General features: G+C 42.3%; 2 long non-coding RNA genes and 1 pseudogene across 2 annotated transcripts; 2 read left to right on the top strand and 1 right to left on the bottom strand.

Moving 5' to 3' along the window:
• Nucleotides 1–30,343: 30,343 nt before the first annotated feature.
• On the top strand, nt 30,344–102,545 carry Firre (functional intergenic repeating RNA element). Its single transcript, NR_015505.2, has 20 exons — nt 30,344–30,720; nt 34,670–34,774; nt 39,156–39,228; nt 50,150–50,304; nt 52,815–52,960; nt 56,851–56,978; nt 57,061–57,187; nt 62,140–62,226; nt 64,767–64,921; nt 67,377–67,531; nt 70,050–70,204; nt 73,580–73,740; nt 80,818–80,986; nt 84,109–84,262; nt 84,716–85,084; nt 87,641–87,794; nt 92,314–92,441; nt 95,374–96,388; nt 97,972–98,125; nt 100,698–102,545. It is a non-coding gene; the product is annotated as a functional intergenic repeating RNA element (long non-coding RNA).
• A 521-nt stretch (nt 102,546–103,066) lies between these two features.
• On the bottom strand, nt 103,067–128,276 carry Gm35612 (predicted gene, 35612). Its single transcript, NR_131207.1, has 3 exons — nt 128,229–128,276; nt 115,996–116,129; nt 103,067–103,265 (listed from the first exon to the last, which is right to left on the bottom strand). It is a non-coding gene; the product is annotated as a predicted gene, 35612 (long non-coding RNA).
• Nucleotides 122,880–123,301, top strand: Gm14620 (annotated as a pseudogene).
• Nucleotides 128,277–144,179: the final 15,903 nt, after the last annotated feature.

Raw genomic sequence — 144,179 nt, 5'->3', positions numbered from 1 at the left:
AGAAGGCAGAGGCATAAGGATCTCTGTAAATTCAATACCAGCCTGATCTTCACAGGTAATTCTATAACAGCCAGTACTACATAGAGAGAACCTGTCTTTAAAAAAAAATGAACACATGAAAAATCTGGAGTGAGTTAAGAGCCTTCCACGCTTGTACATCCTGTCCCAGCTTTTGTAATGTTATTGCCAGATAAATTATTGGTTTTTTTCTCAGCTCCTCCTTCCTTTTCCCCAGATCCACTTCCCCTGTGTTCCTCTTCAGAAAATAACAGTTCTCCAAATGATAGCCAAGCAGGACTAAACAAGATACAATAAGACAAGATGAAAGCCCTCATACAGAGGCTGGACAAGGCAGCCCAATAGTCTCAACAGCATCCAAAAGAGTCAGAGATATGCCCACTCCCACTGTTAGGAATCCCACAAGCTATCAAGCTAAATAGTCATAACGTATATGCAGAGGACCTGGAGTAGACCCATGCAGTCTCCGTGCTGGCTGCTTTAGTCTCTGTGAGTGAGTGCATATGAGCGCAGTTAGTTGATTGGGGAGGGGGTGTATGTTCTCCTGGTTCCTCTGATTCTTCCTATCTTTCCTCCACTTCCATAGGGTTCTCTAGTGCCTGAGGCTAGGGACCCGATAGAGACCTCTGATTTAGAGACCCTCCTCATAGTCTGGCTGTGGGCCTCTGCCCCTGCTCCCATCCGCCACCACAGGAAACCTCTCCAATATTGTCTGTACACGGCTCCGATCTATGAGTATAGAAGTATGTTATTAGGAATCATTTCATTGATTTTTTCCTTTATTTAGACCAGTTTTGTTTGGTTTTACCCTCTGTCTCCGGGCTAGTCAGTCTCAAGTTCCTGGCCATTCAGGCAGTGTGGGGCATGGTCTCCCTCTTGTGGCATGGGCCTCAGGTTAAAGCAAACATTGGTTGGCTACTCCCACAAGTTTTGTGCCAACCGTAGAGGCTGCACATCTTGCAGGCAGGACAGACTGTAGGTGGAGGGTTTCTGCCTGGATTGGTGTTCAGGTTTCTCTTTGCATAGCCTGCAGAGTACCTTCCCATGCCAAAGAGACTAGAACATCAAGGTGAAGGATTCATGCAGGTACCAGCTCAACCTCTCTGTGTTCAGTGACCTGGGTGGATGTTGTCCTCAGCAGTGGGGTTCCACCTGTCAGCTTTCAGAGGTGGACCTTCTGTTCTAGCATCAACCTGTATTGTTTAGGGACAATCTCCATGAGGCCCCTTTGGCCAGTAACTCAAGGGACTATAACCCAGTTCCATCACTGGAAGCCTTGCCTGGCTACAAAGGATGGCCAATTCAGACTCCATATCCTCCATTACTAGGAGTCCTCATTAGATCATACTTAGAGAGAGGCTCCAGGAAGTTTCTGCTGCACTAGATTTTCTCAGTATGCTCCCCTTATCCCAGCTGTCTTTCTCACCACTACTGTTTCCTCCTGCCTGCAGCCATCCCCACACATCCCCAGTCCACCTATAGAATTTATTCTATTTCCCCTTCTCAGGGATGTCTATGCACCCCCCCCCCGCCCTCCTCTTTACTTAACCTCTCTGCATCTGTGGATTGCGCCTTGATTATCACTCATTAAACAGCTAATATCCACTTGTAAGTGAATACACAGTGCCTTATTTGTATTTCTGGGTTACCTCACTCAGGATGAATTTTCTAGTTGCATCCATTTGCCTGCCAATTTCGTGTAATTTATTTTTAACAGCTCAGTGATACTCCATCGTGTAAATGCAAATTGTTAATCCATTCTTCAGTTGAGGAGCATCTGGATTGCTTCCAGTTTCTGGCTATTACGAATAAAGCTGCAGTGAACATGGTTGAACAAATGGCTTTGTGGTAGGATGGAGCATCCTTTGGGTATATGACCAAGAGTGGCATCCATGGGTCTTGAAGTTGACTGATTCTCAACATTCTGAGGAACTGTCATAATGATTTCCATAGTGGTTGTACAAGTTTTCCTTCCCACCAGTGTTCCCCTTGCTCCACATCCTCACTAGTATGGGCTGTCACTTGTGTCACTAATCTTAACCATTCTGATTGGTGTAAGATGGAACCTCAAAGTAGTTTTGATTTGCATCTCCCTGATTGCTAAGGATATTGTACATTTATTTTTATTTTTATTTTATTTTATTTTTATTTTTTTCTGTACAGACATTACGTACAAACTGCAGTCTCCCCTATTTCCACTCTTTCTAGTCCCTCCTCCATTTCTTCTTTCCCTAGATCCTCTCCTTCTCTGTTTGTTGAATATTTCATTGTATCTCAGCCATTTCCAGTTCTACTATTGAGCATACTCTGATTAGATATGTACACCATTTTTAATTGGATTATTTGGGGTTTTGATATCTAATTTCATGAAGCATATATGTGTGTGTGTGTGTGTGTGTGTATATATATGTGTGTGTGTGTGTATATATGTGTGTGTGTGTGTGTGTGTGTGTGTGTGTGTGTGTGTGTGTACGTGTGTGTGTGTGTGGTATCAGACATCTATCAGAGGTAGAGTTTGTGCAAATCTTTTGCCATTTTGTTCTATTGATATGCCCTTTTCCTTATAGAGGCTTTGAGGTTTCATGAGATCCCACTTATTGATTGTTGTTCTTAGTGCCTGTGTTATCGATGTTGTGTGCAGAAAGTTGTCTCCTATTGTAATGTTTTCAAGGCTATCTCCCATTTTTCTTTCTATTAGGTTCAGTGTATCCAGCTTTATGGAGAGGTCTTTGATCCACTTGGACCTGAGTTTTGTGCAGGGTGATAGATATGGATCAATTTGCATTCTTCTACATTCTGTCATCCAGTTAAACCAGCACAATTTGCTTAAGGTGCTTTCTTTTTTCTATTGTACATTTATGGCTTCTTTATCAAAAATTAGGTGTCCATGGGTCTGTGGATTCGTATCTGGGTCTTCAATTCAATTCCATTGAGCAACTTGTTTTTATGCTAATACTATGAAATTTTTATTCCTATAGCTGTGTAGTACAACTTGAAATCAGGAACAGTGATACCTCCAGAAGGGTTTTTTTTTTTTCAGATGTCTTTCAGCTACCCTGGTTTTTCGTTGTTGTTGCTGTTGTTGTTGTTGTTTTCCATATAAAGTTTTAGAACTGCCCTCTCAAGAATTACAGATCACCTTCCCTTGTGAACATTGATGCAAAATCTCAATAAAATACATGCAAACCAAATGCAAGAGCATGTCAAAAAGATCATCCACCATGATCAAATGGAGTTCACATTGTTTGCAGTGGTGTGGGGGTAGTTTAACACACAAAAATCAGTCAGCATAGTCCTCCATATGAATAAGCTGAGAGAACAATCCACACGATCATCTCATTAGATGCCAAAAAGAAGCCTTCAACAAAATCTAATACCACTTCATGTTAAAAGTCTTAGCAATTCCCTGACGCTCTATACATCTCTCCTGTCCCCTCCAGTACCTGATACTGACTCTCTTACTTCCTCTCCCTCCTCTCTCCCTCCCAGATGAGGCCACACACCCATCTCAGTTTTTAACCCAGAAATGTTCCTGTCCAAAGAAAAGACAAGAGACTGAAGGAAGGACCATCCGGGGACTGCCCCACCTGGGGATTCATCCTATCTGCAGACACCAAAGCCAACACTGGTGCCATTGCCAAGAAGCACTTGATTACAGGGACCTGGTATGACTGCTACTTGGGAGGTCCGGCCAACAACTGACCAATGCAGATGTGGATACTAGCAGTCAATCATCAAACTGAGCTCAGGGACCCTGGTGGGGGAGCTGGCAGAAGGACTGGAGGAGCGGAGGGGAATTGCAACCTCATAGGAAGAACAATATCAGCTGGCTGGACCACTGAGTTCTCCCAGGGAGTAGACCACCAACCAAGGAGTGTACAGGGAAGGATGACTCCAGATACATAGGTAGCAGAGAATGGCCTTGTCTGACATCAGTGGGAGGGGAGGCCCTTGGTCCTGTGGAGGTTTGATGCTCCAGTGTAGGGGAGATGGAAGGGGAGAAGTGGGGTGAGAGAGGGTGGGTGGGTGGAGGAGCACCCTCATAGTGACAAAGGGAAAGTAGGAGAGGGAGGTTGTGGGATGGGGGCTTGTGGAGAGGTAACCAGGAAGTGGGATGATTAAATAAATAAGTAAATAAGTAATAAAATAAAAGTCTTAGAGAGATCAGAGATACAGGGCACATACCTAAACATAATCAAAGCAATATACAGCAAGCCACTAGCCAACATCAAAATAAATGGAGAGAAACTCATAACAATCCCACCAAAATCAGTAACAAGACAAGGCTGTCTGCCTCTCCATGTCCAATATAGTACTTGAAGTCTTAGCTAGAGCAGTAAGACAAATGAAGGAAACCAAGGGGATACACATTGGAAAGGGAGAAATCAAAGCATTATTATGTGCAGATGATACTGTGTGCATGTGTGTGTGTCCCTAAAAATTCTACCAGAGAACTCTTACAGCTGATAAACACCTACAGCAAAGTGGCTGGACACAAGATTAGCCTACAGTAATCAGTAGACCTTCCTTATACAAATGACAAAGAGACTGAGAAAGAAATCAGAGAAACAACATCCCTTACAATGGCCTCAAATAATATAAAGTATCTTGGGGTAACTCTAACCAAGCAAGTAAAAGACTTGTAGGACACAAACTTCAAGTCTCCAAAGAAATAAATTGAAGAAGATACCAGAAGTTGGAAAGATCTCCCATATTGATGAATTGGTAAGATTAACACAGTAAAAAATATCTTACCAAAAGCAATCTACAGATTCAATGCAATTCCCATCAAAGTTTATAGATGTTGAAAGAGCAATTCTCGGCTTCATACAGACATGTTTCTGCATATGATATACACTCAATAATATAGACATTTCTTTAAGCAACTATCCTCAAGAGCAAATAAGCATCGTGGAAAGCTGTCCTTAAACCTCCAGTGAGCTGTGAGACATGGGCGATTAGCATCCCTTTTGAGGGGAAATACTAAATATTAAAACAGTTCTGAGAGATAAAGACAACTTACGGTTTATTTTTACATCTGGTTACCATGTGCTTCAGTCAGGCTTCCTTCATGCTCCTTCTGCTTAGAGTTCACGGGACTTCAATCTGCAGTCAGGCATTTTCATCAAATATGGATTTTAAAAGACATTTTTGGTCAAGTATTTCCCCTTGAAAGGGGTGCTAATCACTAATTGCCTAGGTCTCGCAGCACGCTGGTATTTATATTGTTGTTCCCTGTATGCTTCATTTCTATAGTTTCTACTGCTGGGTCTTCAGGTTCATGATTCTTTCGTTAGGTCCAAGCTTACACAATATCTTTTTTTTTTTTTTGGACACACAATTTTCATCACTCCACTAAGAAGTTTATTTGGGCTGGTTTTATCTCTTCCATGCCTCAACCCCTTTGAAAATGCACTTATAGTTAGTATTTTTAATCTCCCTGCTCTTCTAAAACACCCATTTCTGCTTTCTTTCTAAAGCCATTGTGCTAGATTCACATGAGTGTCCTCCTTTAATGTTGCATCTTTGTGTGTGTGCAAGCTTTTCATTGGACACCAGATTTTGTGACTTTTATCTTCTTGGATATTTTTTTATTTCTACAAATACTTTTGATATTTTCTCGTTCTTTATTTACTGTGATGCCCTCTAAGTACTTGGGAAGAGATTGAGTCCTTGAATTTTTTAGGTGACTAGGAACCAAACTGATTACATGGGGTCAATTATTTTCCATTACTAAAACCAGGAAGGTTTGGGGTGTTCTAGCCATCATACCTGTTTGCTAACTGCTGGCTGCTGGGAATAGGTACTGCTCTTTGTTGCCTTTAGTATACTTGGGTTGCTGGTAGAATTGGAATATTCAGTGTCTCTCCACAGACTCTTATGTTTGATAACCCGGTCCCCAGCAGGCAGCACTATTGTGGGAGGCTGTGGAGCAGGCAGGCAGATCACAAGAACATAGCCCTTTGAAGATTATACTTAACCTCTAATTCAGATCTATATGCTTTGCATCCTGTCCATTGCCACATGAAGAGTCTCTATCATATGCTGTGGCCACCATTAACAGCACTGTGCCTTTCCATCAATGTGGTATTGTGTGACACTTTTCCCGGGGATACACAATGGACCAAAGTGTGGGTAAGAGTTATTTACACATACAGGGATGATTCAAACGCAGCTGCATCACTGAAAAGCCCACTCCATCATGGTAATGATCTGTGAAACCTGGGTCTCTGAAGGTGGTGGATGATGCTAAAGAAACATAGTTTTCCAGACCCAAAAAGGCTGATGCACATATAAACTCACAGAGACCAAGACAGCAGGCACAGGATCTGCATAAGCTCAAGCCAGATAAAATCCCAGTGAGAAGGAGGAGAGGTGGACACAAAGTCTAACATCTAGCCAAGTAGCTATTTGTGATTGTTGAGTTCCTTGGAGAGGGGAAACTAGTTTTCTCAATGGAGTGACACTGGGCATATTAAACACAACCCAGAACAGGCCCCATGCCCAGTAGTTGGGCAACTTACATAGGACTCCATGACTTAGTTTTTTACTTGTAAATATACTATTTGTTTGAAACAAGAGAAAGAATGTGGAGTTGAGTTGAGGGAGAATCTGAGAGTAGTTGGGGGAGGAGAAAAATATGATCAAAATGTAGGAAAATATTAAAAATTAAAAATTAAAAGTAAAATATACATGTTGAGGTCGGCTGGAGTGATAGCTCTTGCAGAGTACCTCAGTTCAGTGTTCAGAAACAAGATGGTAGCTCACAATGGCCTGTTCTTCCAGTTCTCAGGGATCCAACACCCTCTTATGACCTCCATGGACATGTGCTCAGGCATACATGCAGCTAAAATACCCATACAGGTTAAATTAAAATAATATCAATCTGTGGTACTGGATAGAGTCAGCCATTACCAGTGTGTGATGCTCTTGCAGATGACCTAAGCTAAAGTGACAATGCCCACTAACAGCCAGCCTGGTCTATTTAGCATTTGTTACATAGAAACACACACACACACACACACACACACACACACACACACACACACACACATTCTTCATATAGATAGTCTGTACATTTACTTACTTCACTATTTCAGTGACTCTATGGCGTAAGTATTGATGCCATCCACACTGTATGCAAGAAGAGACCAAGGCCCAGAGCGGCTGAGTAAGTAGCTCCCAAGTCACACAATGACTAAGATGCTCCATGACTTCAGACATACCTCTAGTAATCCTGGGCATTGTGAGGTTAAGAGCCAACCTGGACCCCCAGTCTGTTACCATATGGTGGAAACTGGAGTACAGGAAACTGGGGAACATCCATGGCGCATTCACAGCTCTTTCCCTAGGGGACAGCAACTATTCACTCCACTCTGATTTGGAAGGGGAGCAGAAAGTCAAGGCAAGAGACCCCAGGTTGGGGTCCGGACCCCAGGCAGATACTGCTTTCCAGACTTTATTAACTGAAAGGAGTGTATGAAAGAGAGGTGAGGGGAAAGTATGGGGGCACAGTTTGTCTGCAACCCTAATTTCATGCAGTGGACCGAGACAAAGGAAAGATTGAGCACAGCTTGGAAAGAACAGAGAGACGTCATGCCAGGATCTCTGCTGTCATCTAGCGGTCGAAGGTGTGTATGACACCCAACAAGGAATGTGTACATGTGGCGCAGCAGTGGGGACAAAGAGGGCCCTAGATTCTTCTTATCTGCAAGTTTATCTGTGGCCAGAAAGAGAGGATGACCAGATCTGTGAGAACAAGACCCTGAGTAACAGCAGTGAGATGCTTTGATGTGTTTCTTGGCAACTATTTTCAGGTTCTCCAACGTGGGTGCTGTGATGCATACAATGTGAAATCACAAAGCTCCTGAAAATCAGAGCTGGAAAATCATATAATTTTTTTTTGTCCCAAATAGACACTGATCATCTACCGGTACCTTCACCAGCCATGGCCATGTGGAGATAGAAACCACAGACAGGGCCTTAGCCCTGTACTCTCTCCTACTGTGGACAACTTTCTAATACTGGATGGACACCCCTAGGAGTCAGAGGACCTGACAGAACCTATGTTGGGACCATCTCCTTTCCTTGGCCAGAAGGGACACGCTGGTCTTTCCAGTGTTCAGCAGCCCCGAGGCTCCTTGTCAGGCCCAACTGGAGCCTCATTCTCATCTTTCAGGTTTAAGGTCTGAGGACTCGGTCTCCTCCCCTACTGCAGTCCCTCCATTCAGTGTCCTTCCCCAACAGCCCCAATGTATAGACATGGCTACAGAGTGTGCCATAGCCAGACCAAGTCATTCTGTCCTAGCCACCCAGGGAGTCTGTGCTGACCCTTCCTGCTTTAAGGGCTTCACTGTGTGTTAGGCCTGAAAACACTAAGGGCACATATGACAGCCGCTAGGGACATGTCTTAGTTAGAGTTTTGCTACTGTGAACAGATACCATAACCAAGGAAAGTCTTATAAAAGACATTTAATTGGGGCTGGCTTACAGGTTCAGAGGTGCAGTCCATAATCATCAAGGCAGGAGCATGGCAGCATCCAGGTAGGCACAGCACAGGCAAAGCTGAGAGTTCTACATCTTCATCTGAAGGCTGCTAGCAGAATACTGGCTTCCAGGCAGCTAGGATGAGGGTCTCAAAGCCCACACCCACAGTGACACACCTAGTCAAACAGGATCACACCTTCTGATAGTGTCACTCCCTGGGCCAAGCATATAGAAACCATCAGAGGACATGAGCAGGAGAAAAAAAAAAAGAAAAAAAAAACCTTGCCAATGCCTGAGCCACAGTGGCTAATATGTCATTGTATCATCTTCTCTTTGGAGTCAGCATGATGCCAAGAAGTCTTGTATAGTGTTGCTGTGTGCTTTCTTCTCTGAGCATTGATTCACTATCCCCAGAGGAACTGAGGGATAACCATGATCTGAAACAGATATTGAGATGCAATATCAACTAGACATCACCCCTTCTCCATTGTGCTATAATTTGGAAGGACAAAGCCTCAATAAGACCTAGCATTTGGAATGTGTTGGTATCTGCCAGCGAAACTGTTAAGCATAAGGTGAGATCTGGGAGAGAACAACAGACCCCAAAGATAGGCCATAAAATATTTGGTAGGCAGCTTAAGGTCCTTTCATGGCAAAAAATAATGATGGTCAAGATATAAAGATAATGGCAGTGGTAGACTCTAGATGAGCCAGCTTGGGACCTTCAGAACAGGAAATGACTTGAGGTTGTCCATATTAACCAGATTAGATTAAATCAACCTCAAGTTAAGACTTCTTGTGTAGACTAGCATCCCCAGACTGTTCTTTCCCTTTCCCTAGTAAGATTTTAACTTCAGCTTTGTCTTGTCTTGTCTTGTCTTGTCTTGTCTTGTCTTGTCTTGTCTTGTCTTTTCTACCAGGTTTCTCTGTGTAACCCTGACTGTCTCAGAATTCTTTTTATATCCAAGGCTGGTCTCAAACTCAGAAAGCCATGTGCCTATGCCTCCAGAGTGCTGCTATCAAAGGCATGCACCCCCATGCCTGGCATACTTCAGCTTTTTCTTAAACCCCCATACATATTCTTATACATCTACTTATGGCAGACTGAATTCTGAGTAAGCTGGACTTCTGAGAAAAGTACACTCCTTTCTTAGAAGTCCCCATCCTGGGGGAAGCTCAAAGAAGGGGTGGCCAAAGAAATGAAATTTGGGCCCCATATCTGCCAGAATCTAAGCAGCTGCTTCTTGGCTTGGCCAGATTTCTTCTTTGCTTCCTCTCTTGCTATGATAATACCCTTGACTAGTTGATCTACTATTGTGTCCTTTCTGAATTTTTACCATTTGAGAGCAAAAGCAAAAGAAAGGAAGGAAGAAAAGAAGGAAGGAAGGAAGGAAGGAAGAAAGGAAGGAAGGAAGGAAGGAAGGAAGGAAGGAAGGAAGGAAGAAAAGAAAGAAAGAAAGAAAGAAAGAAAGAAAGAAAGAAAGAAAGAAAGAAAGAAAGAAAGAAAGAAAGAAAGAGCTGCTAAGATCAGGATCAGAGAAAGAGACCCTCTCCTCTGCATAACAAAATCAGTGGAGTAACTGGAAGTAGGAGTCAGAAAGCAGGAATTTGGTTCAGAGGTCTCACCTGATTTCTTAACACCGATACCTGGACCTCCTCCCAGGCTAATAAAATTAACTTTTGGACATAAGGACCAGGAGAGAGAAAGAGAAAGAGAGAGAGAGAGAGAGAGAGAGAGAGAGAGAGAGAGAGAGAGAGAGAGAGAGAATGTGTGTGTATTTGAATGTGTGCATGTACATGTGTGTGCGCATGTGCTGTGCGTGTGCATGCGCGTGTGTGCATGTGTGTGTATGTAATTTCATCATATAATTTCAAGGGGTATCCAGGGATGAGAAACCGGACAACAGGTGATCAGATGCATGTAGCACACATGTATCCAAGGACAATTTTGGGTGTATTTTCTCAGGTGCTATCCACTTTTTCTTCCTGAGGAAGCGTCTCACACTGGCCTGAAACCCAAAATATTACAGTAAGCTGTCTGGCCAGTGAACCCATGTTTCCATCTCCTTTGTGCTGAAATTCCAAGAGCAGGATTCACAAATAGCTTTTTTTTTTTAAATGTAGGTTCTGGGGCTTGAATTCAGGTAATCATGCTAGTCAGCACTCTGCTGACTGAGCCAGTTGCTCAGATGAACTTTCTTTATTTTTTTCTTCTTTTTATTTTTTATTAGATATTTTCTTCATTTACATTTCAAATGCTATCCCCAAAGTCCCCTATACCCTCCCCCTGCCCTGCTCCCCAACCCACCCACTCCCGATACCTGGCCCTGGCATTCACCTGTATATGATCTTTGCAAGAACAAGGGCCTCTCCTCCCATTGAGGGCCAACTAGGCCATCCTCTGCTATATATGCAGCTAGAGACACGAGCTCTGGGGGTACTGGTTAGTTCATATTGTTGATCCTCCTATCATGATCATATGAAGCCACAATTAATCTGATACCTAAACCACAGAAAGACCCAACAAAGATAGGGAACTTCAGACCAATTTCCCTTATGAATATCGGTGCAAAAATACTCAATAAAATTCTTCCTAACTGAATCCAAGAACACATCAAAACAATCATCCATCCTAACCAAATAGGTTTCATTTCAGGGACGCGGGGATGGTTTAATATAAAGAAATCCATCAACATAATCCATTATATAAACAAACTCAAAGACAAAAATCATATGATCATCTCCTTAGATGTAGAGAAAGTTTTCGACAAAATCCAACACCCATTCATGATAAAAGTCTTGGAAAGATCAGGAATTCAAGGCCCATACCTAAACAAGATAAAAGCAGTCTACAGCAAACCAGTAGCCAACATCAAAGTAAATGGTGAGAAGCTGAAAGCAATCCCACTAAAATCAGGGACTAGACAAGGCTGTCCACTTTCTCCCTCCCTATTCAACACTGTACTTGGAGTCCTAGCCAGAGCAATTCGACAACAAGAGGAGATAAATGGGATACAAATTGGAAAGGAAGAAATCAAAAAATCACTATTTGCAGATAATATGATAATATATATAAATGACCCTAAAAATCCAACCAGAGAACTCCTAAGCCTGATAAACAGCTTCAGGGAAGTAGCAGGATATAAAATTAACTCAAGCAAGTCAATGGCCTTTCTCTACACAAAGGATAAACAGGCTGAGAGAGGAACTAGGGAAACAAAACCCTTCTCAATAGTCACGAAAAAATATAAAACACCATGGCGTGATTCTAACTAAGGAAGTGAAAGATCTATATGATAAGAACTTCAAGACTCTGAAGAAAGAAACTGAAGAAGATTTCCCATGCTCATGGATGGGCAGGATCAATATAGTAAAAATGGCTATCTTGCCAAAAGCAATCTACAGATTCAATGCAATCCCCATCAAAATTCCAACTCAATTCTTCAACAAATTAGAAAGGGCAATCTGCAAATTCATCTGGAATAACAAAAAACCTAGGATAGCAAAAAACTCTCCTCAAGGATAAAAGAACCTCTGGTGGAATCACCATACCTGACCTAAAGTTGTACTACAGAGCAATAGTGATAAAAACTGCATGGTACTGGTATAGTGACAGACAAGTAGACCAATGGAATAGAATTGAAGACCCAGAAATGAACCCACACACCTATGGTCACTTGATCTTTGACAAGGGAGCTAAAACCATCCAGTGGGGGAAAAAAACAGCATTTTCAACAAATGATGCTGGCACAACTGGCGGTTATCATGTAGAAGAATGCGAATTGATACATTCCTATCTCCATGTACTAAGGTCAAATCTAAGTGGATCAAGGAACCCCACATAAAACCAGAGACAGTGAAACTTATAGAGGAGAAAGTGGGGGAAAACCTCGAAGATATGGGTACAGGGGGAAAATTCCTGAATAGAACAGCAATGGCTTGTGCTATAAGATCAAGAATCGACAAATGGGATCTCATAAAATTGCAAAGCTTCTGTAAGGCAAAAGACACAATAGGACAAAAAGGCCACCAACACATTGGGAAAGGATCTTTACCTATCCAAAATCAGATAGGGGACTAATATTCAATATATATAAAGAACTCAAGAAGGTGGACTCTAGAAAATCAAATAACCCCATTAAAAAATGGGGCTCAGAGCTAAACAAAGAATTCTCACCTGAGGAATGCTGAATGGCTGAGAAGCACCTGAAAAAAATGTTCAGCATCCTTAATCATCAGGGAAATGCAAATCAAAACAACCCTGAGATTCCACCTCACACCAGCCAGAATGGCTAAAGTAAAAAATTCAGGTGACAGCAGATGCTGGAGAGGATGTGGAGAAAGAGGAACACTCCTCCATTGCTAGTGGAATTGCAAGCTTATACAACCACTCTGGAAATCAGTCTGGAGGTTCCTCAGTAAATTGGACATAGCACTACTGGAGGATCCCGCAATACCTCTCCTGGGCATATATCCAGAAGATGTTCCAACTGGTAAGAAGAACACATGCTCAACTATGTTCATAGCAGCCTTATATATAATAGCCAGAAGCTGGAAAGAACCCAGATGCCCCTCAACAGAGGAATGGATACAGAAAATGTGGTACATCTACACAATGGAGTACTACTCAGCTATTAAAAAGAATGAATTTATGAAATTCCTAGCCAAATGGATGGACCTGGAGGGCATCATCCTGAGTGAGGTAACACATTCACAAAGGAACTCACACAATATGTACTCACTGATAAGTGGATATTAGCCCAAAACCTAGGATACCCAAGATATAAGATACAATTTCCTAAACACATGAAACTCAAGAAAAATGAAGACTGAAGTGTGGACACTATGCCCCTCCTTAGAAGTAGAACAAAACACCCTGGGAAGGAGTTACAGAGACAAAGTTTGGAGCTGAGATGAAAGGATGGTCCATGTAGAGACTGCCATATCCAGGGATCCACCCCATAATCAGCATCCAAACACTGACACCATTGCATACACTAGCAAGATTTTATCGAAAGGACCCAGATGTAGCTGTCTCTTGTGAGACTATGCCGGGGCCTAGCAAACACAGAAGTGGATGCTCACAGTCAGCTAATGGATGGATCACAGGGCTCCCAATGGAGGAGCTAGAGAAAGTACCCAAGGAGCTAAAGGGATCTGCAACCCTATAGGCGGAACAACATAATGAACTAACCAGTATCCCGGAGCTCTTGACTCTAGCTGCATATGTATCAAAAGATGGCCTAGTCGGCCATCACTGGAAAGAGAGGCCCATTGGACACACAAACTTTATATGCCCCAGTACAGGGTAACGCCAGGGCCAAAAAGGGGGAGTGGGTGGGTAGGGGAGTGGGGGTGGGTGGGTATGGGGGACTTTTGGTATAGCATTGGAAATGTAAATGAGCTAAATACCTAATAAAAAATGGGGAAAAAAAGAATCAATAAAAGGGTTGTTTTAATTAAAAAAAAAAAAAGAAGAAGAAGAATGAAGACGAAAGTGTGGACACTTTTCCCCTTCTTAGAATTGGGAACAAAACACCCATGGAAGGAGTTACAGAGACAAAGTTTGGAGCTGAGATGAAAGGATGGACCATCTAGAGACTGCCATACCCGGGAATCCATCCCATAATCAGCCTCCAAACGCTGACACCAATGCACACACTAGCAAGATTTTGCTGAAAGGACCCTGATATAGCTTTTTTTGGGGAAGCTATTCTTGGGCCTAGCAAACTCAGAAGTGGATGCTCACAGTCATCTATTGGATGGAACACAGGGCCCCCAATGGAGGAGATAGAGAAAGTACCCAGGAGCTAAAAGGGTCTGCAACCCTATAGGTGGAACAACAATATGAAGTAACCAGTACCACCCCCACCCCCACCCCTACCCCGAGCTCGTGTCTCTAGCTGCATATGTATCAGATGATGGTTTAGTCAGCCATCAGTGGAAAGAGAGGCCCATTGGTCTTGCAAACTTTATATGCCTCAGTACAGGGGAATGCCAGGGTCAAGAAGTGGGAGTGGGGGATTAGGGGAGTGGGGGGGAGGGTTTGGGGGACTTTTGGGGTAGCATTGGAAATGTAAATGAAGAAAATACCTAATTTAAAAAATAATGAAGAAAATAAAATAAAATAAAATAAATCAAAGCATACCTAAAAAAAAAAAAAAAAAAAGAATGGATCAATTCGCATTCTTCTACATGATAACCGCCAGTTGTGCCAGCACCATTTGTTGAAAATGCTGTCTTTTTTCCACTGGATGGTTTTAGTTCCCTTGTCAAAGATCAAGTGATAATCAGAGTGTGGGTTCATTTCTGGGTCTTCAATTCTATTTCATTGATCTCCCTGTCTGTCGTTGTACCAGTACCATGCAGGTTTTTTTATCCCAATTGCTCTGTAGTACAGCTTGAGGTCAGGCATGGTGATTCCACCAGAGGTTCTTTTATTGTTGAGAAGAGTTTTTGCTAGCCTAGGTTTTTTGTTTTTTCAGATGAGTTTACAAATTGCCCTTTCTATCTTGGTGAAGAATTAAGTTGGAATTTTGATGGGGATTGCATTGAATCTGTAGATTGCTTTTGGGAAGATAGCCATTTTGACTATATTAATCCTGCCAATTCATGAGCATGTGAGATATTTCCATCTTCTGAGATCTTTCATTTCTTTCTTCAGAAACTTGAAGTTCTTATCATATAGGTCTTTCACTTCCTTAGTTAGAGTCACGCCAAGGTATTTTATATTATTTGTGACTATTGAGAAGGATGTTGTTTCCCTAATTTCTTTCTCAGCCTGTTTATCCTTTGTGTAGAGAAAGGCCACTCATTTGTTTGAGTTAATTTTATATCCAGCTACTTCACTGAAGCTGTTTATCAGGCTTAGGAGTTCCCTGGTGGAATTTTTAGGGTCACTTATATATACTATCATATCATCTGCAGAAAGAAATATTTTTACTTCTTTTTCTCCAATTTGTGTCCCCTTGATCTCCTTTTGTTGTTGAATTGCTCTGGCTAGGACTTCAAGTACAATGTTGAATAGGTAGGGAGAGAGTGGACAGCCTTGTCTAGTCCCTGATTTTAGTGGGATTGCTTCCAGCTTCTCACCATTTACTTTGATGTTGGCTACTGGTTTGCTGTAGATTGCATTTATCATGTTTAGGTATGGGCTTTGAATTCCTGATCTTTCCAAGACTTTTGTCATGAATGGGTGTTGGATCTTGTCAAATGCTTTCTCAGCATCTAACAAGATGATCATGTGGTTTTTGTGTTTGAGTTTGTTGATATAGTGGATTACGTTGATGGATTTCTGTATATTAAACCATCCCTGCATCCCTGGGATGAAACGCACTTGGTCAGGATGGATGATCCTTTGGATGTGTTCTTGGATTTGGATAGTGAGAATTTTATTGAGTATATTTTGCATCAATATTTATAAGGGAAATTGGTATGAAGTTCTCCTTCTCTGTTGGGTCTTTATGTGGTTTAGGTATCAGAGTAATTTTTGCTTCATAGAATAAATTGGGTAGAGTACTTTCTGATTCTATTTTGTGGAATAGTTTGAGAAGAACTGGAATTAGATCTTCTTAGAAGGTCTAATAGAACTCTGCACTAAACCCATCTGGTCCTGAGCTCTTTTTGGTTGGGAGGCTATTAATGACTACTTATATTTCTTTAGGGGATATGGGACTGTTTAGATCATTAATCTGATCCTGATTTGATTTTAGTACCTGGTATCTGTGTAGGATTTTGTTCATTTCATCCAGGTTTTCCAGTTTTGTTGAGTATAGCCTTTTGTAGAAGGATCTGATGATGTTTTGGACTTTCTTGTGTTCTGTTGTTATGTTTCCATTTTCATTACTGATTTTGTTAATTAGGATACTGTCCCTGTGCCCTCTAGTGAGTCTGGCTAAAGCTTTATCTATCTTGTTGATTTTCTCAAAGAACCATCTCCTGCTTTGGTTGATTCTTTGAATAGTTCTTCTTGCTTCCACTTGGTTGATTTCAGCCCTGAGTTTGATTATTTCCTGCTGTCTACTTCTCTTGGGTGAATTTTCTCCCTTTTGTTCTAGAGCTTTTAGGTGTGCTGTCAAGCTGCTATTGTGTGCTCTCTCTAGTTTCTTTTTGGAGGCACTCAGAGCTATGAGTTTTCCTCTTAGAAATGCTTTCATTGTGTCCCATAAGTTTGGGTATGTTGTGGCTTCATTTTCATTAAACTCTAAAAACGTATAGAGCGGTGGTTCTCAGCTGCCCTAATGTTGAGATCCTTTAACATAGCCCTTCATGTTGTGGTGACCCTCAACCATAACGTTATTTTTGTTGAAACTTCATAACTGTAATTTTCTATAATTAGGAATCATGATGCAAACATCTAATATACAGGATATCTGATATGGGACCCCTGTAAAAGGGTCCTTTGAGCCCTCTCAGAGGTGTTGTGATCCCCAGGTTTAAAATCACTGGTATATAGAAAGGAGCTAGAGAGGCACCAGAGGTACCACTAAACAACCCAAACTGTTGCCAAGACAACAGTTTCTCTCCAGAAACTGAAAGCAATGTCCCATTGCTGAAGACAACACTCACACAACTCATTGAAGGTGGAGAAGTCAAGCTGGTGCCTATATAGTGCCTTCATCCCAGTGTTCCAATGTCTTTGGCATAGGAAGGTACTCTGCACACTATCAAAAGGGAAACATGAAGAGCAAGCCAGCTATGCTAGTGCAATGGTTGTGGGAGTAAACACACACAAAGCTTGTGGGAATAGCTAAACAATAACTGATTTGACTTAAGGCACACTTCATGAGATGTAACCCATACTGGACACTGCTTGGGTGACCAGAAACCTGAGACTACATAGCCAAGGGACCTAGGGTGAAACCAAATACTAGTCTTAAAAAAGAAAGAAAATGTAGTGACAAAATGACTCCTAATGATATTCTGCTGTACTCAGAGATCAAAGAGGCTTCCTCTTACAGCTGATGGAAACGGATACAGAGACCCACAGCCAGACATTACTGAGAGAGTGAGAGACCTTGGGACATCAGGCCCTAAATGGGATGTCTCCATCAATTCTCTACATTCAGAGCTCAGGAAACCTCCCCGAAAGAGGAGGGTAAGAGCCAGAAAGGATGGAGGACATAAAGAGAACAAGACCTTCTAAATCAACATGAGAAAGGCTCAGAGACTGAAGCAGCATGTACCAGGCCTACACAGGTCTGCACCAGGTCCTGTGTGTATGTATTATATCTTTTATCTTACTATTTTTATGGTACTTCTGACTATGAGAACAAGTGGGTCTCTGATTCTCATGCTTTTTTTTGGACTCTTTTCCTTCTATTGGTTTGTCTTGACCAACTTTGATGTGATAGTGTTCGTTTTATCGTATTATATTTTATTTTGTACATTTTAAAAACAAATGAAAACCTAGCCACTGCTGGGTAGGGCAGTGCACACCTTTAATGCCAACACTGGGGAAAGAGGTGGGCAAATTTGTGTGAATTCCAAGCCAGCGTACTGTCCAAATTTAGTTCCAGGGCAGCTAAGATCACAGAGAGAAACCCTGTCTGAAATTAAACAAAACAAAACAAACAAACAAACAAACAAACAAGCCACTAGGTTACTAGGTTAAAGGTTAATAATTGCACTGTCATTTATACCTGCTGGGAGAGGGACAATCAGTTTTCTCTAATGGAGTGACAACAGGTATATCAACCACTCAAAGGTAGGCCTCATGTTAAGGAATAGTTGAACAACATATAATGGACTCTGCAGTTTGTGTGGTGTGTGTGTGTGTGTGTGTGTGTGTGTGTGTGTGTGTGTGGTGTGTGTATGCTCACACACAGATTTGGTTTTTTAAAATTTCTATGGGGTTTTTAATTTTTGGGGGGGTTGGGGGATTTGTTATTGTATTGGGGTTTTGTTTGTTTGTTTGTTTGTTTTTGAGAAAGAACTTAAATATGGGCAGGTAATGGAGAGAAGACCTAGAAAGAATTGGAGAAAAGGAAGAGTATGATCAAAGTATATTTAAATTTAAAGTTTGTTTTAAATAATAAAAACTACAGAAAAATGTGCAGTTGACCTAAGTTAACATACACAGTAATAAGTTTGATTATAGTATTTTAAATATGCAGGTGAAATGTTACTGTTTTTATTCATTCCATTTTTCTTCTTCATTTAAAAACAATATCACTTTAACATAGTATATTTTATTTTTCATCTGTATTTATTTATTTATTTTGTTTGTGGAGGCCCATGTGTTTCACAGCCCAAATGTGGAGTTCATAGAAAAGTCAGTTCTCTCTTTCTATCATATGGTTCCCAAGGGTGGAACTTGGGTTGTCAGCCCTGGCATCAGGCATCTTTATCTGTTGAGCCATCTCTCCAGGTCCTTCTCCTCCTTCTTTCTTGTTCCTTACCTCTACTCACAAATACCATCACCTTCTGCTTTCAGAACACATGTGACCCATTATGCTCTCTTCTTCTTCCTCCCTACCCCTTAAGATCTCTTCCTATTCTATAAAGGTCCCTTTCTATTTTCATGCCCTATATATGTGTGTGAACACACAAACACACACACACACACACACACACAAATTTAAATTTAGAATGTAAATATGAGATAAATCATGAGGATTTTTAGTCATTAAAAACTTGTATTTATATATTTGTTGATATATCCATGTATGTGTGTGAGGATACCCTAGGAAGCCAGAAAAGAAATTTATATTTACTTGAGCTTAAGTTACAGACACTTGTGAGGTGCCTAAATTGTGTCAGAAATTGAACTTCAGTCCTCTGAAAGAACAGTAAGTGTTCTTAACTGCTAGTCCATATCTCTAGAACTTTTTGTTCGTTAAAACATTTATTATTATTATTATTATTATTATTGTTGTTGTTGTTGTTAGTGGTGGTGGTGGTGATGTGTGTGTGTGTGTGTGTGTGTGTGTGTGTGTGTGTGTGTGTGTATTATGCCACACCATGTGTGTAAAAGTCAGAAAACAGAGAGCTTTTCAGGAGCTGTTCCTTTCCTTCCACTTTATATGAAAGCAAGATCTCTCTTGCAGTTTCTGTCATGCTGAGTTTTTCAAACTAGTTGAGCCGCCACTGCGTTTAGCCTGTCCTAAAAGAGCCAGAAAGACAAACATTGCATGTTCTCTCTCATGTTCCTAGTTCAAAATTTTCAGATGTGAGTATATAACCTAAAGTAACTGCAGCAACCAAAAAAGGTAAAAAGGAGCTACAGAGGGGGGTTAATAAAGAGGTGACTAGCAGGGCACATGTGATCTGAAGAAGAAATGGGAACGTGGGGGATTTTAACTAAGGAACAGGGGAAGAAGATAAATATAAAAGGAGAGAGGAGCGTAAATAACAATAGCTATATCGGGAAAAGGCATAAAGAATCATACTATTACCTATCTAGCTAAAAGTACATCTAATACACATAAGTGTCTGTATAATACATATATATGTATAATTTAAATGAAAATTTCCATCTGGGCTAACAAATTTCTCCATAAGAGTCATATACTGTTGAATAAAACCACAACACCATGTATGAGAAGACCTTTTTTGAGTTATATGTCATGGTTATACAAGAGACTCCCAAAGCATTACAGCCTATTGCTGTTGCCCTTAGTTACCCATTCCCCCAGAGGTGGAAAGCAAGTCTCTATGGCACCAGAAAGGAGGAAAGCAACCAATAGTTCTTGTTATGAAGCCTATGAACACATCAATGACCAGGATGGCACAATAACCCTAGGGGTGCAGTAGTGATAGAAATACCATGATGACAAAGATGTTTTTATCTACTGGAAAGATTTGCCCTAAGTTCCATCAGTTACCATAGCCTCGTTGGGGTGGTCATGTCTGTTCTATGCAGTCCTACTTGGACATTCTAAAACAGTGACCTGTAAAGCTAGCCACAGTAACAATACTTTTAAAAGCATTTTTATTTATTCTTTGAAAAGTTCAATCTTTAAAAAAGGGGGGGGGGATGGCTCAGCGGTTAAGAACACTGACTGCTCTTCTAAAGGTCCCGAGTTCAAATCCCAGCAACCACATGGTGGCTCACAACCATCCGTAACGAGATCTGATGCCCTCTTCTGGTGTGTCTGAAGACAGCTACAGTGTACTTACATATAATAAATAAATAAATCTTTAAAAAAAAGAAAAAAGAAAAAAAAAAAAAAAGAAATACCATGATGATAACCAACAGCTCTCTAATTGGACTCAAGACCTGGTAAACAAGACAGAAATCATGCCTGGTACTGGAAACCTAGCCAACAGCCCAAGGCTAATGAAGTCATGGATCTTGGAGGAGAACAGACAACTGTGGCTTCACTAAACCAAACGTCATTTTATATACATGCTGACATAATTAAGTGTCTTACTTTTAATGGCTACAAGACAAAAAACAGCTTTTGGAAAATAATGACATAATATAAAGTCCAAGCTTCTTAGGCATATGTGATGACATTTAAAGTGACTTTTAAAAATAAAAGACCCCCAAGAAGCAAGCTGGAGTAGACATTCTAATATCTAATAAAATAACTTTCAACTAAAATTAATCAAAAGTGATGGGGAAGGACACTTCATACTCATAAAAGTGAAAGTCCACCAAGATGTCATCTCAATTCTGAACATCTATGCCCCAAATGCAAGGGCACCCATGTTTGTAAAAAAACATCACTAAAGCTTAAATAAAACATCAAACCCCACACATTAATAGTGGGATACTTCAACACCTCACTTTCACCAATACACAGGTCATCCAGACAGAAATGAAACTAAGAAATATGAATCAAATAGACCTAACAGATATCTACCGAATATTTCACCAAAACACAAAAGAATGTACCTGCTTCTCAGCACCTCAGGGATCCTTCTCCAAAATTGATCATATAGTGGGTCACAAAGCAAGCATCAACAGATAGATAGAAGAAAATTGAAATATTTGAAATTAAAATTTGAATTGAAATGTTTTTTTCGAGACAGTGTTTCTCAGTGTTTCTCTGTCCTGGAACTCACTCTGTAGAGCAGGCCACGAACTCAGAAATCCTCCTGCCTCTGCCTCCCAAATGCTGGGATTAAAGGTGTGAGCCACCACTGCTCCGCAACACTTTGTATCTTACCAAACCAACATAGACTAAAGCTGGACTTCAACAACAGAAACAACAGAAAGCCTGCAAACTCAAGGAAACTGAAAAACTTTCTACTGAATGACCACTGGATCAAGGAATAAATAAAGAAATTAAAGACGTTCTAGAATTCAATGAAAATGAAGGCACAACATACCCAAACTTGTGGGGCACTATGAAAGTGGTGCTAAGAGGAAAGTTCACAGAATTAAGCACCTTCATAAAGAAATTGGAGAAATCTCATCCTAGCAACTTAAAAGCACACCCAAGAGGGGCCTGTACATATGTAGCAGATGTGCAGCTTGTTCTTCATGTGGGTCTCTAACAACTGGAGTCAGGGCTATCCCAAAAGCTGTTGCCTGTATGCGGGATATATTCTATTAACTGGGCTACCTTGTTTGGCCTCAGTGGGAGAGGATGCACCTAGCCTCACAGAGACTTGATGTGCCAGGGTGGAGGGATACCCAGGAATGCTTCCACCTGCTCAGAGGAGAAGAGGATATGGATAGAAGGATTGTGGGAGGGTATGGCCTGGAGGTGGGCAGTGAGCAGGATGTAAAGTGAATACATTTAAAAAAACAGGAGGGCACACTCAGCAGAGGAAGTAAAATAGTCATCAGAAATGGATGGAGAGAGAGAACTGGGTGGGAGAGGAGATGTTAGGTGAAGTGGGGGATGGTCAGGTGTAGGGTGAACCAGGAAGAGAGGGCCTGGAGAGTAAATGGAAACTGGTGCCAGTGGGGCGTGGGGGTGGCATCTCTAGGACATACCAGAGACATGGGATGGGGGTTACTCCAGGGAAATCTATAGGGGTGACTGTAGTTGAAACTTCTAGCAGTGGGAGTTATGGATCCTGAAGTGGCCACTTCCTGTAGCTAGGCAGGACTCCCAGTGGAGGGATAAGGACACCAATCCACCCACAAAACCTTTAACCCAAACTTTGCCTTGCCTACAAGAAGTACAGGGATAAAGACAGAGCAGAGAGTGAGGACATGGCCAACCAATGACTGGCTCAACTTGAGACCCATCCCATGGGTAAGCACCAACCCATGACACAATTACTGTATCTCTGTTATGTTTGCAGACAGGAGCCTAACATAACTTGTCCTCCACCTAGCAGCCTACTGAAACAGATGCAGTGACCTACAACCAAACATTAGATGGAACTCAGGGAGTCTTGTGGAAGAGTGGGGGCGGGGGACAATTGAGGGAACCAGAGGGGTCAAAAGCACTACAAGTAAACCTACAGAGTCAACTAACCTGGACCCATGGGGGTTCACAGAGACTGAACCACCAACCAAAGAGGGGGCATGGGCTGAACCTACCCTCCTCACACACATTTGTAGCACATTGTGCAGCTTGCTTTTCATGTGATGGTCCTCTAACAATTGGAGTAGGGTCTATCTGTGACTCAAACTCTGTTGCCTGCCTTTGGATTCCTTTTCCCTATCTGGGGTCCTTTATCTGGCCTCAATGGTAGAGAATGCTTTTAGTCCTGCTTTGACTTGATGTGCCAGGACAGGTTGGTACCCACAGGGGGGGTGCTTTCCCTCCTCTGAGAGGAAGTGGGTAATAAGGGGATGGGTTTGTGACGGTGGGACTGGGATGAGAGGAGGAGGAGGGCTGCAATTGGGATGTAAAATGAACAAAGAAATAAACTAGTTTAAAAATAAAAGATCAAAGAAAAGCATCTTCATATGCAAACATGACATATATGCTCTCAAGTTCCCTCAACAGAAGCAACACACACACACACACACACACACACACAAACATACATGGCAGAACACAACTGAAGTATTGGTTGAGTTAATATGATAAGAAGCATCTTCTATCTTATAGTTACTCAGCCTGTCATTTGATTTTTTAATTGCTTATTTTATGTATATGAGTACACTGTAGCTGTCTTCACACACACCACAAGAGGGCATCAGATTCGATTACGAATGGTTGTGAACCACCATGTGGTTACTCAAAACCGAACTCAGGACCTCTGGAAGAGTAGTCACTGCTCTTAACCACTGAGCCATCTCTCCAGCCCTGTTATTTGATTTTTGTACGTGGATATTTGCCTTAGGAATTGGTCAACAAGTTCATCTAAAAGAATAAGCCAAAGGCTGGGCATGGTGGTGCATAGGAAATCTTGGGACTAAGGAGTCTGAGCAACAGGATCTGAATTGAAGGACAGCCTGGGTTACAAAGAGAGAACTTGAATTTTAAAAAACTTATAAAATAAAATAAAAACAAAGTGATGAATATTTGTGTTGTTAGAGAGTATTCATTTTTCCATTGCTAGAGAAATAAACAATGGCAGAAAACACTAACATTTGAACTGGGGTGTAACTGAAGAAAATAAATAATGATGTGTTCATGTATGAGCGAAGGTGCTTCAGGCGTCTTGTGAGCAAACAGAGTTTATTGACTTGCAGGTGGTGAAATTCATTTGGTTAAACAATGTCAGTTCTCATGAGCAGCTGTACATCTTGTTTATAGCATTTGAACACATGTACCCATTAAGCTGCCAATAGTAGCTCCCCTGGGATAGACTGATTTTAGATAAAGTGCTTCCATATGGCTTTTTCAGACGTGTGTATTCTACAAGTTTTCATAATGGTTGTATGTGTGATTCCATAACAAATCCAGAACAAATATGTGCAGAAGTAATTATTGTGCTCCCCACGAGCAAGTGGCCTGAATATCTATATATTTGAGCATACAAAACATGAAGTAGGAAGATACAATGGTATCTTACATTCTGTGAGTTTCTGATAGCATTCTCTGTAATTTCATAGTCCTTCTTTAATAAATGGATGTTGTAAAGGCTCAAGAGGATTCGTGGGGGGAGGAATTCTTATTCACTGTTGGTGATTTTGTAAACTCGTGGGGTTACTATAGAAATCAGAGATGAGATTTTTCACAAACTAAAGATAGTACTTTACAAACCAGTTATACCATTCCTTGACATACACCCAAAGGAATAAATACTACCACTGAAATACTCTACCACACTCAAGTGTACTGTTTCTCTATTTAAAATAGCAAGGAAATGAAATCCATCTAGATAATCATTAACAGATGACTGGATAATAGAATTATTTTTAAAATTATTACATATGTATAAATAAGGAATGAGAATGACCTTTTAAAAATTCTGTTTTCCACATCATTAATTTTTGGCTTTATGCTTTCCCCAAATTTGAAGTTTGCAGTAGGTGTTGTTTTAAATTTCTTAGACCATGAAAGCCTTTCTAGATTAGAATAAAGAGATTTCAGGTAGTGGGATATATCACTATCACTCCCTCCCTAAAGCTCAGGGCCCATGATGAGAAGAACAGGTGGAAAGACTAAGAGTCAGAGGTTCAGGAGGACCAGAATGATACAGTCTTCTGGACATGACAGGACCACTGTACTCATGAACTCACAGATGAAACAAGTTAACATTCCAACATAGGGCAAACTCATGGCTCATGAGTCCCCACCCCTAACTAAATAGCTATTGGCAGTTGATGGTTTCTGGAGGAGGGAGGGTAAGTTTTCATTAATGGTGTGGCTTCTGGAAGGTCAACTGTGGAAGGTCCAGTGGATGGCCACACACCCGAGAGTATATGGACAGAGAAAATTGGAATCAATTGATTGGGTGCCAGATGGATCTGGGTCAAATTAGGGGTGAAGTAGGGGATGAATTTGATCAAAACACCATGTATTAAGTTCTCAAAGAATTAATCCAGGAGTGGCGGCACACACCTTTAATCCCAGCACTAGGGAGGCAAAGGCAGGTGGATCTCTGTGAGTTTGAAGCCAGTCTGGTCTACAGAGCAAGTTCCAGCATAGCTATGGCTATATAGAGAAATCCTGTCTTGAACAATATGACAAAACGAAGAAACAAACAAAAACAACAACAAATAAATTCTAGAAGAATTAATAACTTCTATGTAAGAAGAACAAAATTCAGTTTCCTTAATATATATATATATATATATATATGTGTGTGTGTGTGTGTGTGTGTGTGTGTGTGTGTGTCAGCAAATAGAAACCTATGATTTTTATTCAAAATTCTATTGAACATTAATTCAATTATATTTTAAGAGAAGCAAACTTATACATTGACATTATCTATAGAAATGCAAATATGCTCAAAACTACATATAATTTTTCAGTACTGAAAATTGAATCCAGGGAGTCCCACATGCCAGGCAAGCACTTTAACACCCAAACTGTGCAATTTTTAACAACAACAAATATTTTTTTTATAATTGAACAATTAAGTTTTAACTTCTTTTCTCACATAGACATGTGTTACAAATATGCAAACCTTGATATTTAGCTTGATACATACACAACAAATTAAAAATCAGACTGATTCATATCTGAGAGTATGGATGATACTTTCAATTCTGCTTCATGGGCAGTTTGTTGTCATCATGAAAAATGTGCAAGACTTGATACGTTGGAAGTAGACTATATAAAGGAAAGCACTGATGGAGCACTGTAGGTGATGCTGTATTTTGATGCTCCAATAGACTGTGCACCTTGCCTGGTTTACTGTTACACAGACGCACACAGGGCACAAGGTTTATATATACAGGAATGCAGTCTGTTGTTTTATTCCAAATAATGAAATGGCGAGATTAAGTTACAGACTAAAACATCATCTACAATCTTTTTGAGAACGGTATGGTGCTATAAAACTAAAATTCCACCACTCAGGGGTTGAACCTTATGTTTGAGTCCAGTTTGGATTAAATAGTGAGGCCCTGGATCAAAAATAGTTTTTGAGCATGCAACGTTTTATCTTCTTTAGTTTCATCGGCACAATTAACTGTATCAAATAGTGGGCCTCATTGTGATGTTTTGGTGCATAAATACAGTATAGTTTGATTGTATTCACACTCTATTTAAAATATAGGTTACTTATAGGCTGCGTGATTTCTCTCAAGAGTGGATCTTGGGTTTTTTTTTAGGATTTATTTATTTATTTTATACGAGTACACTGCAGCTGTCTTCAGTTCTCCTCACAGATGGTTGTGAGCCACCATGTGGTTGCTGGGGATAGAACTCAGGACCTCTGGAAGAGCAGTCAGTGCTCTTAACCCCTGAGCCATTTCTCCAGTCCTGGGTCCTGGATTTTAATTCTTATATATCTGTATACATTGTGTGTTTGCCAGAAAAAATAGATCAGAAAACTTTATAGGGGATCATGAGAAATAAAAAAGAAGTCTTAAGGTGTGGGGGCAAATAGCGAGGGGAAATGAAAGAAGGGAGGGGAGGAAAGTGACAGAGGATCTGTGACTGGAGTGGAGAAAGGGTCTAGTGGGGGAGAAAGGGAGGCAGCAGGAAGGAAGAACAGGGTTTGGGGGAAGGCACAGGCAGGGAGATCAACAAAACAAACTATGCTTGAAGTCGTTTTTATACTAAGAAAAATAAATACATGGAAAGCACAGACTAAATGTTGGAGTTCATACACCTGCAGTTCCCCAGCATGAAGGAAGCGCTGGCCTCTTGCTAGAAGCAAGGCAATCCGAAGCTTGAGGCCAGTCTTGGCTGCATACAGAATGAATTTCCATGCTAGCCTCAGCTACATAGTGAGTCCTTAGTTAAATAATTTTTAAATTCATAAACAAGTAATTTTGAAAAGGAGAGAAAAGATCCTACATATCTTGTGAGGCATATATGTACAGTTTTAATTCAGTATTTGCTTTAGATTAACACACACTGTACATGTTAGCATGAGAAAACCCAAGTCTTCAAATTGTATTTGTGAGTGGCATCCAAAGAATTAAATTTCTTTTAAAAAAATTATTTATTTTATTTATACGAGTACACTGTAGCTGTCTTCAGACACACCAGAAGAGGGCATCAGATCTTATTACAGATGGTTGTGAGCCATCGTGTGGTTGCTGAGAATTGAATTCAGGACCTCCGGAAGAGCAGTCAGTGCTCTTAACTACTGAGCCATCTCTCTAACCCAAGAATTAAATTTCTAATTGCTATTTGAGGTTTTGTTTTATTAAGAAATGGTGTTATTATGTCGCTCCTTGTCTTACAGTTTTATTGCTGTAAAGAGACATCATGAGGGCTGGGGAGATGGCTCAGTGGTTAAGAGCACTGACTGCTCTCCTGAGTTCAAATCATACGGTGGTTCACAACCATCCACAATGAGATCTGATGCCCTCTTCTGGTGTGTCTGAAGACAGCTACAGTGAACTTGCATATAATAATAAATCTTTAAAAAAAAAAGACATCATGACCCTGGCAACTCTTATCAAGGACAACATTTAACTGGGGCTGGCTTACAGTTTTAGAGGTTTAGTCTATTATCATTATGGCAGGAAGCATGGCAGCATCCAGGCAGATACGGTGCTGGAGGAGTCTCTAGTTATACACCTTGAACTGTAGGCAGCAGGAGATTGTGTCCACAGTGGGCATACCCTGAGTATATAAAAGACCTCAAAGTCCACTTCCACAGTGACACATTTCCTCCAACAAGGTCATAACTATTCCAATAAGGCCACGCATCCTAATAGTGCCACTCCCTGTGGGCCAAACATTCAAACGCATGAGTCTATGGGGGCCATACATAGTCAAACCAAAATACTCCTGCTGGCCTCAAAGTCACCCCTTGCTTCTGCTTCCCCAGTGCTGACACTGAGGGTATGTCGTACCATTCTCAATCTAAATAAGTTATATTTTATATATATTTCTTAAATTTTGTTTATTTTATGTACATGACATTTTGCTTGCATACACACACACACACACACACACACACACACACACACATATATATATGCTACATGCATTTCTGGTCAGAATAGGGCATCTGAACCTCTGTAACTGGCATTATAGAGATTTGTGAACTATCATGTGGATACTTGAAATCTAACCTGGGTCCTCTATAAAAGCAACAGGAGCTCTTAACTACTGAGTCATCTTTCTGGCTTCAATTTAAATGAGTGTTTTTTAAAATAAATTTTATATTTGTCCCAAGAGACCCTAATCCTTTTAGCCAGTATGCCAATCAAGAAGGCTGGAGAGGTGGTGAAGTGATTAACTGTGCATTCTGCTCTTGCAAAGGATCTGGGATCAGTTCTTAGCACCTACATATTGCCTATAACTATAACAAAAGCCTATAACTGCAGCTGCCAAGGAGCCAATGCCTCTGGCCTCATCCTACACCTAAACATATGTGTCCCTACCCAGGCACAGACACACACTCATATGCACATAAAAGTAAAACTAAGATAAATGTTTTCATAAAAAAGAAAGCTGTGACTCTAGGTGCAGTGGCAGCCGTGTAGAACTCCAGCACTCAGGATGCTGAGGCAGGCTCAATGTCCAGTTTGAGCGCATCCTGAGCTGTAGAATGAGTTCCAAGCCAGCCTGGGCAACAGCATGATGCAATAACAACAAAAGCTTTTGGCCAGTGTTTTCGTTTATGAAAAATTTAGCTTATGTAAACTTTTCATGAGAATGACCAACTGTCCTGGAAACAGGTCAAAATATAAAACATAAAAATATATCCCTTTAAAACATAAACACATAGGAAGCTTGATATAAATGTCTGTGTTTGCAGTGGTGAAGTCAATACCCAATGCATTGAAGCTCAATTTGTATGTGTGTGTTGAAATAGCATATAAATGCTTCTCTGTGGTTTCCACCATGAGCTGTTTCTGACCGTGCTTTCTTTACATTTGATCAGCAACACATGATTATTTTCTGAATTCTTAGCAAATGCCATGCCTTATTATTAAGTATAAGAACACACTGTAAGACTGTCTCCCCAGTGGTGTGTCCACACACAGTGGAGTCATTAACAGCCGTAATAAAGCCATGAGAAAGAAGTGCCTCTGCTAATGAAACCGCAAAGCTAAGATTTTCACATCTGGAATTTGTCCATAGTCGAGTATGTGTATCATTCTAAAATGACACTGCAAGTGGACTTTGTTTTCTAATTTTAATGAATTAAATAATTATCAAAACCCTTTCTCCTTATATGTCTTCTTATGTGTATCTACTAGACACATAGCTTGGAGTTCTGAACAAATAGTAGTTTCTTCCCCAACATACAGGCTTGATACTCTGGCCAGAATATGTGCAGAACCCTAGGGAAGGTGGGAAGGGAGCCAGTGAACAACGCTCTGGTAATAATGCCTGGAGCGGCTGTTCTCTAGCCCCTTAGCTGGAAACATTTTTTTTCTTCCTCCTAGACTACTGAGTCCTTGGGTTCTCTCCCCTCCCCGCGATACTCTAAGACAATATGCTTCCATGAGTAAATATTGTGCAAAGTGGGGGGAGGGGGGAAGAATTATGAAGACAGGCCGGGTTGAAACTGATTTCTTGAACTAGGTAGAGCTCCGATTTTAGATGAAAACAAAAAGGGAAATCATGGTGCAAGCAAGTTTTTCTCCAACTGGGCAAGGCCAAAGTAGCCTTAGTTTCTGGTGTCTGTGTCTTGGTCACTTGCTCCCCTCCCAGCGTCCCCCAAACAAGCAAACAAACACTAGGTGGGCAGAGAAGCCAGAGGAAGAGATCAGCCCTGTTACAGTTCTAAGCGCCACCGTGAGGGCGTCTCTAGGAAATTCCTGTTGCTGGAGTCCGGGTGGCGAGTGATCCGGGCTTCTGTTCCCAGGGCCTCCCTCCAGGGCCCACGTGAGGGGACCTGGCCTATGGGAGAAGGCCAAGCAGAGGTGCTCCTGGGAAGCAGCCGAGGGTCTCGGGACAGTGGGCGGGACTAAGGGGGCCACCTGCAGACACACCCTGGCTTCGGGACCGTCTTCCTTCTCTTCCCCCTCGGGGCCTAGAGGAGGCCACGCGCGGGGTCTCCGAGCTCTAGGGTCCGGAGCTCTAGGGTCCTTTTATGTAGCAAAGTCAGGCCTGGGAACAGAACTTCATGTGCTTGTAAAAAGTCTCAGGTGCGTCCTCGTTGTTTTAGAGACTTGGAGAGGAATGGGGGCGGGGGGAACAAAATCCGAGGACAGTCGAGCCAAGAAAAGTCGGGGCTTCTAGGATGCCAACCACGCCAAACAGATCAAAACCAGGACTGGAGGACTGAAGATGAAGCCGGCAAAAAGTCACCAGCCACGGCTCTTGTAAGGTAGGTGGTAAACCGGAGAAGACATGGTTGTTTCTAGAAGATTGGAAAACGAGCAGAATTTTTAAAGCAGTATTCTAAACATTTACTATATTTTAAAAGTGTTAAAGCTACATATGAGGAAAACTAATGATTTCATGCCCAAAGTACAAGGGAATTTGCCCCTTAAAATAAAAACCTATATATTACACATGCAAAGTGAAGTTACGAGAATGTGTGGCAAGGGCGGTTTTGGTTTGGTTTGTCTTGCTTCTCAGATTAGTTTGTTTTTACTTTGTAATTTCTCAAAATTGGAATACTTTGCCAGAAGTGGGAAAACTTTGACAATTTCTTGGGATAGAAAGGGCTTCTGGATGCAGACATAATAATGATGCCAAGCACTTAGAAATCTGCAGTGATTGCCAGGGGAGCAAATGGTCTGTGCCGAGCACTTTCTGCGCTGCCGTACCCTGCGTGCATCGGGTTATATTTCAGAAGACGCAAGCTTGAGTGCGTGCTTATACGATCCTTTCCTTGTAGACATTGCTAAAGGTTTAGACTTTGAATCCTGGTCAGTGTTAAAGCCGGCTTGACTGTACTATTCAACGTGAACATCTCAGCCAAGGCTGTGTATTCATAGCTATGTTGTATTTATATTTTTATACAACCATCACTGCAGTACAAAGGGTGTGACTGCACCTGCTGGCCCCTTTTCTTTGAATATCCATCTGTGTGACTGAATTTTGGAAATATCTATTCCTTTTTTAAAAACTGCCTTAGAGATCAAAACTTGAGCAAGTACAGCGACTACTTATAGCTTTTTTTTCTTCCTTTATTGAAATATGCTTAAAAAAGAAATATGCTTAACACATGAAAAATCGGGTGTATTTGGTGCATACAACACATTTATTTTTCCTCAAACGATAAGCACAATCAAGTATCACAAGTTACATGTTTGAAATTTACTGTGCTGACAATATTCAAGAGAAATGCTAATGGCAAACTTCATTAAATTCTGTATGTTGTACAGGTTATTTTTTAAAGATTTATTTGCTTGTTTTACGTAAGTATACTGTGGCTGTCTTCAGACACACCAGAAGAGGGCCCGGATTCCATTACAGATGGTTGTGAGTCACCATGTGGTTGTTGGGAATTGAACTCGGGACCTCTGGAAGAGCAGTCCATGCTCTTAACCACTGAGCCATCTCTCTCTCTCCTGCCCGTCTTACAGTTTTTAAAGACATTTTTCGAGATGGAAATTTGTAGCAAATTCTGCAAAGTGTACAGCTAGAATTCCTAAGGCCACACACACCCCTTAAGACAGGGTTTCTCTGTGTATCCCTCTAGCTGTCCTGGAACTAGCTCTGTAGATCAGGCTGGCCTCAAGCTCAGAGATTCCCTTGCCTCTAGGATCAAAGGCGTGCACCCCCACCACCTGGCTGAGTTCCTAAGTTTCTTAAGCTTTATTGTGTGGACCTGTTTCGTTATTATGTGGCAATTTAGGTAAGGAAGGACTTGATAATAAATTCCTTAAATGATAATATTATAGATACTTTATATTGCTGTATAGAGTTTTAAATATTAAGGGAGAAGCTAGTGTTCTTTAATGAACAGGGTCAATATAGAAACTCTTTGGAAATTTCTTATTTATCTAAAATCCAGTCCTTTGAAATATTTCAGGATATTTTAATCTACCCAGAAATCAGAAGTACAGGTTTGGAATTTAAAATGGTGTGTGTGTGTGTGTGTGTAAATCTGACTTTATTATTGATTTGTTGCAATTTACTGGCCATAAGTACGAAACTATATGTGTGTACTCAAAAGAAAATTGGAATAAATTTGCAAAGAATTATCAGTGCTTGATCCAAGACTTTATGACATTGCTTTTGTTTCTGATCAAGATAGGGCGGCTTTCTAAATCCTTTGCAAGCACTGTATTTTAGGGAAGAACACTGTAAGACTTACTATAATAAAAACATAGGAAGCACTCGTTAATGATTCATGTGTGAAGAAAATGTGGTTGTGCTCTGTCAAATGAACCTATGAGACATATTCAAGTCCCATTTGACTGGAATTTTTAGTCACTCCAGGAGAGACTTAATAATACGGAGTTGGGATGTGGCCTTTCCTGGGTCCTCCATTTAGAGTCCCAGCCACGTTGCCTCCTACTGAACACAGAAGGCCAAATACCTCGGTGAGAAAATGGAGGATTCCCTAGGAATCTGATCCTGAGACCTAAGTCACCTGATAAGGAGCCTAAATTTGCATTTCCCTGGGAGCTAAATTCCAGAGTCTTTGTTTTCTTCAGAGGGACTGCTCTCCGAAGCACACGATTAGGGTAAGAGTAGGGAAATCTTGGCTGAATGAAGGGCAGGTTTGTTGCGCCTTGCTAGAGTACAGATGGAATTCTTGAAGACCATTCATAGCTAAATAAACTGGGTGCTACATGCCTGTATGATGTCCCCCACCAGAACAAACGGGGTGGCACCTTTCTTTCTGCAATCTCTTCTCACAAGTTTTTTTTTTTCTTTCAACCAAAGAGTAGGAAGTAGAAGGGGCTGATTAATCACGTTTCCCAGAATAATACTATCACCCAGAGGGAGGTGTTTTCCAGTACCCTGTGGTGAGAGTGTGTCTAACAGTTAAGAAAGGTTGGCTCTTTGGTTAAGTGGGTCTAGGCCCTGAAACAGACCACCTTCAACTTCAAAGAAGGAGCTTGAGACAAAGATGGGATCCAAGGGAAGAAACTAAAGAGGAATTGACAGGGTGGTTTTGTGACTGAGGACAGCTGCCTGATAGGCCAGTTATTGCAGGTCCTGTAGCTCAGAGTCAGTGAAATCAGGCAAAAACCAAAGCACTCGAGGAGCTTTGTGGGGAGGTGCTGGGCATTTGTTTTCTGGCTCTGCTTCTTGACCAAGGTGCAGGAGCTGAACAAACCTGCCCTTCATTCAGCCAAGAGTCCCTACTCTTACCCTAGTCATTTGCTTCTGTGAGCCATCTCCGCCTAAGAAAACAAAGAGGACTCTGGAATTTAGCTCCGGGGAAATGCCAATTTAGGCACCATATCAGGTGACTTAGGTCTCAGGATCAGATTCCCAGGGAATCCTCCATTTTCTCACCAGGGTATTTGGAGTCTCAAAAGACACTCAGAATTGATGCTCCATTGCCAAGATGGAGGAGAGCCTAAAGAGAAGAGGTAACCTTTTCCAGGCCTAAGAGATAACAGCTACAGTGGCAGTGAAGGTTTTCCCCACGGTCTAGTGGAAGGCCTGCTCTAGACTAGTGTAGCTCTCAACCTTCCTAATGCTGTGACCCTTTAATATAGTTCTCATGCTGTGCTGGCCCCCAACATAGTAACATCTTCATTGCTACTTCATAACTGTAATCCTACTACTGTTATGAGCTGTAATGTAACTATCTGCTTTCTGGTGGTCTTAGGTGACCCCTGTGAAAGGATTATTTGACCCCCCTCCCCCAAGGGGTCACGACATACTGGCTGAGAACCACTGCTCTAGAAGGACATGCTCTTACCTCAGTTTTCATGAGGTGAGACTTTGCCTATTAAAACTGGAAGTCAGTCTAGTAATAAAAGTGAAACTTATGCTACTTGAGACCTAACCCTTGATTCATGTTAGTTAGCAGGTGTTATTCAACTGCCTGCTTCTTAGCAGCTTTCAAATGGAGATTCCCTATAGGCCTTCTAGGATATCCTCTTAAGAGAGTTTTAAGCACACCAGGAACCCTAGGACTCTTGGTGTCAGCATAGTAAGAAATATTGATTATTTCATAGTCACTGTACATGAACATTTCCCCCTTGTAATGGTGGTGTTGGTAGCTGAGCACTCACAAGAGAGGAAGGAACGCTAGTCTGCTGTACTGCCGTAAGGAACGCTAGTCTGCTGTATTGTTGTAAGGAACGCTAGTCTGCTGTATTGTCGTAATGCTTGCTCACTACTTGAACTCCTTTACCCAGGTATGCTTCACCTCTCCTGCTAAGTCTTCATCCCTGTCTATGAGGACAAAGAAGTTACGGGTTAAATTGGCGATGGGCCAGGCGCTCCTTGAGGATGCTCTAAAGGTAAGCCATGGAATGAATGGAGACATTTGAAACAGCTTGTTTCCAAGGTCTTGAGTAGTATGTGACAGTAACCCATGCCTTCTTCGGCTGACTGTAGGTAAGCAGGTGGTGAGAAATGCTACACGAGCTAGGTTAAGCTGTGCACACTGAAGGCATAGTTTCCCCTTGTGCTAGACTAAGGGGGTTACATGTGTGAAGATAGTGCATTGTTCTTCAAGTTAGAATTGTGGGCCACAGATAAGGTAGCACAATGCCCTAAACATCTTAAGGTACAAGAATTTTGTAGTCACATACATTAAGAGATTACATCTAGCCAGAAGGTGAGTGGAAACCTAAAGCAGTAGTACCTTCCTGGGTCCCAGGAATTCAAAAATGACAGATTGCAGCTACGGCTAACAGATAGTCTTCAAACTATTTGTGTCAGTTCAAATGGTATCTCAGAATGAAAGGGTCAGAGGAACGAAACAATTCAGTGAAGGCATAATGGACCCCTGACTTTTCCTGTGCTGAAGTTAAGCTACAGCCCCCTAAGTACTGCCATAATGCCCCCATGCTTTAAGTGAGCAAGAACATGAAAGCAAAGTCATTGCTACAACTCAGTTTGTGTGCAGATTTACAGAACTGTACAAACTCTAGCCAGAAAAGCAATGCTGTTCATTGATTCGCCGCTTCCAATGTCAATGGTTACGACAGTTAACCTTTCTCATAGACATCTCTTTGTCCAAAGACTGCCTCGTGAAATTGGTCACACAGTCACGCTCTACAGGAAAGGTAGGCACAAAGAGGAAGGGTGAATTCCTTTTGTAAGAGTACCAGTGGGGTAGGGAAAGGGGGGCATTTCCTCTATGCAAAATAGTCGTCTTCAACTTTTAGAACATTGAAAGCCATTTCCAAGTCCTCTTTAGGGGAGAGATAGCTGCCTTTGTTTTAGGAATGAAAAAACAGATTTTTGTTTCTTTCAGATGAAGCTATTTTGGTTAGAGAATAGGTCAGGAGCCATCTAGGACAGGTTAGAAGGTGGCCTTCCTGGAGGTGACCCACAGTTTTGCATGGACGAAGATGAGTGAGCTCTATGAGGCAAGGTCCCAAAGAGACTTCATCTCAGGACTGCTTCTTGCAGCTGATATGCCTTTCCTATCATTATTAATATTATATAATACTTGGACATTAGCTTATCCTATTGCAGATTTCTTGCAGATCAACATAAAGATGAACTTTCATGAATTCATGCTATTTAGATGAATTAGTAATTTTATAGAGTACCTAATTTGATTCAAATAATCTTAGGAAGAAAGTTTTAAGAGACAGTTCTAGTTGTTTGCTAGGAAGATGTAATAAAGTTAAAATCAAGAATAGAATGTGCCTAATCTTCAGAATAGTAAGTAAAAGTTACATAATAAGAAATACAGTGAGCTTTCATGATTACTCCAAAAAGAGATACAGGCTTGACAAGTTTGTGTTCAAGGTAAAACATTCAGGTCCCAGGATGAAGCCACAGGTGTGTACTATGATAAAACAAGGCCATGAGAAACTTGCTTTGGACTTACAATGAGTATAGAGAATGGAACACTGCTTTGAACTTAATATCAACAGCCTTTTGTAACTTCCATTTGTGGAGTCTTTTACCTATGAGGTAATTTTCCAAGAACTTTTGTCTATTAAAAGGCCAGAGAAAAGAAATAAAGGTGGTGTGGTGTGCTGTGCTGTGCTGTGCTGTGCTGTGCTGTGCTGTGCTGTGGTATGGTGGCTTGGGGAGCTCTGCCTCATCCATGCATCCATCCATGCATCCATCCAAAAGTGTATGTCTGTTTGTTTATATGTATGTATGTAGGTATATGTGAGTGTATGTAAGCATGCACAAATTCCTGTGGAGTTAATTGAGAGAGGTGCTCAGGCCTGACCAGAGTGTGGGTGTATGGATGAAAATGTGTCGGTGCGACGTTTCCTGTGTAAAGGATTCTTAATTCTCTTCCTTTCCGTCCTCTCTGGTTCGCAAAAACTTAACTAGCCAAGCTAGTGAAGGACTTCTGCGTGCCAGGCCAGAAAAAAAGAGTATTAGCATTAATCCTTTAGCTAACCTCCCCTACCCCTAGGTGTTAAGCAAAAGGTGATTAAATTCACCTGAAGCCATTGGCTTCTGGCCCTAGTATAACTAAGAATCAAAGAGAGTGAATATTATTAACACTAAGCAACCTTTACAGTCGTGAAACCACATTTTGTCCCCTGCTGACTTACTGCCCAATCAGCCGCAGAGGACACAAGCTGGGAAAGCTCCTGGCAGGAATATAAGACTTTCTCTACTTATTTATTATACACATGTTTAAATATGTTCTTCACAGAAACATGGTGAGCAAAATAGTGACTAGGTCCAAAGGACTAATTGTGCAACTGCCAGTTGTTTATTGCCTTCAAGTTGTTAAAAATCTGTTATTAGCATTATTATTCTCACTAATTTTCTGTGTATGGGCATTTGGTCGGCATACGTGTCTGTGTGCCCCACACATGAATGGTGCCCACAGAGGCCAGAGGAGGGCATCGGATCCTCTGGAACTGGAGGCAAGAGTTGTTGCCAGCCACCGTGAGGGTGTTTGTTGGTAAAAGAATTCAGGTCTCCTGGAAGGACAAGTGCTCTTAACCACTGAGCTCTCTACTCAGCCTCAGCCTTGAAGCTTTGATTTATTCTTATGTTTAGAATTAAAATGTTGAAAATAGAAAACACATATTTGAATTTTTTTAAAAAAGAAAAAAAAACAAGAAAAAACCCGGTACCATTTAAAAACATAACTGAAAAATAGCCACGTCTTTTTCTCTAAAAAAAAAAAAATCATATTTCTATGCAAAATTTAAAGATCACTTTTTATTGGCATGTATTAACTGCAAAAAGGCAAGTTTCACAATTGTATTTCTTTTCTTTTGTGGGGAGGGGACCAGCGTTTGAGACTCATGGTGTAGCCCATATTGTCCTCAAGCTGATGGCCATCCTTTTGTCAGCACGCATGAGCCGTCACACCTGCTAGTTAGGGCATTTTCATATAGCTGTTTATGATATTTTGATAACAAACATCTTTTCTGTTACCTTGTACCTTCTTACATACTGTCTTTCCCTCTTCCATATCCCCATATTCCCAGTAGCCCCCAAAAGCCTCCCTCTTAAAAGACCTCACTCTTAATTTTTATGCACGTGGAATGCTATCATTAATTTCTACGTGTAATAACAAGGGTTATGATATGAGGCCTGAGAATACAGGTGATAGAAGTAACTGAAGAGGCAAGGATATATTCCTTATATATTATACAAGTCAGAGTCAATACCAACAAATTCCATCAGCCTGTATATAAACATGTGCTATATGTTGTCAATGTAAAACAGCAGAATGCAATTGATCACAGATAAGCTAGCTATACAGCATCTAAGAGTATTTGTTTCAGTTGCTGTTTTTGTTTGTTTGCTTGCATGCTTGTTTGTTGTTTGCCAATATGCTTGCTAGTCTTTGTATTTGTTCAGCTACAAGGTAATACTAGGAGGGGGCTGGAGAGATGATGGCTCAGCAGTTAATAGTACTTACTGGCTGTTCTTGCAGAGGACCTGGGTTCGATTCCTAGCACTGACATTGTGACTCACAGCCTCCTGTAATTTCAGTTCCAGGGAATCTGATGCCTTCTTCTAACCATCACGAAGACAAGGTACACATGTGGGGAACATGCAAGCAAAACATATTATAATTAAAGTAAATAAAAATGTTTTTAAAAGAAAATGCTATGTTATTTACACCCCTCCATACACACACATACCAAAAAGTCATGTTTCCTGTGAATAGTTTATTCCTGTTTGTTGAGTGATGGACTAATGGCATCAAACCATGTATAGTGTAATAAGAAAAGAAAAAAATGAAAATGTATGGTATATATTTTTTTTAGGATTATGCAAGCATACCACAATTTCAGCATATCAGGAGTTCAGGGCCAGCATTAAGCTACATAGCAGGTTTGAAGACAGTCTAGGCTGAGACCCTTTCTCTCACACAAAAGAATGCAGGTTGTTTAATAATGAGACTAAATCGATTTAATTAAGTAACACCAGTCCTTTTAAAGAGTTGTCCATCGCTTTTACAATATGCCGGAGCTAGGGGTACATCTCAGTGGTAGACGCCTTACATATATGTACAGGAGCCTGTGATGAACCTAAACATGCAGACCTCTTAGTAGTCTTTCAGGGAAATTGAGTTTGGAGTGAATTGAGTCCACTTGTATTAGAGAAGTTGTATAGTCTAGAGATTCTCTAAGAATTGAGAATAAACTCAGAATAAATATGTGTCGAAAAAAATCACTCAAGAAATGTGATCTGTTGACCACTTGTGATTTAATATATTTGTTTTTCCAGTTGGTGATAGAAAATGGGAGAACTGAAGACAACCACTTTATAAAACCCTTGCCTGCTTGAATTTGTGGTGATGGTAAGTTCTGTATTTTTTGTCCCTGACTAGTCTGCAATTTTAAGAAATGTTACTTCCAAAACCACAGAAGTTAAAGAGGAAACATTAAAACTATTACATATTCTAGGGCTAGGTGTGGTTGCTTTGAATTTAATTCCAGCTCTCAGGAGTCAGAGGCAGGTAGATGGATCTCTGAGTTCAAGGCAACCCTGGGCTACATAGTGAGACCTTGTCTAAAGGGGGAAAAGTACATATTCCAAAGAATAGGACCTCATGCTTGTAGGACCTCAGACTATACTAAGAAAATGGGGAAAATGAGAGAATGTATCATGACCTTCTAATTTTGATTAAAGTGCCTACCATTTTTTTGGCTTTATAGATCTCAAAATGCAAACAAATTGCCAGCAACCATGCACATGCATACACACACACACACATACACACACACACATGCATGTATAAGTAAGCTAGAAGAGGATCTACTTTTAAGAATAAATATAAAATGTTTTCCATTTAGGGAAAATAAATTAATATGTAAGTATTCTGAGTGTACAGTTGGTACAGAAGGCTATAGAGAAAGCTGTACTCAGTATGAATCAAATCACCATTAAGGTGGCAGGACTATGTGCTTATAGACATATGTCCATAACATGTAGCAGTATACGTAAGTATATCAAACAAAATAAGCATCATTTATAGTGATTCACTTACTAAAAATGAGAACTTGAAAAATGAATATGTAATTTTGTCAGACTGCTCGGGAATGAGGAGTGAAATCTATCTGTTGTTTGGTTTCTTTATTTTTCCTCCTTTTTAAGGTCACAAATTAGCTTAGCTTTGCCTGGTAACACTTGTGGCCTTGGCTGGCCTCAAGCTTGTGCTATTCGTCTTGCTTCAGCCTCCCGAGCAGTAGGATGACCAAGCTGACTCACCACACCTGGCTCAAAGCCTGGACATTTCTGTGCGAACCATAATGTAAAAACATGTCATTTTAATACAAATTTCTCGTTATATATGAAAGTAGACTTTACTGTTGAAAGGGCCTAAAGGAAATACTCTGAAAGTTTATCAGTGATCTGAAAGACTGTGGGAGAAGTTGGTCTACTGCATGGTTGCTTTCGGAATCTTTGACTTGTACTGTGTGGTAGAGCCTAGTAAGAAAATAGTTTTTATACTTTTCTCTACAATACAGAAGATTGCCCCAAAATACTGAACGATGTCAGATTATAGAAAGCAGTTGAAGGCTATTTAATGACATGGCAAAGTGTCCATGCAGAAACACAGGTCTCACTTCAAAGAAGATAAGAGATGATGGTCATTTCTGACCATGACCCAGGAACACAAATACTCTTATGTTCCATAGTTGAAGTACTTACCTGATATTTTATTATTAAACAAAGTCATAAATCAAAATATTTCCCAAATGTATTGGGAGAGGTCACAGGTATGTGAGTTATAACCAAGGGAAGAATTCTGATGTAGGTTTCAAAATAGATATCCTTTAGATTGGTGAAAGCTAGTGGTCTGCTAAGAATATATTTTAAGGTGTTGATAGTCACAAAGATGTCACAGACACCAGATGGCAGTGGATGGCTTTGAGAGGGATTGAAAATAGCACAAGGTAGTTCAGCCTTGGTTTACAATACCTGTATAACCTTAAAGTTCAGTCTAGTGAGCCTAAAGTTGACTCTGTGAGCGTGGTGGCTCATGCATTTAATCCCATCACTTGGGAGACAGAAACAGAAAGATTTCTGTGAGTTAAAGGCCAGCCTGGTCTACAAATTGAGTCCAGGACAGCCAGGGCTGGTTACAGTGAGAAACCTTGTCTCAAGAAAACAAAAATAATAGCCGGGCATGGTGGCGCACGCCTTTGCTTTTAATCCCAGCACTTGGGAGGCAGAGGCAGGTGGATTTCTGAGTTCGAGGCCAGCCTGGTCTACAAAGTGAGTTCCAGGATAGCCAGAGCTATACAGAGAAACCCTGTCTCGAAAAACCAAAAAAAAAAAAAAAAAAAAAAAAAAGAGAGAAAGAAAAAAGAAAAAAGAAAAAAAAAAGAAAAGAAAAAGAAAACAAAAATAAATAAAACAAAGTTCAGTCTCTTGGATTTAGCACAGGGTCAGCTTCTGTTCTTCCTTCTGGTAGCTTTATTTGTTCATAAAAGCCTAAGAAAACACTTGAGTAATCTGACTGGCATATAACACACACACACATATAGGAATCCTACCATGTATTGCCTAAAATGATGAGAGCTCTTTTGGCATCTTAAGGTCTTGGCCAAATGGCTGCCAACAATTCAGCCTATAAAGTCTTTTTCAGAATATGGTGAGTTACTTGGGTGATGAGAAGATGAACCAAAAAAGGACTTTACCTAGAGAGGTATTCCTGAGCTCAAGTTACCATATCTTCCCTTCCTCCCCTCCCCTCTCCTCCCTTCCTCTCCCCCTCCTTCCTGTCCCTTTTCTTTCCTTTCCTCTTCTGTTTTCTTTTCTTCCCTTTTCCTCCCTCCCTCCCTCCCTCCCTCCCTCCCTCCCTTTCCTCCTCCTTTTTCAGTTTTAATTTTTCTTAGGCTTAGATCCTTTATTTGTCTTGGAGCTAACAACTTGATGACTTGGGAGCCTACGAGGGGTGTGTGGAGCTCAGTGAACGAGAGAGCAGAGCTCGGAGGGCAAGGGCCTTTGTTGTATTGTTTTGCTTGTTTCTTCCATAGAAAATCTTAGGTTAAGGCTGGTCTCCTGCATCAGCTGAGACTGTTAGGGACTCTCAACAGAGCTCTGCCTGGACTGGGACTCACTCTGTAGACCAGGCTGGCCTGGAACTCACAAAGACCTGCCTTCCTCTGCCTCCTGCGATCAAAGGAGTACCCAATCTAAAATTTAGAATATTTTAATATTTTTTTAAAAATCTTTTCAAATCTTTTTTTTTTTTTTTTTTTTTTTTTCTTAATGCTTGATGGGCACAATGATTTTCTGCCTCTGGTTTTAGGTTTAGAAAAACAGACAAGAAGTTTTGTTTTTTAAATGATCCTGTTAGTTGTGCTTGCTGGTACCTTTTTCTTTCTTTTTTGCGAGTGCGATGGGCGGGAGAAGAAAGGCGCGCAGCCTGAACTGTCTGTCTAGATGGAGCACTACTGCCATCGTGAGGATGTAAGTTCAAATCCCAGCGCGCAGTTATTAGCGAATTCTCGAGAGCACTTCTGGTTTTTCCAACTCCATTCCGTAAAGAAGACTACCCGGCCCTAACATCAAAATGGCCCACCGTTTCCCTTCTAAGTTAGTCTAGGCGTTCTGAGCTGAAGTTTGATGCTGACAGGAAAACATTTCATCCAGTGTTGAAGGCAGGAGCTGCCCGCCACTTTCCGGAAGCTGGGAGGCGGGACTTTGGCTGCGGAAGCCTTGAGCCTAGAGTCAGCTAGCTGCCTATCACCCGCTGACTGGTTCACCTTTTACTGAAGCAACATTACAGCTTAAGAAACTAACTGAAGGGCTGGTGAGATGGCTCAGTGGGTAAGAGCACCCGACTGCTCTTCCGAAGGTCCAGAGTTCAAATCCCAGCAACCACATGGTGGCTCACAACCATCTGTAACAAGATCTGACGCCCTCTTCTGGAGTGTCTGAAGACAGCTATAGTGTACTTACATATAATAAATAAAAATAAATCTTTAAAAAAAAAAAAAAGAAACTAACTGAAAGTCTTACCCGCCACCACCAACTCCCTGTTGAATTAATTGTTTTGAGACAGTCCTTCACCGAGTCAAGGCTTCCAAGGAAACTATTAGGTATCTTCTTTATATAATGAATGCAAAAGAATGCAAATCCCTATAAGAAAAAAAAAAATCTCCGGTCACACTAAAGTACAAGAGAAAAAAAAAACTTAAATTTTTTTCCAAATTAACTTCAGTGAAGGAACATTCCTTTTCTGTAGTAAACCCCCATCTACCTTTGTAGCTCCTTGTATCCCCTTTAGATTACGTATGAGAGAGAATAAGCGATACTTTTCTCTCTCAATATTATATCTTGTTTTCAGTAGTGGCAGATGGAGACTAAGTTTTAGAGCCAACCAGAAACACCACCAAAAATCTGAAATAGATCTTGATTTTTTTCCTAATGCAGATATGACGAGCCAGTTAAAGACCGTTTTTCACTTCAGTATGTATGACTTGTGTTAAGAGATGAGTCAATGACACAAAGTCTGAGCAGCTGCTGTTTGTGATGTATGTATGTTTGAGAAATTTACTGCTCAAAATGAGATACTGACATGGCTCCAAAGAAAGATAGCTGAGCACGTCTTCTAGGAATCCAAAGCAAATAGGTACCTTCCATTTCATTTACTCTAGCCCAGTAAATAGAGAAGGACTATCTATAGCCTCCAATGGTAGCAGTCTCCTTGGCTAGACTTTATCTTAAAAGAAATAAGCTTTTGTGGGTTTCTCCTTCTCTCCCCACCCCCCAGTTTATTCATTTATTCAATCATGTATACCCCAGTGCGTCTGAACCATTAATTAGTAATTAATTAATTTAAATAATTGAGACTCATCTTTGGACAGTAGAGCTAGTCAGGTGGCTATAAGAAGCCTGTTGATACTGCCCCATTGGGAAGACATTTCCCATACACTCATTTTCCCCACTTCTTAACTCCTTGGCTGTAAGTCCCTGTTAGCCTTTGCTGTCTTCAGGACTGAGCCTGCCTTATTTCTCCCTTGTTGAGAGATTTATTTATTTATTTATTTATTTATTTTTGAGACAGGGTTTCTCTGTATAGCCCTGGCTGTCCTGGAACTCGCTTTGTAGACCAGGCTGGGCTCGAACTCAGAAATCCTTCTGCCTCTGCCTCCTGAGTGCTGGAATTAAAGGCGTGTGCCACCACACCCTGCCCGAGTTTTTTATTTCGAGTCTTCCTTGTTTTAACAATATCTAATTTTATCAACAATAGTAATAAGTCAAGTGAGGTTGCTTAGAAATGCCTACCTCTGTCATTGATTTTTCTGAATTTCTTTATTTCCCTTAGGCCAGGCTTCTGAAGATTTGCTTACAAAGCAGCAAACAATAATTTGGGTTGCCAAAGATATGAAACAAAGAGCAGTAGTATAGTACTAAGAAATCAAGGGTCGTGCTGAGAATGGTGGTGATTACCATAGTCCCCAGTTTGGCTTCAGACAGAAATAACAAGTTTACTGTGTGGCTTGTCCAAGCAGGGCAAATATAAAGCAGCTGCCATGTTTCCTGATGCTCTTGCTTTTGGTTAGCATTTTCGTTTTCGTTTTCGTTTTTTTTTTTTTTTTTTATAGCTTGGAAAGGCGGGGAAGGAGTAGGGCATTTGTATGCATACCTGGAACGTTACTGCCATCTTGCGGAAGTAGCTTCATTTTGAAAAAGACAAGGCGATTGTTTCAGTGGTGCTAATAGCTGTAGTAATCTAGGCCCTTGAGAAGCTGAAGCTGGCATATTTTGGTGAGTTCTAGACTGGTCAGGTCTGCATAGTGAGTCTTCATCTGAAGAAAGAAGAATAGGGTCATGAAGACGTCATTCCCATGTTCTAGCAGCTAATCCTGCTTCTGGGGAGATCTCAGAGGCTTGCACTCAGACTTGGCTTGCTTTTTTTTTTTTATGCAAATGGCTCTGGACCCTGATGTATTCTATTCTCTCTGTGGACCAAGAGCTGTCAGAAGACACCGGCACAGGAAGTGAAGGGGCAGGATCGCCACTCCTCCCAGTTTGCTCTGAACTGTGAGCCCCACTGAAAGGGTCAGCTTTCTTTGGTGCTCTGGCTCAGACAGCACTGTCACGGTGAGCACTCCCTCCACCTTTGGCTGGCTGGCCAAGACATTCATTCACAGATCAAATACATAACTCATGCTTGTAAGCTGCCCTTTACTGTCCTGTCCACCATACTCTGAAAGAAACTAAGAGAACTCCAAAGCCTAGTATTACTGCAGGAAAGCTAATTCTTGGTCCACAGGACGAGACTCAGAGGAAAATATCCCACAAAAACCTGGATTTATCTCCAAAGTCCTGCAAGTCTTAGAAGAGAGGTATTACTTCATCACTTCCTGAGTCTGTGTGCCCTGGAAGCTGCAGGTCCCTGTCCACAAGGCCTCTCCAGCTCCAGGATCTGCACAACGGAAGTTTTAGGCTTCAGATCATAACCCGGGCCCTAGTAATAATGCTTATGCCTAAGGAAGTCTAGCTAAGAGCAGAGGCCAGGGCTTTCCAACCCCTCGGGCCTCATCTTTGCATGCTGCTAAGAATCATGGGAAGGAAGCTGCTAGGACGTGTGTTGCTTTCTTCAAAACTCTGGCCGCGTGGTGGCAGTAGGGCTCCAGATACCACAGGCCGCCATCTTTGCATCCTCTACTCCCGCCCTTCTGTGTTTGAAAAAAAACCAAACTGTTCTCTGACAGGAAAAAGTGCTGAGGAAGACTGCCCTCCGTTTTGTGAAAATCAGTGGAGCTAGTTAACAGCAGCCATTTTGCTTTTGTTTTCTTTTGCAAAGCAGCTTAAGGGCTAAAACCACCTGCTCCGTTCAGACTTTTGTGGTTTCCCTAGGTAAATTGTCACTGGATTTTTGTTCACTAAAGTGTGATTTCTTTCCCAGAGTGGTTCATGTCCAATACATTAGCCGTTGCCTTTTTAATGCTGTAAATGATGTGGACAAAGGCAGAAAAGGGAAGACATTTCGTAAGTCAGTGCACAAGTTAAGTTCCCCTTTAGTTCTTTGTGTTGAACCCAGATCCATGAGTATATTAGGCAGGCTCATTTGCTATAACTTTAGATCATGTGTGTATATGTGCATATATGTATATATTACGTATATATTTGTAGTTATATAATTTTATGTAGATAATATATAACACACACTATATATACATATACAACTATATGATTATATAATTACTGCATTTATATAACCATATGATTTTACATACATATTTGAACTGCAGATTGAACTTGGGGCCTCAGGCCTTGGGGCCTTCCCTGAGGTGGGGAAGTGAGTCCTCTACCACAGAGCCATACATGAAGGGCATTTTCCTTTTGAAGCAAGGCCTCCCAGTGTTGCTTCGCTTGCCCAGGAATTTACTCTGTTGATCCGGCTGCTCTGAAAAGTAAGATCCAGAGCCTCTGGAGTAAGTGGAATTACAAATCTTTCCCTTGTTGGACACCCTGCTTTCCTTTTTTCCCCCTCAGGCAAGGTCTTACTTTGTGAGACCAACTCCCAAGTCTCCCGCTCCTGGCCTATCTAGGCTCTGTCTGAGATTAGAAGTTTGTTCTATCATGCCTCGCCCAAATAGCCTATGCACTGCTTACTCTCCTAGGCAGGAGGAAGTGCTTTGTGGTTTCGCATTGGCCTGAGGCATCAGAGAAGGAGGATTGCAGCAGGCATTCCCACACCTCAGTCACTTATACTGCTCTACTGAGCACTTAACAGTGTCTATCCGAAGTCACTCTGGGTTCTGTCATTTTCTCCCATGAGAATTCAGTACATTCCAATGTCATGAGTTATGTTCCATCACTTACTGTGATGTTTATTGGGGGAATGGTGCATAGGAGACATTGTTTCCTAATCTTTGGTAGATAGAGTACCTTGTTGTTGAGAAGGAGTTTCTCTGTGGAGCCCTGGCTGTCCTAGAACTCACTCTGTAGACCAGGCTGGTCTCGAATTCAGAAATCCTCCTGCCTCTGCCTCCCAAGTGCTGGGATTAAAGGTGTGCAAAACCAGTACCTGGCTGGTGCTGTATCTTGTATGATGTCTCATTACTAAGTTAAGAATGACACTTTCACAGCACTCCGAAAGACAGCATGCTGGCTGTAAAGTAGTGCCAACATTTGTTTCAAAGCAAGTGATAATCTTGTTGAGTATGTATGTGCACATCATTTCACATATACATGCATGCATATATATTTTATACTAAAATTGGATGGGATAGGTACATTATAGTTTGGATCAGATCAGTTTATATTTCACAAAGACTTGAGGAAAATGAGATTACAGGAATGTTGTCAATTTTGCTTATCACCATGATGTTATAAAAGCAATGTTTTAAAAACGCTCTAAAATTACTTTAGAACTATAGATCGAGTGAGGTGCTTTTGTCTGAGCTAGGATCTCTAGTACTAGCTGGCCTGGGAATTTGCAGTGATCTTCCTTCTTGGGATAATTATCGATGTGGGCAACCAGAGCAGGCCTGTGAGATATTTTGTTTATTTAACCAACCTGTGGCTTAATTGCTGGTATTGCATAATTCCTTTGTAGGAAAGACTGACACAAAGTACGCGTTAATACTGATGTGAGAACAGGTGTTCAGATCCAGTGGACTCTGACTACATGAACGGGTTAATCACTGTTGGAACTATATACGATGTTGAGAGAATTGAAGTTGACAGTGAGGTTTTGTGTGTGTGTGTGTGTGTGTGTGTGTGTGTGTGTTTGTGTGTGTGTGTGAAAGGCTATCTATGAAGCCCTAGTTGCATTGAACTACATGAACCAGGCTGCTCAGGACCCGAGTTCAATCAGACATCAGGAGAAAGCACTGGAGGCTGGGTGCTGCTGGATCCAGATGGGAGCAGGTCCAGCCTCCTTTGATATGTCATTGATAAAAAATTCAAAATGGAAGGTAAATTCTAGGAGTACAGCATTGCAAGCTTCTGACACAGACAAGGGAGGCTAGAACTGCACAGTTAGTGGATACTGCCTCAGTTTGACATTTTTTTTCAGTCTGTGAAGGCGGGGACAGAGAGCTGCAGTCAAGACACCTTCCCTGCTCTGGGGCAACACTGCCATCATGGGAAAATGTTTCCTGTAGACTAGCACAGGCACACACCTCCTCCTCCATCCTGCTTCTCCTCAGCCATTTTGAAGCAGGGAGGATGAGGGGGATTCATGAATGGCGAAGCTTGCCCGTTTTACTATATTTCTCTCCTGTAGGCAGACTGTCATCACAGGACCCTTCAGAGTATTAATGCAGACCCTGGTGACAGAGGTCCAGTACCAAGTGCTCAGCTGTGCTGAGGTGCAGGGACAGGAAGCAGATGGGCGGTTTCCAGCCCGCTCAGCTGGCCATGGTAATCTACTAGCTGGTGTCCTAGGGCAGCAAGGCGCCTTCCTCTCCAGGTTCTGAAGAGAAAGCACTGCAGTCCCAGTTTCTGTTGGGGTCTGAGGAGAAGGCAAGGCAGCCCAGCTAGGCACCCACAGCTGCTCCTGCTGTCTGTAATCGGCCGCCATCTTCTGCCATTGCTAGGAATCATGGGAAAAAGGAGAGTGGCTCTGTGAGTTTTGAAACCGTGTCCTCATGGTGGCAGTAGAGCTCCACACAAGAGCTTGTGAGTGCCTCTCCCCCGCCCTTCCTGTCTGAAAAAACGCCAAGGATGCATGTCCAAACTTTTACCCAACTTTGAGTAATTTAAAAGTTATTTTATTTTTTTGGTCATGTGTTCCATGTGAAGCCAATCTGAGACGTACTTATACCCTAGGCGGTGGGACTTTTCCTTCAGTTATGTAGGGTTTTTCCCTTTTCTCGCTCTATAGCTATGGATTTTTACCCTAATCCGATATTTAATGGTGTTAAAATTTTGTCTGATTAACTTTTGTAAGTTTTAAATGATAAAGATATGATGGGAGATTTAGAAGCAAAGGACTATGCTGAGCCGTGGTCCTAGTGAACTACAAGAGGCAGGCTGGCCTGGGCCTTTCCAGGAGGCTTCTGGTCCATGTTACCATGCTCAGCGGACACGAGTAGGTTTAACCTTGTCTTAAGTAACATCAGCAAACAAACACTGGGCAGTTGATAATTATATCCCAGCGGCGATGTCCATGCTGCCCAGTTTTCTCCTCTGTCTGCCTTCATCCACCATGTCTACCCTTTGAGGACAAGTCACTCGAAGGGAAGTATAACAGGTCTGAATGGAGAGGGGACAGTGGAGAATTACTGGTGAAAAACAGTAACAAAGTCCTAGACATCCTCGATCCTGGGCCTTTGTCTCTAGATATTGGTTATGGTATTTATTTTTTTAAGATTGAGGGTGGGAGAGAGGTAGTCCAGGATGGCCTTTGTGACCATATGTGGTGTCCTTCTGCCATCCTGCAGGCAGAGCTACAGTGCTGAGCCATTAAAATCTCATTCCCATGAGTCCTAGCAGTGGGGAAACAATGCCAGGTTAGATAGTTTGGGTTCCACACTGGGACCCGGTGCCTTTCCTCTAGAGCAGAAGTGTGGGCACCAGTAATGGCTTCGAGCTGAAAAGAAAGACAAAGGCGAACAGCAGAGCTGTAGGGACAAGCTGACACAGGAAGTTGTTGGCCAGGCCTTTGGTTCTTCCTATCTGGGGCATGACAAGAAGACACCACAGGGAAAAAATGCAGGCTCTTTGTGGAGAATTCGGTCTCCTGCTCCTTGTAGCATGTGTAGGCAGGATTTTAAGCCATGCCTTCTTTCTAAGACACAGAGACTCCCTAATTAGTCCACGCTGTTCAAGCACACATTATGTAGCTCAGGCTCCTCTCAGAGGTGTATGTCTTAGTGGCCAAGGGAAAGTAGAAGACTGAAAGTATAAAGAAAAGAACGTGTATATAGTTAAGCCATGGGAAACTGTAATTGGCCTATAATGTAGGAATTTCTTATGTCGTGCTCCAGTGTGAACTATTGAAAACCCCATTGAAAATCAGTGACAGATCTTTTGGAAATCAGTCATTGGAGAGACCTATGTTTCTTCAAGTAGGCATGTTCATAGCATTCAGTGTTGACAGGTATCAGCATCCTCTTTACAGAGCCACTAAGTGAGCCTGCCACAGGACACACAAGGCCTTTTGTCTGGGGCTCTTGTGTGGATCTCACACAGAGCATGATACCCAGGGAAGTGTAAGTGTGATCTGGGTAACAAGGACATGACCTGACGCCTAGGTTTGCTTCTGTTGATGCACTGAGGTGACAGTGTGTTCTTTTTCTCCCTAGAACCGGCCCCTGGGATTTGCTGCTCAGAACCTGAGTTCACTGAGACATCAGGAGCAAGCACTGGAGGCCGGGTGCTGCTGGATCCTGATGGGAGCCATGCAGGACTTGACCATGGCCTGCACACACTTCTTCCCAGGAGAAGGGGAATGAGGAAGGTGGGGGCCTCAAGGCTTTCTTTCCATCTATTTGTGTTGCTATGTTCTTATATTCCTTTTTTTCTGTTTAATTATTTATTTAGTACAAAATCAGGTCCAGCCTCCTTAGGTATGGCATTGATATAAAATGTAAAATGGAAGCTAAATTCTAGGAGTACAGCACTGCATGCTTCTGACACAGACAAGGGAGGCTAGAGCAGCACAGTTAGAGGACACTGCCTCTGTATTGACATTTTTTTCAGTCAGTGAAGGCGGGGACAGAGGGCTGCAGTCAGGACATCTTCTCTGCTGTGGGACAATACTGCCACCATGCGGGAAATGTTTCTTGTAGACCAGCGCAGGAACACATACCTCCTCCATCCTAGTTCTCCTCAGCCATTTTGAAGCAGGGAAGGTCAGGGGGATTCATAAATGGTGAAATTTGTCCTTCTTACTGTATTTCACTCCTTCTGTAGGCAGACTAGAATCACAGAACCTTTCAGAGTATTAACGCAGACCGCAGTGACTAAGGTCCATTATCAAGTGCGCAGCTGTGCTTCGGTACAGGGACAGGAGGCAGAAGGGCAGGTTTCACCATTGCTCAGCTGGCCATGGTAATCTACTAGCTGGTGTCCTAGGGCAGCAAGGCGCCTCCCTCTCCAGGATCTGAAGAGAAAGCCCTGCAGTCCCAGTTTCTGTTGGGGTCTGAGGAGAAGGCAAGGAAGCCCAGCTAGGCACCCACAGCTGCTCCTGCTGTCTGTAATCGGCCGCCATCTTCTGCCATTGCTAGGAATCATGGGAAGGAGGAGAATGGCACTGAGAGTTTTGAAACCGTGTCCTCATGGTGGCAGTAGAGCTCTACACAAGAGCTTGTGAGTGCCTCTCCCCCGCCCTTTCTTTCTGAAAAAACGCCAAAGATGGTTGTCCAAACTTTTACCCAACTTTGAGTACTTTAAAAGTTGTTTTATTTTTTTGGTCATGTGTTCCATGTGAAGCCAATCTGACACATACTTCTACCCGAGGTGGTGGGACTCTTTTCCTTTAGTTATGAAGGTTACTTCCTTTTTCTGGTTTTATAAGTGAATTTTTACCCTTTCCAGATCGTAAATGGTCTTCAAGTTTGGTATGATTAATTTTGTGTAGGTTTTACAAGATAATTTTATGCTAGGAGATTCAGAAGCAAAGGACAATGCTGAGCCCTGGCTCTAGTTAAGTACATGAGGCAGGCTGGCCTGGGCCTTTCCAGGAGGCTTCTGGTCCATGTTATCATGCCCAGCTGACATGAGTAGGTTTAACCTTGTCTTAAGTAACATCAGCAAACAAACACCTGGCATATATTATCAAATTATATCCCAAAGGCGATGTCCATGCTTCCCAGTTGTCTCCTCTATCTGCCTACATCCACCATGTTTACCCTTTGAAGGACAAGTCACTCAAAAGAAAGTATACAAGGTCTGCATGGAAAGGTTGCAGTAGAGAATTACTCCTGAAAAACAGTAACAAACTCCTAGACATCCTCCATCCTGGGCCTTTCTCTCTAGATATTGGTTATGATAATTTTTTTTTAGGCTCGAGGGTGAGAGAGGAGTATCCAGGATGGCCTTTGTGGACACATGTGGTGTCCTTCTGCCATTCTTCAGGCAAAGCTACAGTGCAGAGCCATTACAGCTTCATTCCCATGAATCCTAGCAGTGGGGAAACAATGCCAGGTAGGATACTTTGGGTTCCACATTTGGACCCAGTGCCTTTCCTCTAGAGCAGGAGGAGTGTGGGCACCAGTAATATCTTGGAGCTGAAAAGGAAAGATAAGGGCCAACAGCAGAGCTGTAGGGACAAGCTGACACAGGAAGTTGTGGGCCAGGCCTTTGGGTCTTCCTATCTGGGGCATGACAAGAAGAAACCCCAGGGAAGAAAATGTAGGCTGTTGCTGGAGACTTCTGTCTTTTCCTCGTTGTTCCATGTTACACATGCTACACATTTTAAGCTATGTCTTCTTGCTAAGACCAGAGACTCCCAATTTACTCCCAAGTTGCCCTGGCATACATTATGCAGTCCAAGCTCCTCTCTGAGATGCATACCTTAGTTGCTAAGGGAAAGTACAAGACTGAAAGTATAATAAAGTATAAAGACAATAACAGGTGCATGTAGTGAAGCCACGGGAACCGGAAATCAGGCTGTAATGTAGGAAATCATTGTGTCCCTGCTCCTGTGTGAACTAATGAAAATCCCATTGAGCATCAGTGGCAGATCCATTTGGAAATCATAGCCATTGGAGAGACCTGTGTTTCTCCAAGTAGGCATGTTCATAGCATTCAGTGTTGACAGCTATCTGCATGCTCTTTACAGAGCCACTAAAGTGAGCCTTCTAGAGGCCACACAAGACCTTTGGTCTGGGGCTCTTGTGTGGATCTCACACAGAGCATGATACCCAGGGAAGTGTAAGTGTGATCTGGGTAACAAGGACATGACCTGACTCCTAGGTTTGTTTCTGTTGAGGCACTGAGGTGACAGTGTGTTCTTTTTCTCCCTAGGACTGGCCCCTGGGATTTGCTGCTCAGTTCACTGAGACATCAGGAGCAAGCACTGGAGGCCGGTGCTGCTGGACCCAGATGGGAGCCATGCAGGACTTGACCATGGCCTGCATACACTTCTTCCCAGGAGAAGGGGAATGAGGAAGGTGGGGGCCTCAAAGCCTCCTTTCCTTTCTGTTTGGCTTCCTATGTCTTTATTCTATTTTTTGTATCTGTTTAATTATTTACTTAGTACAAAATTCAGGTCCAGCCTCCTTAGGTTTGGCATTGATAAAAAATGCAAAATGGAAGGTAAATTCTAGGAGTACAGCATTGCAAGCTTCTGACACAGACAAGGAAGGCTAGAACTGCACAGTTAGAGGACACTGCCTCTGTATTGACATTTTTTTCAGTCAGTGAAGGCGGGGGTAGAGAGCTGCAGTCAGGACATCTTCTCTGCTCTGGGACAATACTGCCATCATGCGGAAAATGTTTCCTGTAGACCAACACAGGCACACACACCTCCTCCTCCATCCTGTTTCTCCTCAGCCATTTTGAAGCAGGGAGGATCAGGAGGATTCAAGGATGGGGAAGCTTTCCTGTTCTACTATATATTTTCTCCTTCTGTAGGCAGACTGGCATCACAGGACATTTTAGAGCATTACTGTACACCCTGGTGACTGAGGTCCATTATCAAGTGTGCAGCGGTGCTGAGGTCCAGGGACAGGAAGCAGAAGGGCGGGTTCCAGCCCGCTCAGCTGGCCATGGTAAGATACTAGCTGGTGTCCTAGGGCAGCAAGGCGCCTCCCTCCCCAGGTTCTGATGAGAAAGCACTACAGTCCTAGTTTCTCTTGGGCCTGAGAATTCAAGGCAGCCCAACTAGGGACCCACAGCTGCTCCTGCTGGCTGTAATCAGCCGCCATCTTCTTCCATTGTTAGCAATCATGGGAAGGAGGACAGTGGAGTTGTGAGTTTTGAAACCGCATCCTCATGGAGGCAGTAGAGCTCCATACAAGACTTTGTGAGTGCTTTTCCCCCCCGCCCTTTGTGTCTGAAAAAAAGTCTAAGATGGCTGTCCTACCTTTTATGCAGCTTTGAGTGGCTTTAAGAGTATTTTAATTTTTTGTCTTCTGTTCCACATGAGGCCAATCTCAGGCCTAATTCTTCCCTAGGTCATTGTACTCCATGCCTTCTGTTATGCAGGATATTTCCTATTTCTTACTTTATAACCATTTATTTTTCCACGGTATATCAAAGTTTGATATACTTATTTTTTGTAGGTTTTACGCAACCTTAGTGGAAGGTCTCCAGTGTGAAATACTAGCCAGGTCTTTCGGTTGTCATCTTATGGTCTCTCAGGTCACACAAAATCAGATATTGGTTGGTTACTCTCACAAGCTTTGTGCCACTGGTGTTTCTGCAGATTGTAAGGTTTGCTTCTTTCTCCTTCCATGAGTCCTAGTCCTTATAGAGTAGGTGCTAGTAACCTTCTCTGTGCTCCATGCGTCTTCAGCAGTTTGGCCTTGCTGTCAGTTTATGAAGGGCCACAAATAGCCTTCATAATAGCCTGGATTGGCCCAATCTCCATTTGAAGTAATTCACCCCCAGTACTGAAGGCTTCATTTAGTGACAAGAGGAGTCTAGTTGGAGATGTTTCTACCCTTTTGATTCCTCCCCATATTACCTCCCTCCTGTCCCTTTCCCCTCCCTCTCCTTACTTGATCCTCCATTCCATTCCCCCACTCTGTGTTCCATAACTATCAGTTCTTATGTTCCCCTTGGAAGGATTATCAAACCGTCCCCCATAGGTCCTTTATACATAACCTCTTGTTATATGAACTGTACTTTGCTTCTCTGTGATTTAACCGCTAACATTCACATGTGAGTGAGCACATAAAATGTTTCCCTTTTGACCGGGCAGTGGTGGCACATGCACTCAGGAGACAGAGGCAGGCGGATTTCTGAGTTCGAGGCCAGCCTGGTCTACAGAGTGAGTTCCAGGACAGCCAGGGCTACGCAGAAACCCTGTGTAGCAAAACTAAAAAAAAAAAAATTCCCACTTTTGGGGTCTGAGTTACCTCAGGATGATTTTGTTTCTCTTTCTACCCTTTTACTCATGAATTTCATGATTTTTACTTTGCAAAGTGGTTGACTAATATTCCATTGTGTAAATGTACCACATTTTCTTCATTCATTCATGTGCAGACATCAAGATTTCCAGTTTCTGGCTGTTCCAAATAGAGCAGCAATGAACATGGTTGAGTATCTTTGTAGTAGGATGAAACAGTCTTTAGTATATATCCAAGACTGGCTAGGTGAATCTTGAGGTATTGCCATCTTTCTGAGGAGCCATCACACTGGTTTGAATAGTGGCTGTAAAGCTTGCACGCCCAGCAATGGAGGAGTGTCCCCTTACCATGCATCCTACCACCATGAGCTATCCTTTGTTTTGTTGATCTCAGCCTTCCTGATTGGTGTAAAATGAAATCTCAAAGTAGTTTTGATTTGCATTTCCCTGAAAGCTAAGGATGTTGAACATTTTAAAGTATTTCTTCACCATCTGAGATTCTTCTTTTGAGAATTCTCCATCTAAAATTGTAGCCCGTTTTTAATTGGATTATTAATGTTTTTTTTTTTTAGAAAACTTTTATTCTTCTTTAATGTATTACTTCTGTACCATTTTCAACCTCCTGTCACTTAAACCGTATCCCCATGTCCTGTCTCTGCCAGATCAACTACTGCTCTATACCCGTCAAAATAAGAGAAGGACAAAAAGGAGGAGAAAAGAAAAGGGAAGAGGGAGGGAGGGAGGGAAAGAGGGAGAGAGAGTGCAAGAGAGAGAGAGAGCAGCAGCAAGGACTCCTCCCACAGGGTATGAAAAGGGTTCCAAGCACAGGGAAAGATTCAGAGACACATGACCTCCCGTTCCCACAATTAGGAGTCCCATAAGAACACCCAGCTGCACAACCACAAGGTACCTAGCTCAGACCCATACAGGGTCCATGTTTGTTGTTTCAGTCTCTGTGAGGCCTGATGAGCCCTATTTAGTAGATTTTGTACCCTGTGTTTTCAAGGTTCCCAAACAATCTGACTCCTACAATCCTCCCTTTAATGGGTTTCCTGGCTCTACTTAGTTTTTGGCTGTGGGTCTCTGCATCTGCTCACATCAGTTGCTGGATAACACCACTCTGATGACTCTTGGGTGGCGTGGATCTGTGAGTATAGCAGAATATCATTAGGAATCACTTCCTTGACTTTTTTGGATACTTTTTGCCAATCATGATTGGTTCTATCCTGGGTCTCAGGCTGTCCTTCCTCTGATCCTGGCCATCCAGGCAGTGTCAGCCATGGGACCCCTCTCCTGGCAGTGTGGGCCAAAAGTTAGACCAGTCATGGGTTGGCTACTTTTACAAGTTCTTGGCCACCATTGTTCTAGCAAGTCTTGCAGATAGGACATGATAAGTCAAATGTTTTGTGGCTGGGTAGGTGTCCCAGTCCAAAGGCTAGGAGGCTTGCCTGGTTATAAATGATGGTTGGTTTAGGCTCTGTATCCTCCATTACCAGGAGATTTTACTAGGGTTACTCTCATAGATTCCAAGGAGTTTGTAATGTATTAGATTTCTACAAGTATCACCCCCAAAAGGACCCCCAATTCCAGTTGTCTCTCTTACCCCCCCCACATTCTAGTTCCTTCAAAATAAAGGTATGAGAAATTATACATGATAGATTATAATATAAACACAAATTTAGTGAATGTTCACTTTCGTTTACAGGTCAAACATACTCCATGATCTATGTGATTAGGAGTTATAGTGATTTCCATAGCTTTGTCACCCCAAATGCTATGGAGCATTAAATTTTGAGACCTACCTAGATCATCATTACAGGCAGGTAGTCAGATTGGCTGGACGCCCACCCAAGGCCAGTTGTGTAAGAAAGGATGGGGTATGGTGACCAGGGAATCTGTGAAGGGAATCAGGCAGAGACCCAGGTTTCCTGGTTCCTAGGTTTGATCTTCTCCAGACCCTGACTTGGCAACATTTTCTTTCCTACCTAGAACTGGACGATGAATTTTAACCTCCACACCACAAGCACTGGGGTAGAAGACTGCTGCTGGGTGAAGAAGAGACTAGACTTGATCATTGAGCAGCCACTCACTGATATCTTCAGTGCTGCATGAGGAAGGTGGGTGCCTCAAAGCTCCTCCATCCTTCTCTTTCCTTCCTGCTTAGATCATAAATTCCAGGCAATTTCCTTCTTACAGCAGAGTTTATTCTTCTGGATTTGGTGGTGGATTCTGGTGAAGATACAGATGGATGCTCTGGCTGAGTCGCTACCTTGAAATGAAAATGGGAGGTAAACTCTCCCATAGATGAATCTTCCTCATTTTGAAGGTAAAGGGTAAGGAAAGCTGCCATAGTTGTTGGACTCTGTCCATTATTGGAGTTTTTTTCAGACTGTGAAGGCGGGGACAGAGAGCTGCACTCGGGACACCTTCCCTGCTCTGGGGCAACACTGTCATCATGCGGAAAATGTTTCCTGTAGAGCAGAGCAGGCACACACACCTCCGCCATCCTGCTTCTCCTCAGCCATTTTGAAGCAGGGAGGATCAGGAGGATTCATGGATGGTGAAATGTGCCCGTTTTACTGTCTATTTTCTCCTTAAGTACCCAGACTAGAATCACCTGACCCTTCAGAGTATTAACTCAGACCCTGGTGACTGAGGTCCAGTACCAAGTACACAGCTGTGCTGAGGTCCAGGGACAGGAAGCAGATGGGCGGGTTCCAACCCGCTCAGCTGGCAATGATAATCTAGTAGCTGGTGTCTTAGAGCAACAAGGTGCCTCCATCTCCAGGTTCTGAAGAGAAAACACTGCAGTCCCAGTTTATGTTGGGGCCGTAGAAGAAGTCAAGGAAGCCCAACTAGGCACCCACAGCTGCTTCTGCTGTCTGTAATCGGTCGCCATCTTCTGCCATTACTAGGAATCATGGGAAGGAGGACAGTGGCACTGTGAGTTTTGAAACCACGTCCTCGTGGTGGTAGTAGAGCGCCACACAAGAGCTTGTGAGTGCCTCTCCCCCGCCCTTCCTGTCTGAAAAAACACAAAAGATGGATGTCCTAAGGTTTACCCAGCTTTGAGTAGTTTAAAAGGTATTTTTTTCTTCCATGTGTTCCCTGTGAAGGCAATCTTAGGCCCTAGGTGGTGGGACTTTTTTCCTTCTGTTTTGTAGGTTATTTCCTTTTTCTGTCTTTAGAACTGTAGATTTTTACCCTTTGCAGATATTTAGTATTTTTAAATATTGGCATGATTAGGTTTTTGTAGGTTTTACATGATGAAGATAGTCTAGGAGATTTAGAAGCAAAGAACTAAGCTGAGCTATGAAGTACATGAGACAGGCTGGTCTGGGCCTCTCCAGGAGGCTTCTGTCTTTTGCTCTGGGAGTTCCAAAAATATCTCAGACCATGCTACCATGCCCAGCTGAAGGCAGTAGGTTTAACCTTGTCTTAAATATCATCAGCAAACAAACACTTGGCAGTTGATAATTATATCCCAAAGATGATGTCCATGCTTCCCAGTTTTCTCCTCTGTTAGACTTCATCCACCATGTTTACCCTTTGAAGGACAAGTCACTCGAAGGGAAGTATAACAGGCCTGAATGGAGAGGGGACAGTGGAGAATTACTTCTGAAAAACAGTAACATAGGCCTAGACATCCAGGATCCTGGGCCTTTGTCTCTAGATATTGGTTATGGTATTTATTTTCAGGCTTGAAGGTGAGAGAAGGGTAATCAAGGATGGCCTTTGTGGCCATATGTGGTGTCCTTCTGCCATCATGTATGCAGAGCTACAGTGCAGAGCCATTACAGCTTCATTCCCATGAATCCTAGTAGTGGGGACACAATGCCAGGTAGGATACTTTGGGTTCCACACTGGGACCCAGTGCCTTTCCTCTAGAGCAGGAGAAGTGTGGGCCCCAGTAATGTCTTGCAGCTGAAAAGGAAGACTAAAGTCCAACAGCAGAGCTGTAGGGACAAGCTGACACAGGAAGTTGTGGGCCAGGCCTTTGGTTCTTCCTATCTGGGGTATGATAAGACGACACCACAGGGAAAAAAATGCAGGCTCTTTGTAGAGAATTCGGTCTCCTGCTCCTTGTAGCATGTGTAGGCAGGATTTTAAGCCATGCCTTCTTTCTAAGACACAGAGACTCCCTAATTAGTCCAAGCTGTTCAAGCACACATAATGTAGCCCAGGCTCCTCTCAGAGGTGTATGTCTTAGTGGCCAAGGGAAAGTAGAAGACTGAAAGTATAAAGAAAAGAACGTGTATATAGTTAAGCCATGGGAAACTGTAATTGGCCTATAATGTAGGAATTTCTTATGTCGTGCTCCAGTGTGAACTATTGAAAACCCCATTGAGAATCAGTGACAGATCTTTTGGAAATCAGTCATTGGAGAGACCTATGTTTCTTCAAGTAGGCATGTTCATAGCATTCAGTGTTGACAGGTATCAGCATGCTCTTTACAGAGCCACTAAGTGAGCCTGCCACAGGACACACAGTGTCTTATGTCTGGGGCTCTTGTGTGGATCTCACACAGAGCATGATACCCAGGGAAGTGTAAGTGTGATCTGAGTAACAAGTACATGACCTGAAGCCTAGGTTTGCTTCTCTTGATACACTGAGGTGACAGTGTGTTCTTTATCTCCCTAGAACCGGCCCCTGAGATTTGCTGCTCAGAACCTGAGTTCACTGAGACATAGGGAGCAAGCACTGGAGATCCGGTGCTGCTGGACCCAGGTGGGCGCCATGCAGGACTTGACCATGGCCTGCACACACTTCTTCCCAGGAGAAGGGGAGTGAGGAAGGTGGGGGCCTCAAGGCTTTCTTTCCATCTATTTGTGTTGCTATGTTCTTATATTCCATTTTTTCTGTTTAATTATTTATTTAGTATAAAATCAGGTCCAGCCTCCTTAGGTATAGCACTGATATAAAGTATAAAATGGAAGCTAAATTCTAGGAGTACAGCACTGCATGCTTCTGACACAGACAAGGAAGGCTAGAGCAGCACAGTTAGAGGACACTGCCTCCGTATTGACATTTTTTTCAGTCAGTGAAGGCAGGGAAAGAGAGCTGCAGTCAGGTCATCTTCTCTGCTGTGGGACAATACTGCCACCATGCGGGAAATGTTTCTTGTAGACCAGTGCAGGCACACATACCTCCTCCATCCTACTGCTCCTCAGCCATTTTGAAGCAGGGAAGGTCAGGGGGATTCATAAATGGTGAAATTTATCCTTCTTACTATATTTCACTCCTTCTGTAGGCAGACTACAATCACAGAACCTTTCAGAGTATTAACACAGACCGCGGTGACTGAGGTCAATTATCAAGTGCACAGCTGTGCTTCGGTACAGGGACAGGAGGCAGAAGGGCAGGTTTCACCATTGCTCAGCTGGCCATGGTAATCTACTAGCTGGTGTCCTAGGGCAGCAAGGCGCCTCCCTCTCCAGGTTCTGAAGAGAAAGCACTGCAGTCCCAGTGTTTGTTGGGGTCTGAGGAGAAGGCAAGGCAGCCCAGCTAGGCACCCACAGCTGCTCCTGCTGTCTGTAATCTGCCACCATCTTCTGCCATTGCTAGGAATCATGGGAAGGAGGAGAATGGCACTGTGAGTTTTGAAACCGTGTCCTCATGGTGGCAGTAGAGCTCCACACAAGAGCTTGTGAGTGCCTCTCCCCCGCCCTTCCTGTCTGAAAAAACGCCAAAGATGGTTGTCCAAACTTTTACCCAACTTTGAGTACTTTAAAAGTTGTTTTATTTTTTTGGTCATGTGTTCCATGTGAAGCCAATCTGAGACATACTTATACCCTAGGTGGTGGGACTCTTTTCCTTTAGTTATGTAGGGTTTGTCCCTTTTCTCACTTTATAGCTATGGATTTTTACCCTAATCCGATATTTAATGGTGTTAAAATTTTGTCTGATTGACTTTTTGTAAGTTTTAAATGATGAAGATATGATGGGAGATTTAGAAGCAAAGGACTATGCTGAGCCGTGGTCCTAGTGAACTACATGAGGCAGGCTGGCCTGGCCCTTTCCAGGAGGCTTCTGGTCCATGTTACCATGCTCAGCGGACACGAGTAGGTTTAACCTTGTCTTAAGTAACATCAGCAAACAAACACTGGACAGTTGATAATTATATCCCAACGGCGATGTCCATGCTGCCCAGTTTTCTCCTCTGTCTGCCTTCATCCACCATGTCTACCCTTTGAGGACAAGTCACTCCAAGGGAAGTATACCAGGTCTGAATGGAGAGGGGACAGTGTAGAATTACTGCTGAAAAACAGTAACAAAGTCCTAGACATCTTCGATCCTGGGCCTTTGTCTCTAGATATTGGTTATGGTATTTATTTTTTTAAGATTGAGGGTGGGAGAGGGGTAGTGCAGGATGGCCTTTGTGACCATATGTGGTGTCCTTCTGCCATCCTGCAGGCAGAGCTACAGTGCTGAGCCATTAAAATCTCATTCCCATGAGTCCTAGCAGTGGGGAAACAATGCCAGGTTAGATAGTTTGGGTTCCATACTGGGACCCGGTGCCTTTCCTCTAGAGCAGAAGTGTGGGCACCAGTAATGGCTTCGAGCTGAAAAGAAAGACAAAGGCAAACAGCAGAGCTGTAGGGACAAGCTGACACAGGAAGTTGTTGGCCAGGCCTTTGGTTCTTCCTATCTGGGGCATGACAAGAAGACACCACAGGGAAAAAATGCAGGCTCTTTGAGGAGAATTCGGTCTCCTGCTCCTTGTAGCATGTGTAGGCAGGATTTTAAGCCATGCCTTCTTTCTAAGACACAGAGACTCCCTAATTAGTCCAAGCTGTTCAAGCACACATTATGTAGCCCAGGCTCCTCTCAGAGGTGTATGTCTTAGTGGCCAAGGGAAAGTAGAAGACTGAAAGTATAAAGAAAAGAACGTGTATATAGTTAAGCCATGGGAAACTGTAATTGGCCTATAATGTAGGAATATCTTATGTCGTGCTCCAGTGTGAACTATTGAAAACCCCATTGAGAATCAGTAACAGATCTTTTGGAAATCAGTCATTGGAGAGACCTATGTTTCTTCAAGTAGGCATGTTCATAGCATTCAGTGTTGACAGGTATCAGCATGCTCTTTACAGAGCAACTAAGTGAGCCTGCCACAGGACACACAGTGTCTTATGTCTGGGGCTCTTGTGTGGATCTCACACAGAGCATGATACCCAGGGAAGTATAAGTGTGATCTGGGTAACAAGGGCATGACCTGACACCTAGGTTTGCTTCTGTTGAGGCACTGAGGTGGCAGTGTGTTCTTTATCTCCCTAGAACCGGCCCCTGGGATTTGCTGCTCAGAACCTGAGTTCACTGAGACATCAGGAGCAAGCACTGGAGGTCGGGTGCTGCTGGACCCAGGTGGGCGCCATGCAGGACTTGACCATGGCCTGCACACACTTCTTCCCAGGAGAATGGGAGTGAGGAAGGTGGGGGCCTCAAGGCTTCCTTTCCATCTATTTGTGTTGCTATGTTCTTATATTCCTTTTTTTCTGTTTAAAAAATTTAGTACAAAATCAGGTCCAGCCTTCTTAGGTTTGGCATTGATATAAAATGCAAAACAGAAGCTAAATTCTAGGAGTACAGCACTGCATGCTTCTGACACAGACAAGGAAGGCTAGAACTGCACAGTTAGAGGACACTGCCTCTGTATTGACATTTTTTTTAGTCAGTGAAGGCGGGGAAAGAGAGCTGCAGTCAGGACATCTTCTCTGCTGTGGGACAATACTGCCACCATGCGGGAAATGGTTCTTGTAGACCAGTGCAGGCACACATACCTCCTCCATCCTACTGCTCCTCAGCCATTTTGAAGCAGGGAAGATCAGGGGGATTCATCAATGGTGAAATTTGTCCTTCTTACTGTATTTCACTCCTTCTGTAGGCAGACTAGCATCACAGAACCTTTCAGAGTATTAACGCTGACCATGGTGACTGAGGTCCATTATCAAGTGCGCAGCTGTGCTGAGGTACAGGGACAGGAGGCAGAAGGGCGGGTTTCACCATTGCTCAGCTGGCCATGGTAATCTACTAGCTGGTGTCCTAGGGCAGCGAGGCGCCTCTCTCTCCAGGATCTGAAGAGAAAGCACTGCAGTCCCAGTTTCTGTTGGGGTCTGAGGAGAAGGCAAGGCAGCCCAGCTAGGTACCCACAGCTGCTCTTGCTGTCTGTAATCGGCCGCCATCTTCTGCCATTGCTAGGAATCATGGGAAGGAGGAGAATGGCACTGTGAGTTTTGAAACCGTGTCCTCATGGTGGCAGTAGAGCTCCACACAAGAGCTTGTGAGTTCCTCTTCCCCGCCCTTTCTTTCTGAAAAAACGCCAAAGATGGTTGTCCAAACTTTTACCCAACTTTGAGTACTTTAAAAGTTGTTTTATTTTTTTGGTCATGTGTTCCATGTGAAGCCAATCTGACACATACTTCTACCCGAGGTGGTGGGACTCTTTTCCTTTAGTTATGTAGGGTTTTTCCCTTTTCTCGCTCTATAGCTATGGATATTTACCCTAATCCGATATTTAATGGTGTTAAAATTTTGTCTGATTAACTTTTGTAAGTTTTAAATGATAAAGATATGATGGGAGATTTAGAAGCAAAGGACTATGCTGAGCCGTGGTCCTAGTGAACTACAAGAGGCAGGCTGGCCTGGCCCTTTCCAGGAGGCTTCTGGTCCATGTTACCATGCTCAGCGGACACGAGTAGGTTTAACCTTGTCTTAAGTAACATCAGCAAACAAACACTGGGCAGTTGATAATTATATCCCAACGGCGATGTCCATGCTGCCCAGTTTTCTCCTCTGTCTGCCTTCATCCACCATGTCTACCCTTTGAGGACAAGTCAGTCCAAGGGAAGTATAACAGGCCTGAATGAAGAGGGGACAGTGGAGAATTACTTCTGAAAAACAGTAACAAAGTCCTAGACATCCAGGATCCTGGGCCTTTGTCTCTGGATATTGGTTATGGTATTTATTTTTTAAGATTGAGGGTGGGAGAGGGGTAGTCCAGGATGTCCTTTGTGACCATATGTGGTGTCCTTCTGCCATCCTGCAGGCAGACCTACAATGCTGAGCCATTAAAATCTCATTCCCATGAGTCCTAGCAGTGGGGAAACAATGCCAGGTTAGATACTTTGGGTTTCATACTGGGACCCAGTGCCTTTTCTCTAGAGCAGAAGTGTGGGCACCAGTAATGGCTTCGAGCTGAAAAGGAAGAGTAAAGGGCAAACAGTAGAGCTTCCTGATACAGGAAGTTGTGGGCCAGGTCTTTGGGTCTTCCTATCTGGGGCATGACAAGAAGACACCACAGGGAAAAAAATGCAGGCTCTTTGTGGAGAATTCGGTCTCCTGCTCCTTGTAGCATGTGTAGGCAGGATTTTAAGCCATGCCTTCTTTCTAAGACACAGAGACTCCCTAATTAGTCCACGCTGTTCAAGCACACATTATGTAGCCCAGGCTCCTCTCAGAGGTGTATGTCTTAGTGGCCAAGGGAAAGTAGAAGACTGAAAGTATAAAGAAAAGAACGTGTATATAGTTAAGCCATGGGAAACTGTAATTGGCCTATAATGTAGGAATTTCTTATGTCGTGCTCCAGTGTGAACTATTGAAAACCCCATTGAGAATCAGTGACAGATCTTTTGGAAATCAGTCATTGGAGAGACCTATGTTTCTACAAGTTGGCATGTTCATAGCATTTAGTACTGACAGGTGTCTGCATGCTCTTTACAGAGCCACTAAAGTGAGCCTGCCACAGGACACACAAGGCCTTTTGTATGGGGCTCTTGTGTGGATCTCACACAGAGCATGATACCCAGGGAAGTCTAGGTGTGATGTGGGTAACAAGGGCATGACCTGACCCCTTGGTTAGTTTATGTTGATGCACTGAGGTGACAGTGTGTTCTTTTTCTCCCTAGAACCGGCCCCTGGGATTTGCTGCTCAGAACCTGAGTTCACTGAGACATCAGGAGCAAGCACTGGAGGCCAGGTGCTGCTGGACCCAGATGGGAGCCATGCAGGACTTGACCATGGCCTGCACACACTTCTTCCCAGGAGAAGGGGAATGAGGAAGGTGGGGGTCTCAAGGCTTCCTTTCCATCAGTGTGTTGCTATGTTCTTATATTCCTTTTTTTCTGTTTAATTATTTATTTAGTACAAAATCAGGTCCAGCCTCCTTAGGTATGGCACTGATATAAAGTATAAAATGGAAGCTAAATTCTAGGAGTACAGCACTGCATGCTTCTGACACAGACAAGGAAGGCTAGAACTGCACAGTTAGAGGACACTGCTTCTGTATTGACATTTTTTTCAGTCAGTGAAGGCGGGGAAAGAGACCTGCAGCCAGGACATCTTCTCTGCTGTGGGACAATACTGCCATCATGCGGCAAATGTTTCTTTTAGATCAGCGCAGGCACACATACCTCCTCCATCCTACTGCTCCTCAGCCATTTTGAAGCAAGGAAGATCAGGGGGATTCATCAATGGTGAAATTTGTCCTTCTTACTGTATTTCACTCCTTCTGTAGGCAGACTAGTATCACAGGACCTTTCAGAGTATTAACGCAGACTGCGGTGATTGAGGTCTAGTACCAAGTGCACAGCGGTGCTGAGGTGCAGGGACAGGAAGCAGAAGGGCAGGTTCCAGCCCGCTCAGCTGGCCATGGTAATCTACTAGCTAGTGTCCTAGGGCAGCAAGGTGTCTCTCTCTTGGTTTTGAAGAGAAAGAACTACAGTCCCAGTTTCTGTTGGGGCTTGAAAAGTCAAGGAAGCCCTGCTGGGCACCCACAGCTGCTCCTGCTGTCTGTAATTGGTCGCCATCTTCTGTCATTGCTAGGAATCATGGGAAAGAGGACAGTGTTGCTGTGAGTTTTGAAACCGCGTCCTAATGGTGGCAGTAGAGCTCTACACAAGAGCTTATGAGTGCTTCTACCCTGCCCTTCATGTCTAAAAAAAAAACTGCTAAAGATGGCTATCCTAACTTTAACCCAACTTTGAGTAGTTTAAAAGGTATTTTAATTTTATGTCATCCATTCCTTGTTAGGCCAATCTGAGGCCCTAGGTGGTGGGACTCTTTTCCTTCAGTTATGAAGGTTATTTCCTTTTTCTGTCTTTATAAGTGGATTTTTACCCTTTCCAGATAGTTAATGGTCTTCAAGTTTGGTATGATTAATTTTGTGTAGGTTTTACAAGATAATTTTATGCTAGGAGATTCAGAAGCAAAGGACAATGCTGAGCCCTGGCTCTAGTTAAGTACATGAGGCAGGCTGGCCTGGGCCTTTCCAGGAGGCTTCTGGTCCATGTTATCATGCCCAGCTGACATGAGTAGGTTTAACCTTGTCTTAAGTAACATCAGCAAACAAACACCTGGCATATATTATCAAATTATATCCCAAAGGCGATGTCTATGCTTCCCAGTTGTCTCCTCTATCTGCCTACATCCACCATGTTTACCCTTTGAAGGACAAGTCACTCAAAGGAAAGTATACAAGGTCTGCATGGAGAGGTTGCAGTAGAGAATTACTCCTGAAAAACAGTAACAAACTCCTAGACATCCTCCATCCTGGGCCTTTCTCTCTAGATATTGGTTATGATAATTTTTTTTTTAGGCTCGAGGGTGAGAGAGGAGTATCCAGGATGGCCTTTGTGGACACATGTGGTGTCCTTCTGCTATTCTGCAGGCAAAGCTACAGTACTGAGCCATTACACTTAATTCCCATGAGTCCTAGCAGTGGGGAAACAATGCCAGGCAGGATACTTTGGGTTCCACATTTGGACCCAGTGCCTTTCCTCTAGAGCAGGAGGAGTGTGGGCCCCAGTAATGTCTTACAGCTGAAAAGGAAAAATAAGGGACAACAGCAGAACCTTAGGGACAAGCTGACACAGGAAGTTGTGGGCCAGGCCTTTGGTTCTTCCTATCTGGGACATGACAAGAAGAAACCCCAGGGAAGAAAATGTAGGCTGTTGCTGGAGACTTCTGTCTTTTCCTCTTTGTAGCATGTTACACATGCTACACATTTCAAGCTTTGTCTTCTTGCTAAGACCAGAGACTCCCAATTTACTCCCAAGTTGCCCTGGTACACATTAAGTAGTCAAAGCTCCTCTCCTAGATGCATACCTTAGTTGCCAAGGGAAAGTACAAGACTGAAAGTATAATAAAGTATAAAGACAATAACACGTGCATGTAGTGAAGCCACGGGAACCGGAAATCAGACTGTAATGTAGGAAATTCTTGTGTCCTTGCTCCTGGGTAAACTAATGAAAGCCCCATTGGAGAGACCTGTGTTTCTCCAAGTAGGCACGTATTTAGCATTCAGTGTTGACAGGTATCTGCATCCTCTTTACAGAGCAACTAAGTGAGCCTGCCACAGGACACACAGTGTCTTATGTCTGGGGCTCTTGTGTGGATCTCACACAGAGCATGATACCCAGGGAAGTCTAGGTGTGATGTGGGTAACAAGGACATGACCTGACGCCTAGGTTTGCTTCTGTTGAGGCACTGAGATGGCAGTGTGTTCTTTTTCTCCCTAGGACTGGCCCCTGGGATTTGCTGCTCAGGACCTGAGTTCACTGAGACATCAGGAGCAAGCACTGGAGGCTGGGTGCTGCTGGACCCAGATGGGAGCCATGCAGGACTTGACCATGGCCTGCACACACTTCTTCCCAGGAGAAGGGGAATGAGGAAGGTGGGGGCCTCCAAGCTTCCTTTCCTTTCTGTTTGACTTCCTATGTCTTTATATTTCTTTTTTTCTGATCAGTTATTTATTTAGTACAAAATCAGGTCCAGCCTTCTTAGGTATGGCATTGATATAAAATGCAAAATAGAAGCTAAATTCTAGGAGTACAGCATTGCATGCTTCTGACAGAGACAAGGACGGCTAGAACTGCACAGTTAGAGGACACTGCCTCTGTATTGACATTTTTTTCAGACTGTGAAGGCGGGCACAGAGAGCTGCACTCAGGACACCTTCCCTGCTCTGGGGCAACACTGCCATTATGTGGAAAATGTTTCCTGTAGAGCAGAGCAGGCACACAGACCTCTTCCTCCATCCTGCTTCTCCTCAGCCATTTTGAAGCAGGGAGGATCAGGAGGATTCATGAATGGCGAAATGTGCCTGTTTTAATGTCTATTTTCTCCTTAAGTACCCAGACTAGAATCACCTGACCCTTCAGAGTATTAACTCAGACCCTGGTGACTTGAGGTCCTGTACCAAGTGCACAGCTGTGCTGAGGTCCAGGGACAGGAAGCAGATGGGCGGGTTCCTGCCCGCTCAACTGGCCACTATAATCTATTAGCTGGTGTCTTGAATAGGAAGGCACCTCACTCTCCAGGTTCTGAGGAGAAAACACTGCAGTCCCAGTTTCTGTTGGGGTCTGAGAAGTCAAGACAGCCCAACTAGGCACCCACAGCTGCTCCTGCTGTCTGTAATCGGTCGCCATCTTCCGCCATTGCTAGGAATTATGGGAAGGAGGAGAGTGGCGCTGTGAGTTTTGAAACCGTGGCCTGAGGGTGGCAGTAGAGCTCCACACAAGTGCTCCTGAGTGCCTCTCCCCCGCCCTTCCTGTCTGAAAAATCACAAAAAATGGCTGTCCTAACATTTACCCAGCTTTGAGTTGTTTAAAGGGTGTTGTTTTTTTTTCATGTGTTCCCTTTGAAGCCAATCTGACTTCATAGGTAGTGGGACATTTTTTCTTCTGTTATTTAGGTTATTTCCTTTTTCTGTCTTTATAACTGTTGATATTTACCCTGTACAGATATTTAATGTTCCTAAAATTTGGTATGATTCCTTTGTGTAGGTTCTACATGATGACAATATGCTAGGAGATTTAGAAGTAAAGAACTAAGCTTAGCAATGATTCTTGTTAAGTACAGGAGACAGGCTGGTCTGGGCCTCTCCAGGAGGCTTCTGTCTTTTGCTCTGGGAGTTCCAAAATATCTCAGACCATGCTACCATGCCCATCTGAAGGCAGTAGGTTTAACCTTGTCTTAAATATCATCAGCAAACAAACACTTGGCAGTTGATAATTATATCCCAAAGATGATGTCCATGCTTCCCAGTTTTCTCCTCTGTTAGACTTCATCCACCATGTTTACCCTTTGAAGGACAAGTCACTCGAAGGGAAGTATAACAGGCCTGAATGGAGAGGGGACAGTGGAGAATTACTTCTGAAAAACAGTAACATAGGCCTAGACATCCAGGATCCTGGGCCTTTGTCTCTAGATATTGGTTATGGTATTTATTTTCAGGCTTGAAGGTGAGAGAAGGGTAATCAAGGATGGCCTTTGTGGCCATATGTGGTGTCCTTCTGCCATCATGTATGCAGAGCTACAGTGCAGAGCCATTACAGCTTCATTCCCATGAATCCTAGTAGTGGGGACACAATGCCAGGTAGGATACTTTGGGTTCCACACTGGGACCCAGTGCCTTTCCTCTAGAGCAGGAGAAGTGTGGGCCCCAGTAATGTCTTGCAGCTGAAAAGGAAGACTAAAGTCCAACAGCAGAGCTGTAGGGACAAGCTGACACAGGAAGTTGTGGGCCAGGCCTTTGGGTCTTCCTATCTGGGGCATGACAAGAAGAAACCCCAGACAAGAAAATGCAGGCCCTTGCTATAGACTTCTGTCTCCACCTTTTTGTAGCATGTTACACATGGTACACATTTCAAGCTATGTCTTTTTGCTAAGACCAGAGACTCCTAATTTACTCCCAAGTTGCCCTGGCATACATTATGCAGTCCAAGCTCCTCTCTGAGAGATGCATGTCTTAGTTGCCAAGGGAAAGTATAAGACTGTAAGTAAAGTATAAAGACAACGTGTATGTAGTGAAGCCACGGGAACTGGAAATCAGACTGTAATGTAGCAAATTCTTGTGTCCCTGCTCCTGTGTGAACTAATGAAAGCCCCATTGAGCATCAGTGGCAGATCCATTTGGAAATCACAGTCATTGGAAAGAACTGTGTTTCTCCAAGTAGGCATGTATATAGCATTCAGTGTTGACTGCTATCTGCATGCTTTTTACAGAGCCACTAAAGTGAGCCTGCCACAGGACACACAAGGCCTTTTGTCCTGGCCTCTTGTGTGGATCTCACACAGAGCATGATACCCAGGGAAGTGTAAGTGTGATCTGAGTAACCAGGGCATGACCTGAGGCCTAGGTTTGCTTCTGTTGAGGCACTGAGATGGCAGTGTGTTCTTTTTCTCCCTAGAACTGGCCCCTGGGATTTGCTGCTCAGAACCTGAGTTCACTGAGACATCAGGAGCAAGCACTGGAGGCCGGGTGCTGCTGGACCCAGATGGGAGCCATGCAGGACTTGACCATGGCCTGCACACACTTCTTCCCAGGAGAAGGGGAATGAGGAAGGTGGGGGCCTCAAAGCTTCCTTTCCTTTCTGTTTGGCTTCCTATGGTTTTATATTTTTTTATCTCTTTATTTATTTAGTACAAATTCATGTCCAGCCTCCTTAGAAATGGCATTGATATAAAGTGTAAAATGGAAGCTAAATTCTAGGAGTACAGCACTGCATGCTTCTGACACAGACAAGGAAGGCTAGAACTGCACAGTTAGAGGACACTGCCTCTGTATCGACATTTTTTTCAGACCATGAAGGAGGGGACAGAGAGCTGCAGTCAGGGCACCTTCCCTGCTCTGGGGCAGCACTGCCATCATGCGGAAAATGTTTCCTGTAGACCAGCACAGGCACACACCCCTCCTTTATCCTGCTTTTTCTCAGCCATTTTGAAGCAGGGAGGATGAGGGGGATTCATGAATGGCGAAGCTTGCTCGTTTTACTGTATTTCTCTCCTGTAGGCAGACTGTCATCACAGGACCCTTCAGAGTATTAACTCAGACCCTGGTGACAGAGGTCTAGTACCAAGTGCACAGCGGTGCTGAGGTGCTGGGACAGGAAGCAGAAGGGCAGGTTCCAGCCCGATCAGCTGGCCATGGTAATCTACTAGCTGGTGTCCTAGGGCAGGCAAGGCGCCTCCCTCTCCAGGTTCTGAAGAGAATGTACTGCAGTCCCAGTTTCTGTTGGGGCCTGAGGAGAAGTCAAGGCAACCCAACTAGGCACCCACAGCTGCTCCTGCTGTCGGTAATTGGCAGCCATCTTCTGCCATTGCTAAGAATCATGGGAAGGAAGCTCAGTTGAGTGTCTTTTTATAAAACACAACAGTGGTTTGTAACTGCATCCCCATGACAGTATTAGAGCTCCAGGAAAGAAGCGTTAAGAACTTTTCATTTCTTGTGCCCTCCTTCTCCAAAACCAAAAATAAAACACCATTCAAGTATAAATGTTACCATGGAATATGATTATCTTGATTTTCCCTGACTTTGAATAGTTTCTTTAGTATTTTAATTTTTGTCTCTCCTGTCTGAAAATTTGCCTACTGAAAGTCAAAGCAGATATGAGGATGTTTGGCTGAGTACTTTGAAAGGTGTTTTTTTTTGCGTGTGGGAATCTACTTTTCCATATCCATTTATCAGTTGTGTCAGGGGCACACACATGCAGTCGCACAAACATAGCATTCAAAGAAGTTGAAATGCTCCAGGACCTTCCTCTTCTCTAGATGGGACGTAACACAGTGACCCAAAACTGGACAATGTGTCAGGAGTGAGGAGAGACTTTGGAACACTTGGGTCCTCATGAGATCTCTTCACTATGTCCCTCCCCTCTGTATCCAGGGAGCTGTGCAGAAGAGGAAACAGTAAGATTGGAAGCCCAGAGGGAATGCTTGAGACCATAAAAGCAGTATCTTCCAGACACAACAAGACTGATACATTATAACCCACTGAGACCGGGCACCAACATGCTTAGGGCCTATATAGGCGGTAGCTAGATGTCACTGTGATATTGACAGTGCAAAGTGGACACAAATCCACCCCTAACCAAGATGCTTGCTTCAGTTGACACCCACTGGCAAGGGAAGCTTTTGTTTTCTTCAGTTGTTTGTCGTCATGTAAACACACTTAAGGATAGGCCTCATACCTTTCAGGTAATGCCCATCTCAAAGCAAACGCAGTGCTTATATTTTGTTGATTTTTTTTTTTTTTTTGGTCTCATATTGTTTGCTCTGGGCATATTCTTAAACTGTCAGCTGTTTTGCTAGTATCTTACACTTTATGAGTTTGTCTTGTTAGGACCTCTCTCTCTCTTTCTCTCTCTCTCTCTCTGTGTGTCTTATATATTTTTGCTTCTGGTTTGTTTGTCCTTAGGATCCATGAGGAAATAACTAGGAAAGCAAGAACACATTATAGTGTATGAAAAATTGTTTTCAATTAGAAAAGAAAAAATACTTCATACAAAGATATGTGTTTTCTTCCGATTTTTAACTGAGACCTGAAGAATAGAAATGTGCCTTAGTGGAAACTCATACCATCTGCGGGGAGCACAGGTTATAGTGGTGACCAATGCAAGCTGTCCCTGCTTTTTCTTAGGTGTGTAGGCAAAGGCCTGTCAACAATTCAACAGAGAGTAGGATCTATGCAGGTGAGCTACAGGGTAGCATGTGGGGACTTCGGGTTTGTAGTTAGTGGGTACCTCCATCTGTTTCCTTATGGCCCAAACTTCACTCTTCATTCACACAGGGGTCACCTAAGCAGTTAGGGCAGATAATTTGATGAGATGTGAAATCCTTGGTGATAGATAGGAAACACACCCACTTACTATATGCAGGGAACAGTTTGACCTATGCCAAAAAGTTTCCAGATTTTGGTTTCACAGGGAACAAACACCTGACCAAGAGCACAGCAGTGTAAGCTTGTCCTCTCAGACTGGGCCAAGTACAAGGCTGCCATTTTTCTTGCAGGTGGTGTGTTTTTTTGTTTTGTTTTGTTTCGTTTTTGTTTTAAAAAAACAAGAGGGGAGGGAGAAAAAGGATAAAAAAATGGCGCTTTTAAAAGTATGTAGAACCATACTGTCCCCCATGAGGAATTAGCTTCGATGTAGACAGCACCATTGCAGCTTCCTGCATTCTTCTTAGAGTGGGGGTTGGTCTGTAGAGGCCTGGAGAAGCGGGCCTGCCTTGACTTTCAATATGGCCCTAGGAGAACTCTTGGTGTTATAATGAACGGAATGGTTATGTTTACTGTTGGAATATTTTTATGCTGTTTTCAATAAGAAGGTTCTAATTGTTCCTGAGTGCATCAAAATAAATAGTAGTAGATGCTTTGAGATTGCTCATTTAATGATCCCTTAATTTATGTATTTTCTCTTTAAAAAATAACTTCCTTATCTTTTGAATCCATGCAGAAAAATATTTAAAATGATGAGCTCAACAGTTAATGGAGACATAATCTTGAAATCATGCAGCAAATATGATTGCTAGGGCACGTGCTCTCAGCTACTGCTCCAGCAGCGTGCCTGCCTGCTTCTGTGCTCCTGCCACGCTGGACACTGATTTCCTACTGGAAACTGTTAAGCGGCCTCCAGTTAGATGCTTCCTAGTGGCTCTTCACAGGAATAGAAGAGTAATAAGATATTGTTACCTATCCAATTGGAATTTATAGGCAGTGCAATCTATTTGTCCCCCTTGGATTATGAGCATTCAGAATTAGTACTTATCTTCTCCTTATATGATGGTAGTCAACCGCCCACTGCACACACAAAGCCTGTTATTGTCTGTCAGGATATGGTGCATGGTGCCCAAGGAATGTGGCTGAGAACCAGGGTTCTGGTGCCTAGATTTGCTCTAATGCAGACACTGAGGTTCCATATAGCATTTTCCTTCTTCTTTCTAGAACTAGATCCTAAGAGCAGAAGACAATCATATGTCCTGAGAACCCATTGGAGGTTGAACAGCGCTGGGTGGATGGAGAAAGGCAGAAATGCAGAATTTCGTCATTGCCTGGATGCTGACTTTATCCAAAGAGAAGATGCATGAGGAGTGTACATGCCTCAGGTCTCACTTGGCTTTCTCTTTCCTTCTTGCTTTGTTCTGGTTTTGGTCTTTTGTCCTTTGGAGTTCCAAGTCAGGAGGAGTTGTAGTTGGTCTGGCATACATGTAAAATGAAAGCAGAAGGGGGCCTGCAGGAAAGGCTTCCTCAACTCACTTGGAAGGAGGAAGGCAAGGCTGCCACCACCATTACTGGACTCCAATTGTAGTTGCTTTTTTTTTTTTAATCGGAAAGGCGGGAGCAGGCTGCTGTGAGCTGGTTTTTGTTTCTTCTGTAGAGCAACACTGCCATCGTGCGGAACATATTGCATACATACCTGAATGCAGGTCTCTTTCTCTATGGTGGACTAACAAATAGGAAGGAAGGCTATGGTCTGAGAGGTATTAGATTTACTCATTTATTTTATGTATGTCATCACACTGTAGCTGTCTTCAGACACAATCAGAACACACCCGATCCCCATTACAGATGGTTGTGAGCCACCATGGAATTGAATTCAGGACCTGGAAGAACAGTCAAGTGCTCTTAGCCACTGAACCACTGAGCTTGGTCTGAGAGGTATTAGTTATCCATGTTTGGACTCTTTCCCCTTCTTCTTTTCCCTGGTGCACAGAGCACTATCTTAATGCTTCTAGACATTATGAAGAAGGTGGAGTGTCCAGAGGATTCCTAAATGACCAAGCTCGTCCTATCCCAACCCCTCTTTTTATAGGCAGTTTGGAGGTATGGGCTATTGCAGAGTCTAAGTGTTAGTCCTATTGACTGAGAGACAAGTGCCCATTAGGTGTCCTGTGGTCCAGGAACAGGAAGCAGGGGGGCGGGATTTCATGCTGCTCAGTTTGCAGTATTAATCTATTAGCCGCTGTCCTATGGCAGTAAGGCACTTTCTAGGTTCCGATGAGAAAGAAGTACAGTTTCTGTTGGGGTCTGAGGAAAAGTCAAGGAAACCCAACTAGGCACTCACAGCTGCTCCTGCTGTCTGTAATCGGCTGCCATCTTCCGCCATTGCTAGGAATCATGGGAAGGAGGACTGTGGCGCTGTGAATTTTGAAACCGCATCCTCATGGTGGCAGTAGAGCTCCACAAAAGAGCTTATGCACAGTTGCCTCCTGCCCTTCCTGCCTGCAAAAAAATGCCATTGAGACAGAAAGTTACCAAGGAAGAGGAGTGTGATGAGTTTTGCTCAGTTCTGGGTACTTTGAAAAGTTTTTTATTTGTGTCTTGTTTTTCAGGTGAAGCCCAACTAAAGCCCAAATTTAGAAGGGGTCATAGGATGCTTTTCCTTCTGTTATGTAGGGTGTTTCCCTTTTCCTTTGTTTCTACTTTGTCCAGGTGCCTAGTTTTATTTAAAAATTTGGTACCCTTCTTTCTTTTAATGTTTATGCAATAAAGATGCACTATGAGATTTAGAGGTGAACACATGTAATACATGAGGGGAACAATTTTTGGGTTATGGGTCCTAGCTCCTAGTTTTGATCCTCACTACTAGAGGTGAGGAACTAATTCATTTCCAAATTGTGTGCCTTGGAATTTCTCACTTCCTAGTAGTGTGAGAACTATCTGTGGCATTAAATCTGATTTATAATATGACTGGGATGGAAATGAAGAAAATAATTGAATTTAATAATAAGAACCCATTATTCTGATGAAACCACTTTATTAGTATATTTTGTTTTATTTTCTTTGTTTCTTTTTCTTTTTCCTTTCTTTTCTTTTTTTTTTTTTTTTTTTTAAACAAAACAGGGTTTTTCTGTAGCCTTGACTGTTCTTGAACTCACTTTAGATCAGGCCGGTCTGAAACTAACAGAGATCCACCTGCATTTTTCTCTGTTTCCAGAGTGCTGGGATTCAAGGCATGAGCCACCCACTACGGCCTGTCTTATAAGTCATTTTTACAGACTACTTTTTCCATGTCTGTCTCTAGTCTGTAAGCTGGGAAAATTCATCCAATTATAAATATTTTCAGTAATGTCTAAGGGGAAAAATTGGCCAGCCTGAAGCCCACATTTATTAATTTCTATTAGTAACTCCATATTGCATTCAAGTATTCCCTTACTGACTGTATATATTTCTATATGTCCAGTTAGTGCACACAGACACAGAAACACACACAAAAACATATGTACCATAAGAAAGGCAAAGGGTTTGAAAAGTGTTTTGTCAGCTTTGTCTTGCAGTAGTTGGGAAGTAACACAGAGACCCACAACTGCACAGTGTGGAGAGAGTGAGAGTCTTGTGGAACACTTGCTGAGGAATGGCCCTCTCCTCAGGGCCCAGGGAGCGAAAGCAGATGAGTAGCCCTTAAGATTGTGAGAGCCAGAGGGCACGGGTAACCCCAAGGCAGCTGTCTTCTAGACACAACAGGACTGACACACATCGGAGCTCTCAGGCTCCTTCCTAGCATTTGCTGGGCCTGCCTACACAGCTTAAAGCTAGATAGGACCCCAGCCCTGATAGTGGCAAATGGACACAGACTCCCACTTCTAACTGAGATGATCTTTAATTGACACCCACTTGCAAAGGAAATTCTTTCTCTAATGGAGTTTCATTAGGTATTAAACCACACTTATGGGTAAACCTTTCTTTCGGGTATTTTTATTTTATAGGTCTTTTGTATGTTTATGTTATAGTTTCTGGTTTTATAGTTCTATGGATTTTGTGTTTGGACGTGAATCTGTGTGTAATACTTGTGCTTCATGAAAGGTAACTTTTATTCACGTGATATAATTGTAGTCTCAGAGCCTTCAGTCTGCAAACCTAGGCCTAGTCCTGGAAGCTTTAGGCCTCTCTATAGTCTTATCTAGGTCTAGAGTGTTTCCTGCCTCTGCGACTTGCTGCTGACTAAGCTCACCCTTCCCTATCTCTTTCTGAGCTCTGACTGGTTGCTTAACCCTGCTTTTCTGGCCCACACTCCTCTCCCAGCTGACTGATTCAATCCGGCTTTTCTCTAGGTTTCTGACTGAGTTTCTGTGCTTGCCTCGTACTAACACTGATGATCTGTTCGAATCCCTGGGCTCCTTCTGTCTTCATCTCTGTCTAGTTTGTTCTCACTCTGTAAGCTGTGTGCTAGGGCTGAGTCCTACCACGACAGGGTTTTGCCAGGTCACAGTCTTGGGGTTCACAATGCGATTAAGTATCCTGCAACAGTGCTTTTGCTTCTTTTAAAAAAATTTCTGCCCGGGCAGTGGTGGCGCACACATTTAATCCCAGCACTTGGGAGGTAGAGGCAGGCGGATCTCTGAGTTCCAGGCCAGCCTGGTCTACAGAGTGAGTTCCAGGACAGCCAGGGCTATACAGAGAAACCCTGTCTCGAAAGACTGAAAAGAAAAAAATAAATTCTGCTTTGTTTGTATTTTACACCACCACCCCCATTTAAAAATAAATAAATAAATAAATAAGATGGGATCTCTGTAGTCCTGGCTGACCTAGAACTCAAAGGTCTGCCTTCTCTATCTCCTAAATATTAGGATTAAATGAGTGGGCCACCATATATGCTCCTGTTTGTTTTTTATGTTTTTTGGTTTTTGTTTTTTGTTTTTTCTAGCCCTGGCTGTCCTGGAACTCACTCTGTAGACCAGGCTGGCCTCAAACTCAGAAATCTGCCTGCCTCTGCCTCCCAAGTGCTGGGATTAAAGGCGTGTGCCACCACTTGCCAGGCTTCTTGTTTGTTTTTTAAAGGGAAGTAAGAAAGGAAACCTTGAGTTGGGGGGCAGGGTGCAGGGTGGTTTAGAGGACATGAGTGGGGAAGGGGAAACCATGATCAGAACATACTGTGTGAAAAGTTATTTCAATTAGAAAGAAAGGAAAAATACTTCATAGCAAAGGAATGAATTTTCATTCCACTTTAAGCAGAGAACTGAAGGATCAGCAAGGTGTCTATGTCCAAGTGGCAATTCATGCTGCATGCAGGGAACACAGTTTAGAAAGTGGAGTCTGCTGTGAACTGTCTCTGCCTCTTAGGTCTTTAAGCAAAGAGCTGCCAACTGTTCACCAGAGTATGAAAAATGGAGGTGAACTATAGTGTCGGATCTGAGTACAACATTTCAGACAAGATCTGCCAGAAGAATAGATCAGAGAATTTAATGTGAAGGTGATTTAACTCATGAGAAAATATGAACAATGTGGTGGTTGGTGAGACTAAAGTTTGGTTTTATGGAGAACACTAGACAAAGAGCACGATAGTTTGATCTTCTCCCTTCCAATTGGACAATGGACAAGGCAGCCATATTTCTTGTGGGTGTTTTTTGTTATATTTTTTTTTCCAACAAGAAGGGTGGGAGAGGACATTACAAAGTGGTGCTTGTATAAGTGTGTAATCCAATCCTGCCACCATGAGGGAACAGTTTCAAAACAGCGCCACTCCAGCTTCCTGGCCTCTCCTTAGAGCAGTGATTCTCAACCTGTGGTTTGCAGACCAGATGTCCTGCATATCAAATATTTATTTTTATTTATTTTTATTTTTTGGTTTTCCGAGACAGGGTTTCTCTGTATAGCCCTGGCTTTCCTGGAACTCACTTTGCAGACCAGGCTGGCCTTGAACTCAGAAATCCGCCTGCTTCTGCCTCCCAAGTGCTGGGATTAAAGGCGTGCACCACCACAGCCCAGCATCAGATATTTTTATTATGATTCATAACAATATCAAAATTACAGTTATGATGTTGCAATGACAGTAATGTTATGGTTGGGGGTCAGCATAGCATGCGGAACTGTAGTCATGAGGAACTGTTGTAAGGGTCACATTAGGAAGGTGGAGAAGCACTGACTGGGATTAAGGTTGGTCTGTAGAGGTGTGGAGAAGCTAGTGCTAGAAGCTGGCCTTCCATAGCTTCCTCTGAGGCCGTAAGAGAGCCTCTATGCTCTTAACAGTTATCGAGAAGTTCTGCTTACTGTCTGGAATAGTCTATGCTGTTTTCCATCAGAATCTTTGAGTTGCTCCTGAGTACAGAAAGATAAGTAGTAGTAGCTGCCTTAAGAGTGAATGCTTGACTGCTTATTCACTGTGGCCCCTCAATCTCCACAGTTTCCCTTTTTTTAAAAGTACTTTCTTTTCAATCCATGCACAAAAATATATGAAATGATCATTTGAGCAACTAATGAGAGGATAATCTTGAGGGTGTGCTGTGAAAGTATCCCTGGGCTTGTACCATGCATGAGGCCTTTTGTTTGCACCAATCTGAACATTTTATCAACAATAGAGGCAGCTGCAGCCCTGGAAGTAGAAGGTGGAGGCAGGGCAATGAGAACTTTAAAGTCATAATGGGCTACCATGGGTCTTTTAGACCCTATCTCATGAGACAAAGGAAAACCTCACCTGCTAAAGAAGCAGTAGAATGCAGTTAAAAGCTGTTGAAGTGGGTTTTATTGCTCTTTTTGTCAATATGTGTATCTTGGTTATAAGGGGTGTATATAAAAATCCATTAGTCTCCGAGGATTATTGAGTGAATAGAAGAATCTTCTGTAGAGGCTCTGAGCTGAGATCTGCTATTAGAGATGCCTTCCTCTAAGCACCAATATTAAATTCCAAACCAGTCTTCTCCCTTTTTATTGGAACGTTCCTTATGTTTGATATGAGATCTGATACAGTGGAATAGTATAGGACATAGAATGCTGGGCAAATAAAGGCCCGGATGCGTGAGCAACACTGCCTAGAGGATGCAGGGGCACATTTGATTTCTAAGAAATTCATTCTTTTGCTGAAACTTTGGTTCAGGTAGAAAATCAAAACAAAAATTAGACCCTTCAGAAGATCCTTTCAAAAGTCAAAGTCAAAACCCTTGTGTTCCGTGGCACCTTTTTCTCTGGGTGATGTTTCTCAGGTAGGAAGGGCACTAAGATGGTGTTTGGACCACAGCCAGTACATGAGTAACACCACAGGGATGTAGAGTTGCCAGGAAAGCCCGATCTCCCATGAAGCTTTGCAGTGGTGGGGAGCATGCGGGCTGGAGAAGGCTAGGGTCTTGAGCTTGCTATGTTGACCCAGCTAGTCAGAACCCTCGATCCTTCTGCCTGAACATCTCTAGGGTGGGAATCACACATAAACCCCAGCATGCACAGGTCCAAAGATAAAATTGTAAAGTTAGAATTTAGGACAGAAACAGGAAGAAGCCTGGCTCCAGAGGTGGCTCATCAGTTAAGAGCACTTCCTGCTCTCCGAGAGGGTCTGGGCTGGCTTCCTAGCACCTAAGTAAATGGGCTCACAATTTCCTGTTAACTGTAGTTCTAGGGGAACCAACACCCCTTTTGGCCTTTGTGGCTACTTGCACACACAGAACATACATTCATACACATGAACATATACATATACACACACATATAAAATAAATCTTCAAAGAAATCATGAGGTTATCAACTTGTATTCCGACTTTAAATGTTTGTATTATATATGAATATAAAATTACCAATGCATTAAATAATACATTGGTTTTTTTTTTTTTTTTTTGGTTTGGTGTTTTTCTTCTTAGTTTCCAGGCTAACATATCTTCACTAGACTATGCTAACCTCAAACTATGCTATAACGGTTCCTTAGCCTTGGCCACATTATATATAATAACCTCCAACCTTTAAAAAGAAAGACATGAAAATCATTGTGCAGCATAATTAATTTCAATGCTCAGTTAATCAGTGCTTCATTATCTATAATGAGCTATGAGTCTAGTTAGTCATTGGGTGAGTTGGAGTCAATGTGGAGAATTCATCACTGTTACTACGAAGTCTAATGGAAGCGTTTTCTGGATCCTGCCTATGGTGAATATCTTACATCTCAATGAGGAAAGATAACACACGATGCTCAACTGAAAAAGAATGATGGAGAATAAGATCCCCAGTGAAACCAGGGGAACCTGCTGGACTGTTGAATGTGCTCGAACACTGAAAATGCTCGGGCTCTTGCAGCATTAATCTTCAGCAGTCACAGATCCCGTGTTACAGACCACGGCCTGCTGTCCATACATGCCTATTACATCCATCACTATTTGGAGTATGAAAGCTAGGGAACAAGGAATCTGGCTGACATCCTGGCTTCCTGGCCCACTTTGCTCTAATCCAGGTACTGGCTTAGCTGTATTTTTTTGTTTCCTACCTAGAACTGGATGCTGAGACATGCCCCCGCGATCCCAAGACCACCAGGTACCGTGAGCAATCACTGGAGCTGGAACACTGCTGCCTGAGGAAGAGAAGAAGTGCAGGCTTGTCATTGTCTATGCTGTTACTTGTGGTTCCCGGGTCTTCAGAGAGGATGCACAAGAACGGGAGGTGGGTGCTTCAGACACATTTTCAGTCCCCCCTGTCTCTCTGTCTTTTGCTGCTTGACTTCTGATACAGGACCTTATCCGACAGATGTGGTGTCCATGTAAAATTAAAATGGAAGCTGAGTGTCCAGATCAGTTTTCCTCACACAAAAGAAAAACAGCCATCAGAGCTGCCATTTATTCCAGTTTGCACAGGCAGGGCCAGAGAGCTGTAGTCAGAACACCTTTAATTCTCTGGGGCAACACTGCCCGCATGAAGAAAATGTTTCCTACAGAACCACACACACACACACACACACACACACACACATACACACACACAGACTTCAGCCTCAGTCTTGCGTTTCCTCAGCCATTTTGAAACAGGATGAGGAGGATTCATGAATGGCGAAGCTTGCCCATTTTACTGTATTTCTCTCCTGTAGGCAGACTGGCATCACAGGACCCTTTAGAGTATTAACTCAGACCCTGGTGACTGAGGTCCAGTACCAAGTGCACAGCTGTGCTGAGGTGCAGGGACAGGAAGCAGAAGGGCGGGTTCCACCATCGCTCAGCTGGCCATGCTAATCTACTAGCTGGTGTCCTAGGGTAGCAAGGCGCCTCCCTCTCCAGGTTCTGAAGAGAAAACACTGCAGTCCCAGTTTCTGTTGGGGCCTGAGGAGAAGTCAAGAAGCCCAGCTAGGCACCCACAGCTTCTCCTGCTGTCTGTAATCGGCCGCCATCTTCTGCCATTGCTAATAATCATGGACAGGAGGAGAGTGGCGCTGTAAGTTTTGAAACCGTGTCCACATGGTGGCAGGAGAGCTCCACACAAGAGCTCATGAGTGCCTCTCCCCCACCCTTTGTGTCTGAAAAAACGCCAAAGATGGCTGTCCTTATTTTTATTATTTTAATTTTAATTTTTAATTTTTTATTTTTCGAGACAGGGTTTTGCTGTATAGCCCTGGCTGTCCTGGAACTCACTTTGTAGACCAGACTGGCTTCAAACTCAGAAATCCGCCTGCCTCTGCCTCCCCAGTGCTGGGATTAAAGACATGCTCCACCAGGCCTGGCTGTCTGTCCTAACTTTTAACCAACTTTAAGTAGTTTCAACTGTATTTTATTTTTTTGTCACATGTTCCATGTGAAGCCAATCTGAGGCCCAAGGTGGTGGGACTCTTTTCGTTCTGTTATATAGGGTTTTTCCCTTTTCTATCTTTATAACTGTTGATTTTTTTCTTTTCCAGATACTTAATGGTTTTCATAAAATTTTGATATGTTTAATTTTGTGTCAGTTTTACATGATAAAGATATGGTAGCAGATTTAGAAGCCAAGGACTATGCTGAGCCCTGGTCCTAGTGAACTACAAGAGGCAGGATGGCCTGGGCCTTTCCAGTAGGCTTCTGTCTTTTCCTCTGGTAGTTCCAGAATAAGTCCATGCTACCATGCCCAGAGGACAGGAGTAGGTTTAACTTTGTCTTAAGTAAAATATCAATAAACAAACACTTGCCAGTTGATAATTATATCTCAAAGAGGATGTCCGTGCTTCCCAGTTGTATTGTCAGGGTTCTCTAGAGTCACAGAATTTATGGATAGTCTCTATATAGTAAAGGAATTTATTGATGACTTACAGTCTGCAGCCCAATTCCCAACAATGGTTCAGTAGTGGCTGAAATGGAAGTCCAAGGGTCTAGGAGTTACTCAGTCTTACACAGCAAGTAGGCGAAGGAGCAAGGGCAAGACTCCCTTCTTCCAATGTCCTTATATTGTCTCCATCAGAAGAGTTCTACCACACCTTTAATCCCGGATGGCCTTGAACTTGGAGATTTAATCTTCTGTAATCCATAGCCACTATGTTTTAGATCTCCATACCAAGATCCAGATCAGAAACTTCTACCGACAAGGCTCCAGATAAGGGTTACTGGTGAGCCTTCCAATGCTGGATTGTAGTTCATTCCAAATATAGTCAGGTTGACAACCAGGAATAGCCACTACACCAGTTTTCTCCTCTTTCTGCCTTCATCCACCATGTTTACCCTTTGAGGACAAGTTAGTCCAAGGGAAGTATAACAGGCCTGAATGGAGAGGGGACAGTGGAGAATTACTTCTGAAAAATAGTAACATAGGCCCAGACATCCACAATCCTGGGCCTTTGTCTCTAGATATTGGTTATGGTATTTATTTTCAGGCTTGAGGGTGGGAGAGGGGTACTCAAGGATGGCGTTTGTGGCCGTATGTGGTGTCCTCCTGCAATCCTGCAACAGACCTACAGTGCACATTCATTAAGCCTCATTCCCATGAGTCCTGGCAGTGGGAAACAATGCCAGGCAGGATACTTTGGGTTCCACACTGGGACCCACTCCCTTTCCTCTAGAGCAGGAGAAGCGTGGGCCCCAGTAATGTCTTGCAGCTGAAAAGGAAGACTAAAGGGCGAACAGCAGAGCTGTGGGGACAAGCTGACACAGGAAGTTGTGGGCCAGGCCTTTGGGTCTTCCTATCTGGGGCATGACAAGAAGACACCACAGGGAAGAAAATGCAGGCTCTTGATGGAGACTTCTGTCTCTACCTCTTTGTATTATGTGTAACATGCTACACATTTTAAGCTATGTCTTCATGCTAAGATAGAGACTCTCAATGTAGCCAAGCTGCCCTGCCACACATTATATAGCCCAGGCTCCTCTCAGAGATTCTTGTTTTGTTTGCCAAGGGACAGTTTAAGACTGAAAGTATATAAAGTGTAAAGACAAGAACATGTGTATATAGTTAAACTATGGAAAACGGTAATTGGCCTTTAAGGTAGGACATTCTTGTGTCTCTGCTCCAGTGTGAACTAATGAAACCCCCATTGAAAATCAGTGACAGATCCATTTGGAAATCATAGCCTTTGGAGAGACCTGTGTTTCTCCAAATAGGCACGTATTTAGCATTCAGTGTTGACAGCTATCTGCATGCTCTTTACAGAGCCACTAAAGTGAGCCTTCTAGAGGTCACACAAGGCCTTTTGTCTGGGCCTCTTGTGTGGATCTCACACAGAGCATGATACCCAGGGAAGTGTAAGTGTGATCTGGGTAACAAGGACATGACCTGACGCCTAGGTTTGCTTCTCTTGAGGCACTGTGGTGACAGTGTGTTCTTTTTCTCCCTAGAACCGGCCCCTGGGATTTGCTGCTCAGGACCCGAGTTCACTGAGACATCAGGAGCAAGCACTGGAGGCCGGTGCTGCTGGATCCAGATGGGAGCCATGCAGGACTTGACCATGGCCTGCACACACTTCTTCCCAGGAGAAGGGGAATGAGGAAGGTGGGGGCCTCAAAGCTTCCTTTCCTTTTCCTTTTGCTTGCTAAGTTTTTATATTCCTCTTTATCCATTTGATTATTTTGTACAAAAATCAGGTCCAGCCTCCTTACATATGGCATTGATATAAAATGCAAAACAGAAGGTAAATTCTAGGAGTACAGCATTGCAAGCTTCTGACACAGACAAGGAAGGCTAGAACTGCACAGTTAGTGGACACTACGTCTGCATTGATTTTTCTTTCAGACTGTGAAGGCGGGGACAGAGAGCTGCAGTCAAGACACCTTCCCTGCTCTGGGGCAACACTGCCATCATGGGAAAATGTTTTCTGTAGACCAGCACAGGCACACACCTCCTCCTCCATCCTGCATCTCCTCAGCCATTTTGAAGCAGGGAGGATGAGGGGGATTCATGAATGGCGAAGCTTGCTCATTTTACTGCATTTCTCTCCTTCTGTAGGCAGACTGGCATCACAGGACCCTTCAGAGTATTAATGCAGACCTTCGTGACAGAGGTCCAGTACCAAGTGCTCAGCGGTGCTAAGGTCCAGGGACAGGAGGCAGAAGGGCGGGTTCCAGCCCGCTCAGCTGGCCATGGTAAAATACTAGCTGGTGTCCTAGGGCAGCAAGGCGCCTCCCTCTCCAGGTTATGAAAACATTGCAGTCTGAGTTTCTGTTGGGACCTGAGAAGAAGTCAAGGAAGCCCTGCAAGGCACTCACAGCTGCTCCTGCTGTCTGTAATCGGCCGCCATCTTCCTTCATTCTCTGGTGACTGAGGTCCAGGAACAGGAAGCAGAGGGGCAGGTTCCACCCCGCTCAGCTGGCCATGGTAATCTATCTACTAGCTGGTGTCCTACTCTCCAGCTTCTGAAGAGAAAACACTGCAGTTGCAGTTTCTGTTGGGGCCTGAGAAGAAGTCAAGGAAGCCCTGCAAGGCACTCACAGCTGCTCCTGCTGTCTAATTGGTCACTATCTTCCGCCATTGCTAGGAATCATGAGCAGGAGGAGAGTGGCGCTGTGAGTTTTGAAACCGTGTCCTCATGGTGGCAGTAGAGCTCCAAACAAGAGCTTGTGAGTGCCTCTCCCCCGCCCTTCCTGTCTGAAAAAACGCCAAAGATGGTTGTCCTAACTTTTTATTTTTAATTTTTCTTTATTTTTCGAGACAGGGTTTTGCTGTATAGCCCTGGCTGTCCTAGAACTCACTTTGTAGATCAGGTTGGCAGCGAACTCAGAAATCCACCTGCCTCTGCCTCCGGAGTGCTGGGATTAATGGTGTGCACCACTATGCCCTGCTGTCTGTCCTAACTTTTACCCAGCTTTGAGTAGTTTCAACTGTATTTTATTTTTTTGTCACATGTTCCATGTGAAGCCAATCTGAGGCCCAAGGTGGTGGGACTCTTTTCGTTCTGTTATGTAGTGTTTTTCCCTTTTCTATCTTTATAACTGTTGATTTTTTCTTTTCCAGATACTTAATGGTTTTCATAAAATTTTGATATGTTTAATTTTGTGTCAGTTTTACATGATAAAGATATGGTAGCAGATTTAGAAGCCAAGGACTATGCTGAGCCCTGGTCCTAGTGAACTACAAGAGGCAGGATGGCCTGGGCCTTTCCAGTAGGTTTCTGTCTTTTCCTCTGGTAGTTCCAGAATAAGTCCATGCTACCATGCCCAGAGGACAGGAGTAGGTTTAACTTTGTCTTAAGTAAAATATCAATAAACAAACACTTGCCAGTTGATAATTATATCTCAAAGAGGATGTCCGTGCTTCCCAGTTGTATTGTCAGGGTTCTCTAGAGTCACAGAATTTATGGATAGTCTCTATATAGTAAAGTAATTTATTGATGACTTACAGTCTGCAGCCCAATTCCCAACAATGTTTCAGTAGTAGCTGCGAATGGAAGTCCAAGGATCTAGGAGTTACTCATTCTCACACAGCAAGTAGGCGAAGGAGCAAGAGCTAGACTCCCTTCTTCCAATGTCCTTATATTGTCTCCAGGAGAAGGTGTACCCTAGATTAAATGTGTTCTACCAAACCTTTCATCCCAGAAGACGTTGAACTCCGAAATTTTATCTTCAGTAATCCATAGTCACTGTGCCCCAAGATCTCCATACCAAGATCTAGATCAGAAATTTCTCTTTCTAAGCCTGTAGATAAGGGTCACTGGTGAGCCTTCCAATGCTGGATTGTAGTTCATTTCAAATATAGTCAGGTTGACAACCAGGAATAGCCACTACACCAGTTTTCTCCTCTTTCTGCCTTCATCCACCATGTTTACCCTTTGAGGGCAAGTTAGTCCAAGGGAAGTATAACAGGCCTGAATGGAAGGGACAGTGGAGAATTCCTTCTGAGAAACAGTAATATAGGCCCAGACACCCACGATCCTGTGCCTTTGTCTCTAGATATTGGTTATGGTATTTATTTTCAGGCTTGAGGGTGGGAGAGGGGTACTCAAGGATGGCCTTTGTGGCCATATGTGATATCCTCCTACCATCCTGCAACAGAGCTACAGCGCATGTTCTTTAAGCCTCATTCCCATGAGTCCTGGCAGTGGGGAAACAATGCCAGGCAGGATACTTTCGGTTCCACACTGGGACCCAGTGCCTTTCCTCTAGAGCAGGAGAAGCGTGGGCCCCAGTAATGTCTTGCAGCTGAAAAGGAAGACTAAAGGGCGAACAGCAGAGCTGTAGGGACAAGCTGACACAGGAAGTTGTGGGCCAGGCCTTTGCGTCTTCCTATCTGGTGCATGACAAGAAGACACCACAGGGAAGAAAATGCAGGCTCTTGTTGGAAACTTCTGTATCTACCTCTTTGTAGCATGTGCAACATGCTACACATTTTAAGCTATGTCTTCATGCTAAGATAGAGACTCTCGACATATCCAAGCTGCCCTGCCACACATTATATAGCCCAGGCTCCTCTCAGAGATTCTTGTTTTGTTTGCCAAGGGACAGTTTAAGACTGAAAGTATATAAAGTGTAAAGACAAGAACATGTGTATATAGTTAAATTATGGAAAACGGTAATTGGCCTTTAAGGTAGGACATTCTTGTGTCTCTGCTCCAGTGTGAACTAATGAAACCCAATTTGAAAATCAGTGACAGATCCATTTGGAAATCATAGCCTTTGGAGAGACCTGTGTTTCTCCAAATAGGCACGTATTTAGCATTCAGTGTTGACAGCTATCTGCATGCTCTTTACCGAGCCACTAAAGTGAGCCTTCTAGAGGTCACACAAGGCCTTTTGTCTGGGCCTCTTGTGTGGATCTCACACAGAACATGATACCCAGGGAAGTGTAAGTGTGATCTGGGTAACAAGGACATGACCTGACGCCTAGGTTTGCTTCTCTTGAGGCACTGAGGTGACAGTGTGTTCTTTTTCTCCCTAGAACCGGCCCCTGGGATTTGCTGCTCAGGACCCGAGTTCAGTGAGACATCAGGAGCAAGCACTGGAGGCCGGTGCTGCTGGACCCAGATGGGAGCCATGCAGGACTTGACCATGGCCTGCACACACTTCTTCCCAGGAGAAGGGGAATGAGGAAGGTGGGGGCCTCAAGGCTTTCTTTCCTCTACTTTTTGCCTTGCTAAGTTTTTATATTCCTCTTTATCCATTTGATTATTTTTTACAAAAATCAGGTCCAGCCTCCTTAGATATGGCATTGATATAAAGTGTAGAATGGAAGCTAAATTCTAGGAGTACAGCATTGCAAGCTTCTGACACAGACAAGGAAGGCTAGAACTGCACAGTTAGTGGATACTGCCTCTGTATTGACCTTTCTTTCAGACTGTGAAGGCGGGGACAGAGAGCTGCAGTCAGGATACTTTCCCTGCTCTGGGGCAACACTGCCATCATGGCAAAATGTTTCCTGTAGACCAGCACAGACACACACCCCTACTCCATCCTGCATCTCCTCAGCCATTTTGAAGCAGGGAGGATGAGGGGGATTCATGAATGGCGAAGCTTGCCCATTTTACTGTATTTCTCTCCTTCTGTGGGCAGACTGGCATCACAGGACCTTCAGAGTATTAATGCAGACCTTTGTGACAGAGGTCCAATACCAAGGACACAGCTGTGCTGAAGTCCAGGGACAGGAAGCAGATGGGCGGGTTCCAACCCGCTCAGCTGGCCATGGTAATCTACTAGCTGATGTCCTAGGGCAGCAGGGTGCCTCCCTCTCCAGGTTCTGAAGAGAAAACACTGCAGTCCCAGTTTCTGTTGGGGCGTGAGAAGAGGTCAAGGAAGCCCAACTAGGCACCCTAAGCTGCTCCTGCTGTCTGTAATCGGCCAGCATATTCCGCCATTACTAGGAATTATGGGAAGGATGACAGTGGCCCTTTTGAGTTTTGGAACCACGTCCTAATGGGGGCAGTAGAGCTCCACACAAGACCTTGTGAGTGCTTCTCCCCCGCCCTTCCAGTCTCAAAAAACGCCAAAGATGGCTGTCCTAACTTTTATACAGGTTTGAGCGGTTTCAGCTGTATTTTATTTATTTTTTTGCCATATGTTTCATGTGAAGCCAATCTGAGGCCCTAGGTGGTGGGAGTCTTTTCCTTCTGTTACATAGGATATTTCCTCTCCATAAAGATGCTATTCATAGACAAATGCACCCAAGAAGATTGTTGCTCCGGTTTTGTGGATCTTGGAATAATTTTGTCAGTATTTTAGTTTTGTTTCCCTTCTTATTTGAAAATATGCTACATGTATATAAAGGCATCTCGGAAGATTTTTTGCCTATGTCTGAGTGTGTGAAAAAGTTTTGTGTGTGTACTGATTCCCACATTTCAGCCAATCTGAAGCCTGGATTAGCAGAAGTCCTAGGGTCCTCATTGTGTTGTAGAGTGTATTCCCAGTTTCGCTCATTTTCACTTGTGTGAGAGACTGGCCTCATTTAAACTGTTTTTGCTATTTATTTCTTGTAGTTTCTATGCAATACAAGTTTGCTATGAGTTTAGGAGGAGGTAAATCTGAAGTGGACACATCATATAGCAGAGGGGTAGAATGTTAAGGTTATTATATGCCCCAGGTCCTTGGTTTGATCCCTAATAACTTGTGTGTGCAGCTAATTCATGGGTAGATATATAACTGTCAAGTTTCCAATTTCAAAAGCTTTGAGAAATATCTGTGACAGTAAATCTTATTTGTAATATTATTGGGGTGGATTTGTAGGTAAGAATTAGTGAGATTAATATGAGAGCTAATTATTTAGTTGTGATATTTTCTTAGTCATTTTTAGCGAATGTTTTCTAGTTGGGTGAATCTATTTTGCAGGCTAAGGACATTCACTGAGAATTAACGTATTTTCAGTGATTTCATGTTTCCCTTCAGCACCAGATTTCACAGTATCTCAGATTAAATGGACCCTTCAATATTCCACGTCTTATGTAAAACAAACTCATGTATTACATTACCATATCATATGTTAATAAGCCATATATGCTTCTGCAAGTTTTGATAGCTTTATAATATGTATGCGTAATTAGGAAATTGTTTTCAAGTGGTATTTATTCAAAGACTTTCCTGTAGTACGGGTCTGTAATTTTGTTTTTTAATATTTCATTAATTCCTGATGTATCTCATGCAGGACCTTATTTTAATATTTTTTTCAAGTAGAATACAAAATACTAGGTTCCAGTAAGGCACTTTTTGAATCCACGTTTTTCTTGGTTTTTCTCCCTCTGAGCCTGTCTCTCTCACCCCCTGCTTACATTCCTTTTACCCCTCTCCCTGTCTCTGCTCCTTTCTCTTTCATGTCATGGTATTCCATTGCTCACTGTCCAGCCTCCCCTCTCTCTACAGCTTTTCAGCTGCTCTCATGATCCCCTTTTTAATTCCACGATCCAGTTACACCTCCTTACACATAGACAAATGTGTGTACATGCTCACGTAAATGCAACTTTAATTCTGCATATGATGGAGAACAATTTGTATCTGTCTTGCTGAATCTGACATTTTCTTTACATTGTGGTTTCTTGTTCTGTACATGTTCCATGTGTTTCTATTACTAAGTTTCACTTTCCATATGTATTTTCATTTTCTATATGTCTATTCTCATCCGTACTGCAGCATTAAGCATGCAAACATCTTTGTAGTAGAACCTAGAAACCTTGGAAGATACAAGATATGGTTCCATTTTACTTTTGTCCCTTAGGTCTGGCATTGATTTTCATCTAATGGTATTATTATTATACCCAGATATATAGTGTAAAAAGCAGGAAATACTTGACAGATATCAAAAGGTAGAAGAATATATTTTTAAAATCAGTCTTCCGTGCCTGAAGAGATCTCTTATTGGCTAAATGAACATTTTTCTCTTTCAGTGCATTCATATTCTAGTCCCAGCACTCACATGGTGACTCACACCCATGTGTAACTCCAATTCCAGGGATAAAATTCGTATTAACTTCCTGGTGGAATGGCACCCAGTGGTGTACCTTCATTCTTGGTGGAGAACGATGTTACACATAAAATGTGAAACTAAGTTAGCATTCATTGATGCTGTTTTTGTAGCTCAGGGTGCTTTCCTGGCATACAGGAAGAACTAGATTTTATACAAATGTATAAGAAAATCATTGTAAAGAACCAAAATCCAGCCCCTAATAATATGTCAGAATATCCAGGACAACCATTGAGAATGCCTAAGTAGCGTATGAGGTATTTGAGCTATAATAGATGAAAGAAAATTGAAACATGGGTGGGTGTACAGATCAATGGAAAGTCCAAGTAAGACATCCTTCTCTCTTCTCTCCTCTCCTCTCCCTCTCCCTCTCCCTCCCCCTCTCCCTCTCCTCTCCTCTTTTCCTTTCCTAGACAGGGTTTCTCTGTGTAGCCCTGGATGTCCTAGAAGTCACTCTGTAGACCATACTGGCTCAGAAATCTGCCTGTCTCTGCCTCCCAAGTTCTTGGATTAAAGGCACACGCCACCACTACCTGGCCAAGCAAGACATCTTAGTGGGGAAATTATTAAAACAGTCTCAATTTTACCCACTGCATTCACTGTGTACTGAATTGCCTGAAATATAGCCTTCATACTCAAATATATCTACATGCATATGGTCTTGTTTCAATGTTAATCATGGTATAATATTTTGTATTGTACAATCACTGCCATATATTTGTGTATTTATTTAAAGGAAAACACTGAATCCGGTGAGAGGATAAAGGTCCTTGCTTCCCAGCATATGAATTCATGAATTTCATACCCATAAATCTAATTGTAGCAGTAAGCAGGTTCTTGCAGGTTGTCTTCTGACATACACACATGCATTCAAACAAATAAAAGACACACACACACACACACACATACATATACACATATATATCAGTTTTATAAAGGCAAGTAGATATTAATGAGATTTACAGATTAAAGTATTGACTGTTTAAATATATTCAGTACGAAATGTTGGGACCATGTGCACTTGGTATTATTTAAACTACAGCATATATGTATACATTGTATGCTGCAGGATACTTTTAGAGACCCTAAATATAAAAATATATATGTACACTAAAAGATCCAAAAGTTATCAGTTGTCTAACAAGCTGTATGGAATGCTGATATTAAATTAAAACTTTGTTTTCAGAACACACACAAACAGTCAAAGAAATTGAAAGGACTCCCAGTTCAAGTTGTCTGTCCTTCCTTCCTTCCTTCTATAATTCCCCTCCCTCTCGCCTCAATCGTCTTCTTCCTCTTCCTTCAAAATAAAGGGATGAGGAATTATTCATAATAGATTACAGTTTAAACACAGATTTATTGAATGTTCACTTTTGTTTAAAGGTCAAACATACTCCATGATCTATGTGATTGGGAGTTATAGTGATTTCCATAGCTTTGTCACCCCAAATGCTATAGAGCATTAACTCCTGAGACCTACCTAGATCATCATTACAGGCAGGTAGTCAGATTGGCTGGACATCCCCCCAAGGCCAGTTGTGTAAGAAAGGATGGGGTAAGGTGACCAGGGAGTCTGTGAAGGGAATCAGGCAGAGACCCATGTTGCCGGGTTCCTAGGTTTGATCTTCTCCAGACCCTGACTTGGCAACATTTTCTTTCCTACCTAGAACTGGACCAGAAGATTTAACTTCCATACCACAAGCACTGGGGTAGAAGACTGCTGCTGGGTGAAGAAGAGACTAGACTTGATCATTGAGCAGCCACTCACTGATATCTTCAGTGCTGCATGAGGAAGGTGGGTGCCTCAAAGCTCCTCCATCCTTCTCTTTCCTTCCTGCTTAGATCATAAATTCCAGGCAATTTCCTTCTTACAGCAGAGTTTATTCTTCTGGATTTGGTGGTGGATTCTGGTGAAGATACAGATGGATGCTCTGGCTGAGTCGCTACCTTGAAATGAAAATGGGAGGTAAACTCTCCCATAGATGAATCTTCTTCATTTTGAAGGTAAAGGGTAAGGAAAGCTGCCATAGTTGTTGGACTCTGTCCATTATTGGAGTTTTTTTCAGACTGTGAAGGCGGGGACAGAGAGCTGTAGTCAGGACACCTTCCCTGCTCTGGGGCAGCACTGCCATCATGCGGAAAATGTTTCCTGTAGAGCAGAGCAGGCACACGCACCTCCGCCATCCTGCTTCTCCTCAGCCATTTTGAAGCAGGGAAGATCTGGTGGATTCAAGGATGGCGAAATGTGCCCGATTTACTGTCTATTTTCTCCTTAAGTACCCAGACTAGAATCACCGGACCCTTCAGAGTATTAACTCACACCCTGGTGACTGAGGTCCAATACCAAGTACACAGCTGTGCTGAGGTCCAGGGACAGGAAGCAGATGGGCGGGTTCCAACCCGCTCAGCTGGCAATGATAATCTAGTACCTGGTGTCCTAGGGCAACAAGGTGCCTCCATCTCCAGGTTCTGAAGAGAAAACACTGCAGTCCCAGTTTCTGTTGGGGCCGTAGAAGAAGTCAAGGAAGCTCAACTAGGTACCCACAGCTGCTCCTGCTGTCTGTAATCTGGCTCCAACTTCTGCCATTTCTGGGAATCATGGGAAGGCGGACAGTGGTGCTATGAGTTTTGAAATGGTGTCCTCATGGTGGCAGTAGAGCTGCACACAAGAGCTTGTGAGTGCTTCCCCACCGCCCTTTGTGTCTGAAAAAACCGCCAAAGATGGCTGTCCTAACTTTTATCCAACTTTGAGTATTTTATTTTTTTTTTGTCATGTGTTCCCTGTGAAGCCAATCTGAGGCCCTAGGTGGTGGGATTCTTTTCCTTCAGTTATGTAGGGTTTTTGCCATTTCTGTCTTCATAACTGTTGATTTTTTACCCTTTTCAGATACTTAATGGTCTTCACATTTGGTATGATTAATTTTGTGTAGGTTTTACAGGATTAAATTATCCTAGATTTAGAAGCAAAGGAATGTGCTGAGCCCTGGTTCTAGTTAAGTACATGAGGCAGGCTGGCCTGGGCCTTTCCAGGAGGCTCTGTTTTTTCCCCTGGGACTTCCAGAATATCTAGGTCCATGTTACCATGCCCAGCAGACAGGAGCAGGTTTTACCTTGTCTTAAATAATGTCAGCCAACAAACCCTGCTCAGTTGATAATTATATCCCAATGATGAAGTCCATGGTTCTCAGTTTTCTCCTCTTTTTGCCTACATCCACTATGTTTACCCATTGAAGGACAAGTCAGTCCAAGGGAAGTATACCAGGCCTGAATGGAGAGGGGACAGTGGAGAATTACTTCTGAAAAACAGTAACATAGGCCCAGACATCCACGATCCTAGGCCTTTGTCTCTAGATATTGGTTATGATATTCATTTTTTTTCTTTTTTTCTTTTTTTTTCCATTTTTTAGTAGGTATTTAGCTCATTTACATTTCCAATGCTATACCAAAAGTCCCCCATACCCACCCACACCCACTCCCCCTTTTTGGCACTGTCGTTCCCCTGTACTGGGGCATATAAAGTTTGCGTGTCCAATGGGCCTCTCTTTCCAGTGATGGCCGACTAAGCCATCTTTTGATACATATGCAGCTAGAGTCCAGAGCTCCGGGGTACTGGTTAGTTCATAATGTTGTTCCACCTATAGGGTTGCAGATCCCTTTAGCTCCTTGGGTACTTTCTCTAGCTCCTCCATTGGGAGCCCTGTGATCCATTCAATAGCTGACTGTGAGCATCCACTTCTGTGTTTGCTAGGTTATGGTATTTATTTTCAGGCTTGAGGGTGGGAGAGCTTTGGTCAAGGCTGGCCTTTGTGGCCATATGTGGTGTCTTCCAACCATCCTGCAGGCAGAGCTACAGTGCAGAGCCGTTACAGCTTCATTCCCATGAGTCCTAGCAGTGGGGAAACAATGCCAGTTGGGATACTTTGGGTTCCACACTGGGACCCAGTGCCTTTCCTATAGAGCAGAAGTGTGGGCCCCAGTAATGTCTTTGAGCTGAAAAGGAAGACTAAAGTCCAACAGCAGAGCTGTGGGGACAAGCTGACACAGGAAGTTGTGGGCCAGGCCTTTGGTTCTTCCTATCTGGGGCATGACAAGAAGAAACCCCAGGGAAGAAAATGCAGGCTCTTGCTGGAAACTTCTGTCTCCACCTTTTTGTAGCATGTTACACATGCTACACATTTTAAGCTATGTCTTCTTGCTAAGACCAGAGACTCCTAATTTACTCCAAGTTGCCCTGGCACACATTAAGTAGTCCAAGCTCCTCTCAGTGATGCATGTCTTAGTTGCCAAGGGAAAGTACAAGACTGGAATTATAATAAAGTATATGGACAATAACATGTATATGTAGTGAAGCCACGGGAACCGGAAATCAGACTGTAATGTAGGACATTCTTGTGTCTCTGTTCCAGTGTGAACTAATGAAAGCCCCATTGAAAATCAGTGACAGATCCATTTGGAAATCATAGCCTTTGGAGAGACCTGTGTTTCTCCAAGTAGGCATGTTCATAGCATTCAGTGTTGACAGGTATCAGCATGCACTTTACAGAGCCACTAAGTGAGCCTGCCACAGGACACACAGTGTCTTATGTCTGGGGCTCTTGTGTGGATCTCACACAGAGCATGATACCCAGGGAAGTGTAAGTGTGATCTGGGTAACAAGGACATGACCTGACGCCTAGGTTTGCTTCTGTTGATGCACTGTGGTGACAGTGTGTTCTTTTTCTCCCTAGGACTGGCCCCTGGGATTTTCTGCTCAGGACCCGAGTTCACTGAGACATCAGGAGCAAGCACTGGAGGCCGGTGCTGCTGGACCCAGATGGGCGCCATGCAGGACTTGACCATGGCCTGCACACACTTCTTCCCAGGAGAAGGGGAATGAGGAAAGTGGGGGGCCTCAAAGCTTCCTTTCCTTTCTGTTTGTCTTGCTATGTTTTTATATTCCTTTTTATCCATTTAATTATTTAGTACAAAATCAGGTCCAGTCTCCTTAGATATGGCATTGATATAAAGTGTAAAATGGAAGCTAAATTCTAGGAGTACAGCATTGCATGCTTCTGACAGAGACAAGGAAGGCTAGAATCACACAGTTAGTGGACACTGCAACTATATTGACATTTTTTTTTTTTTAGACTGTGAAGGTGGGGACAGATTGCTGCACTCAGAACACCTTCCCTGCTCTGGGGAAACAAACACTGTCATCATGGGGAAAATGTTTCCTGTAGACCCACACAAGCACACACCCCTCCTCCTACATCCAGCTTCTCCTCAGCCATTTTGAAGCAGGGAAGATCAGGGGGATTCATGAATGGCGAAATTTGGCCTTTTTTAGTGTATTTCTCTCCTTCTGTAGGCAGACTGGCATCACCTGACCCTTCAGAGTATTAACTCAGACCCTGGTGACTGAGGTCCAGTACCAAGTGCTCAGCTGGGCTGCGGTGCAGGGACAGGAAGCAGAAGGGCAGATTCAACCCCCCTCAGCTGGCCATGCTAATCTACTAGCTGGTGTCCTAGGGCAGCAAGGCGCCTCCCTCTCCAGGATCTGATGAGAAAACACTGCAGTTCCAGTTTCTTTCGGGGCTTGAAGAGAAGTCAAGGAAGCCCTGCAAGGCACTCACAGCTGATCATGCTTTCTGTAATCGCCCTCCATCTTCCTTCATTGCTAGGAATCATTGGAAGGACAACAGCGGAGCTGTGAGTTTTGAAACCGCGTCCTCATGGGGGCAGTAGAGGTCCACACAAGAGCTTGTGAGTGCTTCTCCCCTGCCCTTCCCTTCTGAAAAAACGCCAAAGATGGCTGTCCTAACTTTTATGCAGCTTTGAGTATTTTAAATGGTATTTTTTTTTTGTCATCTACTCCATGTGAAGCCATTCTGAGGCCCTAGATGGTTGGACCCTTTTTCTTCAGTTATGTAGGTTATCTCCTTTTTCTGTCTTTATAATTGTGAATTTTTACCCTTTCCAGATAGTTGTCTTCAAATTTGGTATGCTTAATTTTGTGTAGGTTTTTCTCAATAATGTTATGCTAAGAGATTTATAAGCAAAGGACAATGCTGAGCCCTGGGTATAGTTAAGTACATCAGGCAGGCTGGCCCTGGCCTTTTCAGGAGGCTACTGGTCCATGGTAGCAAACAAACACTTCACATTTGATAATTATATCACAAAGAGGATGTCCTTATTTCCCAGTTTTCTCTCTCGGCCTCCATCCTCCCTGTTTACCCATTGAAGGACAAGTCAGTCCAAGGGAAGTATACCAGGCCTGAATGGAGAGGGGACAGTGAAGAATTACTTCTGAAAAACAGTAACAAAGTCCTAGACATCCTCGATCCTGGGCCTTTGTCTCTTGATCTTGGTTCTGGCATTTTTTTTCAGGCTTGAGCTTGGGAGAATGTTAGTTAAGGCTGGCACTATTGGCCACGTGTGGTGTCCTTTTGCCATCCTGCAGGCAGAGCTACAGTGCAGAGCCATTACAGCTTCATTCCCCTGAGTCCTAGCATTGGTGAAACAATGCCAGGTAGGATACTTTGGGTTTCACACTGGGACCCAGTGCTTTTCCTTTAGAGCAGGCGAAGTGTTGGCACCAGTAATGGCTTTGAGCTGAAAAGGAAGACTAAAGTCCAACAGCAGAGCTGTAGGGACAAGCTGACACAGGAAGTTGTTGGCCAGGCCTTTGGTTCTTCTAATCTGGGGTTTGACAGGAAAAAACCCCAGGGAAGAAAATGCAGGCTCTTGCTGGAAACTTCTGTCTCCACCTCTTTGTAGCATGTGTAACGTCTACATATTTTAAGATATGCCTTCTTATTAAGACCTAGAGATTCCCAATGTAACCAAGCAGTCCTGCCACACATTATATAGCCCATGCTCCTCTCAAGGGTCCTTGTCTTGGTTTCCAAGGGATAGTATAATAAGACTGAAAGTATATAAAGTATAAAGACAATAACGTGTGTATAATTAAGCTATGGGAAACTGTAATCGGCCTGTAATGTAGAAAATTCTTACGTTGTTGTTCCAGTATGTACTAAAGAAACCCTGATTGAAAATCAGTGAGAGATCCTTTTGGAAATTAGTCATTGGAGAGACCTGTGTGTCTTCAAGTAGGCATGTATATAGCATTCAGTGTTGACAGGTATCAGCATGCTCTTTACAGAGCCACTAAGTGAGCCTGCCACAGGACACACAGTGTCTTATGTCTGGGGCTCTTGTGTGGATCTCACACAGAGCATGATACCCAGGGAAGTGTAAGTGTGATCTGGGTAACAAGGCCATGACCTGACTCCTAGGTTTGCTTCTGTTGATGCACTGAGGTGACAGTGTGTTCTTTTTCTCCCTAGAACTGGCCCCTGGGATTTGCTGCTCAGAACCTGAGTTCACTGAGACATCAGGAGCAAGTACTGGAGGCCGGTGCTGCTGGACCCAGATGGGAGCCATGCGGGACTTGACCATGGCCTGCACACACTTCTTCCCAGGAGAAGGGGAGTGAGGAAGGTGGGGGTCTCAAAGCTTCCTTTCCTTTCTGTTTGGCTTGATATGTTTTATATTTTTTTATCCATTTAATTATTAATTGTGCTGGAGAGATGGCTCAGTGGTTAAGAGCACTGACTGCTTTTCCGAAGGTCCTGAGTTCAAATCCCAGCAACCACATGGTGGCTCACAACTATATGTAATGAGATCTGATGCCCTCTTCAGGAGTGTCAGAAGACAGCTACAGTGGACTTATATATAATAATTAAATAAATCCTTAATTATTTATTTAGTACAAAATCAGGTCCAGCCTCCTTACATATGGCATTGATATAAAGTATAAAATAGAAGCTAAATTCTAGGAGTACAGCACTGCATGCTTCTGACACAGACAAGGAAGGCTAGAACTGCACAGTTAGTGGACACTACCTGTGTATCGACATTTCTTTCAGACCATGAAGGAGGGGACAGAGAGCTGCAGTTAGGACACCTTCCCTGCTCTGGGGCCATACTGCGATTATGTGGAAAATGTTTCCTGTAGACCAACACAGGCACACACCCCTCCTCCTTCATCCTGCTTCTCCTCAGCCATTTTGAAGCAGGGAAGATAAGGGGGATTCATGAATGGCGAAGCTTGCCCATTTTACTGTATTTCTCTCCTACTGTGGGCAGACTGGCATCACCCGACCCTTCAGAGTATTAATGCAGACCTTGGTGACTGAGGTCCAGTACCAAGTGCACAGCTGTGCTGAGGTCCAGGAACAGGAAGCAGAGGGGCGGGTTCCACCCCGCTCAGCTGGCCATGGTAATCTACTAGCTGGTGTCCTACTCTCCAGCTTCTGAAGAGAAAACACTGCAGTCTCAGTTTCTGTTGGGTCTGAGGACAAGTCAAGGAAGCCCTGCAAGGCACTCACAGCTGCTCCTGCTGTCTGTATGGCCGCCATCTTCCGCCATTGCTAGGAATCCTGGGATGGAGGACAGTGGTGCTGTGAGTTCTGAAACCGTGTCCTCATGGTGGCAGTAGAGCTCCACACAATAGCTTGTGAGTGCTTCTCCCCCGCCCTTTGTGTCTGAAAAAACGCCAAAGATGGCTGTCCTAACTTTTACCCAACTTTGAGTAGTTTAAAAGGTATTTTATTTGTCATCCATTCCTTGTTAGGCCAATCTGAGGCCCTAGGTGGTGGAACTCTTTTACTTCAGTTATGAAGGTTATTTCCTTTTTCTGTCTTTATAAGTGGATTTTTACCCTTTCCAGATAGTTAATGGTCTTCAAGTTTAGCATGATTAATTTTGTATAGGTTTTACATGGTAAAATTATGCTAGGTGATTTCGAAGCACAGGACTATGCTCAGCTCACCTCCTCGTGAACTACATGAGGCAGGCTGGCCTGGGCCTTTCCTGGAGGCTTCTGTTTTTCCCCTCAGAGTTCCAGAATATCTAGGTCCATTTTACCATGCCCAGCAGACAGGAGCAGGTTTTACCTTGTCTTAAATAATGTCAGCAAAAAAACCCTGGTCAGTTGACAATTATATCCCAAAGGCGATGCCCATGCTTCTCAGTTTTCTCCTCTGTCTGCCTTCATCCACCATGTTTGCCCTTTGAAGGACAAGTCAGTCCAAGGGAAGTATACCAGGCCTGAATGGAGAGGGGACAGTGGAGAATTACTGCTGAAAAACAGTAACATAGGCCTAGATATCCAGGATCCTGGGCCTTTGTCTCTGGATGTTGGTTATGGTATTTATTTTCAGGATTGAGCTTGGGAGAGCAGTAGTTAAGGCTGGCATTTGTGGCCATCCTGCAGGCAGAGCTACAGTGCAGAGCCATTACAGCCTCATTCCCATGAGTCCTAGCATTGGTGAAACAATGCCACATAGGATAGTTTGGGTTTCACACTGGGACCCAGTGTTTTTCCTTTAGAGCAGAAGTGTGGGCACCAGTAATGGCTTGGAGCTGAAAAGGAAGACCAAAGTCCAACAGTAGATCTTCTAAGGACAAGCTGACACATCTTGCACGCGCTCAACTGGCCAGGAAGAACGGTGCTGCAACGGGACCCTTCTGCACACGTTTATTGGGAGAGCATTGATTGCATAGGCAAAAGAAGAAGAACAACAAACCCGAACGAGGAAAATGATGCTGCTTATATACCCCTCCATGTGACGTGTCAGCTCCTGATTAGCTGCTCACTCATCACCCCACTACTACGCCCCAGGATGGGCAGTGACTTGGCACGAATTTACTCTTGCACCTGTGCATATTACTTGTTTACCAGTTAGGCACATCGGAGGCTCATGATGGCAATTGCTCACGGCTCCCCACAGACACAGGAAGTTGTGGGCCAGGCCTTTGGTTCTTTCTATCTGGGGCATGACAAGTAGAAACCCCAGGGAAGAAAATGGTAGGCTCTGGATGGAGACTTCTGTCTCCACCTCTTTGTAGCATGTGCAACATGCTACACATTTTAAGATATGTCTTCTTACTAAGACCTAGAGAATCCCAATGTAGCCAAGCTGTGATCTGGGTAACAAGGCCATGACCTGACGCCTAGGTTTGCTTCTGTTGAGGCACTGTGGTGACAGTGTGTTCTTTTTCTCCCTAGAACCGGCCCCTGGGATTTGCTGCTCAGGACCCGAGTTCACTGAGACATCAGGAGCAAGCACTGGAGGCCGGGTGCTGCTGGACCCAGATGGGAGCCATGCAGGACTTGACCATGGCCTGCACACACTTCTTCCCAGGAGAAGGGGAATGAGGAAGGTGGGGGCCTCAAGGCTTCCTTTCCTCTCTTTTTGGCTTGTTATGCTTTTATATTTCTTTTTATCCATATGATTATTTAGTACAAAAGCAGGTCCAGCCTCCTTACATATGGCATTGATATAAAATGCAAAACAGAAGCTAAATTCTAGGAATACAGCATTGCAAGCTTCTGACACAGACAAGGAAGGCTAGAACTGCACAGTTAGTGGACACTACCTCTGTATTGACATTTTTTTCAGTCTGTGAAGGCGGGGACAGAGAGCTGCAGCCAGGACACCTTCCCTGCTCTGGGGCAACACTGCCATCATGGGAAAATGTTTTCTGTAGACCAGCTGAGGCACACACCCCTCCTCCATCCTGCTTCTCCTCAGCCATTTTGAAGCAGGGAGGATGAGGGGGATTCATGAATGGCGAAGCTTGCCCATTTTACTGTATTTCTCTCCTACTGTGGGCAGACTGGCATCACCCGACCCTTCAGAGTATTAATGCAGACCTTCGTGACAGAGGTCCAGTACCAAGTGCGCAGCTGTGCTGAGGTCCAGGGACAGAAAGCAGATGGGCAGATTCAACCCCCCTCAGCTGGCCATGCTAATCTACTAGCTGGTGTCCTAGGGCAGCAGGGTGCCTCCCTCTCCAGGTTCTGATGAGAAAACACTGCAGTCCCAGTTTCTTTCGGGGCTTGAAGAGAAGTCAAGGAAGCCCTGCAAGGCACTCACAGCTGATCATGCTGTCTGTAATTGGCTGCCATCTTCTGCCATTGCTAGGAATCATGGGAAGGAGGACATGTGGTGCTGTGACTTCTGAAACTATTTTCCTCATGATGGCAGTTGTGCTCCACAAAAGATCTTTTGATTGTTTCCCCCCCCTCCCCGCTTCCTGTGTGAAAAATTATCAAGGAGAATATAGGTACCAAGGAAGATTGGTTCGGTGAACTTTGCCTGTCCTCGAATCGGTTCAGGGATGGTTTGTTTTGTTTTTTGTTTTTGTTTTTTTGTTTTCTTGTTTTCCTTCTGAAGTCATTCTGAGTCCTCATTCTACCCTAGGTTGTAGGCCATTTCCTTTTCTACAGCTGTTCATACTCACCCTTTTTAGCTACTTAATTTTGCTCTTGATTGTCTAGTCTTATTCATTGGTTACAATTTTCACACAGGAAAGGTAGTCTAGGAGCTTCGAAAGGAAAGCTTTTTTCATGCAGGGTGATTGGTATTGCTGAGGGCTAACAACCCTTGCCTACCGTATCCTAGAGCCTGGGTTTGCTCCCCAGGACTGAAATGGGCACTGTTTGTCATACATAATTATGCAGCAGGGAAATTCTCAGTGGTAATATTGTAAAACCAACCAAACAAAAAAACCCCCAAAACCAGTCATGGCAGTAAGCTGTGATCAGGATGGAATTGTAGAAAAGCATTCATGGGCTTCTCTCCTTCCTTTTAGTGTTGCCCCCTCCTCTCTGTCACTAAACCCCACTCCATGTTCCTAGTGTCCCTCTTTTCTCCTCTCCTTCTATGTACACCCAAAGGCAGAAATACAGTTCTACATTGGCTAGCCTATATGTCCTTTAAAAGTGTTCTCTCTCATGAACAATCTCTGCTTTATTTCATTTCCAATTAAATGCACACATATACCAAGCTGTTAATGGTGCTTGCTTTGGGTAATGATATTTACAATAAAGTTTTCATTTGTTCATCCTTGATGTGAAGATTGGAAAGGTAATTGAAGAAGCTGAGCTTTGTGGTTTTCGTGATCCATCCCTGTAACCCCAGCACTCAGTGTAGGATCACGGTAGCCCCGAGGCCTCGAACAACCTGGCCAGCCTACACATTGGCCTCTGATGGTTTTTTATTTTATTCATTCGCAGAAAGGCTCATGGCGTCTATGTCGTAAATGAGCTGTGGATTTGCTATGCCCCTTCTCTTCAGCAACCCTTATTTTTCTTGCCTGTACATCTCTACTGTGGGAATCACAGGGAAGCTGCTGCAGCACAACTTGAAATAGAAAGCTGGATGGTATGAATTTAGGACAAGAACATGAGAAGAAGGGCTCCAGAGAGGATTCATTAAGAGCATTTTCTGCTCTTCCAGAAGCATCCGAGTTTGGTGTGGGCACCCAAGTCATTAGGCTCAGAGCTGCTTGGTAAGTTTAGCACCAGGGGTTCAGACACCCCCTTTTGTCCTCTGTGGGTAACATTAGAAGAAACACCAGGACAACCAAACACCCAATTTTCCACTTTAATAGTATCAGAATATACAGTCTACATTTTGTCTGTAATACAGCTGCTTCCTTTTCTTTGGCCAACAGGTCCCAATGTAATATTCCAGGCTTGAACTCTTGGCTATCCTGTGCCCCTTATTTTTGCCTCTTGATCAAAGGAGTAGCAGTGAGATGCCACGTTTGGCCTAGATGATAAAAAACACTGAAGAAGTTATAAGAATTTGTTAAGATTAGACTCATGTTAATGATATTTTAGTCCAGATTTTTCCTTCCTTTCTTTTTTTCACCAGATAGTCTTTTTGGTGCCCAGGCAGTGTTGAATTTGAGGTGAAGCCCAGGTCAGTCTCAGAAGAGCTTAGATAAGATGTCCTGTTCCTCCAGACTCGGCTTTACAGTACAGACCTTTGGCCTGGATTGTGACTTTTTTACCTCTGTTACCATAAACACTTCATTACATTACCACCTTCTTGGAGCATATAAGTTGGGGTAACGTAGATATACAGTCCTAAGTGAATGTCACTCATGTTTGGCTTCAGTATCTCTAATCCCTTTGGAGGCAGGGGTTGTAGTTTTGTGTGAACAGTGAGTCTTGAGATGGTAATACAGAAACAAAATGGCTGCCTTACAAGCTGGCTCTGAGTTTAAATGGCTCTTAGTTGCTGGCATTTTTAGTCATGGAAAATGATTTCTTTCAGATGAGGTGGGTGGGAGAGGAGGGGTACACAATGGCTCCTCTACTGCACTGCTGTCCCCATGAGGACATAGTTTCAACAGACTTGGTACCTCCAGTTTCCTTCCCATCAGGGCCCTGGCCATTAGGCTTCTGGAAAAGGATTGGGCATTACTTTTGTTCTACAACCTGAGGAGAGAACTGAACCCTACCTGGACATCGGTGCAGAACTAGAGGGTGACATGGACCAGCAGCAATGAGGCTATTGAATACCATAGGCTATTGAATACCTGTAGGTGCTTGTGTATCCCGGCAGTGTGCCTGCCAAGGTCCAAGGACAATCTAGAGGTGGTGTTTATGTCCTTCAAAGAGGGTGCTGGAGATGGAGCAGAGGTACCCAGGCGTACATGTAATCCCAGTACCACAAAGGGTGGTTGTCAACCAGAGGACACTGCATAAATTCATACGTAAAGAAATGAGTAAAAAGCACTTGGATTTGTGATTCACGGGCTTGCTTTCTACTTTTCTCTTCACCTACTGGGCAAATATCACTGAGAACATCAAGCCTGAGCACACAGGCTTCAGAGGGAATTTATCTAGACAAAAGAGAGGCATCCTGATGGTGAAGGATAGTGGTTTGAGGTCTTTGCTTTGAATTGCGAATATAAAAGTAAAATGGCCTCCTAGTAAAACTAATTGCCTGAGTCTGCAGAGGAGAGAAGGCAGGCATTTTTCTTGTCTTTTTTTTTTTTTTTCCAGACCAAATGGGCAGGGGAATAGGTTGTAAGAAGGCAGTGTAGAGCTTGTCTAGAGCTCTACTGCCCCCAAGAGGAATTAGTTTCCACAGGACACCAGCAGTTTCTTTCCCATAGGCCCTTGCTAGGAGGAGGGCTGGACTTTGACCTGAAGCTCATTGTCTTCCCAGGCACCAGGAGATGTCAGGAAGCTGGTATAAATCCTCATGGGACTTGAAGGGCGAGTGGCCTGAAGTGGGTCACAAGTGATCAGGGATTCTCAAACTGCTGTTCCCAGCTTGCATTTAAAAATGGGAAATAACTCAAAAGACAATTGCAAACTCTCTGCAGTCAAGATGGCTCCTGCTTGTAATCTCAGTGTTCAGAAGGTAGGAAAGGACTACTGTGAGCACCAGGTCAGCCTGGACTAGAGAGAAGACTTTGTGTCAAAGAACGAAGTTTTATAAAGGGCAGTCTTGTGGGGTAGAGGCATGGCAGTATACGAAGCACGTGTGCGTGTTTCTGTGTGTTTCTTGCTCTTGTCCATGCTAGAAGCAGAACTTCATTGTACCGTCACTGCTCCCACAGTACTATACCTGCTGGATCCAGAACTGCGGCAGGGTAAGACCAGCCAGGACAAGCCAGTGCCAGGTGGCACAGGTGTTTGGAAAAGGCCTGACGTGTACCCAACTGTGTGAAGGAATGGGGGACCCAAAACACAGGGCAAAGAATTATGCTTCCATCCACGAGAGCAAAGGTGTGGGGGGGGGGGCTGGGGGGGATAGATTCCATATGAACATTTTGAAGATGTGTAATTGGAACAAAATTGAATTTCATATAAGACATAGTAGCAAGCTCCATACAGTTTACTTTATCGTATCTTAATGTCTTCTCAAGTAAAATACAGAAGTCCATAAATTCAAAATATATACTAATATGAATATATGCCACAGTTTAAGGTGATGACAAAGACTTTGTGTAAAGCTATGTCTGTTAATGTTGACGACTGTTAGAATGTTTTTTATGGGCAACATGCATATCTATTTTATAATTTAATAACTAAAGGGGTGTTCATGAAAATCTTGAGTGTATGAGAATGCTGTAGCTATGTACCGAAAGCTCTCAGTGAGCACTGCTGGGTGAGACTATATTTGAGAAGCCAGGTTTAAACATCTTTTGTTGAGGTTTTCTTTTTCCTAATGGATTTTGAAGATGTGGTTTGCTTTTTCTATTTAGAATAGTCATACTTATAAAGTCCACCTAGGCTGGCCTATAACTGGCAATTCTCTCTCAGTCTGGTATTATAGATATGCAAAGTTAAGCATTAAACAACAAAAATTATGTAGAGATCTTCTCTCAAAAACACTAAGAAAATCATAACTTCTGAGTAGTTATGATTTTGAGATTCCTCCCTATACATTTTTATATGTGATTCCTCATATTAATTTTATATGTATTATACACAAAATACATTCAAGTACTTTTATCTATAGATGAATAAATATAAATAAAAACCTTAATAATTTGCCATAAATAAACTACAAGACGACTTTTATTGGGTCCTGAAGAGATATAGGAGTTAAGAGCACTGGCTGCTCTCACAGAGAACCCTCGTTCAATTTCCAGTGCCCATATGGTGATTGACCACCATCTATCATGCCAGTTTCCAAGGATCCAGGGCCCTCTTCTAACCATTGTAAGCACCAAGCATGGGAGTGCTATACATACATACATACATACATACATACATACATACAGGGAAAATACAAAGGTAAAAATGAATAAATCTAATAAAAAGAGACTTCTGTGTATGAACAAAAAAAAATTCCTAAGAAGCAGCTGTATGTGACTGTGAGTAAAAACCTGGAAGTGGTGGCGCATGCCTTTAATCCCAGTGCTTGGGAGGCAGAGGCAGGAGGATTTCTGAGTTCAGGGCCGGCCTAATCTCCAGAGTGAGTTCCAGGATAGCCAGGGCTAGCTACACAGAGAAACTCTCTTTCGAAAAACAAAACAAAGGCAATGAACAAAAGGAAGATGAAAGAAGGAATCCTGGAAGGATTCTCTGTCTTCAGAGGCTGATGAAATCATAGTCCTGTGGAGAGATTGGGATTTTGTGGATTCAGAAGAAAATTCCTGTATCTTGGGCTAGTTTTAGGACAGCCATTCATTCTTTGTCCCACTCACTCTGTATGTGAACTAATGCCTCATGATAATACATAAAATCCCCTTAAAAGCTATTAACTTAGCAGACCACTAGCTTCCACCTACTCAAGAGCTAAGAATGTCACCAGGTAGCATCTTGGAGCTACAGAATAGAGTAGCTTTCCCCATCAAGTTGCACCCACCTCTCCCATGTGTCCACCAATGTCTTTTAAAATTGCCCTGATTTATGATTTTGTTTGATGTATAAAAGTATAAAAATCCTGTGAAACTGCTTGCACGTTGGAACATGGAATTTGGGGTAATCTAAACCTGTGTTCCCAGGACATGGTGACTCAAAATGGATCCAGAATAAACAATCCTTATTGCCTTTAAGTTGAGAACTGTGGTCGTTATATCAACATATGAATGTTTTATTTTCTACATTCTAGACCTTGCTAGTTTTTAAAAGTGTCAAGAAATGTCCAGAAAGTAGGGCTTGTTAGAAGTAAAATACAATGTAATTAAGTTTATTTAAAAAGTTAAGTCAGCTTGATCCCTAGGCACAAAAGGCCTAGGTCAGAATGTGGAGAATGTTAGAAGTCAGTGTGAATGAGAACCACTATTGGCGCTTCTCAAATCTTGATGTTTCTGCATTTCCTTTTCTTTCCTAGGTCTGGATCCCCTAGGGTTGCCACCAGGATCACCAGAAAGTTTGTTAAATAGAGAAGCACTTGATAGAAGGCACCTGGATAAGGATGGACAGAAATCAGAGGCCTTGGCTATCTGGATTCTGACTTCTTCAAAAAGATGAGATGATAGATGAGAGTGGGTGCCTTAGATCTCACTTCCTTTTCTTTAACATATTTTTGTTGCTGGGATGAGATTCTAGCCATTCCTAATATAAATACTATTGAAAGCAAAGGGAAACCGAAAATTTAGTTCTTGTATCTGCTCACTCTTAAGACGGAATAACAAAAAGCTGAAGCCTGGGTCTATTGCAGATGTTTTGTTGTTTCCTCAGGTTGGAATGGTAGGAGCAGAGCAAGATCCTTGATGATGGGCCAATACTGTTCTCTTATGGCACAAGTTCCAGTATATAGATAATTTCTGCCACACAAGGCCCTAGAAGCCCCTAAAACTGAGTCTATGGGTGCTCAAGTGGTTGCAGACTCTGCTAAACATTACATTATTTCTGTGGGTACCCTGCAGCCATTCATTAGTATAGTCTTGATACATAACCTAGTAAACAGGACCCGAACCAAGTGTATAGTTGTCCTGAGGTACATGAAGAATAAGTGGAGGGGCAGAACTTCACAGTTTGCTTTTTAAAAGATTTTTAAAAATTACTTATTGGGGTTGGAGAAATGGCTTTTCGTTAAGAGCACTGACTGCTCTTCCAGAGGTCCTGAGTTCAGTTCCCAGCAACCACATGGTGGCTTACAACCATCTGTAATGGGATCTAGTGTGCCTGAAGACAGCTACAGTATACTCATATACATAAAATGAATCTTTTTTTAAAAAAACAGTTACTTATTTTGTACTTGTTATTGTTTTTATCATTTTCTAATCATATGTATATATCTGTGCAAGCTTAAGTACCTACCAACCCCTCTTGGATGATAGGAACCATCTCTGGCCTCAAGAGCAGTGCATAAAGCTTACTCATTCCTCCAACCCCAAGCACGGTCTCATAACAATTATTCCCTCTGTAGTCTCTTAGCAAGCTCATCCATGACCACTGAATTTCCATTGGAAATGACTGATTTACTATGACTGAAGAAGCTATGAGGAACTCCAAACTCCCAAAGCATAGTAATTCCATCGGAAAGCTTACAAATGTCTTCCAGGGGACTAAGTAGTAGACAAAGGCTCCCCAAGAGCACGAATTTATCTCCAGGAGGAGCTCTGTGGCCTTTTCATACTTGAGGATTTCAGGTTGTGGTCCTAAGTAGTATTATCTTTGACAGAGGCTAATTTAGGCTACTTCTTCAGGGTCTAGAAGGTTCTAAACCTTTTAAGCTCTTGTAACCCTTTAATTCAGTTCATCATGTGGTAAGCCCCAACCATTAAATTCTTTTCCTTGCTCCTTCATAAGGGCAATTTTGCTATTATAAATCATAACCTAAATATTTTTTGGTGTTTTGCTGTCTGTTACCTTTCTCTATATGGTACCTATACTCATACAAAACCAAAGGCATAGGTATGTTACATCATTCTCTGGACCATATGGAATATATATAAAAAAATCCTTTGTGTTTCCTATGAGATTTGCCTGGGAGTTTACAAGGCCTCATTGTTAGCAATATACATACAGTAATCTTAATTTATTATATTATGCTATTCATATAGCTCAGATTCAACTATTTAATAAGATGTTAGTTACTATGATAGTAAGGCAGGAAATAAAGGAACTTATAAGTAGAGGGAACTCATAAATATTAAAAGGATATAGAAACCATCCTATGTTAAGATCATTGGATGTTTCAAAAATGGGAGAAAAGATACTAAAGAGAAAAGAGTCAAAGGGTGCTTCCAAGCCCCAACGGCTCCTGAGGACAAAAACTCAACTGGCCTTGACAGTAAAAGAAAAATTTTAAAAAAAGAAAGAAAAAAAAGAAATTTTGGCCAGCTGCATGTACTTAAGCCAGCAAAAAGTATACTCAAAGGTTAAAATAGATGTAACTTAACTATTGTAAATATATAAATTTTTACCTTTGATTCTATAAACATAAATTGTGTATGTATATACATATATGTGTGTATATATATATATATATATATATATATATATATATATATATATATATATATCTTACTTGCCAGACATTAGGCTTAAGTCTATGTGAGATGTGTTTTAAAAAGCCATTCTTCTTCTTCTTATTATTATTATTGATAAGGAGAATGCTGGGTAGATACAGTGTTCCAAACCTTAGTTCATTCAAGACTTCAGCACTTGCATGGGAACCTACAGACACAGTCCCACTCTTCTAACATAAAAACCACGTGCTAGTTAATTATCTTCTCTTCCTGTAGACACCCCCTGAGGGGGGCCTCACATTAGTATTTGAGCCCCTCCAACATCTCTCAAAGTACCCTTTACTGAGATAGTGTGCTTTTCCTTCCTAGAAAGCCCGTCCGTGGTGTTAGAGACTTTGGCCCCACACCCATGCCGTGCAGCTCTGCCAGGGCCTACCTGCTTGACTCAACCCTTTTTGTTCCCTCACCCTCTCTGGGTAACTGAGAGATTTATACCTTGGCTATCCTGGGAATGTCTTTCTAAACTAATAAAATTGTTCTTGAGTTTCCTTCTGAGTCATTTCGTAAATTATTGTATTAATGAGACTAAGAACCTTTAGAAGGGCTCCCAGTTTCCCTGGCAGCATGTGATGTTCAAGATGGGCTCCCCAAATTTCTCAGAAGAGAAAGACATGTACAAGAACAGTCCAAAAAGTGAGCAGTTTCTTCTTTTTTAGACATTTCAGTTTATGTGTGTGCATTTATGTGTGTGTATGTGTCCACAGCAGACAGAAGAAAACTTTATTGGCTTCCCTTGAGCTGGAGTTAACTGGGCTCTGTGAGCCACCTGAAATGGCTACTGAGCTATATCAAGTCCCCATTATTAGTTGTGTTATAAGTGGTTTTGGTGCTGCTTTTCTTCGTGATTAGCGCACGGGGTGGTCCTGGGTAGTTTTCTGTCAACTTGGCATAAGCTGGAGTCATCTGAGAGGAAGAAGCCTCAATGAAGAAAATGTCTCTTTAAGATCCAGTGGTAGGCAAGCCTGAGGAAAATTTCCTTAGTGATTGATTGGGAGAATACCCAGCCCATTGTGAGGTGTGGCCATCCCTAGGCTGGTGGTCCTGGGTTGTGTAAGAAAGTCCAGTAAGCAGCACTCCTCCTGCCCTATGCATGGGCTCCTGCTTTCTGCCCTGTTTGAGTTCCTGTCTGGAATTCCTTCAAGTATGAACAGTAATATGGAAGCATAAATAAAACCTCTCCTCCCCAATTTGGTTTTGGTCATGGTGTTTTATCACAGCAATAGAAGCACACATTGTACCTCACACAATAATAGTGGGAGACTTCAACACCCCACTTTCACCAATGGACAGATCCTGGAAACAGAAACTAAACAGAGACACATGGACACTAACAGAAGTTATGAAACAAATGGATTTAATAGATATCTACTGAACATTTTATCCTAAAACAAAAGGATATATCTTCTTCTCAGCACCACATGGTACCTCCTCTAAAACTGACCATATAATCGGTCAAAGAACAGGCCTCAACAGATACGAAAATAGTGAAATTATCCCATGCATCCTATAAGATCACCACGGAATAAGGTTGATCTTCAATAACAGCATAAACAATAGAAAGCCAACATTCACGTAGAAACTGAACAAAACTCTACTCAATGATACCTTGCTGAAGGGAGAAATATAGAATGAAATCAAAGACTTTTTAGAGTTTAATGAAAATGAAGCCACAACATACCCAAACTTATGGGACACAATGAAGGCAGTCCTAAGAGCAAAACTTATAGCTCTGAGTGCCTCCAAAAAGAAACTAGAGAGAGCATACACTAGCAGCCTGACAGCACACCTAGAAGCTCTAGAACTAAAGGAAGCAAATTCACCCAAGAGGAGTAGACGTCAGGAAATAATAAAACGTAGGGCTGAAATCAACCAAGTGGAAACAAAAAGAACTATTCAAAGAATCAACCAAACATGGTTCTTTGAGAAAATCAACAAGATAGATAAACCCTTAGCCAGACTAACTAGAGGGCACAGGGACAGTAATCTAATTAACAAAATCAGAAATAAAAAAGGAGACATAACAACAGAACCTGAGGAAATCCAAAACATCATCAGATAGTACTACAAAAGGCTATAACTCAACAAGCTGGAAAACCTGGATGAAATAGACAACTTCCTAGACAGATACCAGGTACCAAAGTTAAATCAGGATCAGATTATCCATCTAAATAGTCCCATTTCCCCTAAAGAAATAGAAGCAGTCATTAATAGTCTCCCAACCAAAAAAAGCCCAGGACCAGATGGGTTTAGTGCAGAGTTCTATCAGTCCTTCAAAGAAGATCCAATTCCAGTTCTTCACAAACTATTCCACAAAATAGAACCAGAAGGTACTCTACCCAACTCATTCTATGAAGCCACAACTACTCTGCTATCTGAACCATACAAAGATCCAACAAAGAAAGAGAACATCAGACAAATTTCCTTTATGAATATCGATGCAAAAATACTCAATAAAATCCTTGCAAATGGAATCCAAAAACACATCAAAACGATCATCCATCATGACCAAATAGGCTTCATCGCAGGGATGGTTTAATATACAGAAATCCATTATTGTAATCCAGTATATAAACAAACTCAAAGACAAAAAAACACATGATCATCTTGTTAGATGCTGAGAAAGCATTTGACAAAATTCAACACCCATTCATGATAAAAGTCTTGGAAAGATCAGGAATTCAAGGCCCATACCTAAGCATAATAATAGCAATATACAGCAAACCAGTAGCCAACAGCAAACTAAATGGAGAGAAACTCGAAGCAATCCCACTAAAATCAGGGACTAGAAAAGGCTGCCCACTTTCTCCCTTCCTATTCAATATAGTACTTGAAATCCTAGCCAAAGCAATTCCACGACAAAAAGAAATCAAGGGGATACAAATTGGAAAGGAAGAAGTCAAAATATCACTATTTGTAGATGGTATGATAGTATATATAAGTGACCCACAAAGGATAAAGAGGCTGAGAAAGAAATTAGGGAAACAACACCCTTCTCAATAGTCACAAATAATATAAAATACCTTGGTGTGACTCTAACTAAGGAAGTGAAAGATCTGTATGATAAGAACTTCAAGTCTCTGAAGAAAGAAATTGAAGAAGATCTGAGAAGATGGAAAGATCTCCCATGCTCATGGATTGGCAGGATTAATATAGTCAAAATGGCTATCCTGCTGAAAGCAATCTACAGATTCAATGCAATCCCCATCAAAATTCCAACTCAATTATTCACTGAGTTAGAAAGGGTAATTTGCAAATTCATCTGGAATAATAAAGTACCTAGGATAGCAAAAACTATTCTCAACAATAAAAGAACCTCTGTTGGAATCACCATCCCTGACCTCAAGATGTACTACAGAGCAATTGTGATAAAAACTACATGGTACTTGTACAGCGAGTACTACTCAGCTATTAAAAACAATGAATTTATGAAATTCTTGGCCAATGGATGTATCTCGAGGATATCATCTTTAGTGAGGTAACCCAATCACAAAACAAGTCACTTGATATGCACTCACTGATAAGTGGATACTAGCCCTGAAACTTAGAATACCCAAGATTCAATTTACAAAACACAAGGAAATCAAGAAGGAAGACCAAAGTGTGGATACTTCATTCCTCCTTAGAATTGGGAACAAAATTCCCATGGAAGGAGTTACAGAGAAAAAGTTTGGAGCTGAGACGAAAGGATGGACCATCCAGAGACTACCCCACCCAGGGATCCATCCCATAATCAGCCACCAATCCCAGACACTATTGCATATGCCAGAAAGATTTTGCTGAAAGGACACTGATATAGCTGTCTTGTGTGAGGCTATGCCAGTGCCTAGCAAATACACAAGTGGATGCTCATAGTCATCTATAGGATGGAACACAGGGCCCCCAATGGAGGAGCTAGAGAAAGCACCCAATGAGCTAAAGGGGTCTGCAACCCTAAAGGTAGAACAGCAATATGAACTAACCAGTACCCCCAGAGCTCGTGTCCCTAGCTGCATATGTAGCAGAAGATGGCCTACTTGGCCACCATTGGAAAGAGAGCTCCCTCGGTCTTGCAAACTTTATATGCCTCAGTACAGGGGAATGCCAGGGCCAAGATGTAGGAGTGGTTAGGTAAGGGAGCAGGGCAGAGGGAGGGTATAGGGAACTTTCGGGATAGCATTTGAAATATAAATAAAGAAAATATCTAATTAAAAAATAAAGCATGTATCAATAAACAAAATGCAGAATCCTGAAATAGACTTAGCTAAATAAACTTAATATATATGACGAAAAAACCAAACCAACACAAAAACCACAGATTTTTTTTCCCATTTTTTATTAGGTATTTAGCTCATTTACATTTCCAATGCTATACCAAAAGTCCCCCATACCCACCCACCCCCATTCCCCTAACCACCCACTCTCCCTTTTTGGCCCTGGCGTTCCCCTGTACTGGGGCATATAAAGTTTGCGTGTCCAATGGGCCTCTCTTTCCAGTGATGGCTGACTAGGCCATCTTTTGATACATATGCAGCTAGAGTCAAGAGCTCCGGGGTACTGAAAACCACAGATTTTATTAGAAAATTCCATAGCGAATCCTAATAGTGGATAGTAATGGTTAAACTTTACAGTGGACCAGGGAAGATGGCATTGCACTTCAAGCACTGACCATGCAAGCCTGAGCCCTAAACCCACACAAGCATAAGAGAATTAAGTCCTGAAACGTTTCCTCTGACCTCGCCACAAATGCCATGCTATGTGCACAAACACACCTTACAGCATCCTCAGACAACCCTAATAAGTATACTTTAGAATTTCAAGCATAAAATGTGAATTAAAAAGAGGGAGGGACGTTTGGATTACATCCTACCCTCCAGGCTTCAAGCAATTGCTTTGTACTCCTGTATTTACGTTTCAGATAAACAAAATTGAATACTACAGAAAATAAATGGACAGGCTACGGGTGAAAGATCCTACTTGAATGCAAAGTCCCTATAAATTCATTCGCTTCTGGAAAGAAGAGAAGTGACTTAATGCTGGCTTTAGGCTTCACTTCTCTCCAGGTGTGGCAATTCAAAGTAAATATAGCTGTCTCTTGTGAGACTAGGCAGGGGCCTAGCAAACACATAAGTGGATGCTCACAGTCAGCTATTGGATGGATCACAGGGCCCCCAATGGAGGAGCTCGAGAAAGTCCCCAAGGAGCTAAAGAGATCTGCAACCCTATCGGTGGAACAACATTATGAACTAACCAGTACCCTGGAGCTCTTGTCTCTAGCTGCATATGTATCAAAAGATGGCCTACTCGGCCATCACTGGAAAGAGAGGCCCATCGGACACACAAACTTTATATGCCCCAGTACAGGGGAACGCCAGGGCCAAAAAAATGAGAATGGGTGGGTAGGGAAGTGGGGGGGGGGAGGGTATGGGGGACTTTTGGGATAGCATTGGAAATGTCATTGAGGAAAATACGTAATAATAATAAAAAAAAGTAAACTACTGTTGAACTCGTAGTTACTGGACTAAAGTCACAACAGCCATACTTCCTGGTACCCTTTTCTTTAGGGCATGTGTTTTTGTTGGTTGTCCAGATATGAAAGGCTGGAGACAAGTGTTTGCGATGCTCATGTTTCTGGAACACTACTGCCATCCTGTGGAAAGAACTTCAAAACTGGCATCGGTAAGCTTCTTTCCCATGATTCCTAGCAAGAAGTACCTGAGCTTATTAGGGCTTTCGTGGCTTCTCTTAAAGTCCAAGGAGAGACATGTTCTGGTGTGCTTTCTCGTTTTAGACCTAGAAAGTGAGGTCCCCAGAGTGGACAGGCCCTTGCCGGGACAGAGTGGCTCAGGAAGTTATGTAGTGGGACCTCCGGACTTCCTACTGTGAACAAGTCTCGAAGAATCCAATTAAACACTAGCACGGACGCTCTGGGGCTCTGGTTCCCCGTTCCAGTCTCATGGAACAAGAATTAGAGAGGGCTTTGGATTGATTACCACCATGTTAAGCACTTTGGTCTGCTCATGTCTTCTGTGTCCAATTCACTGGGCTGCTGCAAACGAAATTTAGTACGTTTGCGAGAATTGAAAGTAGCAACCCTCGGAGGAAGCCGTTTTTTAGTAACATAGATCCAGAGCAAACAGCCCCAAGAAGAGAAGACATAGAGGATGCTCCTCAGCTCCTACCCCGAAGATCCACTTCTCTGTTTCCCTTCAGAAAAGAGCAGACCTCCTAGGACTATCAACCAAACATGGCAGAACAAGACACAAACTAGGCACAAGGAATTTATGAAACTATCTCCGCATGATGGCAGTGTTGCCTTAGAAAAGCCAAGGCGTTCTGTAGCCATGCTTTGTGGCCCTGCCCTTCCAACTGGAAAAAAAAAAAAGCCATCAATAGCTACCCAGACTCTAGGGTCTTTTTGCTTAATATGAGGAAGCAAATACCTCTCTTTAAAAAAAAAAAAAAGTTTAGCTTTTGGTTTCTATTTGGTGTTAATAGCAAATGTCTTGGAAAAGAGTCAGCATGGAATTCTGGTACCATAGAAAAGAAAAAGAAAAAGAAAAGCACAAGCAAGTGGGCTCTAAGGCACTCACCTCCATCAGGTGCCTTCTCTTTTAAAGCCCGCAATAACAGCCTTATGGCCAGGGCTTCCATTTGCCTCCTTCAGCTAGCAGCAATCTCTCTCCAAGGCTTCCTCAGGATGTCGCATTGTCTTCTGAATGTAGGCCTAGAAAAGAATAGTGACATCTCAGAGCCTGGAGAACAGTGAATCATACCAGGGACTTGATTCACATCCAGATTCACTTTGCAAGTTCCCTGGGCATCATATTCTATATCTGACCTTCCCACTAGGCAGGGCCTAGTTTTGAAGTTCTTTTCCACTAGGTGGGAGGTTGACTTTCAAGGTAGTGCTGAATGTTGAACGCTACACAAAGCCTTAACATGAGTGGCATATGTATTGGGGGAAATCACATGATATTAACTTACGCTTTTATGACAACATTGGAGCAAAAGTATTTTCTTCCATTATTCAATAATGTTTCCTATGGCTTTTGTTTATGACTATCATTTGTTTCTTTTTGGTACTTAAGAAATAAACCTATATCTCATATGGATACTTGATTTGTGATTAAGAAGCCAAAACCATACAATGGAAAAAAGAAAGTGTCTTCAACAAATGGTGCTGGTCTAACTGGATGTCTGCATGTAGAAGAATGCAAACAGAGTTATATTTATCACCCTGCACTTTTCTAAGGCTTCAGATCATACTCAAATTGCCTGGACTTTCAATTAGGGTTCAGTCCTTCTTTCTAAGAAAAACATGTTTTTTATTAATTATTTTATTTACTTACATTTCAAATGTCCTCCTTCTTGGTACCCCTTCTATGAGCCCCCCATCCTCCTTCCCCTTCGCCTCTAAGAGGGTGCTCACCCACCCACTCCCACTTCACCTTTCTAGCATCCCCCTTTTCTGGGGAATCAAGCCTCCACAGGACCAAGAGCATATTCTCCCACTGAGGCCAGACAAGTCAGTTCTCTGCTACATAGGTAGCAGGGGTAGAGTGGGGTGGGGTGGGGTGCGCCAGGGCCCAGCCCACATATCCTCTTTAGTTGGTACTTTAGTCCTGGAGAGCTCTGAGGGATCCGGATTAGTTGCTATTGCTGTCCTTCCTATGGGGTTGCCATCCCTTTCAGCTCCTTCAGTCCTTTCCTAACAATTCCAGTGGATGGAACTAGAATATATCATTCTGAGTGCGATAACACAGACTCAAGAGAAATACACATGTGATGTGTACTAATAAGGTAGTGTTAACCAAAAAGTTCAGAATACCCATGATACAACTCACAAACCATGTGAAGCGTAACAAGAAGGAAGGCCCAAGTGTGGATGCTTCAATTCCACTTAGAAGGGGAACAATATAATCATGGAAGGCAGAGACCCGGGTGGGAGAGGGGAGGGGAAAAGGAGGACAGCATCAGATATGGAGGGAGACAGAAGAGAAACCCAGAGGGCCAGGAGAATGAATAGAAATATGCAGCAGTGTGGGGTGGGGGGGAATAGGCAGAACAACTAGAAAGTCCCAGATACCAGGGATGTGGGAGGATCCCAGAATCCAATGTGGATGACATTATCTGAAATGTTCAACAGTGGAGAAGACAGAACCTGAAGAGACCAACTTCAGTAGATAGACACGGTCCCTAGTTGAGGGATGGGGGGGGGGGGGGTCACCGACCCATCTCAAACATTTTAACCCAGAATTCTTCATGTCTAAAGGAAATGCAGGGATGAAAAATGGAGCAGAGAATGAAGGAAAGGCCATCCAGAGACTGCCCTGTTGGGAGCCACAATGGGACAAGCTAATAACTAGCAGGTGATCTTCCTGAGATGGCCCACTTCAGATTATTATATATAGACTGCAACAGGGTCACCCTTCTTAAACAAGGCTGTAAGGGAATTCATATTAGGAAAGATTTCTGCTATTAATATGCTTTTCCTAGCATTCCACCCCATCCTTTCTGCTGAGGAGACTTCTAGGTGGTCTGCTCCCATGAAGACACCATATCCTGACCCATCCTAGAGGATCTGCTGCACTCAGAGCAGCTGAGCATATCCTATACTCAGAGCAATAGACACCACAGCTTAAAAGCACAGAGGGCAACTGACCAAACACACTGAAAGCCTCCCTAAAGTTCTGCTGTACACAGGGAAACAGAAACCACAGTCGGTAAGTCCCCCTGGAGAACATCTTCACACAGGACAACAGCTTGACTGCTCCAGTGAAGATGCAACACATTGAAGGCCTCCCACAAGATCTACTGCAGCCAGGGCAACAGATCAGCACCTTCTCTGCCCCTGTGAAGATCCCCCAGTTGGAAGGTCCCACAGGTGGTCTGCTACAGCCAGGTATGCAGGCCTACCAGGAGACCTGAAGCAACCCTGGGACAAAAGAGACAGACTCCAAACAGAGTCACCCAGATAAATAAACACCAGGGACAACCAGATGGCGAGAGTTTAAGCACAAGACCATAAGCAGCAGAAACCAACATACATGGGCATCATCAGAACCCTGTTCTCCCACCACAACAAGCCCTGAATACACAAATACACCTGAAAATCAGGAAACTGACCTAAATCCTATCTCATGAAGAAAAAAGTCCTTTAAGGAGGATATTAATAACTCACTGAAAGAAATACAGGAAAACACAGGTAAACAGGTGAAGGAATTGAATAAAGCAATCCAAGACTTAAAAGTGGAAGTAGTAACAATAAAGAAAACACAAATGGAGGCAAACCTGTAAATTGAAAATCTAGGAAAGAAGTCAGGAAATACAGATTTAATCATCACCAAAAAAATATAAAAGGCAGAAGAGAGAATCTTGGTTATAGAAGATACTGTAGAAGAGATTGACACAAATGTCAAAGAAAAATTCTAAAAACTCCTAACCCAAAGCATCCAGGAAAATCAGGACACAAAGAAAAGACCAAATCTAAGAATACTCAGAATAGAGAAGAAAGATTCCCAGTTCAAAGGACCTGAAAATGTTTTAACAAAATCATAGAAGAAAACTTCCTTAACCCAAAGAAAGACATGGCCATAAAGGTACAAGAAGCCTATAGAACACCAAATAAATGGGACCAGAAAAAATGTTCTCCTCACATAATTATCAAAACACTAAACACACAGAGCAAAGAAAGAATATTAAAAGCTGCAAGGAAAAAGGACCAAATAACATACAAAGGTAGACCTATCAGAATTACACCAGACTCCTCAACAGAGACTATGAAAGCCAGAAGAGCCTGGTCATAGGTCATGCAGATAGTACGAGAACACAAATGCTAGCCCAGGCTACTATACCCAGCAAAACTCTCAATCAACATAGATGGAGAAACCAAAATATTCCAGACTAAATCCAAGTTCAAACAGTATCTATCTACCAATCCAGCCCTATAGAAGATCCTGGAAGGAAAAGTCCAACACAAGGAAGATACCTGCACCAAAGAAAGGACAAGATATTAAGCATCTCACAACAAAGTTAAAAGCAGAGAGCCACAAACACATAAAGCCATGTACAAAAATGAGCATATCAGGAACCAACAGTCATCTGTCTTTAATATCTCTCAATATTAATAGACTCAACTCACCTATAAAAAGACATAAGGTAACAGACTGGATATGCAAACAAAATCCAGCATTATGCTGCCTACAGGAAACACAATTCAATAGCAAAGACAGACACAATCTCAGAGTAAAAGGATGGAAAAAGGTCTTCCAAACAAATGGTCTCAGTAAACAAGCTGGAGTTGCCATCCTAATATCCAATAAAATAGACTTTCTACATAAAGTTATCAAGCATGATGAGGAAGGACAGTTCATACTGATCAAGGGAAAAATCCATCAAGAGAAATTCTCAATTCTGAACATCTATGCCCCAAATTCAAGAGCACCCACATTTAAAAAAGAAATTTTTCTTAAGCTCAAAGCACACATCATACCCCACACAATAATAGTGGGAGATTTCAACACCCAACTCTTTGCAATGGACAGATCCTGGAAACAGAAACTAAACAGACACAGTGAAATTAACAGAAGTTATGGACCAAATGGATTTAACAGATATCTATATAACATTTCATCCTGAAGCAAAAGAATATACCTTCTTCTCAGTACCCCATGGTACCTTCTCCAAAATTGACCATATAATGGGTCACAAACAGGCCTCAACAGATGCAAGAAGATTGAAATAATCGCATGCACACTATCAGATCAGCATGGCCTAAGGCTGGTCTTAAATACCAACAAAAAACAAGGAAAACACACATACACATGGAAGGTGAACAATACTCTACTCAATGATAACTTGGGCAAGGAAGAAATAAAGAACAGAATTAAAGGCTCTTTAGAATTTAATGAAAATGAAGACAAATCATACCAAAACTAATGGGACACAATGAAAGCAGTCCTAAGAGGAAAACTCATAGCTCTAAGTGCCTCCAAAAAGAAACTGAAGAGAGCTTACGCTAACAGCTTGGCAGCACACCTGAAAGCTCTACAAATACACCTGAAAGAAGCAAATACACCTAAGAGGTGTAGACTGCAGGAAAGAATCAAACCAAATAGAAACAAAAGTAACTATATACAAAGTATTACCAAATCCAGGAGCTGGTTCTTTGAGAAAATCAACAAGATAGATAAACCCTTAGTCAGAGTAACCAGAGGGCACAGGGACAGTATCAAAATTAATAAAATCAGAAATGAAAAATGAGCCATAACAGCAAAATATATCTTAAAATACTTATTCTGTTTGTTGGATATCAACAGCTGAAATATTAAAATCATGTTCTACAAAGATCATCAACAACAAAAAAGTTTTGGAAAGATCAGGAATTCAAGGCCCATACCTAAAAATAAATAAATAAATAAATAAATAAAAGCAATATACAGGAAATCAACAGCCAATATTAAATTAAATTGAGAGATACTTGAAGCAATCCCACTAAAATCGGGTATAAGACAAGGATGTCCACTCTCCCAATATCTATTCAATATAGTATTCAAAGTGCTAGCTAGAACAATAAGACAACAAAAAGAGATCAAGGGGATCCAAATTGGCAAAGAAGAGATAAAGGTATCACTACTTGTAGATGATATGATATATGATATGATATGATATGATATACATAAATAATCGACCCCAAAACTCTACCAGAGAACTTCTCCAGATGGTAAACAACTTCAGCAAAGTGACCGGATATAAAATTAACTCAAATAAATCAGTAGCTTCTCTTTATACAAATGAAAAATAGGCTGAGAAAGAAATTAGGGAAACAACTCCCTTCACAATAGCCACAAATAATATAAAATATCTTGAGGTAACTCTAACCAAACAAGTGAAAGACTTGTATGACAACTTAAAGTCTCCCAAGAAAGAAATCGAGGAAGCTCTCAGAAAATGGAGAGATCTCCCATGCTCATGGATTGGCAGAAGTAATGCAGTAAAAATGGCCATCCTACCAAAGGCTACCTACAGATTCAATGCAATACCCATCAAAATCCCAAGACAATTCTTCAAAGACGTGGACAGAGCAATTCTCAAATTTATAGCAAAGGTGAAAAACCCAGAATAGTCAAAATAATTCTCAACAATAAAAGAATGGCTGAGGGAATCACCACCCCTGACCTGAAGCTCTACTACAGAGCAATAGTGATAAAAAAAAAAAAAAAGAACCAAAAAAAAAAAAAACTACATGATATTGAAACAGAGACAGACATGTGGATCAATGGAATAGAACTGAAGACCCAGAAATGAACCCACACACTTGATCTTTGACAAAGGAGCTAAAATCATCCACTGGAAAAAAAGATAGAAAATTAGACATAGTACTACCCGAGGACCCAGCTCTACCACTCCTGGGAATATACTCAAAAGATGCTCCAGCATGTAATAAGGACACATGCTCCACTATGTTTACAGCAGCCTTATTTATAATAGCCAGAAGCTGGAAAGAACCCAGATGTCCTTCAACAGAAGAATGGATACAGAAAATGTGGTACATTTACACAATGGAGTACTACTCAGCTATTAAAAACAATGACTTCATGAAATTCTTAGCAAATGGATGGATGTCGAGGATATCATCCTGGGTGAGGTAACCCAGTCACGAAAGAACACACATGGTATGCAATCACTGATAAGTGGATATTAGGCCTAAATCTCAGAATACACAAGATACAATTCACAGAACACATAAAGCTCAAGAAGAAGGAAGACCAGAGTGTTGATGGTCCAGTCCTTCTTACAAGGGGGAACAGAATACCCATGGGAGGAGATATAGAGACAAACTGTGGATCAGAGACTGAAGGAAAGGCTATCCAGAGACTGCCCCACCTGGGGATCCATCCCATATACAGTCACCAAACCCAGACACTATTGTGGATGCCAACAAGTGCTTGCTGACAGGAGCCTGATATAGTTGTTTCCTGAGAGGCTTTGCCAGTGCCTGATAAATATAGAGGTGGTTGCTCTCAGCCAACCATTGGACTGAGCACGGGGTCCCCAATGGACGAGATTTAGAAAGGACCCAAGAAACTGAAGGAGTTTGCAGCTCCATAGGAGGAACAACAATATGAACCAACCAGGATCCCCAGAGCTCCCAGGGACTAAATCACCAACCAAAGAGTATACATGGTGTCAATCAAGGCTCCAGCAGCATATGTAGCACAGAATGGCCTTGCTGGACATCAATAGAAGGAGAGGCCCTTGGTCCTACTAAGGCTTGATAGATATCCCAGTGTAGGGGAATGTCAGGACAAGGAAGGAGGAGTGGGTGGGTTGGTGAGCAGGAGGAGGGGAGATGGGATAAGGGGTTTTCGGAGGGGAAACTAGGAAAGGGGATTATATTTGAAATGTAAACAAAGAAAACACAGTCAGGAGCAAGTGAGGAAGCTAGAAACTGTTAGTCAGCTGGAGGAGAGCAATGCCTAAATCAAAGGAACTTGTTTCTTCAAGCTCCTCAGGCAGTGATTCTGACAGCGAAGGTGAAAAAAAAGTTAAAGAGGAAAAAGCAAGTGGTTCCAGAGAAACCTGTGAAGAAGCAAAAGCCTGATGAGCCTTCTAGAGCTCCAGCATTCTCCAGGCTGAGCAGCAGCAGCTGAGATGATAGCATGCTCCAGATTGGAAGGATGAGATATGGAAGTGTTCAGGACTTTAGAGGAAAAATTCAAATTGATATTAGAGAGTATTGGATGGACTCAGAAGATGAAATGAAACCAGGGAGAAAAGGTATTTCTTTAAATATGGAACAATGGAGTCAGCTGAAGGACCAGATCTCTGACGTAGATGATGCAGTAAGAAAACTGTAAAATCTGAGCCATATCAAACCTGTACCATTGTAGCTGTCTTTTTACATCGGCTTTTGTCTTCTAAATGTTGTTTTCCAAGCCTTTATATATTTGGACTGCAGAACAATTTTTAAGACAAATACTAAACTAACAGAAGTTATGAAACAAATGGATTTAACAGTTATCTATAGAACATTTTATACCTTCTTCTCAGCACCTCATGGTACCTTCCCCAAAACTGACCATATAATTGGTCACAAAACAGGCTTCGACCAATACAAAATTATTTAAATAATCCTATGCACCCTATCAGATCAGCACCAACTCAGGCTAATTTTCAATAACAACACTCTACTCAATGACAACTTGGTCAAGGAAGAAATAAAAATCAACAAAACCAGATAGATAAACCATTAGCCAGACTAACTAGAGGGCACAGGGACAGCATCCTAATTAACAAAACCAGAAATGAAAAGGGAGATATAACAACAGAACCTGAGGAAATCCAAAAAATCATCAGATCCTTCTACAAAAGGCTATACTCTACAAAACTAGAAAACCTGGATGATATGGACAATTTTCTAGACAGATAGCAGTTACATCAGGATAAGATTAATGATCTAAACAGTCTCATATCCTCTAAAGAAATAGAAGCAGTCATTAATAGTCTCCCAACTAAAAAAAGCCCAGGGCCAGGTGTATTTAGTGCAGTGTTCTATAAGACTTTCAAAGAGGACTTAACTCCAATACTCCTTGAACGATTTCACAAATTAGAAACAGAAGGTACTCTACCCAATTTATTCTATGAAGCCACAATTACTTTGATACCTAAACCACATGAAGACCCAACAAAGAAAGAGAACTTCAGACAACTTTCCCTTATGAATATTGATGCAAAAATACTCAACAAAATTCGCGCAAATCAAATCCAAGAACACATCAAAACAATCATTCATCATGATCAAGTAGGCTTCATTCCACGGATGCAGGCATGTTTCAATATATGGAAATCCATCAAAGCAAAATCCACTATATAAACAAATCAAAGACAAAAGCCATATGATCATCTCATTAGATTCTGAGAAAGCATTTGAAAAAATTCAACACCCATTCATGATAAAAGACTTGGAAAGATTAGGAATTCAAGGCCCATGCCTAAACATAATAATAACAATAGACAGAAAATGAGTAGCCAACATTAAGCTAAATGGAGACAAACTTGAAGCAATCCCACTAAAATCAAGGACTAGACAAGGCTGCCCATTTTCTCTCTACCTATTCAATATAGTACTTTAAGTCCTAGCCAGTGCAATTTGACAACAAAAGGAGATCAAAGGGATACAAATTGGAAAGGAAGAAGTCAAAATATCACTATTTTCAGATGATATGATGGTATATATAAGTGACCCTAAAAATTTCACCAGAGAACTAAACCTGAGAAACAGCTTCAGTGAAGTAGCTCGATATAAAATTAACTCAAACAAATCAGTGGTCTTTCTCTACACAAAGGATAAACAGGATGAGAAAGAAATTAGGGAAACAACACCCTTCAAAATAGACACAAATAATATAAAATACCTTGGTGTGATTCTCACTAAGGAAGAGAAAGATCTGTATAATAAGAACTTCAAGTCTCTGAAGAAAGAAATTGAAGAAGATCTGAGAAGATGGAAAGATCTCCCATGCTCATGGATTGGCAGGATTAATATAGTCAAAATGGCTATCCTGCTGAAAGCAATCTACAGATTCAATGCAATCCCCATCAAAATTCCAACTCAATTAATCACTGAGTTAGAAAGGGTAATTTGCAAATTCATCTGGAATAATAAAGTACCTAGGATACCAAAACTTTTCTCAACAATAAAAGAAACTCTGGTGGAATCACCATGCCTGACCTGAAGCTGTATTACAAAGCAATTGTGATAAAAACTGCATGGTACTGGTACAGCGACAGACAGGTAGACCAGTGGAATAGAATTGAAGACCCAGAAATGAACCCACACACCTATGGTCACTGATCTTTGACAAGGGAGCTAAAACCATCCAGTGGAAAAAAGACAGCATTTTCAACAAATGGTGCTGGCACAACTGGCAGCTAGCATGGAGAAGAATGCAAATTGATCTATTCTGATCTCCTTATACAAAGCTCAAGTCTATGTGGATCAAGAAACTCCATATAAAACCAGAGACACGAATCTTATCGAGGAGATAGTGAAAGAGCCTCAAAGATATGGGCACTGGGGAAAAATTCCTAAAAAGAACACCAAATGGCTTATGATGTAAGATCAAGAATAGACAAATGGAACCTCATAAAATTGCAAAGATTCTGTAAGGCAAAGGACACTGTGAATAAGGCAAAAAGGCCACCAACTGATTGGGAAAAGATCTTGACCAATCCTAAACCCAAAATGGGGCTAATATCCAATATATGTAAAGAAATCAAGAAGTTGGACTCCAGAAAAACAATTAATCCTATTAAAAAATGGAGTACAGAGGTAAACAGAAAATTCTCTAACTGAGGAATACCGAATGGCTGTAAAGCACCTAGGAAAAAAAAAAAAAGCTCAATGTCCTTAGACAACAGGGAAATGAAAATCAAAACAATCCTGAGATTCCATCTCACACCAGTCAGAATGGCTAAGATCAAAAATTCAGGTGACAGCAGATGCTGGTGAGGATGTGGAGAAAGAGGAACACTCCTCCATTGTTGGTGGGATTGCAAGCTGGTACAACCACTCTGGAAATCAGTCTGGCGGTTCCTCAGAAAATTGGACATAGTACTACCGGAGGATCCAGCAATACCTCTCCTGGGCATATATCCAGAAGATGCTCTAACTTTTAATAAGGACACATGCTCCACTATGTTTATAGCAGCCTTATTTATAATAGACAGGAGCCTGAAAGAAGGTCCAGAGGTCCCTCAACAGAGAAATTTATACAGAAAATATTGTACATTTACACAATGCAGTACTACTCAGCTATTAAAAACAATGAATTCATGAAAGTCTTAGGCAAATGGATGCATCTGGAGGATATCATCCTGAGTGAGGTAACACAATCACAAAAGCATACACATGATATGCACTCACTGATAAGGGGTTAGTAGCCCAGAAACTTAAACTACCCATGATACAATTTGCAAAACACATGAAACTGAAGAAGGAAGACCAAATTGTGGATACTGCTATCGTTCTTAAAAGGGGGAACAAAATACCCATGGAAGTAGATACAGAGACGAATTTCAGAGCAGAGACTGAAAGAATGACCATCCAGAGACTGCCCCACCTGGAGATACATCCCATAAAGAACAACCGAACCCAGACACTATTGCAGTTGCCAACAAGAGCTTGCTGACAGGAGCCTGATATAGCTGTCTCCTGAGAAGCTTTGCTAGTGCCTGACAAATAGAGAAGTGCATGCTCACAGTCACCCATTGGATGGAGCACAGGGTCCCCAACGAAAAAGATAAAGTACCCAAGGAGCTGAAGGGATTTGCAGCCCCATAGGAGGAACAACAATATGAACTAATCAGTACACCCAAGCTCCCTGGGACTAAACCACCAAAGAAAACACATGGTGGGACTCATGGCTCTAGTTGCATACGTAGCAGAGCACGGCCTAGTTGATCATTAATGAGAGGAGAGGCCCTTGGTCCTGTGAAGGACCTATGCCCCAATATAGGGGAATGCCAGGGCCAGTAGAGGGAGTGGGTGGGTTGTTGAGGATGGGCAGGGGTGAGTTGTAGGGGATTGTCAAAGGGGAAACTAGGAAAAGGGAGTAATACTTGAAATGTAAATAAAGAAAATATCTAATAGAATATAAATAAAAAAGGAGAAAAAAAGACCAACACTTTAAAAAATGTACATTATTAAAATGTCCTAAGTGAAGTTAATTCTCAACTTTATTAAAGTGGATTGTTTTGTGCCCCCTAACTATTGTAAAATAAAGTCATATCATTACAATCATAAAAAATAAAGAAAATATATAATAAAAATTAAAAGAAAAGAAATCAAAATAAATAAACATATAAAACAAAAAATTCCAAATCAATTCTAAATAGAGTTAGAAAGAACAATTTGTAAACTCATCTGGAACAACAAAAAACCCAGGATAGCAAAAACATTCTCAACAATAAAAGAACATCTGGGGAAATCACCATCCCAGACCTCAAGCAAAAATAGTGACAAAAAATGTGTGGTATTATAGAGAGACAGACATGTTGATCAGGGGAATAGAGTTGAAGACCCAGAAATAAAACCACACACTTGCGGACACCTGATCTTTGACAAAGCCGCCAAAAATATCCATTTGAAAAAGGAAAGCATCTTCAATAAGTGGTGCTGGTCTAACTGGCTGTCTGTATGTAGAAAAATGAAAACGGAATAATCACTTTTCTATGTGTCCGCTCTTTTTTCCTGAGACTTCCAACTAGTGGGCTGAAAGAGCAGTGCAGTTCCTGCTGAGATAGTACAAAGACTACTTATTGCTGCTCAATTGAGGAAGAGGTGCTAAGTGCCAGAAACTGCAGTTTCTTGCCTCAGGATCACAGAAGGCAGGTCAGCTATAGTAGCATATTACTTTACTTACACAAGTAACCTTATTATTATCATTATTCAGAAATCCTAAATATCTCATAAAAACTTCTTACCCCATATCTCATAAGACAAAGTCTTATCCCCCACGGATGCTCTTCCCCCTCCGCTGCCTAAAGAAGAACCAACAAGAAAGATCCCATGCCTGGGCTGTCCCTGGCACTGCCCCACTTTGGAACCCATCCCATAGGCAGACACCAAACCCCGACATTATTCCTGAGTCCAACATGTGCAGGACAGGAACCTAGTATGGCTATCTTCTGAGAGGCTCTGCCAGCACCGGATCGAGACAGATGCAGAAAATCAATAGTTTAGAACCAAAAGGTGGCTAAATGAAAATTTAAAAGCAAGCTAGAGGGCATTCAGATGTGAGAATGACCATAAAGGACATACAGACTCCTCAAAGCTAGGAAGGCCATGGCAGCAAACTGTCGAGTCCGAGAATCGGCTTCGGGCATGTGAAAATATCCCAAGATAACTAGGGGAGCCGTAGAGCACAAAGACTTGGCCGTAAGGCAAGTCGACTTGACGTAAAAGTACCGTATTGTAAGGTGCGCGAAGAGCAACTCGGAATCCTAAACCACACAGACTCAAGAAAGAGAATTTCCATTAATTTTCATAGCTATCTAGCTCTCCTGTCCTTTCGCACAATGGATCCTGAGGCCCCCTTTCCCACTGTTATGCCCAGATCGCAAGATCCCCAAAAGACCACCAGGGACTTTAGTGCCAGGGAAATATTAGTGGTCCGCTAAAAGTAGACAGCCGCAAGAACAGAATCCTAGCTGTAACAACAAAAATAACAGGAAGCAACAATTACTTTTACTTAATATCTCTTAATATCAATGGACTCAATTCCCCAATAAAAAGACATAGACTAATAAACTGGCTACATAAACAGGACCCAACTTTTTGCTGCATTCAGGAAACCCACCTCCGGGACAAAGACGGACACTACCTCAGAGTAAAAGGCTGGAAAACAATTTTCCAAGCAAATGGTCTGAAGAAACAAGCTGGAGTAGCCATTCTAATATCGGATAAAATCGACTTCCAACCCAAAGTTATCAAAAAAGACAAAGAGGGGCACTTCATACTCATCAAACATAAAATCTTCCAAAATGAACTCTCAGTTTTGAATATCTATGCTCCAAATGCAAGGGCAGACACATTTATTAAAGAAAATTTAGTAAAGCTCAAAGTACACATTGCACCTCACACAATAATAGTGGGAGACCTCAACACCCCAGTCTCATCAATGGACAGATCCTGGAAACAGAAAGTAAACAGAGGCACATGGAAACTAACAGAAGCTATGAAACAAATGGATTTAACAAATATCTACAAAACATTTTATCCTAAAACACAAGGATATACCTTCTTCTCAGCACTTCAGAGTACCTTCTCCAAATATGACCATATAATTTGTCACAAAACAGGACTTAACAGATACAAATATATTGAAATTATCCCATGCATCCTATCAGATCACCATGGTAAGGCTGGTCTCCAATAATAATAAAAATAACAGAAAGCCCACATACACATGGAAGCTGAACAACATTCTACTCAATGATAACTTGGTCAAGGAAGAAATATAGAAAAAAATTAAAGGCCTTTTAGAATTTAATGAAAATGAAGATAAATCATACCAAAACTAATGGGACACAATGGAAGCAGTGATAGGAAGAAAACTCATAGCTCTAAGTGCCTCCAAAAAATCAGCAAGATAGATAAACCCTTAGCCACACTAACCAGAGGGCACAGGGACAGTATTCTAATTAACAAAATCAGAAATGAAAAGGGAGACATAACAACGAAGTATATCTTTTTTTAAAATTTCCTCTTATTTTTTTTATTACGTATTTTCCTCAATTACATTTCCAATGCTATCCCAAAAGCCTCCTACACCCTCCCTCCCCCCACTCCCCTACCCACCCATTCTCATTTTTTGGCCCTGGCGTTCCCCTGTACTGGGGCATATAAAGTTTGCCTGTCCAGTGGGCCTCTCTTTCCAGTGATGGCCGACTAGGCCATCTTTTGATACCTATGCAGCTAGAGTCAAGAGCTCCAGGGTACTGGTTAGTTCATAATGTTGCACCTACAGGGTTGCAGATCTCTTTAGCTCCTTGGATACTTTCTCTAGCTCCTCCATTGGGGGCCCTGTGATCCATCCAATAGATGACTGTGAGCATCCACTTCTGTGTTTGTTAGGCCCTGGCCTAGTCTCACAAGAGACGGCTATATCACGGTCCTTGCACCAAACGCTTGCTAGTGTATGCAATGGTGTCATCGTTTGGAGGCTAATTATGGGATGGATCCCTGGATATGGCAGTCTCTTGATGGTCCATCCTTTTGTCTCAGCTCCAAACTTTGTCTCTGTAACTCCTTCCATGGGTGATTGTTTCCAATTCTAAGAAGGGGCAAAGTGTCCACACTTTGGTCTTCGTTCTTCATCAGTTTCATGTGTTTTGCAAATTGTACCTTATATCTCACTATACTAAGTTTCTGGGCTAATATCCACTTATCAGTGAGTACATATTATTTGAGTTCTTTTGTGATTGTGTTACCTCACTCAGGATGATGCCCTCCAGGTCCAAACATTTGCCTAGGAATTTCATAAATTCATTCTTTTTAATAGCTGAGTAGTACTCCATTGTGTAAATGTACCACATTTTCTGTATCCATTCCTCTGTTGAGGGGCATCTGGGTTCTTTCCAGGTTCTGGGTATTATAAATAAGGCCCAGAAATCAACCCACACACCTATGGTCACTTGATCTTTGACAAGGGAGCAAAAACCATCCAGTGGAAAAAAGACAGCATTTTCTTTTTTTTTTCCATTTTTTATTAGGTATTTAGCTCATTTACATTTCCAATGCTATACCAACAGTCCCCCATACCCACCCACCCCCACTCCCCTACCCACCCACTCCCCCTTTTTGGCCCTGGCGTTCCCCTGTACTGGGGCATATAAAGTTTGCATGTCCAATGGGCCTCTCTTTCCAGTGATGGCCGACTAGGCCATCTTTTGATACATATGCAGCTAGACTCAAGAGCTCCGGGGTACTGGTTAGTTCATAATGTTGTTCCACCTATAGGGTTGCAGATCCCTTTAGCTCCTTGGGTACTTTCTCTAGCTCCTCCATTGGGAGCCCTGTGATCCATCCATTAGCTGACTGTGAGCATCCACTTCTGTGTTTGCTAGGCCCCGGCATAGTCTCACAAGAGACAGCTACATCTGGGTCCTTTAGATAAAATCTTGCTAGTATATGCAATGGTGTCAGCATTTGGATGCTGATTATGGGGTGGATCCCTGGATATGGCAGTCTCTACATGGTCCATCCTTTCATCTCAGCTCCAAACTTTGTCTTTGTAACTCCTTCCATGGGTGTTTTGTTCCCAATTCTAAGGAGGGGCATAGTGTCCACACTTCAGTCTTCATTCTTCTTGAGTTTCATGTGTTTAGCAAATTGTATCTTATATCTTGGGTATCCTAGGTTTGGGGCTAATATCCACTTATCAGTGAGTACATATTGTGTGAGTTCCTTTGTGAATGTGCTACCTCACTCAGGATGATGCCCTCCAGGTCCATCCATTTGGCTAGGAATTTCATAAATTCATTCTTTTTAATAGCTGAGTAGTACTCCATTGTGTAGATGTACCACATTTTCTGTATCCATTCCTCTGTTGAGGGGCATCTGGGTTCTTTCCAGCTTCTGGCTATTATAAATAAGGCTGCTATGAACATAGTGGAGCATGTGTCCTTCTTACCAGTTGTGGCATCTTCTGGATATATGCCCAGGAGAGGTATTGCTGGATCCTCCGGTAGTACTATGTCCAATTTCCTGAGGAACCGCCAGACTGATTTCCAGAGTGGTTGTACAACCCTGCAATCCCACCAACAATGGAGGAGTGTTCCTCTTTCTCCACATCCACGCCAGCATCTGCTGTCACCTGAATTTTTGATCTTAGCCATTCTGACTGGTGTGAGGTGGAATCTCAGGGTTGTTTTGATTTGCATTTCCCTGATGATTAAGGATGTTGAACATTTTTTTCAGGTGCTTCTCTGCCATTCGGTATTCCTCAGGTGAGAATTCTTTGTTCAGTTCTGAGCCCCATTTTTAATGGGGTTATTTGATTTTCTGAAGTCCACCTTCTTGAGTTCTTTATATATATTGGATATTAGTCCCCTATCTGATTTAGGATAGGTAAAGATCCTTTCCCAATCTGTTGGTGGTCTTTTTGTCTTATTGACGGTAAAAGACAGCATTTTCAACAAATGGTGCTGGCACAACTGGCGGTTATCATGTAGAAGAATGCGAATTGATCTGTTCCTATCTCCTTATTGTATATTTTTGCATCAATATGTATAAAGGAAATTGGTCTGAAGTTCTCTATCTTTGTTGGGTCTTTCTGTGGTTTAGTTATCAGAGTAATTGTGGCTTCATAGAATGAATTGGGTAGAGTACCTCCTGCTTCTATTTTATGGGATAGTTTGTGAAGAACTGGAATTAGATCTTCTTTGAAGGTCTGATAGAACTTTCCACTAAACCCATTTAGTCCTTTCCTTTTTTTGGTTGGGAGACTATCAATGACTGCTTCTATTTCTTTAGGGGATATAGGACTGTTTAGATCATTAATCTGATCCTGATTTAACTTTGGTACATGGTATCTGTCTAGAAATTTGTCCATTTCGTCCAGGTTTTCTTGTTCTGTTGAGTATAGCCTTTTGTAGAAAGATCTGATGCTGTTTTGGATTTCTTCAGGAGCTTTTGTTATGTCTCCCTTTTTATTTCCAATTTTGTTAATTAGGATGCTGTCTCTGTGCCCTCTAGTGAGTCTGGCTAAGGGTTTATCTATCTTGTTGATTCTTTCAAAGAACCAGCTCCTCATTTGGTTGATTCTTTGAATAGTTCTTCTTGTTTCCACTTGGTTGGTTTCAGCCTTGAGTTTGATTATTTCCTTCCATCTATTCCTCTTGGGTGAATTTGCTTCCTTTTGTTCAAGAGATTTTAGGTGTGTTTTCAAGCTGCTAGTGTGTGCTCTCTGTAGTTTCTTTATGAAGGCACTCAGAGCTATGAGTTTTCTTCTTAGAAATGCTTTCATTGTTTCCTATAAGTTTGGGTATGTTGTGGCTTCATTTTCCTTAAACTCTAAAAAGTCTTTCTTTTCCATCTTTATTCCTTCCTTAACCAAGGTATCATTGAGGAGATTGTTGTTTAGTTTCCACGTGAATGTTGGCTTTCTATCATTTGTGTTCTTATTGAAGATCAGCCTTAGTCCATGGTGATCTGATAGGATACATGGGACAATTTCAATATTTTTGTGTCTGTTGAGGCCTGTTTTGTGACCAATTATATGGTCTATTTTGGAGAAGGTACCATAAGGTGCTGAGAAGAAGGTATATCCTTTTGTTCTAGGATAAAATATTCTGTAGATATGTGTTAAATCCATTTGTTTCATAACTTATGTTACTTTCACTGTGACCCTGTTTAGTTTCTGTTTCCAAGATCTGTCCATTGATGAAAGTGGTTTGTTGAAGTCTCCCACTATTGTTGTGTGAGGTGTAGTGTTTGCTTTGAGCTTTACTAAATTTTGTTAATGAATGTGGCTGCACTTGCATTTGTAGCACAGATATTCAGAATTGAGAGTTCATCTTGGAAGATTTTACCTTTGATGAGTGTGAAGTGCCCCTCCTTGTCTTTTTTGATAACTTTGGGTTGGAAGTAGAATTTATCACATATTAGAATGGCTACTCCAGCTTGTTTTTTCAGACCATTTGCTTGGAAAATTGTTTTCCAGCCTTTCACTCTGTGGTAGTGTCTGTCTTTTTCCCTGAGATGTGTTTCCTGTAAGCAGCAAAATGTTGGGTCCTGTTTGTTTAGCCAGTCTGATAGTCTATGTCTTTTTATTTGGGGAATTAATCCATTGATGTTAATAGAAATTCAAGAAAAGTAATTGTTGCTTCCTATCATTTTTGTTGTTAGAGTTAGCATTCTGTTCTTGTGGCTGTCTTCTTTTAGGTTTGTTGAAGGATTACTTTCTTGCTCTTCTATGTTGTAGTTTCTATCCTTTTATTTTTTTTTTCTGTTATTATCCCTTGAAGGGCTTGATTCGTGGAAAGATATTTTGTGAATTTGGTTTTCTCCTGTAATACTTCGGTTTATCTACCTATGATTATTGAAAGTTTGGCCGAGTATATTAGCCTGGGCTGGCATTTGTGTTCTCTTAGTGTCTGTATAACATCTGTCCAGGATCTTCTGGCTTTTATAGTCTCTGGTGAGAAATCTGGTGTAAATCTAATAGGCCTGCCTTTATATGTTACTTGACCTTTTTCTCTTACTGCTTTTAATATTCTATCTTTATTTAGTGCATTTGTTGTTCTGATTATTATGTGTCGGGAGGAATTTCTTTTCTGGTCCAGTCTATTTGGAGTTCTGTAGGCTTCTTGTTTGTTCATGGGCATCTCTTTCTTTAGGTTTGTGAAGTTTTCTTCTATAATTTTGTTGAAGATATTTGCTGGCCCTTTAAGTTGAAAATCTTCATTCTCATCTACTCCTATTATCCGTAGGTTTGGTCTTCTCATTGTGTCTTGGATTTGCTGGATGTTTTGAGTTAGGATCTTTTTGCATTTTGCATTTTCTTTGATTGTTGTGGCCATGTTCTCTATGGAATCTTCTGCACCTGAGATTCTCTCTTCCATCTCTTGAATTCTGTTGCTGATGCTTGCATCTATGGTTCCAGATTTCTTTCCTAGGTTTTTGTATCTTCAGCGTTTCCTCACTTTGGGTTTTCTTTATTGTGTCTACTTCCCTTTTTAGGTCTAGTATGGTTTTGTTCAAGTCCATCACCTGTTTGGTTGTGTTTTCCTGTTTTTCTTTAAGGACTTCTACTTGTTTGGTTGTATTTTCCTGTGTTTCTTTAAGGACTTGTACCTCTTTAGCAGTGTTCTTCTGTTTTTCTTTAAGTGAGTTATTAAAGTCCTTTTTGATGTCCTCTACCATCATCATGAGATATGCTTTTAAATCCGGGTCTAGATTTTCAGGTGTGTTGGCGTATCCAGGAATGGCTGAGGTGGGAGTGCTGGGTTCTGATGATGGTGAGTTGTCTAGTTTTATGTTAGTAAAATTCTTACATTTGCCTTTAGCCATCTGGTAATTTCTCGAGTTAGTTGTTATAGTTGTCTCTATTTAGAGCTTGTTCCTCCCATGATACATTTAGCCTCTATCAGCAGACATGTGAGACTAGCTCTCTCCCGAGTTTTAGTGGTCAGAGTACTCTCAGCAAGCAAGCTCTTCTCTTGCAGGGAAGGTGCACTGATATCTGGCATTCAGACCTGCCTCCTGGAAGAAGATGAAGGCCCGAAACAGGTCCTGTGTTCCAGAAGCTGTGTAGCTTCCACCTGTCCCAGACGCTGTGTACCTTCTGTAGTCCACACTCTCACCTGAGCAAACTAATCTCTGAGGGATCCCTGAACCAAGATGGCTCCCCCAGGGGCTCTGGCAAAGCCCTCCCACATGGGGCAGACACCTCTCCTCTGTCAGGGAAGGTCCCCTTATATCTCGAGCCCGAAACAGGGTCTGCATCAGAATCTGTGTGGCTCCTGCCTGTCCCAGAAGCTGTTAGCTTCTGTAGTCTACACTCTCACATGTGCAGACTAGTATCTGAGGGCCTTCCTGTGATTTTCTAGCCTCTGTCAGCACTCCTGAGAATCCAACTCTCTCCTGAGTCCCAGTGGTCAGAGCACTCTCTGTAGGCAAGCTTTCCTCTTGCAGGGAATGTGCCCAGAAGTCTGTCTGTACCTTAGATCCACCTCCTGAATCCTGGGGTCAGAGCCCTCCCTGGAGGCAGACTCTTCTTTGTCCCTGTTCCTGCTGGCACAAGACCCTCTGGGATTCTTTGGAACTGATGTTGCTTTCCACTCACCAGTGATCCTGAGGCCCTGGCTGTGCTAGGGGTCCTGTTGTGTGGAGAGTCCTCTGGGGACCTTTGGAGCCTCCAATGGGTTTTCGCAGAAGATGGAGCATAGCTTGGATATTTTCTTTATTTTCATTTCAAATGTTATTCCCTTTCCCAGTTTTCTCCTGGAACCCCTCTACCCCCTTTCCGCTTGCCTCTATGAGGGTGTTTCCCCATCCACCCACTCATGCCTCCCTGCTCTCACATTCCTCTATACTGGGGCATCAAGCTTTCACAGGACCTAGGTTCTCTTCTCACACTGATGCCCAACAAGGCCATCCTCTGCTACGTATCTGGCTGGAGCCATGGGTCCCTCCATGTGTACTCTTTGGTTGGTGGTTTAGTCCCTGGGAGCTCTGGGGATTCTGGTTGGTTGATATTGTTGTTCTTCCTATGGGGTTGCAAACCCCGTCAGCTCTTTTAGTCCTTTCTCTATCTCCTCCATTGGGGTCCCCATGCTCAGTCAAATGATAGGCTACAAGCATCCACCTCTGTATTTTTTAAAGCTCTTTCAGAGCCTCTCAGGAGACAACCATATCAGGCTCCTGTCAGTATGAACTTCTTGGCATTCACAATAGTGTCTGCATTTAATGACTATAAATGGGATGGATCCCCAGGTGAGGAAGTCTCTCGATGGCCTTTCTTTAGTCTGTGCTCAGCATTTTGTCTCCATATTTGCTCCCATGAGTATTTTGTTTCCCCTTCTAAGAAGGGGAAGTATCCACATTTTGGCCTTCCTTCTTCTTGATTTTCTTGTGTTTTGCAAATTGTATCTTGGGTATTCTAAGTTTCTGGGCTAATATCCACTTGTCAGTTAGTGCATATCAAGTGGCTTTTTTTCTTTTTCTAATTTTTTTATTAGGTATTTTCTTCATTTACATTTCCAATGCTATCCCAAAAGTCCCTGATACCCTCTGCCCCCTACTCCCCTACACACCCATTCCCACTTCATGGCCCTGGTGTTCCCCTGTACTGGGACATATAAGGTTTGCAGGACCAGGGGGCCTCTCTTCCCAATGATGGCCAACTAGGCAATCTTCTGCTACATGTGCAGCTAGAGACAGGAGCTCTGGGGGTACTGGTTCATTCATATTGTTGTTCTACCTATAGGGTTGCAGACCCCTTTAACTCCTTGATTACTTTCTCTAGCTCCTCCATGGGAGCCCTGTGATCCATCCAATAGCTGACTATGTGCATCCACTTCTGTGTTTGCCAGGCACTGGCTTAGCCTTGCAAGAGACAGCTATATCAGGGTCCTTTCAGCAAAATCATGCTGGAGAATGCAATAGTGTCTGCGTTTGGTGGCTGATTATAGGATAGATCCCTGGATGCTGCAGTCTCTGGGATGGTCCATCCTTTCATCTCAGCTCCAAAATTTGTGTCTGTAACTTCTTTAATGGGTGTTTTGTTCCTAATTCTAAGAAGGGGCAATGTGTCCACACTTTGGTCTTCGTTCTTCTTCAGTTTCATGTGTTTTACAAATTGTATCTTGGGTATTCTAAGTTTTTGGGCTAATATCTACTTATCAGTGAGTGCATATCAAGTGAATTATTTTGTGATTGGGTTACCTCACTCAGGATGATATCTTCCAGATATATCCATTTGCCCAATAATTTCATAAATTGATTGTTTTTAATAGCAGAGTAGTACTCCATTGTGTAGATGTACCACATTTTCTGTATCCATTCCTCTGTTGAGGGGCATCTGGGTTCTTTCCAGCTTATAAATAAGGCTGCTATGAACATAGTGGAGCCTGTGTCCTTATTACCAGTTGGGGCATCTTCTGGGTAAATGCCCAGGAGAGGTATTGCGGGATCATCTGGTAGTACTATGTCCAATTTTCTTAGGAACTGCTAGACTGATTTCCAGAGTGGTTGTACAAGCTTGCAATCCCACCAACAATGGAGGAGTGTTCCTCTTTCTCCACATCCTCGCCAGCATCTGCTGTCACCTGAATTTTTGATCTTAGCCATTCTGACTGGTGTGAGATGGAATCTCAGGGTTGTTTTGATTTGCATTTCTCTGACGATTAAGGATGCTGAACATTTTTTTCAGGTGCTTCTCAGCCATTCGGTATTCCTCAGGTGAGAATTCTTTGTTTAGCTCTGAGCCCCATTTTTTAATGGAGTTATTTGATTTTCTGGAGTCCACCTTCTTGAGTTCTTTATATATATTGGATATTAGTCCCGTATCTGATTTAGGATTGGTAAAAATCCTTTCCCAATCTGTTGGTGGCCTTTTTGTCTTATTGACAGTGTCTTTTGCCTTACAGAAGCTTTTCAATTTTATAGGTCCCATTTGTCTACACTTGATCTTACAGCACAAGCCATTTCTGTTCTGTTTAGCATTTTTTCCCCTGTGCCCATATCTTTGAGGCTTTCCCACACTTTCTCTTCTATAAATTTCAGTGTCTCCGGTTTTATGTGGAGTTCTTTGATTCACTTAGACTTGAGCTTTGTACAAGGAGATAAGAATGGATCAATTCGAATTCTTCTACATGATAACCTCCAGTTGTGCCAGCATCATTTGTTGAAAATGCTGTCTTTTTTCCACTGGATGGTTTTAGCTCTCTTGTCAAAGATCAAGTGACCATAGGTGTGTGGATTCATTTCTGGGTCTTCAATTCTATTCCATTGAACTACCTGTCTGTCACTGTATCTGTACCATGCAGGTTTTTTTGTTTTGTTTTGTTTTGTTTTGTTTTTTTTTATCAAAATTGCTCTGTAGTACAGCTTGAGATCAGGTATTGTGATTCCAACAGAGGTTCTTTCATTGTTGAGAATAGTTTTTACTATCCTAGATTTTTTTATTATTCCAGATGAATTTGCAAATTGCCATTTCTAACTCAGTGAAGAATTGTGTTGGAATTTTGATGGGGATTGCATTGAATCTGTAGATTGCTTTTGGCAGGACAGACATTTTGACAATATTAATCCTGCCAATCCATGAGCATGGGAGATTGTTCTATCTTCTGAGTTCTTCAATTTCTTTCTTCAGAGACTTGAAGTTCTTGTCATACAAATCTTTCACTTCCTTAGTTAGAGTCACACTAAGGTATTTTATATTATTTGTGACTATTGTTAAGGGTCTTGTTTCCTTAATTTCTTTCCCACCCTGTTTATCCTTTGTGTAGAGAAAGGCCACTGATTTGTTTGAGTTAATTTTATATGCAGCTACTTCACTGAAGCTCTTTATCAGGTTTAGGAGTTCTCTGGTTGAATTTTTAGGGTCACTTATATATACTATCATATCATCTGCAAATAGTGTATTTTGACTTCTTCCTTTCCAATTTGTATCCTATTGATGTCCTTTTGTTGTCTAATTGCTCTGTCTAGTTCTTCAAGTAATATATTCAATTGGTAGGGAGAAAGTGGGCAGCCTTGCAAGTCCCTGATTTTAGTGGGATTGCTTCAAATTTCTCTCTTTTTAGTTTGATGTTGGCTACTGATCTGCTGTATATTGCTTTTATTATGTTCAGGTATGGGCCTTGAATTCCTGATCTTTCCAAGACTTTTATCATGAATGGGTGTTGGATTTTTTTCATTTTGTCTTTGAGTTTGTTTGTATGGTGGATTACGTTGATGGGTTTCTGTATATAGAAACATCCCTGCATCCCTGGGATGAAGCCTACTTGGTCATGATGGATGATCATTTTGATATGTTCTTGGATTCGGTTTGTGAGAATTTTATTGAGTTTTTTTTTCTTTCTGTGTAGCCCTGAATATCCTGGATCTCACTTTGTAGACCAGGCTGTTGATTATTTTTGCATCGATATTCATAAGGGAAGTACGTTTGAAGTTCTCTTTCTTTGTTGGGTGTTTGTGTGGTTTAGGTATCAGATCATTAATCTGATCCTGATTTAACTTTGGTACCTGGTATCTTTCTATAAAAATGTCCATTTCATTCTGGTTTTCCAATTTTGTTGAGTATACTCTTTTTTTCATTGGATCTGATGATGTTTTCTATTTTCTCAGTTTCTGTTGTTATGTCTCCCTTTTCATTTTTGATTTTGTTAATTAGAATACTGTCCCTGTGCCCTCTAATTCATCTGGATATGCATTTATCTATCTTGTTGATTTTCTGAAAGAACCAGCTCCTGGTTTGGTTGATTCTTTGAATAGTTCTTTTTGTTTCCACTTGGTTGATTTCAGCCCTGGGTTTGATTATTTCCTGCCTTCTACTCCTCTTCTGTGAATTTGCTTCCTTTTGTTCCAGAGCTTTTAGGTGTGCTGTCAAGCTGCTATTGTATGCTCTCTCTAGTTTCTTTTTCTTTTGGGGGGCACTTAGGGCTATGAGTTTTCCTCTTAGGACTGCTTTCATTGTGTCCCATAAGGTTGAATATGTTGTGGCTTCATTTTCACTAAATTATAAAAAGTCTTTAATTTCTTTCTTTAGTTCATTGTTGACCAAGTTATCATTGAGTAGAGTGTTGTTCAGTTTCCAGGTGCATGTTGGCTTTCCATTATTCATGCTGTTATTGAAGATCAGCCTTAGTCCTTGGTGGTCTGATAGGATGCATGGGATTATTTTAATATTTTTGTATCTGTTGAGTCCGGTTTTGTGACCAATTATATGGTTAGTTTTGGAGAAGGTACCATGAGGTGTTGAGAAGTAGGTATATCCTTTTGTTTTAGGATAAAATGTTCTGTAGTTATCTGTCAAATCCATTTGTTTCATAAATTCTGTTAGTTTCACCGTGTCTCTATTTAGTTTCTGTTTCCTTGGTCTGTCCATTAATGAGAGTGGGGTGTTGAAGCCACCCAGTATTAATGTGTGATGTGCAATGTGTGCATTGAGCTTTACTAAAGTTTCCTTAATGTATGTGAATGTCCTTGCATTTGGAGGGTATATATTCAGAATTGAGAGTTTATCTTGGAAGATTTTATGTTTGATGAGTATGAAGTGCCCCTTCTTGTCTTTTTTGATAACTGTGTGTTAGAAGTCGATTTTACTCTATAACTGAATGGCTACTCCAGCTTGTTTCTTTGAATCCTTTGCTTGACATGTTTTTTTTTCCAGCCTTTTACTCTGAGTTAGTGTCTGTTTTTGTCCCTGAGGTGGGTTTCCTGTATGCAAGGAGAATATTTCTTGTTCAGGTATTCACAGCTACTGTGTGTTGATGATCTTATTGACTATGAAGCATCCAGAGCATATTGCTTTACTTCCTTCCTATCCTCTGACTTCTTCTTTCCTTCTGCTTTGTCTTCCAGGATGCTCCTTGAAATTGAGATTAAAACAAACCTCCTGCTTAGAGCTGAGAATTCAGTCTTTACATATTCCCAGTGATTTGAGCAGTCATTTGTTCCTGCTTTGACCATCTCCCAGTGCCAAAAGGGGCCTTTCTCCCCTCACTGACCCTTGCCTCCCTCCCTCTCTCTGTTAGGATTTAGGTAACATGTTAAGGCCTATGTAACTATGAGCTGCCTAATCTGCCATTTTGTGCTATTGCTATTGTCATGGGGAAACTTTCTCATATGCTGTTATGAGGATGTTTTGTGCCACAACAGTAGTTTGTTAGAACTGCTTTGTAGAGTTAGCCATGAAAAGTTTGGACTTGAACTAACCATCCACCCAGCTGCCCTTCCAGTGCCTATGTACAAACTTTTTTGGTATTTACCTTTATAAGCTGCCCCTGGGATGAAATCTAAGATAAGAGAGTCACCTGTAACTACTTAAGAATAAGACTTTCATTTTGAGTAGGGATTGTGTAAAGTTTAAGTTCCCAAGATCTCTTTGGGAAGGGACATCCATCTTACATGGCAGACAGAGACAAATATTTGGGTAACTAAAGTCCTGGTTGGTAAGTTGAGACACTAATGTTAGACAAGTCACACCCTGGGTGACATGACATGAATATTAGACAAGGCAAGTACCCTGCCACAGTTGAATACCCCAACTAAAGGGAACAGGATAAATTTATAACAAAGACTTGTTCCTAAGGAAATCCCCTATCCCTAAATCTTTATTTAAATATTTTTATTTTTTAATTTATTTTTATTATTTTATACTTTTTAATAGGTATTTTCCTCATTTGCATTTCCAATGCTATCCCAAAAGTCCCCCATGCCCTCCCCGCCCACTCCCCTACCCACTCACTTCCACTTTTTGGCCCTGGCTTTCCCCTGTACTGGGACATATACAGTTTGCATGTCCAATGGGCTTCTCTTAACACTGATGGCCAACTAGGCCATCTTTTGATACACATGCAGCTAGAGTCAAGAGCTCCTGGGTACTGGTTAGTTCATAGTGTTGTTCCACCCATAGGGTTGCAGATCCCTTTAGCTCCTTGGGTACTTTCTCTAGTTCCTCAATTGGGGGCCCTGTGATCCATCCAACAGCTGACTGTGAGCATCCACTTCTGTGCTTGGTAGGCCCTGGCATAATCTCACAAGAGACAGCCATATCAGGGTACTTTCAGTAAAATCTTGCTAGTATATGCAATGGTGTCAGCATTTGGAGGCTGATTGGGGATGGATCACTGGATATGGCAATCTCAAATGGTCCATCATTTTGTCTCATCTCCAAACTTTGTCTCTGTAACTCCTTCCATGGGTGTTTTGTTCCCAATTCTAAGAAGGGGCAAAGTGTCTCCACTTTGGTCTTCGTTCTTCTTGAGTTTCATTTGTTTCACAAATTGTATCTTATATATTGGGTATTCTAAGTTTCTGGGCTAATATCCAATTATCAGTGAGTACATATCATTTGAGTTCTTTTGGGATTGGGTTACCTCACTCAGGATGATGCCCTCCAGGTCCAACCATTTGCCTAGGTATTTCATAAATTCATTCTTTTTAATAGCTGACTAGTACTCCATTGTGTAAATGTACTGTATTTTTTGTATCCATTCCTCTGTTGAGGGGCATCTGGGTTCTTTCCAGCTTCTGGCTATTATAAATAAGGCTGCTATGAATATAGTGGAGCATGTGTCTTCCTTACTAGTTGGAACATCTTCTGGATATATGCCCAGGAGAGGTATTGGGGGATCCTCCAGTAGTACTATGTCCAATTTTCTGAGGAACCGCCAGACTGATTTCCAGAGTGGTTGTACAAGCTTGCAATCCCACCAACAATGGAGGAGTGTTCCTCTTTCTCCACATCCTCAGCAGCATCTGCTGTCACCTGAATTTTTGATCTTAGCCATTCTGACTGGTGTGAGATGGAATCTAAGGGATGTTTTGATTTGCATTTCTCTGATGATTAAGGATGCTGAACATTTTTTCAGGTGCTTCTCAGCCATTTGGTATTCCTTAGGTGAGAATTCTTTGTTTAGCTCTGAGCCTTATTTTTTAATGGGGTTATTTGATTTTCTGGAGTCCACCTTCTTGAGTTCTTTATATATATTAGATATTAGTCCTGTATCTGATTTAGGATTGGTAAAGATCCTTTCCCAATCTGTTGGTGGCCTTTTTGTCTTATTGACAGTGTCTTTTGCCTTCCAGAAATTTTGTAATTCTATGAGCTGCCATTTGTTGATTCTCAATCTTACAGTACACGCCATTGCTGTTCAATTCAGGAATTTTTCCCCTGTGCCCATATCTTCGAGGCTTTTCCCCACTAGCTCCTCTATAAGTTTCACTGTTTCTGGTTTTATATGGAGTTCCTTGATCCACTTAGATTTGACCTTAGTACAATCAGAGAGGAATGGATCAATTCATACTCTTCTACATGACAATCTCCAGTTGTGCCAGAACCATTTGTTGAAAAATGCTGTCTTTATTCCACTGGGTGGTTTTAGCTCCCTTGTCAAAGTTCAAGTGACCATAGGTGTGTGGGTTCATTTCTGGGTCTTCAATTCTATTCCATTCGTCTACTTGTCTGTTGCTATACCAGTACCATGCAGTTTTTATCACAATTGCTCTGTAATACACCTTTAGGTCAGGCATGGTGATTCCACTAGAGGTTCTTTTATCCTTGAGAAGAGTTTTTGCTATCCTAGGGTTTTTGTTATTCCAGATGAATTTGCAGATTTTTCTTTCTAATTTGTTGAAGAATTGAGTTGGAATTTTGATGGGGATTGCATTGAATCTGTAGATTGCTTTTGGCAAGATAGCCATTTTTACAATGTTGATCCTGCCAATCCATGAGCATGGGAGATCTTTCCATCTTCTGAAATCTTCTTTAATTTCTTTCTTCAGAGACTTGAAGTTCTTATCATACATATCTTTCACTTCCTTAGTTAGAGTCACGCCAAGGTATTTTTTATTATTTTTGACTGTTGTGAATGGAATTGTTTCCCTGATTACTTTCTCAGCCTGTTTATCCTTTGTGTACAGAAAGGCCATTGACTTGTTTGAGTTAATTTTATATCCAGCTACTTCACTGAAGGTGTTTATCAGGTTTAGGAGTTCTCTGGTGGTATTTTTAGGGTCACTTATATATACAATCATATT

The sequence above is a fragment of the Mus musculus genome, chromosome X (genome assembly GCF_000001635.26).
Source record: "Mus musculus strain C57BL/6J chromosome X, GRCm38.p6 C57BL/6J".
NCBI classification, from domain to species: Eukaryota; Metazoa; Chordata; class Mammalia; order Rodentia; family Muridae; genus Mus; species Mus musculus.
Note: the sequence above shows the minus strand (reverse complement) of the source record. Positions and strands in the feature narration are given on the sequence as shown.